Source organism: Stegodyphus dumicola, chromosome 2, assembly GCF_044657685.1.
Source record: "Stegodyphus dumicola isolate Sdum_Otavi_A_Nest chromosome 2, ASM4465768v1".
In the NCBI taxonomy this organism is placed as follows: domain Eukaryota; kingdom Metazoa; phylum Arthropoda; class Arachnida; order Araneae; family Eresidae; genus Stegodyphus; species Stegodyphus dumicola.
This window is the reverse complement of record NC_140769.1, coordinates 253,590,687-253,721,582: the sequence shown is the minus strand read 5'-3', so window position 1 is coordinate 253,721,582 and position 130,896 is coordinate 253,590,687. Positions and strand designations below refer to the sequence as shown.

Below are 130,896 nucleotides of genomic sequence, written 5' to 3'. Positions count from 1 at the left end.
TATCGGGTCCATCGCATGAACCTTTAGGGGCCCAACTTATGCGGTGGCTGCTTTTCGCAAGTCCGGTACCCTGGTGTTTTCACCGGACTTGCTACTTGGCCTGTGGAGTTATGTTAGACCCTCTTTCGAGGGAGCCCCCAGACCACGGCAAGGTCTAACTCCACACAGGAATGCGTATTGCAAATGACCGTCAGTTGACCACGTTTAAACTCAGATGGTACTGGACGGCACCTGACGTTCTTTCTGAGATGGGTCAAACTGACTCGCTTGTTATCGACAGGGCTCTCGCACAAGTTTCAAACAAAGACTACAATAATGATCGCATTCCCGCTGGGGGAAGGGGGAAGTAAATTTATCATATAGTTTAGTATAAACAAGAGATTAAATAATTATCTTTGACAATTCATCTACAATTTTATATCACAAATAATAAAAGCAGGGGATGTTGTTGATAAATTTATACAGACAATAAATTATACTTTTGACAGTGCAATCTGGTATTTAGTTTTATGGTATTTTATTTAGGTGCCCACACTTTTATTATATAACACTGTAGTTCAGAGAATTATTTAATTTCTTGTTCCCTTTAAACTATATGATACTTTTCATATAGTTTAGTATATATGATACTTTTTTAATGGTTTTTGAATTTAATTTTTTTTTAAAATATATATTATTATTTTCATCTATTTAGACTCAATGACACGTTATAAATCAAATAATTCAATTTTGAAATTATTTTTCAACAGTGAACAGAAATAATTTTTTTTCTTCCAATAATTCTGCTATGTCAAATAGTGCAAAAATTCCAGCAATTTTGACAGAAAATCAATTTATTTGAAATTCTCATCTGAACTTCACTTAGAAGAATTTCCTCACTCTATCTGAAGATGAAAGCAGTAAAATTCTAAGAATTTTATTTTGTTCATTAAATAAAGGAATAGTAAAAAATTGTTTCCACGTGAAATTTTAAAAAGTAAATCAGATTTAAATAAAATTAAAGTTTTAAAAAGTAAATCAGAGTAAATGAAATTATAAATGCCTAACAAACTAGCTGATTGAAAACAATAAATGCAGTTTTTAGTAGTTTAAATCTCAATATTATTTGTTTGCTAAGTGATATAATTAAAAATACATTTATGCTGTAATACATCCAACTGATAATTGTGAACATTTATGCATTATTATTTTAATTAATAAAAGATATTTCAAAGTAAGCTTCTTTGAAAAAAAAAAAATAGGGACTATGCCATTCGAGAATCTCAGATCTCATGATGAGAAAGCAAAAGAAAAATGCAACCTCATCCTTAATTTCATTCAGTACTATAATAGGATCATAGCGTCTGGCAAACACTTAATATTAAATAGTTATAAAAGACATATACTATAGAGTATAATAACTCGTTGAATCTATCAAAATGCACTTGCACATAGACGTCAGCGCAGGATCTTGGATTTTTCCGAGATGAGACACAAAACTGCCGCCCTCTCCCATCCTCTGGCAAGTTCGTAATTTTTTTCAAATAAATACAGAAGTATGGTAGGGCTTGAGAAGAAATGTAAAATCCTTTTTATACTAAGAATTCTTAATGTGCCATTTTTTGTCATTAAGGAAAGACACGCACCAGAAGTTACATAATTAAAAACCTTCATGTTTCTTGTTAGGAAAGTCATGTCTCTGGTAGGTTTACCCTCAGATTCAGGCACAAGTACCTCTAACCTTACAGTCCTTGCTATCATTCATTTTTTCACTCTAGGAGGAATCCTCTCCAAGCTTTCCATCAATCTGTATTCGCCCACCAGCGGCCGAGCGGTAAAATCGCTGAACACTGGTAGTTCGGTCGGAGGTTCGAATCCCGCGAACGGGCTGGCTGCATGGGCGTTTTCGTGGTTTTCCCCATGCGTAAACATGTATACGAGCCAGTTTCCCTTAGAAAGTCCTCCACGAAGGCATCCCCCCTTACGCAGATAGCCGTAGTGTGCTTTGCCGTATTTTCAATACACCACCACCACCAATCTGTATTCGTTGCATACAACTTAGGTTATTTGAATATAGCAAACCCGCGAGGGCTAATTGCCTAACAGGAGGGATGCCTTTGTGGAAGACTTTCTAACAGACAGTTTGACTGGGAAGACTTTCTAACAGAAACTGGCTTGTATTCACTTTTCATATGGGGGAAACCAATTATGCAGTCAGCTCGGTAGCCTGGGCTTAAACCCAAGACAGGTCAAACTGAAAGTATTCAGCGATCTTAACCACTGGCCACTGAAATACAAAATACGGGCCGTTGTTCCTTATCTTTTCTCTAACGCCGAGCGGTAAAGTCGCGGAACACTGGTAGTTCGGTCCGAGACTCGAATCCCACGAACGAGCTGGCCGCCTGGGCGTTTTCGTGGTTTTCCCAATGTGTAACTTGTATACGAGCCAGTTTCCTTTAGACCTCCATGGAAGCATCTTTCCTGTTAGGTAGATAGCCCTCGAGGCTTTTCCGTAATCTCATAAAGCCAAACCAAAACTTTCCTCTAACGCTGTTAAAATATAACGGAATTAGTAACGAAAATTAAAATTATACTCTGCGAGCCTTTTGTTCTGCAAATAAATCTGTGGTATCGGCATAATAATCTGATGTGCGGTTTGATTTTTGATTGCAAGAATTGCGAGACTTGATAAACGTTTCAGGCTTTTGGATTGTCGCAGATAGTTTTCAATAAATTTTGATTTGCTAAAACTTTGCTTAAAGCTTGCAGATATGGTTGGAAGTGTAGAATAAATTCGCTGTGCAATACAAATATTGTAAAATGCGTACTGCAAATCGTAAGTAATCTGTTTCGAGAGATAAAGAGTGCTACCTTTTCATGTTGCTAAATGATAGAGAAGCTTGTTCTTTAAAAATTGGGAGTCTCTGGTAGAGCTCTTAGATTTCGCTCATATTTTCGTGCATGATTTGCTCCATTCTTTTGCAGTCCTTCGGTTAACATATTCAATATTTCATGACCATTGAGAAATGCAAAATTTGAATTTAGTGTAGTAGCGCTGTTAAGCCTCATTTTAATTTCTGATAAGATCCGATGAAATGCTATCTTTATTACCTTGGAAAATTGCTAAAGTATTCGTGATACGTCCTCACACAATTCATCATATTCCCCCCCCCCCTCTTTAGAATTTGTTTATTTGTCAGACTCAACTTCGATTCTTTCGGCTACTGTATTAGCTTCTTTCTAATGCTCCATAGGATATTTTCTCATTTTTGCACAATTTTGGTTAGACCTTCCATTAATGCGACGAAACGACCGAGAATAATATCTTCCTTTTGAATTTCAATATTGACTTGATTGATATCTCGAAAAATATTAGCCCAAATTGTCAGGTTGATAATGAGTTCAAAATTTTTCATAGCTAGTAGCAGATTGGGGGCCAAAGAAATCGGGCCTGGCAGGAAAAAATATGCCAGCTCTAAGGCCCCGCACGAAATGTCATTATACGTATAAGTTATCATTGTCATCATCATCATAAAAAATTATTTTATAAAATAAAAGTATACTTTTGCAGAAAAGTAACATTTTATTCGTATGTATATATATATTATATATATATATTCAAATAAACTACAAATAATAAGTAACAGAGACTAAATAATTATTTCAATAAAACAGTGGTTGATTCATAATTGACCATTTAAGTATTTTTAAATTCCAGGCGCTATTTTTTTCATTATATCTTCAATTTTTGCTTTAGCAAAAATATCGTTCTTTGTGTTCATCAAAAGCAATGACTCCAAATTACGAGGCGTATTCGGAAACTAAGTACCGCTTTGAAAAAAAAAATAGTAAAACAATTTTTTCGAATCCAATTTTATTTTTACATGAAAATACATGTCTTAAACTATTTTTCAACATAGTTTCCGCCAATGATCAAACACTTGTCATAGCGGGTGACCAGGTTTTGCATACCATCGTCAAAGAAACTTCCCGCCAGTTTCGATAACCACGACTCCACAGCATTTTTCGTGTCATCGTCAGATCCAAAGCGCTTGCCACCAAGCTCGCGCTTCATGTGCAGGAACAAGTGATAGTCGGACGGCGCCAAGTCCGGGCTGTACGGCGGGTGATCGAACTGCTCCCAATGAAACTGTCGAATTATCGATTGAGTGACACCAGCAGTATGGGGCCGAGCATTGTCATGGAGCAACACAATTCCTTTACTGAGCATTCCTCTTCGTTTGTTTTGAATGGCACGCCTTAGTTTTGTTAAAGTCTCACAATATCGTGCCGCATTAATGGTTTCACCTCTGGGAAGAAATTCAGTAAGCAAAACGCCTTTCCCATCCCAGAAGACAGTGCACATGATTTTTTGTGATGACATTGTCACTTTGAACTTTTGTTTTTTCGGAGAATGAGTGTGTCTCCACTCCATCGATTGTTGTTTCGATTCTGGTGTGTAATGACACACCCAAGTTTTATCACCTGTCACAATTTGGTTTAAAAAGTTTTCTCCCTCATCACTGTACCGCGTGAGAAATGTCAGGGCACTACCAAGTCGCTTTGTTTTGTGAACATCAGTGAGCATTTTTGGAACCCATCGGGAACACAGTTTGCGATAATTCAAGCGGTCAGACACAATTTCGAACAAAACAGTACGTGAAATTTGTGGAAATGCCTCTGAAAGAGTTGTCATTGTGAAGCGTCTGTTCTCATGAATTGCTTCATCAATTTTCCTTACCAAATCATCGGTGACAACAGAACATTCGGCCGGTTTAACATTCCTCGCGTTCAAAAATTTAATCACGGCACGAATCTCACAGTCAGCGGGAGAACTAATTGTCTTAAACATTTTGAATGTGCACAGCAAACTAAAAACACAACATAGAGCAACCAAAATGGCGACAATTGAAAGTCAGTGAACAAGAAAGACTAGTGCGCATGCGCGGGACGCCTACCACAGCGCTGCGACGGCGCTAGAATGAAGCGGTACTTAGTTTCCGAATACGCTACATAGTTTGCTTTTTAGATCTCCTTAGAATCTCCTTTTTAGAATTTTGAATTTTTAAAAAGCTCTTTCGCATTCAACTGGTGTTATAGATGGAGTGAGCACAAACTTATGAGCAAAAAGGACATTGGCGTCCGTGTAACTGTACAAATTATATTTCAAGTGTAATTTATATACACACGAGACGCAATTTATGAAAAAATTGCATTTAGCCCTCCATGAATTGAATACTCATTAATAAATAAAGCACTCACTCCTTCTGACACGTATTAGATTCAAAATAATGGTTTTCAGTTTGAATTTTTAAGTGTTTCTCATTTGGTTACTAGTTCCTAATATTCGTCCTTAAAATGATCAATTGTTACACCTGCATAGTGTCCTAGTAATATAGATAAATAGTCGAAAGAGTTCGACGACATTGGCTTCGAAAGGTTTTTTGGGATCGAGAAGAGATACGTCTTCATACAACTTCCTATGCCCTTTAAACCTACTTTCCATCAATTAAATGGTGTTATCCATTATAAAATTAAAGACATTTTAATTAGACAATGATTTTTAACCAGGAAAAAATAGTGAATAATTTGACCAGCTAGCTAAATCCGGTTTTATCTCTAGACAGTTTACCAAACTTCCTTGGAAGAGCTGTTGCATGGTAAAATTGTCCTTCTAAAGCTGTAATGCTTTGATGAAGAGTTAAAAGATAATGAAGAAGGAATGCAAATTATCCCCCCTAACATAATTAATCATAACGGTGCGATTAGCCAAGAAGCTATTCACACCACCTACGTGCGCGCATGCGCACAATCAGTCCAGGTACCAGCATTTTACGCCGATTTCCGTAAAAAGGTAGGCGGTAGCGAGAGCAAAGATTGTTAACCCAGCAATAGAAAGGGTTGTTAATTGTTCACCAGCAAGAGAATAATTTCCAAGTAATAATTATCGGTTACAAAGACGAAGTCAATCTATATACATGATAATATTCAGGAAATGATTAGAAAAAATAGGGATTTAATGATGGTTCTATTTGCAAGAGAGGATGTGTAATTAGTTAAAAAATCTTTAATGTATTGACAAAAAGGCTGCAGAAATTACTTAAATTCTTTTATTTAACAGACAAAATTTATGCAAACTTAGACCCTAGTCTTATAGCATTGGACTGTCAGAATTATTATTCAATAAGAAAACAAGTGAAAATTACAATATTCTTATATATTCATCAATTTTTCAGTATCCACTCATGTTTATAGGTTAAAATGCCATATTCAAAATCAAAGTTATTTATGAAATAAAACCTTATAAAATCTGATAAATCATTTGTGTGTGCAAATTTTTAAATCTAAAACTCCGACATTAAATTATTTCTGTCTTTTAAATTGCATATTATTATTTATTTCAATTTAATTTATTAATGTCTTTGTATTAATATTTCAAAGTTCTTTGAAGTACCTTTTCGTGTCCTGAAAATGCCAAGTACTTCTATAAAAAATAAGCAGGTATACAGAATTGTCAATAACCAGTATTATATGATTCATTTATTAGTTGATTTAATCGCTTTTAAGTCATTTCATGTATAAATTTTCTGCACAGAAATCCTCTGTCTAATTTTTATTATCTTTTCTCTGACGAAAATTTTCAAAGGAGAATGAATTAAAGTCTTGAATTCGCAAAACACATCTTTGAAGCTAAATGTATTCTAAGAAGTACAAAAAATGTAAGCAAGATCCCCCCTCCCACTAATCAGTCATTTAAACTATTCGAACCGTTCAGGAAAACGATAAACATTGCGAACATAAAAATCTACTCTTTTTTATATATACTTTAATAAAAAGAAATGTTTCTTCTTTTTATAAGAAAAGGAACCCATTTTTCTTTCTAAACATTTGAAAGTCGCCAACGCTTAAAAAATGATAAACTACGCCATGGTAGTAACCCCCTTTAAAAAAAAAAGATTCGGGCAGTTCGCGTACCTGGAATCCGTTACCTGATCTGACAATTCAATGTGCATGCGTGATTAATGGTGGTGCGAATCAAGGAGGTTAAAATAGCCTCCTTGATTCGCACCACCTATTCTAACCTCCTTGGTGCGAATAGCTTAAGCGACTAATGGCACCACTGGTGCGAATAGCATCGGCCTTTTGCTGCTGGGGGTGGTTCTTGAGTTTGCCGCCTAGGACGAACCCTGAAATTTTCGCTGCTCTGATATACAAACAAGTAACTACATAAAATGTCGAAACTACATGCATGGAAATATATTAAAATCCTTTGTTTATTTTTGAAGAAAAACTTTAATTCCAGCCTTTTAAAATCCCCCCCCCTCTTTTTTTTTTTTTTTTTCCTTGCTAAACCATTTATGACATTGTAAAGATCTATTTGATTGTTTTTGCTGTTATGTAGACAATAAAAAAGGTTTCTTAAATGCAAAATATATACTTGTAATTCCTAAATTCTGTTAACTTAGAACAAGCTTCTAGCTACATGTAGAGCAGTTGAGAAAGAAATTTGCACTAGTAAACACAGTATTTGGAACTTTGTTTTGGAGATCGTATTTTAGAATGGAAATAAAATAAATAATAATATAAATCAAAATAAAATTCTGAAATGCTTCTTTCTTAACGAAGAATTCTTCCTTATTAATGGCACCGTGCTCATAATTTAGTTGACGTTTCTAATTTGCATTACCAAACTATATATAACAGATATAACAAATGTATGTAGCTATTAAAAAATCACGACACGATTTCTTTGAACACTTTATCTGGACTAAAAACACATTTCTTTTAAATTTAATTCCGTATGACAATTTAGAGTCTGATTGTTCTTCATTTGTCTCGATGATTCACCTGATTAACCTATAGCCTTATAGCAAATAAACTCTATAGCCACATAGCAAATGATTTACTCAGAAAATTAGGGAAATTTACGCAAAAAATTACATACAAATTATAAAATAATTTTAAAAAAATCATGCAAATAAAAATTCACCCCAAAAATTAAAATTTTTAGGCTCGGGCAGAGCCTAAACTTGCGCGACCCAAGGTAAACCTCCCTCTCAGCCAACTTCTAGCTATGCCACTAGATATGCGTGATAAAAGTTAGACGAGATAACATTTTGTCTTCATGTCAGAAGTGCGTATTTGTTTCTGAAAATCTTCCCGAATCCTCTTTAAATTAATATATTATTTTAATGTTATTTATTTCATGATGTACTGTCGCGTCTTATGTATACCTGCTCAATTTTTGAGTTTCTGTTAGTATGCTATGGTTCAGCTTCCTTAATGTTTTGAATTGTCTGGTAAATTAAATTTTCATGTGCTTTTAATAAAAATTGTAAATATGCAAGTTTTGTTTTGTTTGTTTTTCTCACTGTAACGTCTTAAGCTATATTATCGACCACGACGAAGTTCTGAGAAAAAGAATGGCCACCTCGAAATTCCCCACGGACTGAGTATTTCTTAACAAAATCTCGGAAAGGTGAAGTGACCAGCAGTCACAAAACAATCTCAGGTTTTTGTTTCTCTTATAGTTGTTCGAAGGGAGACATTGTTCCGTTCCCTTTCATCAGTTTATAGGTGCAGTGTCTCAGATCACCCGGTTTGATTCCTCAGTTGGAACTGGAAAGTTCTCACGGACGTTTTTCCCAGGCTGTCTTCATCATATCCAGTTTTTAATCAAAGTGCTCTTGCCAATCAAAAGGCACTTCTAAAAATTACGGACTAATGAGGATCCTGAAATTTTTTTCGACACGCCCAGGACAGCTGGAACAAAATCACGGAACACAGTTCCAGGAAGGAGAGCGAGTGAGAGTGAGTTACGGTAAGTAGAGAGAGAAACCTTCTTTCGGTTTCTCAACTCGGCCACGAGCAAATTCTATTTCGCTCTGCGTAGAGTGGTATTAGTATCTCTGCCAAGAGATTACAGCGAGGTAGCCAGGTTCGCCGCTACTTTACTGGAGAGCATCCAGCTCAGTCCGACAACCACCGACTTAAGAGAGTCGATTAATTCTAAACAGAAACTTTATTCACAATGTCTGATTGTTATAGTTCCCCTCCGTACCCTACTGTAAGAACTGATAATATTCCTGATTGAGGTCTGGGCTAATTAATGCTGTTTTGGTAATTACCTTTCCACAATTCTCTCCTTCGAGTTCTACTTGTGCAAGAGACAAACATACTGGTTGCGGGTCCAAAGGTTGCTTAATCAAGACAGTTTCTTTTAACAACATTTCCGATGTTACATGATCCCTTCTTATTAAGTCGATAGTGGATGCAGTATCTCTAAAGTTTTTACACATAGCCTCTATAGCTATGACGAATTCAAAAGGAAAGAGGTGCGCAAATAAATTTATTTGGGTTCTTCCTAGACTATATGCAAAAAATAAAAATAAATAAACTTATAACATTTGCTCGTGGAAGGGAGAGAAACGAACGAAACGTTCTTTGCTGGGACTGAGTTCCATGATTTTGTTCAAGGTGTTCTGGGCGTGTCAAGAAAAATTTCAGGGTCTTCATTTGTCCGTAATTTTTAGAAGTGCCTATTGATTGACAAGAGCACTTTGATTAAAAAGTGGATATGGTGAAGACAGCCTGGGAAAAACGTCCGTGAGAACTTTCCGGTTCCAACTGGGGACTCAAACCGGGTTGTCTGAGACATTGCACCTATAAATTGATGAAAGGGAACGAAACAATGTTTGTCTTCGAACAACTCTAAGAGAAACAAAATCTTGAGATTCTTTTGTGACTGCTGGTAACTTCATCTTTCCGAGAATTTGTTAAGAAATACTCTGTCCGTGGGAACTTTCGAGGTGGCCATTCTTTTTCTCAGAACTTCGTCGTGGTCGATAAAATAGCTTAAGACGTTACATATTCCTAGCAAAACGGAGTGCTTGATGTAGATGTGCATGGTCATATTAAGTTTTTTTAACATTCAGATCCTTTCTTAAGAAACTATCGACAATAAAAGCTCATGAATATAAATAATTTATGAAATCTTTAATCAGAATACATTACTGTAATGGGGAATAGTTGCTCTTCATTTCTTTAGGGCATTGGGAGAAATAAATATCGGCTTCTATGTAGGAAAAACTTAAAATAATTTCAAAGAATTTAAAACAATGGTCAATTATTGAGTTACAAATTTCAAATTCCTTTTGAACGCGGGTTTTATGTGCGTCTTTTCTTAAAATTATTAATTCATGCCACAACAGGATGTTTAAGTTTACATTACATAGTTATTTTTTCTAAAATGGCAGCATTTATGTAAACGGTGTAATACATCTGTAAGACTTTCTGGAGCGTAAATTGTTTATAATATGTTTGACGTTTATTTGATTGCTTGTAACCGGTTTCCAGTGTTAAAATTTAAAAATGGTTTATAAAGCAGACCTTATATACATCTGCATGAGACCCTTTCAGATTAGAATTTCCTTGTGTCAATTAGACCAAGGCGGAAATTGTTGAATTCCTTTCTTTCACATTTTTTTTTTTAAATTCTTGAGAGTGTTTGTTTTTGTAAAGAAATTGGTGATTGAGAGAGCATGTGCGCTTTACCACTCTCTAAAGTTCTTCCACAAAGGAAAACCAACAGTTTGGATGCAGAAAGAGAGAATTTTGAAAGATCTCAGGTAAGTGACAGTTCAAACAATTGACAGATGTTAACGCCTTACGCCTCCCGTTCAGGTATGTGTCTTTCATGCAGAACTGATTATTTGAAGTCAAAACACTTGAGTTCACTCTTCACGCTCTTTAATCATAGTTTTACTGGAACGTGAACGAATTTTTTCAACCCTCTTTAAACGGATTTAACATATTTGTGGTCAAAGCTACATCAGGAAGTTCTAGCTTGTATTATGCGGCAATGGTTCTGAGCACTTTTTTTATGATAATTTTTATCAATTATAGTTTTATTATGTTTAATTTTTCGTTAATGACAACTAATTTTTTTTAAAAAATTGTAATTTAGTTTAATTATCATGTTTAAATAATCGAATAGAAAATGAAGTATTTGATTAAATTATTAATTCTACCTAATAAGATAATTTTTTAATATTTGTAAATGCATTTGTTTATAGATTCTTTACTCTTTTCAGAGTGTGATTATATCTAAAGCTTTACTCTCTTTTCAGAGTGTGAGTATATCTAAAGCTATTAATTGTCAGGAATCACCTGTGAAGGAGAAACATGTTCGATGTATCCTTTAAATTGTGTCTAAATTGGATTTATGTTAATGATGATTTTAAATTTAACTTTTTGTTTCTGTATGCCTTAGCTTTCATCTACAGATTTTTCTGTTCTTGAATGTTTTGGTAATGGTATAAAGTTCTTAAAAAAGAATACTTCTTTTTCACTTTTGTATATGTACAGTAGTATATTGATGTTTCATTAATTTAAACAAAATCCATTTTTTTTTTTTTTTTTTCTGTTGCTTAGCTAATACGTATTTGTAGTCAAATGTTAACTGAAATTTAAGACAGAAAATTTTTTATACTGTAATTTAGGGCCTTTTTTGGTAGGAAAATATTTCAGAAGTAATGTTAATAGTCAAAGTCTTTAAAAAAAAATCTTCAAACTGGAAGCACTGAAGAAAAATGTTTTAAAGAGCTTTGCGGTTTAATCCTAGTATATGGTACACATGGGATTTACAGACATTATGATGATCAGTAAAGGTGGTGTTTATGATGGAGATAGTTTAAGTTGTTTTAAAAATAAGTTGAGGTTAAGAAACAAATTTATAACAATATTAAGAACTTCTGTTCAGAATGAAATTCATACAGAGAACAGATTTGGAATAAAATATGGTATCTGCTCATATATATTTGCTTGTATTACTGTACAGTAAATCTTGAAAGACAAGGTTCTTGATATCAGATTCAGGTTGATCTTTACATTATGGTAACTTGGCGATTTTTTGGCGAAAATTTCGCGACCAACTCTCCTACAGCAACCCTCTATTTTTTTTCCCCGCCGCCATTTTGTCTTCACGAAGTAAAGACATGTTTCTTTTCTTTTTATCTCCTGAACACTTCTTCCAACAATCTACTAGCCGAATTACACTTATGCTAGAAATTTTATCAAACAAAACTGCTTAATCATGACAAATATTCACTGCAAAATTAGGAAAAACTGCACAATACCATCCTCCTTACGCATTTTTCAAAATAACACATACACATAAACCATGTACACGCCGACTTATTTTTACTTAAAAAAACATCCCAGAATTGCACAAAAATGGCATTGCGCACACTCTGCACTATATCCATGTACACTGCTTTTTTCTCATAAATTAAAAAAATTTCACGAAAATACATGACAATTTTCTCAATCTTTAAACCCGGTAAAAAGAACATATATGAAATTACATGATCGCGAAAAAGTATTTACCCTTTACAAATATCAACATTTCCACATATAAAATAAATAGAATATCCAAAAACTTTTACCTCTAAATCATCTATTACATTATACACGTTACCAACGAATTCATACCTCAAGCATTACAAATACTTAATATCAAATATTTAAATTATTTCCATGCACGTTTATTTCAACTTAAACGTATACCAAATTCCTACAAGCATAAAATTCACAAAATAACTATCATTTCATTACAATATCACTAAACCATGTACACGTTGACTTATTTTTACTTAAAAAAACATCCCAGAATTGCACAAAAATGGCATTGCGCACACTCTTCACTATATCCATGTACACTGCTTTTTTCTCATAAATTAAAAAAAATTTCACGAAAATACATGACAATTTTCTCAATCTTTAAACCCGGTAAAAAGAACATATATGAAATTACATGATCGCGAAAAAGTATTTACCCTTTACAAATATCAACATTTCCACATATAAAATAAATAGAATATCCAAAAACTTTTACCTCTAAATCATCTATTACATTATACACGTCACCAACGAATTCATACCGCAAGCATTACAAATACTTAATATCAAATATTTAAATTATTTCCATGCACGTTTATTTCAACTTAAACGTATACAAAATTCCTACAAACATAAAATTCACAAAATAACTATCATTTCATTAAAATATAATTAAATTCAAAAACACTGCTTAAAATATAAATGAGCACATACATTAAATTAATAAAAATTACCTTACAATCCTAATTACTTTAAACTAAATCATTGTTAATAACAATTTTCCCAATAATACCAAATTCCTTTCCACCTTACATTTACAACAATGCATAAAAATAATATCCTCGAATAATTAAAAATACTAACTTACCTAATCTTCTTCAGAATCTTGATTACGTGGCGGATACACTTTTCTTCCTTCTGTTTCAGAATCTTTAAAATCATACTTATCTTTCAAAGCAAGATACCAGGTAAAATAAATAACATAATAAAACATCTTTATTTCTCTCTCGCACAACCTTAAAAAACATTTATTACTATCCTTTTCAATACCACTAAATACCCATTTCGAATTCACTTTAGTTATGGCCATGGGATCCAAAAATTCACAAACACTATTTCACACAACACAGAATAAAGCCAAATACAAAATTGCCAGATTTTTTCCCGATTAAAGAACAGTAATTCGTCCATTAATATCACATGACATATCCCATGATCTCTCATTTCCCCCACACAAAATAATGCGTAATCGGAACTGAGTACTGCTCACATTATTACCAAAGTCCCAGGTAGTAACCTTTATCGCCTCCAAAATGTCGCCAAACTATCAGTTACCATATTGTAAAGATCAACCCAAATTCATTTCAGAATTACGTTTAAAAAAATTAAATGCAAGGAATGGAGAACATGAAAAATGTCTTGCAAGCAAATATAATCATCTGGGCTAATTTATAGTCTGTCAGTTCTCTGAAGAGTAGAACATTAGAGTACCTTGCTGTGAAATGGATTCAAAATTCCGGTAAAGTGCAGAATTGTCCACTTATATGGCGCATATCGATGTGTACATGCAGAAAGTCAAGTTTGTGTAATTCTGTGATTTTTTTAAAGTGAAAATAGGTTGATGTGTACATGGATACCAAATTTGTGCAAATCTTTGACTTGTTATTTTTAAGTTGATGCAGAATCGCCCACTTATATGGTGCGTATCAATGTGTACATAGACAAAGTCAAGAGAGTGTGCAGTGCAATTCTCTGATGTTTTTTAAAGTGAAAATAGGTCAATGTGTACATGGATACCGAGTTTGTGAAATTCTTTGACCTTTTTATTTTCAAGTTGACAATTTTGCAAAATGTCCGAAGCAGTGGATGATTCTGCACTTTTCCCCAAAATTCTTGTAGTGGTTTGAGATCAGTCTGCATTGTAGTGCTTAGCTACAATTATTACAGAAAGTTAGCACTTCATAGAAACTGGGTATTTCAGGTAATTTTTAAGACCTTGCAAGATCTTGGAATTGACATTCATTTTGCTTACATTTGATGTGTAGCAGTGCTAGCCATGAAATTTCAAATTGATTTAAATCTCTGTGTTCTTATTTCTCACTGGAAGCGCTTTTATAGAAATGATGCTATCTGTATTTGGAATTGAGAATATCTGCTCTTGCCAAAAGCACAATGTACAAAAAGTTTTTTTTCCATAGTATTTTCAGCAGATTTTAAAATAACTAAATTTTTGACTGTACATGTAAATTTAAAAGATATTTAAAATGATTTGGACTTGCTTCAAATGCTTTATGCAGCTGCAGTAGCAGGGATGAAGATGTGAAGTATGCTTGGTACTTTTCTGTTTTTGCGAACAAATTCTGAAGTGCCTGAATATATGTATGTTCATATATGCATGCATATATGTACAGTCAAAAGTTGTTAATTCGGACACCCATAATCCGGACCTCAAAGCTACAAACTTTGGTACTTTTCCCTTTTGCCGGCGTAAGCGATAAAGTCGCCAATAATGGTACAACCGATGCCAAGCGGAATATTCTCGCTGGTAACCTTTTACGCTTCATTTTCAAAACAAGTCGCAGCTTTTTCTTATCAGATTGATTGTTTCTTTCAATAGTGGCATATAATTACATAGAATTTTTATCAGATAGTTCAGTTTTATGTCTAAGGCCATTTTCAGTAATTAAGTCAATCAGGATGCAATCACAGCGCTTACCTGAAGCCGAAAATATAGAAAATGTAAGTCAAGGGTTAAATTCATCAATTCTAATGAGAATGCATTAGCGAAGTAAAGCACTGCAGCTTTACATAATTTCTGAGTAAGTTATTCGTACGAATTGAAATATTTCTTGCATTTAAACTTGTGTTCCAAATTAAGATTTAACTTGAAATTAATGTAGATAATTACTGCGAGCATTAGATTTTTGTAGAGTAGTTTATGTGAGATGAGATCGCTTGGGGTCACGTGATATGAACCAGCGAATCAAGATGTTGAACCATGAAAGCATAGTAAATTCTTAAATTAATTAATGTCTTTTTACAAATTTATTGTCTTTATTTATTGGCTTTTTATAAAATTTTAAGCGATATTAAAATGTTTATGCCTTCAAAAAAAGAATTCTTAGAACTAACATTTTTTAAAATATTTTTTATGTGTATACTGTATGTTGTCGCCAATAAAGTCTGCTTGGCGAGATTTGCGCCGGCCGAACGGAAAAGTACCCAAACTTTCTGCGCATGCGTCGTGTTGACTCATGTGCGCAAGACCTTTACGGCTGTGAATAGGCGTGTGCGCAAAATACGTTTACGAATGCGCGTTTAATGTATAACGGACGGTATAAGCTAAGCTAAAATTATCTAATTCGGTTAATGTTGCAGATTGCGCTGTTCCTTAATCTTTTAATTGGATCCGGCTTATTATTCTTTGCAGACTGTTAGAGCAGTTTTATAAAAGTAAGCTTGAACTTTCGATTATGTCAAAAAGAATTTCCGACTCTGGAGCTATCAAAGGATCTACAAAGCGAAAGCATGTTCTGATGTCCATCATACAAAAAGTGAAATTCCTGCAAAAAATGGATAAAGGCATGTCCTTTGTTTATCTAAACTTTAACGTTTGTTTATCTTTAACGCCGCGGCGCGCAATGAATTAGAAGTTGATCTGTCACCACTATCCTTATCTCCAGGGCAGATGTTTTTATTTTATTTGGCTTATAATTCCTTACTAAACGTATTATTTCATTGGCGTTGATTTTCGTAGATCTTACCATGTAGAACCATCGCAAAGTAACTGGAAACCACCTAAAATAATTGTTAAAGAAGAAGCTAAATCATGGCAGTCATTGACCACATTTTTTACGGTAGGTTGTTCATACCAGCAATCTTCAGGCTTTATTTATTAACTGTCATTTGCAAGGATTTGCATACATGATGCTCCTTTAAAGCTAAAATTCAGATTGCGTGAGAGTCGCAGCTTAAATTGCACCGGTGCTTCTTAGTTTGCGGGGAGTCATAATTCCAGCCGGAGAGTACCGGAGCTTTAAATAAGAATACTCCTGCACTTCTTTAATGTAATGGAACATCTATCAAGAAAATTTTATTTTTAATAATAAAATTATATTTAAAATCCATTCTATTTTCTGAATGCATGCTTCTCTTTCCTTGAGAAACAAACCCTGGGATGGAGGTGGAGACTTTGAAGGAAAGAAAAGCCGCCACGGCGCGCAATGAATTGGAAGTTGATCTGTCAGCACTATCCTTATCTTGAGGGCAGATGTTTTCATTTTATTTGGCTTATAATTCCTTTCTAAATGTAGTATTTCATCTCAATGTATTCCGTCTTTGATATGATTTAAATCAAATTCCTCGTCATAATAATTTGCTTCCGATAGTGAAGAAAGAGACACAGAGGTTATTGAAAACGAAAAATTTCGATTAACAAATTAGTCGGTATTCTCGACACAGCAATTATAGGACTTGAACAGCAGAACTTTGTAACTGAACAAGAAATTATGTCTGTTTATAGAATTAAAGAGAAAGTACAGTCAAAAGTCATTAATTTGGACACCCAGAATCCGGAATGATCTATAATCCGGACCTCAAAGCTAAAAACTTTAGCATGCACATAGGCGTTTATGCGTGCACATAAGACCTTTACGGCTGTGAATATACATGTGTGCATGCGCATAATACGTTTACGCATGCGCGTTTAATGTATAACGGACGGTATAAGCTAAAACTATCTAATTATTTATTTCAGTTAATGTTGCAGATTGTGTTGTTCCTTAATCTTCGAATTGGATCCGGTTTATTATTTTTTGCAGACTGTTAGAGCAATTTTATAAAAGTAAACTTGAACTTCCGATTATGTCAAATAGAATTTCCGATATATATTGACTAATATGTAAAGGATCTACAAAGCGAAAGTATGTTTCGAAGTCCATTAAACAGAAAGTGGAATTGCTGCAGAAAATGGATAAAGGCACACATGTATATCCTTTGATTATCTAATCATTCCGAAATATGTTTATCAATTTCACACTGCTCTGTGGGGGGGGAGGGAAACAACACGGCACGCAATGAATTGGAAGTTGATCTGTCAGCACTATCCTTATCTTCAGGACAGATGTTTTTATTTTAATTGGCTTATAATTCTTTACTTAATGTAGTATTTCATCTCGATGTACTCCGTCTTTGATATGATTTAAATCAAATTCCTCGTCATTATAATTCGCTTCCGATAGCGAGGAAAGCGACAGAGGTTATTGAAAACGATAAAATTTCGATTGACAAATTAATCGGTATTCTCGACACAGCAATTATAGGACTTGAACAGCAGAACTTTGTAACTGAACAAGAAATTATGTCTGTTTATAGAATTAAAGAGAATGTATATCACATAAAAAACGAAAGAACTCGCATTGAAAGAAATGTTTAATAAAGTAAACAAATAAATATTAAGCTTTTTTTTGTAAATTTTGATACCCTTTAGATCATAATTGTTCTTTATTTCATAAATTACGGTTTCATATTTTTAATTTTATAATTTCTGCATGCCATCTTACCAGGTTTGAACTGATGATCTATAATCCGGAAAAATCGATAATCCGGAATTGCCGATGTCCCTAGAGTCCGGATTAACGACTTTTGACTGTATATACATATGTGTGTGTGATCAAAATACATACACGTGCCTACATATGCTTGTGCGTACACACATACGTAACTTTCCAGTTCCTCTCCCAATGACAAAAGAGTACCACATATTCTTCTCAACTGCTGTCAGCATATCCAGCAAAGGAAGATATTTCAGGAAACTTTAAAATATCTGTTTGTATTTTGGCTACAAATGTTTTTGAACTTTTTCAGACTAAAGAGATTGTTTCTGCTTTTTGGAATTTCATTTTCAGTGTGGATTGAGTCTTCTTTATTTTATCACTTTTTTATTTTTTAATTTTAATTTATTATTTTTTTATAATTTTTCCCATTTGCAGTGCTATTGTACATTTGTTTACTTAATTTGTTAGTACTATAACTTATTTGTGTAATCCTTCTGGTATTTTTTGTCTAACACGAGGGTCAATAATAACAGTAAAAAAGAGTACAAGTTAAAACTGTAAGAAATCATAGTTTACATTGGTATAACTCAGTTTTATATTAAATTAGAATTTATTGTGAGATATACGTTTTTCAAATCTGCTAGTTCAATTTCTGAAAAGGATCACTCTCTATTTTGAATATTTTTCAAAGATCTTTGTTTTTCTATGATTATAATAATTTTTTTTAAAAAATTTTGTTTCAATTATCACATTTGAGAATGGATGTAAGTTTTCCTTTGACTGTGTAAAAGTGCATCGGAGCTTTAATATGCAGTCATTTTTTGACTGTGCCTATTTGACTTTTTTTTTCGTAGTTGATGTAAAGAGTTTTTTACAATAGACTTACGTATATCTTAATGCAGTAAAAGCCTAACTATCTGGCATAAAACTAACCAGAAAGCCCAAGTAACTAGAATATTTTATAATTTTAGAAACTTTTCTTTAATATAAGATTTTGCAAATAAGAGATTTTAACTCCATTATAAAACAGGAATAGGACTACAATTCAAATCAAGCAAAAATTATTGCAAAACAGTGCGATTTAGCACCAGTAATGAATAAATGTGATGTCATACTTTGTGTTTATGCAAACCTGATTCATTCTCAATAATTTGCTTTAATTTTTTTATAAAAAGATATACATTCATTGCTGTTTATGTTTTTCAATTGCATTTTGAAAAAAATGTTAAAAATTTTTTACTTGTCTTCAGTGAAATAGCATTTAGTAGAGCAGTTTATGAGGTTCTGGCATCAAGAAAAGTATGAAGGATAAATACTGGCTGTGAAATGTAAAAAATTATGACAAGCAATTTAAGTTTTTTATATACGTTAGGTCAGTAACTTGTATATGTTGATTAACTAAATAAAGAGTGATCTGTTCCTTCAAACATCTGCTGGAATGACAGATGTAAGTTTGGTGAGATCTTCATCAATTATTATGGTTGAATATGATAGAGTTTTGTAATCAAATATGATAATTTTACTTCAGGCTTATGCCTGCAATGCTCTTTTTTTTTCTTTCGAAACTTGCATAATTTAAGTGTAAGTGTTTAGTATTTCCATTGATGAATATGTTTAATATTTCAATTCAATAAATAATTGGTATTTTTCTGTTACCAGGAGTAGATTCAGAAGTGTGCACGTACTATGTATGTTTGTGGATACACACATATATATGTACGCATGTATATAACATATATGTATGTATATATACATATATGGTAATAATAGCAAGGTAAAGACGGAGCAGGGTCGATGCGTAATACCTAGGTGTTATGGATCCTAGATCCATATTGAAGAGGAAGAATTCTGATTGCGTAGTATGCTAATAATGTTGACTTTGTAATATCTAAAAAAAACTTGGCAGTCAAAGCAGTTTTAATTCCATTTTTATTTGCAATTGAAATTTGTGGCCACAGTTCACACCACAAATTTCAATTTGTGGTACAACTCTAATATATGCCCTAATTTCACCAAATCTGGCGATATGTGTTCTGCGCTGGTTTTTGGCACGATTGCGTGTTCTATGGCAACCCTGTTGACGTTGAAAAATCTTTCGCTGGAGCTCGTTGATTCGCCTCTGTGTCTGAGAAGATGGGAGGGAAAGATAAAATGGTAGTTGTTGAATTGAAGTTCAGCAAAAGGAAATATCATTGTGGCTATCCTGTTGAGGGGTAGTGGGTATTTGGAAGTGTGGAAAGAGGGTCTGGGAGATTATTTTTAATGGCAGTGCATGATAGAAGTAGAGATTTGTGATTTTATTTATTTGTGAACCATAGTATAAATTTTCTGGATAGTGTGTCTAGCTGTCATGTAAATACGATCGTGATTACGTGGCGGCATGTTAAAGGCAGTATGAAATTTATATTTCTGCTATTCGAAAACGCATTAATTCATGCTAAGTGCATTTTATTTTATCCTTCTTCTTATTTTGTAGAATGTTATGTTCATTGGTTCTTTAGTATGAATTTCTGTCGTTATTGTTGTTTTTTTAAACTGTGTGAAATTTATTTTGTTGTTTAGTGTCTAGACTGTGCAATTCATAGATGTTTTTTAAAGTTGAAACAGAATGCTGTGTAGATGGTATTATTTGAAATTTATTGTTGTTATGTTATTTTATTAAAGCGAGGAGTGCGTAGATCGTAGATTCCTTCCTTGCCTAAATTGTGCAATTCGTAGAATTTTAAGTTTAAACAGGATGCTGTGTACATGGTATTCTTTGAAATTTATTGTTGTTATGTTAATTTATTAAAGCGAGGTGTGCGTAGTTTGTAGATTCGTTCGTTGCCTGCATTGTGCCATTCGTAGATGTTTTTTTGAAGTTAAAACATGTTGCCGTGTACATGGATTCTTGTCAAATATTTTTGGTTAGAAACTTTATGTTTTTGCTACCTAGATTTTTTTGTTTTTCTTTCGGATTTTTAGCTAAATTGTATGTTGAAAACGTTGTTTTTGCATGTGTGAAAACCACGTTTTTGGAGACATTTTAGGCTAAAAGTTCGAAATGTAGACAAAAAATTTAGATAGTAATATAGCAGCGTGAAGTTTCTCGCCAAAAATATTTGGCGCGAAATTTGGCGACTTGAGGGCGCATATCAGAGTAGTTCCCAATTTGTCATGCCTATTCAAGAATATTTACATTTTTGATATTGTTGCCATAGGAATAGAGCAGAATGAAGCAATGTCTAAGTAACACAGAGGCAAAAGCTAAAGTGCATAGTTATCCAATTATGAAAGCACACAAAGAGAAAGGTTTTCGTATGAGTTAAAAGTTTCAGTTCCCAATTATTACATCATCAGCGCTGTGCAGGCCATGCAAAATGGAGTGATCTAGAAAGGAGGGAGAATTAAAGGGTTCCCGTTAGTTTAAATTATAATTTTGATTTACATGTTTTTCATCTTACATATATACATTTCTGAATCTGGTCCCTGTAAAAAAGAAAAGTACCAAATAATTTATATGAGTATACTTTATTTATCCTTATATTCTTTAGAAAGGAATGAACTAATAAAATATGAATTATTACATTCTAAAGCTTATGTGGTACATATTACACTAAAAGCTTATATGATACACGCTTTCATAAGATAAGAAAGTACCAATATTTTTTAATGGATTTTGCTGATATTAGTGATATTTCAAAAGAGAATTTCTTAAATTGCAGTGTTGTTTGCCTTCACCTACAGATATATTGACGATATAATAACCTTTAACAATTTTAATCTCGATGAAAACAGCAATATTTACCCTGAATGCCTGAAACTAAACAAGAGCAACTTAGATGAATTAGAAATAGATTATCTTGATCTATGCATTGTTAACATATAAGAATAAATAAATAAATAAATAAATAAATAAATAAATAAAAAAAAAGAGATTTTAAATTGCTACTATAAAACTTATTAACTAGTTTTCTCACATTTCCAAAAAAGTTTTAAGTAATACTATTAATAATCAAATAAAATATATTGAGAATATACTGAAGTAGAGCAGCAACAATAAGAAATGTTAATACTTGTAAGACATCCTAAAGAAAATCAAGTTTCATGGACTTTCACTAATTTATAGTAATAAAAAGCTGCAGTACTCTATGACCTATGAGGTTTTATCTAATGATTTGAAGGCCATTCTTAAACCTTTATTTTGGGAGGATTGTATAGGTCTATAAGAAAGAATTTTGTAGTGTAATAAATGTAAATAGTATTATTTTTGAAAAAATTGTATGATATTTCTATTCTTTGACTAAAAAATAAACAATGTTTTGTTTCTTATCTGCTTATTAGTGTGAAGATTTTTTTTCCTTTATAACATTTGTTACTTAATTTTCATTTTCATTAACCAGATTAATTTTGCAAAGTTACTTTTGTTTTTGCTAATTCGCTAAATCGATGGTTATGTTTTATATATGTATAGTTGGATTAATGGGACTAAAACTGAAATTTTGGATTTATTAAAAGAACATTTTTGTTTTTATTCCTTTGTTATTATGTTTTTAAGTTTTACCAGTTAAGTTTCTTCATGTATGTTCTCAATGTAGGGAAAATGCAAAATGACTTCAGTATTAAAGTAAATACATTCTTTAGTCAAAATATACAGTACATTTTTGTTAAAAAGTGTATTTACATATTTATGTGAGAAAAGATTAAATTTACATTAAATTTATGGTGCTAAATTTTCTAAGAAATGTAATTTTGTTTGTTTACATTAAAAATTGATTTTTGATTGTAGGCATTTACAGATTATCAAAATTCTGCTGCATTATTTAAATGCATAGTATATAGCAATGGTTTATTTGAGATTTTAAGCAGACCAAAATAAGTGCATAATATTATTTGAATAGATAAAAATAACAGATACTTATTATTCATAAAAAATTAAATTTAAATTATTGCCAAGACCTTTAATAAACTTTTGCAATTTTTAATTTGAGAATTGTTTGCCTATTATACACACTGTTTAAATTTTTGACCAATGGCTGCTAAACATATTGAGTAAAACATAAATATGATTCTATTTATTGGTTACAGGAGCTTGTCATGCAAAGTATATGACTGCAGAATTTAATTATTTGCTTTATTTACTCAGAGACTTTCTGAATCAAATGGTTATATAGTTACTTTGGATTTATTGAGTATTGAGAGTTAGATGTGCATATTTTCATACTTCGTTATATTTTTTATGCTGTGATTTAAAAATTTTTCCTGAGCTTATTTAGCTGCTATTATTGGAACTTTCAATGAAAAAGGTGCTGGAACATTTTGGAGTGTTGTTTTAAAGTTATCATTGCGAGGAAATCCGATAGTTTGTTGGAAGTTTTGTCATGTCTTGCACAAAGTTTTAAGAGAAGGACATCCAAATGTAAGTACATTCTGTTCTGAATGAAACATTTATTCATCTTTTAATCTGATATATTTTATAGTTTTCGAAGAACATTGAGTTTTTGAACAATGATGAATTGAACTGAAGTTATATTAACCATTGATATTGATAATTTTCAGTTTTGAAACCACATTTATCATTTTTAAATTTTGAGGCATTTTTTCGTCTTACATTTGTTTTATGATTTCTTCCTTACTACATATGCAGCTTTATATCAGTAAACAATTAATTATAAATTTTATTAATGAATTTTGTGTAATCAATGGTACCTCGGTTATACCAAGCAATTGCTGGTGCCTATTCAGCTCGATACTAACACATTGGGAACACTTGATCTAGAGCATTCTTATGTAGAAAGAATGATAAGTCAAATAAAAATAAATTAATAAAAAATAGAATTGACAGTGGTTGTTTGCTTTAAGACAGTTTTTCTATTAGATTATAGCTTCTGGAAAAATTTAAAATATATCTGCCAGGCATCGAGGTTATGTTATCATTTAACATAAAAACTATTATTATGTAACAAACATTGTAATGTAACATATAAATATTTCTTTAGTACATTTTTGTACATTATTGGTTATATTTGTTTCAGAGTTGACAATTCAATATTTGTATATATTATAGTAGTTTATTTTAAATTTTGTGAACCTCGTGTGATTAACCTTAGATTAAATGTTTCAGTAACCTTAGATTAAGGTATCTGCAAAACAAAAAGCAAAAGCATTAAATGTCATCAGGGATCAAAGTGTGGCAACCATTGATAATTTGAATACTGCTGCTTTATATAAGCGTATTTGCATAGCATTTATAATAAAGAAAATAAAAAGCTAGGAGTTAGCTATGTTGTGTCAAGTATGTTTTTTTAAGTTAAACTTTACATGCTTTATCAAGATTTAAAAGCTTTACAGTATGTTTCATTTTTTAAGATTGGATATGTGATAGTTAAGGAATTTTCCTTGAAATATGACTTTTGTCACAGAATACCTTGCCTAGATGTTGTAAGGTATCGTTTAGTTTTTAACCAGTTGTAGTGAACTTTTCTGTCCTCCTCATTTCTATTTTTCTGCCAGAATGCAAATTTCTAGCTCCTTCAATAATCAAATGAGGTAGAAAGAAGAGAGTATTTAAAGGAAGGTTTTAGAGAGTAGAAATAGGGCATGTTTTACCTACTGAAGGCCGTATTGTTAATTTTGAATCACCTGAGAGTATTCTCCAGGGCTGCATTATTCTCGCCATTAGGTTTGTCACACCGACCCTTAGGTCAGAGCCAACTTTAATAGTGTAACTGCTAAGCTAGTTTAGTTTTACTTAGTTAAGTCAGTTTTATTTAAGATATAACTGTTGGCTATATTTGTAAATACAAGGGTTGCCTTCCATTAATTTTTATTTTAGCTAAATAAAGGATTCCTTACACCCTTTTCCATTTCTCTATGATACTTACAAGATGTAGTGATAATTCATGTAAAGTCTTCCCATGTTTCGTACATTTTATCTTTCCAAAGAGTACAAAACATTGTAACATATGCACATCTATATGGACTATCAGGTAGTGCATATTAAATTGGAATAATCTCTTATATACTCAAAATGTATCAAAATTTTGAATGTCTTTTTAGATTGAGTGACCCTAATGTATGTAAACTTCTGGAATGTATTACCTTTAGTAAATATTTTACATGCATATGTTATTAAAAAAAAAAAAAATCTGAGGCAGTTGGTATGAAATGTTTTTGCAGTCTTTCTAAATCTTTAAGAGCAGTTTTTGTAATTCATATGAGATGAAATGTACATATTTCTTCTTATTTTGTGTTAATATTTATAATTTTTGAGAATTCCTAATCTGTCTGTGTGTTTTGCTCTGATTTTCAGCTTTGCTACTTAAACGTCTATATGTATTATCATTTTTGAGAAATCTAAATGTACTAAAATTTAGGAAGACAACAACCTTGTATTTGGCATAGATTTAACTGTATCAATTTCGAGGACAAGCAGGTACAGCTTTCTCTTCATCAGAAGAAAAGAAATCAGCAACAAAGCCATGGTTCTGTTTATAACCTATGGGAGTAAAGCAAACAAGAAGGTAGTGCCATCTGTTGACAGAAATAGTAACTCAAATTAGGAAATTAAGTTAATAGAATTTTAAAAGCATTATGAAAGACTTTATTAAAGTCATTAACTAAACAAGATAAATCTTTGTGAATGTACTTTGTGAACTTTGTAGAGTCATTAGAGTTTTTGATGTAAAAGATGTGAAGAATGGGCAGTGCCCTCACCAGAATTCGAATGAATCCTGGACCTTTGAATATGCATTGATTATGTTTCTAGTTATACCATGAAGGCATGTGAAAAGGATGGAGAAAATACCTTGTATATGTCCCCTTTTAAAAAGCGACTGGGGATGAGGGAACCCAATTGCCAAATTCTGGTGGTGACGAATTATCATCCACCACCTTTTAGTTTGGGGCCAACTGTAAAGTCATTAAGATTTTTAATGCTGAAGACGTAAAAATTATGCAATGCCCTTGCTGGTTCTCGAACCCTGTACCTCTCGGATATGCATCGAGTATGCTTTCAGCTACACAATGAAAGTAGGAAGAAAATACCTCATACTTCAAGAAAATCCAATTCAACAACGCAAGAAGTTTTTTGGATAATTTTTGCAGATCTAAAGTCAGAATTATGATTAAATTTCTGTGATTGGCTATCGAATACTTGTTAATTTTACTTTTTCTGAAACTAAACTTGTGTTTCTTATTATTACTTTAAAAAGCGAAATTAACAAGTCTTCTATAGCTAATCGTAGTTGAAAATTTAATCATAATTTTGACTTTGGATGTATTTTCTTGAACATTCATATTCTCAAAGATTTAGTTTGTTTAGTTAATGACTTTAATTCAAATCCAGTCTTTCCTAATACTTTTAAAATTCTATTAATTTTTCAATTTTTATTACTGCTGTTGCTGACAGATGGCACTATCTTCTCACTCACTTTACCCTTCCCATAGGGTATAAATACAAGTGTGGCTTTCCCTTCATTGCAGATTTCTGTGCTGCTGATGAAGAGGAACATATACCTTTATGCTTTCAAAATGAATAGAGTTCTTGAATAAATCTGTCAAATGTAAGGGTGTTGATTTACCAATTTTATGTTTTACTTTGGCTTCTTTCTCTTCTGTTTTGATTATTTTAAAATGCACTTTATTATGCTAGCACTATATTACAGAATAATGTAACATTCTTTATTCTCTTTTGTTTCATATTTTGCATATCTATAATGATTCACTTAATGATGAAAATATATATTACATGGTAATTGGAAATGTATTCTCATTGTCTTTCCATTACAGGCAATTTTAGATTCTCAAAAATATAAATCCAGCTTAAAAGATTTAGGAAAGCAGTGGGTATGTGTAATTTTTGTAATACTTTTTATTTTTTAATATGTTAAAGTTAGTCATAGAAATAAATATCGAGTTTGTAAATTTGTTTTTAAATTAATAGTTTTTTTTTTAAATCTGTTCTTATTTGCCATTTTACTGGGGGCATGTTTTGAGTATGTAGGTATACATGAAAAGTAGATTACTGATTAACTGGTTTCTGTGAACACTGAAACAAGACCTTAGACCAAATAATTGAATAGTCAGTTAATCCAAATTAATCAAAAAAAAAAGGGGGGGATAATATGTCTAGGTTATAAATCAGATCAGAAAGGTATTTTTATGTGTATGATTTTGTATTTATGAATAATCAATGTAATGATAATGTGTTATATGTAAATATTTCTTAATTATTTTACATAAGGGAACAGCAGTTTTTGAACCTCCTTTAATTTCTCATTTTTAAACAAAATTATCCCACCTCTTTTATAAAAATAAGTAGTAGATGAATTGTTATACTGTTCAGCTTGCAGTGGAGAATTCTTTTTCTTTTCAGTAGTGAATGCCTTCCATTTCTGCTTATTCATCATATCAGCTTGATGGTGGTAAAAAATCTGATGTGTACACCACATGACTTCCTTGTACGGAATATTAAATTATATGCATTTTTTCTTGAATTTCATTTAAATTGATTGGATTGAATTAAATCTACTTCGTCGACAGCGCATAAACCACAGTAGAATAAGTGCACTCTTTAAAATTTACTATATTTGTGTACAATAACGACACTCTGAATGCACAAAATTTATATCATTTGAAGAATTATCGTTGCCACATGTTCTATTCAAATACTATAATAAAGCTAAAACGATGTATGAAAGAAATTAAGCAAACAAAACAGAAAAGAAACAGTTTTTCATAGACGATTTAGTATTTCTCATTCAATTAATTCAGCTCTCACTTCATGACAAGGCAAAAATACATAAAAACTCAAAATATCTATATTAAAAATTATGAAGTAAATTTTAAACACTTACTTCCTCGAAAAAATTCCAGAAAGGATTAAGCATGATTTAATTCGCGATAATAAATGAAGGCGTTATCTTTGTTGTTGCAAAGCTTAGTCTCTCTAGATTGGCAACAAATCTACAATTCTGCTGTTTCTAATGTAAACAAATATGTCCGCCATGTTATTTAAAACTTAACCGCAGTTAAACAGCTTTTAAATTGTTGATAATTGTACAAATATTGCTTCCAGAATTACGAAAGGCATAAAAACCTTAACCGGAAGATAAAAACAACGTAATTCAATCATTTTTAAAGCAAAAAATGTACAATTTACAGACATATAAGAGTAAAGATACTGAGATCACTGAGCCGGGTAACAGAGTGGATATATATATAAATATATTTAAATATATTTAAATATATTTAAATATATTTATATAAATATATTTATATACGTTTGGTGCAGCCGATTGCAACCAAAATACGCGGTGCACATCTATATGTTATAGCAGTCCTATATACAAAATTTCTACGTTCTGAGGCTACTTGTTTTTGAGTTATGCGAGATATGTACGTACGTACATACGTTCATACAGACGCCACAAAAAATTCTCTTCAGAATTAATTTTAAAGCAGTTTTATAATTTTTTTGGAGGAAAGGTGTCTTTTATTCTGTCCTTACGCACAGATATCGCGCAAAAACATCGTTAAATTGCATTCGATAGTGGTCAAAATAGATATTTTCGTTGAAATATGTTGCCTGAAACTTTTCGCATTTACAATACTTCCTTTTTACTTCGTACAAGGAAGTAAAAAGCTAGATATTTTGTAGAAAAGGGAGCATTAAGTGATTTCAGTGTCAAAAGCATGGGATAATATTCTCCAGAAACCTAAACACAGCTTTCAAAATTATGATTAGTTGTGCTGTTATTTTGGTAGAGTTTTTTATGTTAATTAACTAGTTATTATTTACACCTTTGGTGTTGCTTCTTCCTTGCGGTTTCTTGCTTGAATACAAATAAACTTGCATATATTTAAAATGAAGCTTTTAGATTGAATTCAGAGCACATTCTGCCTCTCAAGGCCACTTTACTAGGTTGCGAGCTGAGATAAGATTTGTAGTTTTGGGCCTTGCATTATAATTGTTGATATCGAAACCACCACCATTGTTGGTTTGATTGTGAGCCAATTTCGCATTTAAATTTATCTGTGCATCCTTTGGCTACTAGCTTATTTAATTTCAATTTTACATTTGATTGACTGTTACTCTAAGTTACATCACCACAAGTGGTTGGCTGATTTGTGGTTCTTAGTTTTTTTAAAAAAAAGAGTCTTTTATGCGCCCTCCACATGTTTCAATTATTATTTCATGCTTAGCATTTACTTAACAAGTGTCAGAAGTTTGTACGTTATTTGGATGATTGCAAAACATAGCAAACTTTATAATTTTATTTTATTTTGTGGACAGAATAGTACAAGGTGTTCAAGAAAGAAATGATAAAAAAAGAACGACATGTATATCTGAAATCATTGTGTTTACTGTATCGGAGTTCTGAAAAGAACTAAAAGCATTTCTGTTTGCTTTAAAGAATGGTGCTGAGTGGTGTTGCTTGGATTGTTAGAGGAGAGGAAGGATGAGGAGCTGTTCATGGCATTTAATTAGAGACTGGCAGAGCATGAGGATGTTTTCCAATCAAGAGAAAGTACAATGTAAGTTGTGGCTGGCAGAAATGAAATTAGTCATGTTTGTTCAGTATAATTTTGGGGTGGGAATGTTGCATAGCTTCCCCCATTTGCAACAGTATACTGCACTGTGAACCGCAGTTAAGGCTGATAAGAAATGTTCGATCATAACCAGAAAGCCCCCAAAATTGAATATTGCACAAGTTAATATTTAATATGTGTAGGCCAATGTTTCAAGTATTTGAAAATCCATTCATGTAAAAGTAAGGCAGCTGCCTTCCTTTTACATGAATGAATTGATGAAACTGATGATGATAATTGATTACATGATGGATACATGATCTTTACATGATGGATAGTTGATGAGAACATTTTCACAAAAAGAAAGAAAGGAAAGAAAAGGTAATATTCTTCTACTCCACTCACACAGTGAATTTTTCAAATTGTTTTGTCATGAAATTAGAGAATGTTTCCAATTTTTCCTTTTCTGTGGAGAAACAAGTAAACTAAAATGCACTTCTTTGGCCCCTAAAATTGTGTGGTTTCTTTTTAATGGAACAGCACATTGATACTAATGCACATTCACTTATTCAGATTTCTGTGTCTTCCTTTTTTGCATAAAGTTCATAGGTCTGTCTTTTTATCAAAATTGCTTTAACATTTTTCATTAAAATTATTGCTGATTTTCATGAAATATGTGAGTTATGGAATTAAAATTTACAATATTTGACAGTTTGAAAGTATTTATTTTGGAAAGAGTTTGTGGAATGGGAAAAATATGAATTTGATATTTTTTTAGATTTCTTTCTTTTTTTTTTTTTTCTTATTTCAATTTCTCTATTTTTTTCTCTCCAGGGTCTTCTGAAAGATGGATATGGGCGTTTAATCCAATGCTACTGTACTCTTTTAATTGCTAAATTAGAATTTCATCATAGAGTAAGTATTATATATATATATATATATATATATATATCACTGAGAAATTTTTTAAACTTCTGACCATTTCTGAAACTTAGATACTGCTTATTTAAAAATACAGTACAAAGCCAGAGATCCGGACGTCCAATATCCGTAATGATCTAAATTCCAGAACTCAAAGGCCACTACCAACTTAAAAAAAAAAAAAAAAAAAAAAAAAAAAAAAAAAAAAAAAAAAAAATTGTGTTTGTGTGTGTGCTGTATGCATGCATATTTGATACCCCCCGCGCTTGTATGGAGAGTCCCGATTCTTAATTTAACTTCGGCACTAAATAGAATACCGTGTTATTGAAGAAACAAACATTTTAGCATAAATTTGTATGATCAATAATTTGGCTCCGTAGCTGCAGGTAGCATACATCTCAAAAAGAAATATTCTACAGATACATCGTTGATTTTACACCTACTATTATTTTATACTCCTGATGCCATGTGCAAGTAATAGGCATAAGTATAATAAATAACTTACCTAATAAATTCAGGCTTAATTATCTCAGTGCGCTATAGAAGCAAGATAAAATTTAGCAGAACAACTGGTCTTTAGTTGCCAATCTCATAATATATGTGTAATGAAAAATGGCTAAATTTTATGAAGATAGCCTTGAAACTGGTGGCTCTCCTGAAGGCTATCGGATATCGCAAACCAAAGGTGAAATTTTCCAATTAGCTGGTTTTGTAAAGAAATCTGGAGAAGCGGTAATAAATGAAGAGGATATAAAAGAAGTTTTTCACTGTGATGACAGTGCTCCTCAATCCTCAATCAATTACCAGTTGGTGAAATCTGTAGTATGATTGTACATCCATAAAATACTGCTACAGACAGAGTAATGAGAAAAAATTTTGATTGATAAGTTAGTCGGAATTCTAGACACGACAATTACAGGACTTCAACAGTGGTACTTTGTAACTGAATAAGAAATTATGTCTGTTTATAGAATTGAAAGAGAAAGTATTAACACAAAAAAACGAAGCAACTTAAACAACTTGAAAGAAATGTTTAATAGCGTAAAAAAATAAATATTAAGCTTCTTTTTATATAAATTTTGATACCCTTTAGATCATGAATTCTTCATTATTTTATAAATCACGATTTCATGTTTTTAATATTATCTTCATGCCATCTTACTAGATTTAAACTGATGATCTAATATCCAGAAAAATTCCAAATCCCGAATTGCGTAAGTCCGAGTCTGGATCTGTGACTTTGTACTGCAGAAATATATGAAACCTCAAGCTATTTTATAGCAAGGTTGTTCCTTATGTAAAGCATATGTATAAAGATATCATAATGTCAGTTTTTCTTAAATCAAACTGCTGGCCTGTCACATTGAGATCATTGCCGACCAGACATTGTAGTGGTTAGGGGAGCGGCTGCAGTACCAAAGTTCCAAGGTTCGAATCCCGGAAAAGGCATGGTTGTAATTGTCCGTCCTTTCATATGAGGCAACAGTGGCTGCCTATTAGGTGCAAGAGTGAAGAAGTTATAAACTCTATAAAAGAGTTTTTTCTAGCAGTTATGTAATCCATATGAAGATTGAATGGAAGAGATACCCTACTTAGAATAACAGATTCTTTAAGGTATTGGGTCTCAGTTATTGTATTGGGTCTCAGTTATTAAGATGCAGGCAGATTACATACTAGAAGGCTATGTAGAAAAATTGCATAAAAATCAAACAGATCTAAGAGAAAAAATTCAGACTGCATCATTTTTTAAATGACCTTCATATCTGCCTTTCATGCTGCATCTGTGGCCATTTCTAAAAATAACATTACTTTGGTTGTAATTTGCAGAAAGTTAATTAATTACACATATAATGTACATTTTAAAAAGTTGAATTATTTATTGTTGAAGAAGTGTATCAAAATGCTGTTTTACTTCAAAAGTAAAACTGTTGTTTGTTGCAAGAGAATTGCACTAAATGGCCTAATGCAAGTTGTTAGCCACACTAGTGGGCCAGAGAGCTGCATTTTGGTGATGCCTGATACATGTAATGACATCGTAGCTTTGGAATGTTATACACAATAATGGAAACATGTCTCATTATGCTTCTAATATCATAAATAGGACTGTCCCTGGCCTTTAAAATAGCTTGAATCAGCCTTTGACACCCAAGCGGGAAAGTGATTAGTGACACTGACTGCTGTACTGAAGGGCCTGGATTGGAATTCCAGAGCTGGTGTGTCCTTTCATAGGAGGCAGTGGTGGCCCATATGTTAGGTGCTTCCATATTAAAGTGACCACCATTTCCAGTCTTAGTAGTGACCAATGCCTATAGTGGCTAGTGCCCGTCATTGGAAATAATAATAATAAAAAAATAAAATAAAAATGCCTTTAAATGAGCATATTGGTTTTATAATAATGGTTCTATTATAAATATTTTGTTTATGGGCTCTGGTTTTATTAGAAACTGAGTTCTGCAAATGCCTATTAATCCCGGTAATCTTCCTTTGTAAGATAACACATAAAGTCCTCTTTGTCTATCTTTGTCAGTGAGTTTCTTTTTTTGTGTGTATATGCATATCATTTAATGTAGAATCTTTTAATAGAATCCACGTTTTCCTGGCAATTTATCGGTAACTGATGAAGAATTAGATGACATAGGGGAAAGAGATGTTAATGTATTGTAAGTAAAAATGTTCATGTTCTGCGCTGTTGTAGTAAATCAGCTTTACTTGTCATAATATATTTTTTATATTTCTTATTTGAAGATATAGTGATAATTAATTTTTCATTTCAGCTTTCAACTGAGTTGTGAATTTTTTGACTACATGGATGAAATTTTGATGCTTCAATCATCAGGTAGGTTTAAAAAAAATATAATTTTGTTTTGAGGCTTTTAATTTTTAATTTAATTTAATTAATTAATAATTTTAAGTTCATTTAGATTTTAGATCTAATTTCAAGAGAAATTTTTCTTTTTAAGTTTTTGGTTCATTGGATATGTCAAGATCAAATTCCATGACAAATTGTGGCCAGTGTCGACTTGCACCTTTAATTCCTTGTATTCAAGATTCAAGTCAGTTGTATGATTATACAGTTAAAGTGCTTTTTAAACTTCATTCAGGTAAGTTATGTCTATGCTGATGTGAATTTTAAAAAATAAATTCTATTTGTGGGCTGTTTACTATTTTTATTACATTTTAAAATACATGTCACAAAATATATGCTGTAAAACAGGCTTAAGTTTTGGGTCTTTCTCTTTCAAAATTTTAAAATATTCATTGAGAATATTTATAGAAATTTTTGAATATGATAGATATGCATTTTATGTATTTGCACATTGCTGTTTCTGAAGAGGATTTTAAATAGTTACAATTTTTAAATAAGTAATTATACAAGGTCTCCACAAAGTGTTGGAAAGTCAGGAAAGTGAAAACATTGAGAGAAAGTTGGGGAAAATGTGAACCTTGAAGAAGGGGAAAAAATTAGAAGAAATAATTTTTCCCCAAAATTTGGGGTGGGGAAAAGGTTCAGTTAAATTTTTTGTAATAATAAAAAGTTCATGTTTGAAATAGTTACCAATAAGCAAAAATTCATTTTTTAAAAAGAAAGTAAATGAAGAGTTACAGTAATCTATATTTTTCATGCTGCAAAAAAGAAAATGTATTTTAACTACCTCCTTGTTTCTCAATTGTATGCCAAATTGTTTCTGTGAGGTTTTTTTCATGGTTTCTAGGAAAGGAACTTGCCAATCCCTTATCATTGACATTTGCATTTAAAGCATAAATTCTGTCACATGTTTATGCTCTTAAAAAAATACTGATTCTTTAGAGAGAAATTTAAATGTTAACATTAAACTTAATAATGCAGTATATTCAAGAAAATATTATTCATTTAAATATTATTAGAGCTAAAAATGAGTTTTTAAAAATTGTGTGTAATGAACAAAATTTTGCTGTATCAATGTATTTATGTAATTTAATGCAATGTTTTAGCTTTGCCACCTGACACATTAACTGGACACAGAGAGCGTTTCCTGAAACAGTTCAAATCGTATGCTTTTTATTTTTCTTTTAAAGTTTATTATTTACATTTTAAATAGTTTATATCTTTCTTCTCACTTTTCTTTTTCGTATAATTATGTAAAATTTTATATTACAGTTTACAACAGTTTTATGTGAGTGCGAGTAATCTTCAATATTTTAAGCATCTGATTCATGTACCATTACTTCCTGAGGTATGATTTATGTCAACATATTTTATGTAATACTTCTTGCAATTTTATTTGTTATAAACAATCACAGCAAGCTCAAAACTGCAAGTCAGCCTTTTGGGGGGGGGTTGGGGGGGGTTGCCGAGATGCAAATCTGTAAATGTATTTAGCTACAGTATGCTTTAAAAAGTGTGAATTTTGATTATATAATTTAAATAGTTTGATAAATCAAGTAATTTCACTCGTATAATAGGTAAAAAGTACATTTAAAAAGCACATTTTATGCATTTCCATGCTTCATATTAGAAATGTTTAGCCTTTTATGTTATATATTTTGAAATAACACCATTTCTTAAATTTTCTGTCATCTTATTGTTTATGCATTTGTAATTTCAGATTCATGATATTTAACATTTGATTTCACTGAATATAATGGTTAAATGTGAAAATGCAGTTTGGGATCTGAAATTATCAAACACTGTATTTACTTGTGCAGTTTTCTCCCTTTTTTTCTATTAATTTTATTATATGGAAATCAGGAGGGGAAAGTTGTATGAATAATTTAATTTTCGAAAGATGCAGTTATGGTACGAAAACAACAAATGAAAAGTATCCATGGATTAATTACTGGTAACTATTACAATGTTATTTGTTTGAAAGAAACTTACATTATAATAAGAATATGCAGTAATATTACAATATCTAATAAGAGAGCTTCATTTTTATTTCCCTGAATCGTGAATCTTGCATCATTCTTACTGTTGTCTGCTGCTACTCTCTAAGCTCTAAGTCAACTAGTGTTTAATTGCTACTATTGCTATACCTTTTCTAGTCATCGACATTGTCTTTGTCACTATTCAGTTTGTTTTCTCACATGCAATGATATTCAGAACTAATATAAGCATTAGATCTCTCTCTCTTTTTTTTGGTGTGTGTGTGCTGGGGGGGGGAGAAAGCTCTTCACTATTTTTGTTCCATCATTCAAAACCCATTAATCCAAAATCTATGAGCAAATCATTTAGTAAGACGAAAACAGTCACTGTGTAGTTGAATTCATTTTTAAGTGTAGAGGAACTCATTTTCTGAACACCTTGAGGAAGTGGAAAATACGAGGGCTATCCAGAAAGTAGATTACGTTTTGGAATAAAAAAATAAACAAAGTATAGGAAACAAATTTTATTATATACAGATGAAAGCCACACTCAAATACTACTTTTCTACATAGTCACCATACAAATTAAGGCATTTATCGTAGCGATGTACGAGCTTGGAAATTCCTTCGTCGAAAAATTCGGCCGCCTGCACCTTCAACCACTTCGTTACCTCTTCTTGCAGCTGTGCGTCGTCATCAAAACGCTGCATAGCCAGCCACTTCTTCATTGCTGGGAATAGGTGGAAGTCGCTCGGTGCCAGGTCGGGACTGTGCGGCGGATGAGGAAACAACTCCCACTTAAAAGATTCAAGAACTTTACGAGTGACATTTGCCGTGTGGGGCCGGGCGTTGTCGTGAATCAACAAGATCTTAGAGCTCAACATTCCTCTGCGCTTGTTTTGAATTGCTCTTCTGAGTTTTTGGAGAGTTTGGCAATACCTTTGAGAGTTTATTGTAGTGCCTCTTTCCAGGAAGTCCACCAAAATTACACCTTTTCTGTCCCAAAAAACAGTCGCCATCATCTTCCTTGCCGACATTGTTTGCATGCATTTCTTGGGTTTTTGGGGAGAACTTGTGTGCCCCCACTGCATTGATTGCAATTTCGTTTCACAGTTCACATGTTTCACCCATGTTTCGTCACCAGTAACGATGCGATCGAGTAAAGAGTCACCATCCTTATGGTAAGCGTCCAAAAAGTTCAACGCTGCAGCCATTCGCTGATTTTTGTGGTCCTCTGTCAAGATTTTTGGAATCCATCTTGCACAAAACTTGTGGTAACCAAGCTTTTCGCTGATGATTTCGTGCAACAAACTTCGCGAAATTTGTGGAAAACTCAAAGAAAGTTCCGTTATTGTGAAATTTCGATTTTCACGGACTTTAGCATCGACTTTTTCGAGAAGTTCGGCGGTCACTATGCTGGGTCTCCCACTTTGATCTTCGTCGTGAACATTGGTTCGGCCATTTTGAAATCTTATGACCCACTGACGCACTCCACCTTCAGTGATAATGTTGTCCCCATACACTTCACGAAGCTGCCGATAGATTTCTATCGGTTTACAGTTTTTTGCAGTCAGAAACCTTATTACTGAGCGCACCTCGCAGGATTTTCAATTAACGCAGACATTTCAAACCGTCACAGTATCTGAACGGAGCACAGCACGAACCTCTCACTAGCACGGCTAGATGCAGACTGAGCTGCGCAACGCTCTGACCCCAAGATGGCCGCGCTAGCCCCGCCCCTAGCGGACACAGACGGAAACGTAATCTACTTCCTGGATGGCCCTCGTAATATGAATATTAAAAGAAAATTTCAAAACCTTTTGCCCTGAGGGAGGGATGCACGAGTAAATACCTTACATCGGATACATTAAAAGCTAAAAATACTTTTAAAGTAATTTAGTATGCTGTAAGAAAAGAAAATAAGGGGAGATGGATATATTTTAAATATATTACTGTTGTTTGTTAGCAGGTATTATGTAACAGCATTTGAAGCTGATGTGTAAAAATTTTTCAAAATTTCATATGTTAATATGCATTATTAAAAATGATATTTGAAACATTTATTATGGTCAGTGAAACATAATTACATCAAATTTTGAGTAGTAGAATTATTCATTAATTTGAAGACGTCTTTATTAGTTAGACATTTTGGAGATAATTAAAAAAATCCAATTTTCCAGTATTAGGAGTAGCATGCTTTTCAATAAGAACACTTTTCAAACCAGAAAATACACTTTGCTAGGCATTGGCCATTTTTCACTCTGCAGGAAAATTAAAATATTTTAAAATGATTTTCTGACATTAATTGCTTAAGCTCACATATTAAAGTTCTTTTTGTGTTTTTATTTCAGTAAGTAGGAGTAATTTTAATTGCTAATTTATGCAAATAAAAGTTTTGTCTTCTTGTAACTATTAAATTTTCTAATACTTAACCATAGCATAAAAAGTCTTTTATTCTCAGAAAAGGGAAAATGCCTTAGGAGCATTCTTAGTAACATTTTATAAATGTCAAATATCATATTGATAATGAAGATTACAAAGGTGAAATAATTGGGAATATGTATACACAAATATGATAAATAAAGTAAAATGAATTCAGGCATTTTTGCAAAGTTATTTTGATTTAAAAAAATTCATTAAATTATTCTGTAAATAACTGATGTGCATTTTAGATGGTAACAATAATCATCGTTAATTATATACATATTTTTTTAATAACTCATTTGAATCTCCTTATAATTCATTTAATTAAATTTATAGGCTTATAAAATATTAGGTCCGGTGGCGCGGTGGCTAGTGCATCACGCAGCAGCACCACAGGTCCGGGGTTTGATTCCCGAGCTGGGCAAGGTTAACTTAGCCTTTCATCCCTTGATTTCCATCACTTGGGCAGATAAAATGAGCACCAAGTATGCTTAGGGACTAAACGCTGGGGGTCCTGTGACCAAGCTGACCACTTGTTCAGGGCATATGCTTACACACCCTGCAGCCCACGGTCAAGAAAGCAGATTTTGGGCACTGCAGGCCTTGGCCATTAGGGCTGTTACGCCACTGAGTTTAGTTTTAGTTTTTTTTTATAAAATATTAGTTTACATTTTTTTGCGTTTAAGAAAAATTAAATCAAATTTTGCAGTTTTCCTTAGTTGAAATTTAATTTAATCTCCTTAATTTAAAAGCATGTATCAGATCAATAACACTGAATATCGATTAATAACTGATGGGGGAAAGTTATTCATTATCCAGGTATATATCAGGTATTAATTTGAAATGATTATTTGATTAAGTTGCTTATTGCATTTTTGCTTGTTGCAGTTTTTTGCAATTTTATTTGTTAAATATTAATAGCATGGTCAACAAACAGTTTGTTTTCAGAAGATGAATTTTCATATCATATTTCTTATGTATAACCATATGGAAATTTTTAATTTTAAAAAATGACCTTTGAATGGTAATATGTGGTATTTTAAAGCAGAAATTTCAAGAACTGTATTACAAAAGTTTCAGTTAAGTGGAAATATTTTACATAAATATAGTACGAGATCTGGAAGTAAATTTTGTTGAAAATTAAAATATTTTTGATTTAATTAAATTTAATATGAAAGTAAATTTTTAGTTTGCTCTAGTTGCATGAAACTTTTCAGTTACTTAATGTATTAAGGTATAAATACAAATTAAATTGATAGCACTAATTTTTCAGTGGGTAGTTTTGATAAAAAATAAGATTATTATTTATAATACCTGTTGTTTTTATATTTAATTTTTGATTAAATTTTAAAACTGTATTTGCAAAATTTTTCTTTGCAGAATCCTCCAAATTTTCTGGTAGCTTCTGATTTAAGTGCACATGTGAGTCCTGTAGTAATTTTACCTCCACATACAGATACTCCAGAAAATGAAACTGTAGATATGAATCTGGTTGATACAACTGTGCCAAAATCATGTGTAAGTTAAAAAAAAAAAAAAAAAAAAAAAAAAAAAAAAAAAAACTGAACTGTTGTGTTAAGTATCTTAAATCTAAATTTGGGTACTCTCTTGTTATCCGCCAGTCGGCAATTATTGGCAGCCAATTTTTCACCAACCTAACACGTGAAAAATGTTAGCCATTTTAAAGAGAATTGTAGTGCACTGAAAAGTAATAAAACAGCAAGAAATGAATGAAATTAAAAATCCAACAGACATCTGTAATCTCTAATTTGCAAGGAACAATAAAAATTACGTAAACATCCATAATAAAATTTCATAAAACTAACAAATTAATTAAATTAAAAATGCAACAAAAGTCTGTAATAGAACACTTTCTATTTTCTCAGTCTGCTCTGCATGTGCATAGTGATCTGCTTAAGAAAAGAATCGGAGAACTACTGAATTCTTGACATTGCAGAGCAAACTAACACTTCTGTTCATGTACACAATGGACTTGTTTTAACTTATTTAACTTAAAAAACTTGTTTTAACTTAAAAAAATATTGCACAAATTAACTCCATGGAATGCACCTTCTATTAGGTGATTTTCATTAGGCAATATGCCATATTTCTGAAAAAAATCCAGTACTTTCTTTTTCAGTAGCAGGCACACACTAGCATTAGGAATCATTACAAGAAGGGGAGGACTCCACTCATTAATCAAATTACTACCAAAACTACCAAAAATAGTGGCATTACACGCTGTCATAATACATGTGCAACCATTAGTGGGTTACCAGATTAATACATTCTTATAAAATTCTGGGTTGTCAACCTTGGCGACACAAGGCTTTTCCCAATATTCTTATGAAGGTTAGGTGGATAATACGACATTACCTAAATTTGTTTCAATTTGTGTAAAATTTAGACTGTTTATTTGTTTTGATCCATCATAAAAAGGAATAAATAATTTAATACTTTTTTTTCCTGCTGCAGTCAATATAATATTATTGTTTTTTCTTTGTATTAGTTTCTTTTTGTGCACTGTAGCTATATCCTATGAGGCTTGATAAACTTATATAAATGGTTAAATTTTTCTTGGAATAAAAAATATAGGTTCTTTAATCTTTATTTCAGAAGTTTTTACGGATGAGTAACAGAATTTCGTATTAAACTATTCCACTTTTCCTGAAAAATTTATGGAAATTTTTAAAACTTTTCTTCGAAGAATGCTCTGATATTTCTCAGCTGAAATTAAAAACTGATAAGGATTTTGCTGATTAATAAAATTTGTTTTCCTTAATTAAGGGAATTTGCTGTTGTTATTATGTACTTATGTGTTAATGCTTTCTCTGAATTTATTTATGATTTTTTGATTGAGCAACTTAATAAGAAATCTGAAATCATTAAATTGTTCATCATACTGCCTTTAACATATGATAATCATGGGAAGAACAGGAACATATTTCATATTTTTTTATTAAAGTATTGAGTGTTTCTATGGGATTAGGAGGGCAAAAGAATTAAAAAATGTGCTTTGAAAGTGAGTTGCTGTGTAATTATAACAATGACATCAATATCACGCAGTGAAGATCTTTTGCTTAACTAAAAATGTCAAACAGTGTATTTTTCTGTGTATAGATTAATGGCAGATGGGAAAAGTGTAAAAGTTTGTGCATGTCTGTTTATATTTTTTCCTAATACCACCTCAAAGTTTCCAGAACCTTCAAAAAATCATCTTGTTTGGTGTTTCTTTGTCAATTATCTCCAGATTATGAAGTCTAATATTTCCAGATCATCAAATCTGATATTTCTGGTACTGTTAGAACTATTTACATATGGAAAATGGATGATGAGCTCTAGAAGTTTGGCGCCTAGATTCTTATAGAAGAACATGCATATAAACTCCTTGTGATCCCTTGGCTGAGATACTCATATATTTCTTACTGCTGACTTGTTTTCTCCAGTTATCCTACATGGCTTTTTCGTACATCTTTATGTTTAGTTGATGATGCTTGAAGATAAAATTTTTTGGGTTGAGCAGCATATGAGCAAAATTTAAATGGCAGCCTTCGAAATGTTGAAGGAAATTTATAGTGATAACACTTTTTCATTCAGAAATCTTTAAATGGCATTGAATTTTTCCTCTTGTTCCAGAGATGTTAGACACTACAAAAAATGAGCATCAACTATATGATAGTAAGTAAATTTTCTGCTAAAGGAAGAATTAAAAAAAAAAAGAGTTATGTTTTTTTGTTATCATATTTAATATTCATAATGAGTTTGAAGTTTGGATCAGTAAGTTATGGGTGCTGTTGCTGCACATTTAAATTTTCATCAAAACAAGGACTCTTGTCCTGTCTTGTCTCTCCTTGCAAATTCTTTTCGAGTCAGATCTTCAGCCCAAGGATCAAATAAAGGACACTTTACTTTTATAGTTTAAAAGGATAATTCTGTCTTCCAAAAAATTTATTTCTTATCTCTTTAGTGTTGAAGAGTGAAAGTGCAGTTTGGTGTTAAAGAATAAAAGTGCAGTTTGAACTGAAGAATATATCAAAGAAGGAATGTAAGAAGTATGTTGAAGACCACTAGAAATGTTAAGTTTATTGTGCTAAAATGGTTTTACTTTGTGGGTAGGATTTAGTAGTGCAACTCTTTAAGACACAGTCCTTAACTTTTTTAACTATATATATATCAGATTTCACAGACTTTGAATATAACACATTAACACTCATTTAAAAACTAATATAACCTCACGTCTTCCAGAAGTATTATATTTTTCACGCAATGAACCTTCTATGAAATAGGCATATAAAGTATTTTATATCTCCATGACAAGATAATCTTTTACAGAATTTCAACTTCGTTTTAAAAAAAGGAAGTTCTTTTAATGCAAATCATGATGCCTTTCATTTTTCTAATAACTGATATCTGATGTTCCATATTTCCATAGTAGAGTGCTAATTTATGATAGTGCATATGCCTTTTCTTTTAAAACAGTAGTTCCCAACTTGTTTTTCAGTAGTAAACTCCTTAATAATTCATTTTCATAAACTGTTTCATTCTTAATAGCAAACTGTTTGTAAATAATCTTATTTGCTGTTATTTCAGATTTATGTGTTGTAAATGAATATGTAGGGAATTTTGTGTTGATTAACCAGTTATTTATAATTTCAGCCTTTACTGTAATTTCTCCATTCCGTATTCCTCACCGAAATGCAAATGAGTGGCCAGTATATAAAATTAGGTTTTTGGATTTTAAGAGCTTGTTTCTGGCATTGTGCCCACATCATGTGTTAGTTTCCTGCCAGCTTTAATAGTTGCAATTATTCGTCTTTGCTCTTTCTTGCTGCTGACATTTTAATTCTGATGCTTAGGTAGAGTAGTGAGCCAGCTTCTAGTATAGTAATTAATTGTTTAGTCTTTGATTACCGTTCAACTTTTGATTTAATTTGGACTGTTCTGTTTTATCTTTTATCACCATGAGTTGTGGAAATTGTAGTACAAGAGAGTGCATTGTGTTCTGAATTCTGTTTAAATAAAAAAGGGTATTTTTAACCTTCTCATGACTTTGTTATTATGACTTTGTTATTTTTAACCTTTTCATGACTTTGTTAGACATAGTGATAATTCACTTCACATATATTAGGGTTACTAAACTAAATAGCATTGCCAGATCAAGTGTAGCCCTGCAAATATTCCAATAGTAGAATAAAAAACAGTGGCATTATAATGTGAATAAATCATATTATGCATACTTTTGCATTAAAATCTCAAAAGTTGCAACAAATTCAAATAAATACTGGCATATTCTATTAAGAACATCATAAAACATTTTAATAATTCATTGCATTTATATATTTATTAGTATGTGAATAACTTTATAATGTTTTATATGATATAATATGTATGAAATGCACAATAAATATTTGATGTGCAAAAATATTGAGTTTGTTTAGTGATGAATGATACCTTTTTGAAATCAAATTCAGTTTATATGGGGTAGCTTTAAATCTGGAACTATATTCGGCTTACTAAATTTCTATTTAATAAAGGAATAAGAACAGAGAAAATCTTTATAAGCTTCATGCTTGCAAATGTCAACATTGATTTAAAAGCACCTTATCAGAAAGCTGTTTGTATTCTCTACTGCTGTCCATCCAAATGTTAATGAGACATTTTTCTTTTTAGTTTTTTAGTAGTATAATTAAAAAAAAATTGATCATCCTCTCTTTTCCTTTTGGTAGCTTGCTAGTATATTTCTTCAAAATGATATGCAGTCTATTTTTTTTTTTTTTTTTTTTTTTTTCTGTTGTTCAGATATTTAAAGGTACCTCTTGTAAGGTTGATCCTTTCTAATGTTCAGCTTTCCCCCCCTTTCATTGAGATTTTTATAAAAGTTTTATAAAGATTCAAATATTTAGAGTTAGCTATTTTCAGTGCATGGTAGCTAGCAAAATACCTGGTAAAATGCTTTTCAATTTGGGTAAAACATTGTGCAGTATTGTTTATGAGAATAATTTAATTTAGTATTGATAAAAGGCATTCAGAATAATGTAGATAAAAATATAAAATATAATCTGAAGCATTTTTATTTAAGGTGTAATTAAAAGGAAGAAGTCTTTTTGTAACGTAATGAGGTTAGCAAAAAATTAGTTTCTCACTTCACAGGGATCTAGAATGCGTTCTGTTGGTCTAAATGAGATAAAATTTGAACTACAAATAATAATTTAAATGATGTGCCTGAAATTTATTAAAACATTTTAGTACAAAAATCTGCCGATAGGTGGTGCTGTAGCACAAATTGTATTTATTTGAAATATTGAATATTGAAAATGTAAAACATCATTTACATTACAGCACATGCCTATTAGCATTATTCTTAGGATAAAAAGAAGGTGGATTCTTTACAAGCATTAGCTACTTCTCTGCACATCATGTCTACAATGCAAGAAAAAGCGCTGCTGGTAATTGTAAAATTTGCTGCTGGTAAAATTGCTCTACCAGAAACAGCAGAACTACTGTGCAGCTCTAAAAGAATTCCATCATATGAAGGAGATTCGAAGTGGCCCAATGCCTTCATGTGGCCTATGCATGATGATAAAGAAACTTGAAACAACTGGGCAACTTGGTATTCTTCTAGGTAGAGGACAAAAGCAAATCGTCTCCTTTATTGAAACCAGCAATCGGTGGTCGCATGGTAATGTGAGTGTGCCACTTGTTTCCCATGTATTGGCTATATTGTATTCCACAGTATGAAAAATCTTATTGCGAATTTGAATTTTTATCTGTATAAAATCAAACCTGTGTACCTATTGCAAGATGGGGACTCGAAGGTAAAACTTTTGCACTTCAGTTCCTTGCTGGAACAGTGGTTGATGTCAGTTGGCTATGAAACATTCTGTGGACTGATGAAGCCCACTTTCACCTCAGTGGGCAAGTTAACACTCACAATTGTCAAATTTGGGCAGTGGTAAACCCTCACACTATCCAGGAACAACCCTTTCATCCTAAAAAGTGATAGTATGGTGTGATTTTATGACTACCTTTACCATTGAACCATATTTTTTTGAAAGATAACTGCAAATGGAATCCAAACGTGTTCCGTCAGGACAACGGTATCACGTTATGCTGAGGGATTTTCTAATCTCACAACTTCCACAGTGTGGATGCTTTCAGGACATCATTTGCATAGAGGTTAGCACACCTTCTCATATTGGTCATTGTATAAAGGAATTACTAAGACAGCATTTCAGAGATGAATGGGTGATCAGACGGCATTTTCCAACAGCATGTCCTCCTTGTTTGCTATATATCCACTCTTGCAGCTGTTGGTTTTGAGTTTCTCTGAAGGATAATATCTGCCATGAAAGGCCAGCATCTGTGCCAAATCTGAAGAACAGGATTCAGTAACATGTTCTTGACATTCTGGCAGACTGTATGCTGTCAGATGTGCAAATATGGTTCTGCGAATAGAGCACATTGTTGAATATGAAGGGGGACATATTGAGCTGTTAAAATGCTACATTTTTATATTATTTAGAATTTATAAATGCTAAATAATATAAATACGTAACATGCTAAATGATTTTATGTGTTTTACCTATAGGCAGATTTTTGTACTAAAATTTTTATTTAATCAGCACATCATTTGAATTATCTGTTGTTACAATTTCATCTCACATGGACCTATAGAATACATTCTAGAGCCAACTTATTTCTTGTTAACCTTACATTTTTTCCATAAGGGATAGAATCAGTGGCTGAATATCAGAGTGAGTTGTTACTTATTGAAAAAATTATAGTTTAAATCTTTTAGTATATATAGTAGTTTTAGTATATATAATTTATAAGATCATAATTGAATTAAAAAAATTATGTAGCCAAGTCCAGATGTTTTAGAAGGTGTTTTTGGACAGAGAAATGCTGTTGATTATCGTCAAAGGAATGGGTCCAGTTCACCTGATCAGATGTCTGACAAGTAAATTTCTTCTGATATTAAAATTTTCTTACTTTATTGCATGTACAATGTGTATGTTATAAATATGTCTTTTCTAAAAATATTTTTATTCTTATTAATTTTTTTATGCTGAATGGCTATAAATAACTTCTGTTTTAAATCTATGCTTATAATGTTTAAAAAAAAAAAAAAAAAAAAAAAAAAAAAAAAACGTGCATAATTAATAATTTTTTTACTAAAAGTTTTTTAAAAATAATTTTTTATTTTCTTGATTATTTTAAACTTGTGCTGGTCATTTCTGAGCAAGTATTAATTCAGTATTTTGCTATGTAGAGTCAGATTTCATGTAAAGACATATACTTTCATAAATGGAGATCTTTCAGAACAGTATAAATTTTTTGTTTGGGAAAGTTGTTTGTATTGGAAAGAGGGGAGAAGTATTGTGTATAGCAAATTAAATTATTGTATTCAACTAAAATTTCCTAGTTGAATACTATTAATTCGTTTCTGAGAAAAGCAGTCAGTTTGAATTTTTAATGTTAGACAGGATTATTGAAGTGGCAAACATATAAAGTCTACATGTGTTTATCTCTGTTAAAATGCTAATTTCAAAATTTCTTTTATCCAATTACATTTCTGTGTAAATGAAGTATCAGTTTCTAAAATAAAACAATAACATTTATTAAATAATAATGAGCAGATAAAACGTTATTGAAAATGAAATATATTTAATTAATGTTTTTAGATTTTGTTTTTCTTTTTTGACAGTTGAGTGGTGAAAATGATAAGATTTCATTCATTGTATTAATAAATGAGAATAATATTCTGCAATAAGGTATTATTCTAATTTTAAAGATTTAAAAATGGGTCTTTAATAACAGTTTAGTGGCACCTAATGAATTTATATAATTTTTGAATTGCTGGAGTTAGTTAAGTGCTGTACGTTGTTCTGAGAATAGGTATTAGGGGAGGGGGGGAGAGCATTTTCTGTAGAATTCATGAAACTTTTTATGAATGAATATGTGGTCATCGTTTATTTAAATAGATTTGCAGGCTAATGTAATGACCATTCTGTGAATTTATTAATAGAAATAACAGAAATTAATGAATATTTTTTGGAGAACTGTGAAATTTTCAAAATTAATTATTAATTTCTTAATTTTAGCGCACATCATAAATGATTTGGCATGCCTGTTTAAATTTTATAAATGCTTTGCATTGAATAATTGGTAATGTGTTGGAAGATTTAAACGTTGAAAATATGTTTTGAATAAAATAGTTGCATGCTTTCCCATCCTCCATGAAATAAATACATTTATGATTATTTTGTGAGCATGTTTTTGGTGATAGTTTTGTAATTTTAAGTTATTTAATTTAACTTTTATGATTCTAATTGACACAGACTAACTTAATACTCAGGAAAATTCTTATTTCTTTATTTTAACTTTTTTATTTTGCATATTAAGTGTATTTTGTTAATTAATTCAAAATGGGGACTTTGTTGGACACACACTTTGTATAAAAAAGTACGTTTAGCACATAATTTGTTTTCTTACTTATATAATTATACAGATTGAATGTCAGTTTTCTTTAAATGCTAAAGGCTTCCATTTTGGATTTTCAATGTGATTGAAATTTTTATAAGGAATTGGAATTAGGGTCTTTTTGTATATGGGATGCTTGCAAAATACCCAGCAAAAATATAAAGACAGATAAAGTAAACCAAAACTGGCAGATTTTGTAATGGAATGTGTGTACCAAAATGGCCCATTGAGGTGGTAATTATACCACTGTCGAGTGGAAGATAAAAGTGTTCAGTTGGCATAAAGTGTCATGCCCCATGTGGATTTTGAGCAATGTGCATTGCTACGAACCTCAGCAATATGAATTTCATGCATGTGGCTGCAGCTGAAATGGAGCAGATTCCAAAAAGAGGTACAATGAACGATTCCTGTGTATTTCCTTTGAGCAGCTGCTGATTTCCTACACAACCTTACAGATAAAATGCATGTCTGTGAGCTACATGTTCAGTGAACAATGCATACTATTCAAAATCTGCATGAGGAATGATGTTCACAATAATAGAATTCTTTCCTTCTTCTGCTTAATAACCTCAATGTGCCATTTGTTCACACACATTCCAATGTAGGATCTTTTTTTGGCCCTTCTACCTGCCTTTGCATTACTGCTGAATATTTTCAGAGTACACTGGATAGAAAAGGTAAATAATGGTTGATTATTATGTTGCATCACTGTGTATCAGAGGCATTCTGACAATTGTATGATTAATTTTTTTTTAAATCTCTAGGGACCTTCTTATAGAACGTTTGCAGAAGGATATTGAGCTTTTAAGAATGGATATGCAACGAATGCGAATAGAGGTATTCTTATTGCACTGAGTGTTATAAAATATTATTTATTTATACATTAAATGCAATAAAGAGTTCAGTCATTTTTTTGTGTCCTTCCTAATATATAATTATATGCATTTTATATTTTTACAGAATATTTTGTACTATTGTCAACTTTTAAAAAGTTTTTCCTTTCAGGCATTATTTATTTTCATATAAAGAGCAAAATTTATGAAAGTTACATTAAATTAAGATTTTCTAATTCAGTGGTAATTTTTTTAAAGTTATACTTCCTAGCAATTTTAATAATTAAGAAGGCAAACTAAGATAAAAACAAAAATTGTAATAATTATTGCTTTATAAAATTGCTTTAAAATTTTTTTCTGTTTGTTATTTTACATGATTTTAACTATGTGAATTTATTAGATTTTTAACTAGCTTCAAAGTCACTTGTGTTCTGTGGCTTTAAAATGGGCAAAGAATTTTTATTCTTTATTTTGTGTACTGTAAGCAGAATTTAAGTTTTGCTTTATAAAAACCAACCAACCAATTTTCATGTTGGTTTCTTGTGTAGTGCTGTTACTTTTGCCCCTAATGATTTATGTCTAAGACAGGATCTGTACAAAATAGGAATATAGATCTTTTTAGTGCTGTAGTGTTTGCAAGTTTTGTGTTAGATCTTACCAAACTATGTATGCTTTAATGAAGTCAGTAGCTCAAACTTTTATTTCGTAAGTGTATATAATTCTTTGTTCTTTCACTTTAATTGTCTGTAGGTTATACATTTTTATATAGCTTTTATTATTGCTGTTAGTAAGCATACATAATTGCATATATAATTCATGTTTCTCTTTGAATAATTATTTCTAGATTATTTCTTTTTACGTACTTTTTTATCATTGTTGTTAATAAATTTTTAAAATATGTTTCAGTATGAAAGAAAGATTGATGATTTCAAAAGACAAATGGTTAACCTTGAAGCTCACATAACTGAGCAAGACCAAATTATTCAGAGCTTAAAAGATGTGAGTAAACTGGTACACAATATTCTCTTATTTCTGTCTCCTAATTTTGGTACATTTTAATTCAATTCTCTTTTAAATAGAGAGCCTTAAAATATCTAATATTATCATTTCCGTAACAGAGCTATTTTAAATTTACCAGTTGGGAAAAATTCAAATTTAATTTGTAATAATTCTAAATTGATGAATTTTGAACATTGAAATTCAGTGCAGTAAACCTGTTAAGTTATGTAAGTAATGCATTCTGTAAACCTTTGCATAACTTAAATTTTACGTAAATAAAATTTGTAAATTTTATAAGGGTAACTTCATAAGAAATTGCAAAATTTATTATGATTATTTGCATGTGTCTATATATACATTCTGGCTATATGTACATGGCTGTTCATACATTTTGTAGACGATTTTCGTTGTCATTACAAAAATATTTTACCTAAAATTTTTATGTTTTAAATGTTCTGTTTGATAATGCTTATTCTTCACTGTATTTCTACACCATAATTTCCAAGACAAAGCCTTGCATTATCGGAAGAGGTATTTTATCCCATTGCTCTCAAACAGCTTTCCAAAGTCTAAGGAGGTTGTAGGTCAATGTTTGGACAACTTGTTAAAAGTCCAAAAGCACAAAAATGCATTGGTAATAGTTCAGAAGATTTAGTAGTTCAGAAGATTTGGGGATATGAGTGAAGGATTATGGTCTTGATACTCAATTCTTGTTCCTTTTTTTTTTTTTTTTCCCAGGAAATTAGCAGTAGATTTTGACATGTCGCTACTTACTTTGTCTTGATGAATTTGTCATGTTGTTGTTTGATTGATCATCTGTGATCATCTGTTGATTGATCATAGAAAAGGAAAGTATTTCATATTTGAAAATTTCGTATAAAATATGTAAGATGCTTTGATAATGTTGATCTTAACATTTTTCTCCACTCTCTTTATTTTTAATTTGCTGTTATATGAAAAACCAACAACAATCATAAATCCCTTAGAAAAACTTTGTGTAGATTCTTTGAAGATTTTTTTCCTCCTATTTAATGATAATAAATAGATCTGTTTTTATTGCAGTCATTTAAATGCATGTAAGATTCATCTATTATGACAACATTTTCCCATTTTTATCCAGGTAAATGCTTCTCATAAAGAAGTCTGCAGCATGTTTTGCATTCAATGATATATCATGGAGAAAGACAATGCACATTATGTTATTTCACATTCTTTATGATTCAAATAAGCATTAATCACTTTGATTGCAATGATACTGAGTATTTTAATGATTTTGCAACTGTCCTTTGACAGGGTGGATTTTTTTTTCAACAGAAAAAGGTATTACTTTTGCAACATTTAAAACATTCTGTTTTTTCCTTGTTTGCGTATTTTTGAAAAAATTTCCGCTTAAAGCTAAATTTTGAAATTTTCCCCATTTTTGCCAACATTACCTTTAGATATAAAAAAACCCATGGCTTTCACAATGTTTTTTAATAATTAGATATGGATAATTTTTCTTTGGAAAGAACACAAACATAGCCTTCCATCCATTGCTTCTTTAAATGTGATATTTTGCATGAAAATAAAACTGTCAAGTAGAGATGATAATTTATACTTTCGAAAGTATGGCTGCAGTTAAGGCAAACCAAAATCATCTAAAAAACATGTGAACAACCTTTGTATATACCATATCTGCATATTTCACCCCTTTTCCTGCTAAATTTTATCATTTGAAAATCGGAAGGGAAAAATATGTGATATATACTGTTTGTGAAGAGATGGTTTAAATGATAAATATAGCATATTAAAAAACAACATATTACGATCCAGCAAGACGAACTAATATTATGATGTGTAATTTTGTAGGACTTATCAATTTCAGTATTTTTTTTTTTTTTACTTTTCTATTTGTGCATGCATTTTAGACTGTTACCATTATCAGAACTTTCTTAAATATATGCTGAAAGAACTAGGGGAGAATTATATGATGGAGGGAAATATTTGAGTAAGTATGGTATTTATCCATATATATAAAGAAGAAAGTCTGTGTGTTTGTCCTCTAATAACTCAGTCACTACTATAGCTATCATCACCAAACTTTCTACAATTCTTTTTTGGGTCGTAAAAAAGGTCAACGTCCTTTTCTTAAAAATAAATAAATAAATAAATAAATAAATAAAAAAATAATGGAGATATTAAATAAAACTCTGAAAAACAATAATTTTTTGCCCTCATTTTTTCGAGTGGCAACAGTTTCACAAGCTGGAGATAAAAATCTGCTTTATTTCGAAAGTTGTTGCAACTGCTTGCTTTCAAATTCTAGAGTTTTTTAATAAAAAATTTGTAAGTTTTACGATGAAATAAAAATAACATTGCCAAACATTAAATACAATATTCCCGGTTCCAGAAATTTGTGGGAAGCCATCTCGACTATTCTCATCTTCCTACGACTTATATTAAATATTAATTAGAAACTCTGAAAACATTAATTTTCACATCAATTTTTCAGAGTGGCAACAGTCTCGCAAGTTGGAGATAAGAATGCTTTATTTCGAAAAGTGTTGCTACTGCTCGCTTTCAAATTGTACAGTTTGTTAATAAAGAGTATGGAAGTTTTAAAAAACCTATACATATAAAGAAGTTGTGTGTTTGTTTGCGTTATTAATTTCTGATCAATTATAATTTTTTTTGCCATATTTAATTGACTCAAATTGAATATAGGTGAGATATTAGACGTAACTTGAGCTTTTACTTCCATTTCGTTAGAAAGACGAAAATGATTAAAAACTGCGTGCCATTGTTGCTGATATAATGAGAGAGAATTAGGTTATTTTTCTATCAAAACTTTTTATGTGGTTTCCATATCGCATCAGACTGAAAAATGTAAGACTATGAATTGTATTTTTTGCATTGTTATTAGAGAAGGATTACGGAAGTATCATTCTGTCTGTTGTTAGATGCATTACTCTCAATCTAACTTAACTGGCATCAAGTACTTCTGCTAGTATACATTATTTTACAAAGCATCATGGCAGTAGTATTTATTTGAGTTGTTGATTTGAGCTGTTGATTAACTAACTAAATAGAAAATGACCTGTTTATTGTAATTTCTGCTGGGGTGATTGACACAAGTTTGGCAACATTTTTGCCAATTTTTATGGTTGATGAGAAATAAATACCTAGATTTCCTGTGCTAGAATTATTCTAGCTTATACGATCTGAGAATTATTAGCCTGCTTTAAGCCGAATTGATTGTGATTAAATATAGATCCAGAACTAGTAGTAAATGAATTAAAGTTCCAAATATGTTTATTTTTAAATTTCTATTATAGTATTTATTGAATGATAATGACTTGTTTGTGTTTATAAGATTATTTTCTTATTAATTAGAAATATATTTTGAAACAAATAATTTTATATGAAATGGCAGCAGGAATTTTTCAAGTAATGTTTTCTGGTTAGCCTTGCTTCAGAATGTGTTTGTGAACTGTGCTTGAAAATAAAGTGGCAAAATAAAAATTAAAAAGTGTGTTTTGATTATTAAAGAAATTGCCACTCAACAATGTGTTTATTTGCTTTCAGGAATCTAAAAATTTCTGATGAATGAGCTTAGGCAGTCATGAGTATTAATTGTCTGATTGGACATTTTATTTATGGCCAACTTTTTGAATTGTCAAAAAAGAAAAAAAAAAAAAAAAGTTCTAATTCATATTAACTTCAAGCTGTTAATGTTAAATTTCAGAGAATGTGTAATTTATATTTTATGCATGCTTTCATTTAATTTTATTTTCTTAATGTTTTTCAGCCACTAATAATTATTGTTATTTTTGTTTCATGGAAGTTCCAACCAACCAAATTTTAGAATGAGCTAAAAATATGGGCTTGTAGTAGGCTCATTAAAGAATGTTCATTACTTACATGAGTGATGCTTTATTTAACTTTCAAACCTATTTTTAAACATAAATGTTATATATATATATATATATATATATATGTTTAAAATGTGTTTATTAGTCTCTAAAGTTCATGATACAGTGTAATAATTTTTATTTTGAGCCATAGTTTAAAAAAAAAAAAAAAAAAAAAAAAAAAAAGGTTCAAATTCATATTTTTATGTGTTTGATTTTTGTTATTGTACATTCTAAATTTGTTACCATTTCAGATAATATTAGAATTTTTAATGGTCATTGGTATTTGTATATGTCTTAATGAATTTTTCATTTAGAAAAAATTAACCTAATTTATTTTTCAGGAAAATGAAAGTTTGAAGACTAAACCTGCATCAGAAGAAACAGCATCTGAATTAGCTTTAAAATTAAATGATGCTGAAAGTAAGTGCTCTTTAGAGCCAGCTTTTGAGCTTCATATTTTTTTTTTTTTTTGATAATATTCTAAAAAATCCATAAATGGAATTTTTTTAACATTCTGTCATCTGTAGAGCAAGAAATTTGAGGATTTTCCTTGTTTTAAAAAATACACTAGTATTGATATTTATACATATTTAGACCACCCAACAAGGATAGTGGTTAGTGACACTGAGTGCCATACTGAAGGTCCTGGGCTCAAATCCCAGAGAAGGCATGGATTTTTGTAAATGTGTAGTGTCTGTGCGATATAGGGCACTCTAAATATGTGGTGAGACGAAAGTCTTCTCTAGAGGTTGTTGGTAGAGGAAGAGGAGTGGGAGACCCTCGGAGTCGTACCCCTGGGGTGCTCTCCTTCGAAATTAGAGCCAGAACTGAACAAAGTTGTAGTGTCACCTGTATGGTGCTCAAGGTTCTTGCCAATGACAGGCACAGTCTTGCACTCCATGCCACGATGAATTTTGTGGGTGTATTCTGATGTTATTATCAGAGACAAGTGAGATAAGTCGCAACAACACATTTTCATTTAGAGCTGCCATTTTTAGTTTCACCCGAAGCTTAGGTTAATAGTTAAGGAAATAAAATGCATAATAATTAACCATTCCACTTTCAAAAGATTATCTGTATGTTTAATGCTAAGGTGTATCGAGAAAAAGCATCACTTGGAGAAAGAGAACTATAATTTCATTCTTTAAAATGAAATTAATAGAATTCCTTAAAGTTGTGCGGGCAGTATATTTTGGAAAGCTAGAGAATAAGGATTTTGATATTGTCTATTATACTGTAAAAATCTCCAGAAAGTTTTCAAAACTAAGTGATTTTGCTTTAAAACAAGATAGTAATAAAATTATAACCTAGAAAATTAGGTTTCCTCCTGATTGGTTGGAAAAATAGAGTAAATTATATGGATAACTAAGATGATTCAATGATTTGGGGGCTTCAGAAATGTGGCATGTTAAACAAAATGACATTTTAGGTCTGATTGTAGTAATTTCACTTTAATATAAAAAAGAAATCTTAACAATAATGCAATAATGATATGTCTGCAAATCACTGTGTTCATTGAATCATAAAGTTTCAGTATATGAAGTTTTTTTTTTTTTTTTTTTTTTTTTTTAAGGGAAATTGAGATGGAATAAAGTATTTAATTTTCTAAACAAATATGTATATAAAGCAGTTTACTCTTATTATTTAGCAAAAACTGGAAAATATACCATTATTTTATAACAAAAATAAGCATGTTAATAGTTTATTTACATAATAGATAGCTAAAATAAAAATTAAGTAAATATATAATAGAAAAGTTACCTTATCAACACTTATATGCGAAAAATTCAGAGGAGAAAGTGTGTTAGAAAAGAATATGTAAAAAAAAAAAAAAAAAAATTTGCTGGCTTTTTCCATTGTTTACAGGATTGCAGCAGCAATTAATTGCATTCTTATAACTTTATAAACCACATTTCTGAGCATAGATTTTGTAACTGGGGCTGTATAGGATATAGCATATAAAACCATGAATCATTTGTCGTAATTTTTTGTTCTGCCATTGTCTACCTTGTTTCAAATAAAGTCACGTGGAGTGCATTCTAACTTTCCTTGATGGCAGGATCTCCTTATTTTGTATATTGTACATGCTTATACATGTATTATATTTGCTATTTTGCTTAGGCCGTGTTTTAAATTTTATAGCCTTTAACTTCTCCACAAAATGTAAATCAGCTTATCAGCACTTAATACATAAAATCAAAGTAAAGATCTTATGATTGCATTGTGATATCACGCTTACATTTCTGACACGAAATCACATTGTTTGACAACAGTTTTTGTTTATTTGTAGTCTTACATGTATTTTATGATTGCTTAACAATTTGGTTACTTTAATGCCAAATAGTTGGGGTTTTAGTGTACTTTTCTTACAGTGTTACTTACTATAATATAAAGTTTATTCAAGTTCTTGCTGTCCTTGAAAAACAGTCCATGATTTAATTTTATTTTTGTTCTTTTCTGTTCTTCGCAACCATTTGTTTATTAAAGAGAAGGCTAAAGTACAGGAAGAAAAGTTTCTGAAGATGAAGGAAGTTTACAGTAAACTTCGTGAAGAGCATATTGGCCTTATTAGAGGGGTAAGACCTAACAAGGTTTTTTTAGAAAAGATTTTATATTGATTCACATAATGCTGAAATTTTAAAAATCATATTTATTATGTAGAAAGCAGAGCTGGACAAACAGGTTTCTGTTCTTAAAACTTCGGTGGAAGTAGCTGAAAAGGAAAAACAAGTAAGTATTTGTATTGCCTGTATTTCATGCAGTAAATTATTATAAGAATAGATATGGTGGAACACAGCAGTGTTAAAAATGTAATGAATAAATAGAGGAACATGACTAAACTTATATTTATTTCATGGAAATTAACATAAGCATATTAGTTTAAATTATGCTTTAAATAATTTTTAAAAATGCTTCATATATTTTTGTGTACCTCATGAAAAATTTTATTATTTTTATTACAGAATTTTTTACAGAAGAATGTGTTTAATTTAATAATGTATTTGGAATTTATGCATTTTTTTAAAGCTATTATTCTTTAATGCCAAAACTTTTACTCCAGAAATTTGTAACCTTTACTAGTTAAATTTGTGGTAATTAAATACTTAGAAATATTCTGTCATAGTAATTTTGAAGCGTTTTATTCAAGTGTATTTGAAAGGATATTTATAGAAAGATAAAGATATTTTCTTTATAAAATATAATTAAAAATACCTTTTTGATTCAAATGATTATTTATATAAGAATAGAAGAATGATTAATTCAAATTAATTTAAAACATCTTATACTGAAATGTGATAATGAATAAAAATTTATCATGGAATATGTATTTGCTATAAAAATTATTAATTATTCAAAATTAACTTGTCTTAGAAATAATTAAGTTTTATGATAATGTATTTATATTTTGAATACTATTACTTAGCAATCTGAATAATTGGAAATTGGATGATGGGTTTAATGAACAGATATTAAGACCACAATAAGATGAATTCATGTTTATAAGATGAACAGATTAACAAAAAGAGTCTTTGACCAAGATGGGATCCAATGAAATACAGTGCAAAGTCCGAGATCTGGATGTTCAATATCCAAAATGATCTAAAATCCAGACCTTAAAGGCACTACCACAAAAAAAAAAAAAAAAAAAAAAAAAAAAAAAGAAAGAAAGAAAGAAAGAAAAGAGTATGAGGAATTTTTTTGTGTGTTGTGCACATGCGCATTTGATTGCCCCCTAATAAAACGTGGAGAGTCCCGATTCTTAATTTCACTTGTACTCATTATTGAAGAAACAATCATTTTAGCATAAATGTGTGTGATCAATAATTTGGTTCTATAGCTGCATATTTGCTTGGCATACATCTCAACCCGAAACATTCTACATAGAAACATCGATTGATTTAAAAACTACTAATATTTTATGTTCCTGACAGCATTCTGGCAAATCATTATTTTTATATTTTGTTTTCATCACCGCATGTTTATCAACACATGACAACTTGAGTAATGTCTCATGCAGCGATGCCTAAACAATTTTTTTTTCTATTAGCAATTCAATAACTAAGAGTATGGTAACATTTGATGTTGACATTACGCTTGGCGATAATTACAGATAAGTCAAATGCTCTAATGTTGACGAAAAAATATTTAACAAAAATTTCTTTTCATATCCTAAAAATAGATTTTGTTAATCATACTAATAGGATGAAAGATTACATTTAGTGCTATTTGAATTAAGAATAACTGATTTGTTATTCACATAAACCCAGAACTTACGCCAGAGCTCTTATGGCTGCACCGGCGAATAGTATTTAGGGAAAACAAAATTTTTGGAATTTAGAAAAGCACTGAGTAACAAAATTAAGAGATGACAAAATTTTTTAGATTGTAGAAAAAGCACTAGGACCCAAAATTAGCGACGGAAAAAATTTAGAACTTAAGTACCGTATTTGACGACATATAAGATGCACTTTTTTCCTAAATTTGGTCTCAAAAAAGTTACCTGCTTCTTATACGTGAAGGAAACAGGTTAACTTTCAATACTGAATGCTATTTTTAGCCCGGATAAAGATCTAGACACACATAACTTTTTCTACATCTACATGTGTGTGGCCTTCTAAATAAGGGTGTGTCTTATATGCCGTCAAATACGGTAGGTGCTTAGCAGAATTTAGGACCTGCAGAAACATAATCAGGCGGTAAAATATCTAGTGCTGGGCCTCAGTAAGCTTAAGTATATGTGGGAATTTATTTATTTAGAACTCAGATAAGACTTAATGATGTGCAAAACAGAATCTACATGTTAAAACATGTTTCGATATCCATTAAACAAAAAGTAGAAGTGCTACAAAAAATGGATATGTGTATATCCGTCTCAAATTTATGCGAGGAGTATGGCATTGGAAAGTCAACTGTATATGCCATAATATAAAGAGGAACTTTATGAATTTTTTGTGGATTCCGATGCACCACTCTCAATGAATAACAAAAATTTTTTGCTATGCTAAAAGTGACGATCATGACAAAGTGAGGATTGAATGGGTCAGACAGTGTCGCAGAAAAGGCGTGGCATTGATGGGTCCAGTGATAGTGGCTCAAGCCAAAATATTTCATGAAGAAATGAACTTAAAAATGAGTGCACATATTCGACAGATTGGTTAACCAAATTTTAAAATCGCTATGGTATAAGGGAGTTAAAAATTTCAGGTGAAAAAGCTGATACTGAAGCTTCTGAACTACTTGCAGATGAATTCATTGAACCCATTAACGCTTTCCGGCGCAGTGTGTTCGGTGTGAACACACCAAAAATATTCCCTCTTTAGACACTGAAAATAATCAATAAATATCATGAAAACTGCACCAATGGTTACTTTTAATTTCTTTTATGAATAATAAATAGCAGCACCTCACAAGCAAATCATTAATGTTGAGATATATTCTGTTTTTAATGACACTGATTTTTCAAAGAAATGTATCAGATTTTTTTTTAATATAAAGAATATCAATGAAAAAAATCTTTATATAATTTTGTTGTTGATATGCTAATCTGCCTATTCTGTATAAATTTTAATTTTTATCTTTGAAATATTGTGTATAGTGAAGCCTTCAGTGTATGGTGTGTTCGGACTGAACACACTGTACTGGTAGCGCCTGTCACATGGAGTGAGTCACGGAAGGCTGAGAGCACAGATTTATTTGTATTTGTTTTTATTCTTTTCTGTTTTTGGTTTTGAAGACCCCAGTGTTTTGTTTTCACTTAGTTATTTGATTTTCAGCGAGAGCAGACCCTTTTTGCTTTCATCGTGCGTAGTTTGCTTAGTTTTGATTTCTGTAGATTTATATATATATATATATGTATATATGTGTAATTATTTTTTTCTAGTTAATAATTAATTGTAAATATTATAGTATTTTAATTATTTTTCTTATAAATTTTAAAATTGTGTAAATGGCTCGGAGAGGCCGCAGCATTGCCGAAGCAATGAGAGTTTTCTTCCCCCCTTTTTTTGGGGGGTGGTGTAGAGTAGCAGGCCTCCCCGTGGTGCACTCTGCGTTATGCTAAATTAGCTACAGAGCTCAGATCCTACTGTTTTTAAATCATAGACAAAGTGTTTTACTGTAATACGTGCTTCATAGCAATGCTCACGTATTGCAGCTCGTGCAGCTCTGTGTGTTCACTTCGGACACACCCACAAAATGGAAACGGTGTGTGCAAACTTTGTAAAATTATACCTGCATACTCTCCTAGGCCTAAATAGACTGCCTACAATTTTTTTTTTGTAAAGTTCCAACTTTAAAGAATAGCGTGCAGGAAAGGGTTAATAGTGAAATGTTATCTCTAGAATAAATTTAAAATGCTGTTAATTGAATAAAATGCTGTTAATTGCTGTTAATGAATAAATTTTAAATGTTGAAATGTGAATACAATACCGTGAAATACTTTAGCGACATCTACAGAAAAGGCTATAGCTGGTGTCAAAGATTCCAAAGCGAGACTAACAATTTTTACAAGCGCAAATGCTGCAGGAATGCACGAGTATGAACTTTTCGTAATTGGAAAAAATACATGACCTCCAGCATTTAAAGGAGTAAAGATTTTCCCTGTTATATATCGTGCAAGTAAAAGAGCATGGATGATGCAAGCATTAATGAATTTTGAAAATAATTTTATATTTGAGGCTGGGCAAAATTTGAATTTGGTTTCATTACCTGATGACACAAAAATTGTTCTGATTGTAGATAACTGTTTGGCTCATATTTTACTTAAAATTTGAAAGACAATGTATCCACATTATTCTTTCCTCTAAACTCTACGTCTATCATTCAGCCTATGAATATTTATAGTGCGCACTGAAATGCAAATATAAAGTAGCATTTTTAAAATCCATGTTAAATTTCTTGAATATTTTCAAACCTATTCAAGAATTTTGGAAATATTTTAGCATAAAATCTGCTATATGGAGCATCACGAGAACATGGGAGAATGTGTCTCCAGATACTTTAAAAAATGAATTACCAAAGGTGAACTTTTCAAGTTAAGGGATTTTGTAAAGAAATGTGGAGAAGCACTGAATAAATAAAGATGATATAACAGAAGTTTTTCATTGTGATGATAATACTCCAATCATCAATCAATTAATGGACGGCAAAATATGTAGTATGGTTCTATATCTAGAGAATGCCACTACCAAGAGTGAAGAAAGTCACAGAGAGGTTATTGAAAATGAAAAAAATTTTGATTTACAATTTAGTTGGAATTCTGGACACAGCAATGACAGGACTTGAACAGGGGAACTTAATAACTGAACAAGGAATTATGTCTATCTATAGAATTAAGAGAAAGTATTAGAAGCAACTTATACAATTTATATCGAAAGAAATGTTTACTAAAATAAGTAAATAAATATTAAGCTTCTTTTTTTTTTTGTAAATTTTAATACCCCTTAGATCATAAATGCTTCATTATTTCATAAATCATGATTTCATGTTTTTTATTTTATAATTTCTACATACCATCTTACTAGATTTAAATAGATATTTAATATTCGGAAAAATTCCAAATCCGGAATCGGCGAAGTCCCGATGAGTCTGTTCTCGGACTTTTTACTGCATATTCCTTCCTTATTTTCCTTTTTATTATAAACACTGAACATATAAGGCAATTATTATTTAATAACAAAGAAATGTGTTCATGTAAACTACATTTAAATTAATTTAGTCAGAACTAAGAGAAGATATAATAATTTCCCATACTGCATGTGCAGTTATTGTTTTTCCATATGTGCCAGTTTGGATTTATTTTAAAAATTGAGCTGAGTTGCATAATTTAAGAATAACAGAAGCTTTTAATTCTAATAGAAGCTTTGCCACAAAACTTCTAATTTTTTTTTTTTTTTTTTTTAAATATTGCAGTAACAAACAATTGATTGCCGTATTTTTAATAATAGTAGCTAGCACACTGTATACTTAGAATTGCCATGCTTATTTTTGCAGTCTCTGTCATATTTAGTATGTTATAAATAAACCTAAAACTTTTAATAAATGAAACTTTTGTTAAAAAATTTTCATTTTGCAGTTTTGCAGCTGAGGATGGTGGTTCGATAAAACCATCAAAACTAGTCCTGTGAAAATTTTGTAAATATAACGCTGATTTTTTTGTAAGTATGCATTTTTTTAATATTAAGAATAACCCATGCATTTCTTTAATTACAGTCATTAACTCAACAAATTGAAGAGCTTAGCAATTCAAATGTGAAAACTGAAAGTCTTCAGAAATTGGAGAATTATGAAGTTCAGTGTGGTATTTTAGTAGATGAAAAAGCTACCTTGCTTGAGCAAAATAAGGTATGAAATGTTTTTTATAATTTTTTTTAATGTTCATAAATATTAAAATTTTTATGAAAGCTGCTTTCAATCTGACAAAGGTATTAGTGTATGCTTGTTGATTTATAACATAATAAAACTTTTCATAGCTCCAATTAATGAATAATTAAGTAAACAGAGCTTTATCTTAATAACAGTGAATAAAGCAGGGGTTTCCACGCTATCTTAATAGTTGGGCACTTCAAGAATTGCTCAGCATTTTATTCACTCCTTCTACTGTGCTATTACATATTTATGACAACCTCCCCAAAAAAGTAGTACAATTTTTATACTTCATTTTAAACAGTGTTTGTTATTTTCTAGATTATAGTTGTCTAATAATATTCTGACTCCAGCTGTAAATTTGGCCACAACTTTATTACATTGAAATAATGAATTAATAAATCATATATCTCAAAATTTAGAAACAATTAAAAATTTACTTCAGAAAGAAATTATTGATTTCGCTTTAAAATTTTTAATTTACTCACAAGTAAAAAACCCAGAAAAATAAGGGGGAATGAAGGAATGATTATAAATTATACTTCAATGTGAGAAGTTTGAAATTCATTTTAGTTTACATTTTTGGAGCAAACATAAAATACATTTAATAGATTTTACCCCTATAATTATAATATATATAATAAATAAATTTCTAAATTAAAAATTGCTACAATTTAGTCACTGTCCTATTTTGATTTTTGGATAGTAATGGCCATTTTCATGACTCCGAGTGACAAAAGGCATGCTGCTTTTTAAACATTGAATTTTTTTAAAAAAAATTTTTGTTACGTAATGTCGTCTTTATTGGGTAAATTCTTTGGCTTCTTAGTAGATTCTTGTTTAAATTTACATATTTAATATAATTGATCCTTTTAATAATTGAAATATTTGTATCTTATTTATTTTTTTATGTAAAAGTATGTGCATGTTTTTTTTTTTTTTTTTTTTTTTTTTGTAAGTTATGTAAAAGTTTTTCCTGTTTCCTGTCAATGAGAAAGAGATATTTATTTAAGTTTGCTCTTTTTACTTTAAATTTTTTACCTGTTGAAGATTATTAACTGCATAACTATAAACTAGCTATTAATAATTAAAAAAAAATCTGTTAGCTGTTAACACAATAACAGATAAACATTAATCCAGTTTACATGGTATTAACATACAGGCTATATACAGGCTGTAACTCTGTGGCATTCTTTAACTTTTTGTTCGTGTTAAATCTTCCATACATTGAAATTACATGTAGTGAAGAAGCAATCAAACTTATTTAATGTGAGTGTAATTCATATCTTAGAATTCTGCTAACCCATACAACTTGGACCAAGTGTTGTGTGCATTGGAGAATTTTTCACATTATAGGTCATATCTTCTAGAGTTTTGTTTGCAATTTTCCCTTTTTAATTTTTATATTAAATTTTGATTGTTTTCTCACAAATAACTAACTAAATTGTGCCTTAAGAATTAGTTAATCAGGATTTGAATGCAAAAGTATATTTTTAATACCTTAATCAAGGTTAATTCATTTTTAATACATTAACCTGATTTAAGGGAAATCAGGTTAATGTAAGGGTAGCGCTAATAGGTAGAAAAAAGGGGGAGTACTTTCAGGAAATTTCTTTTAAAAAAATCTGAAAGTTTTTTACCAGTTTGCTGTTATGCTCACTCCTACTGCCCCCTTCTTTTTTGGTCTTTTTAGCCTTATTATTAAACATAATTTTCTTTGCACTTATGCCATATACAATTCAATAGCAAAATTACAAAACTTATAAAAGCAGTATATGTGTAAAAATTGCAGCGTTAAGTTTTGGCATGCATTTCTATGTTTTCCTCAGTTCATCATGTCGATCAGTTTTCTTATTAATATCAGATCTCTTTACAGAACTTTTTTTTGTCTTTTTATTATTAATGTCTTGGCACTTATGCCACATAAAATTTGATTCAACTGCAAAATCACAGAAAACTAAAGATATGATATAAACAGCATATCTTTAGAATTTCCGTCGCATGCTGGAAATAAACAACATTTTTTTTTTTTTTTTTTTTCCCTCTATACTGTGCTGTCACTGCTTGCTTTGAAATCATTCAGATTATTAATCAGAAATTCATTAAAGTTTTACAAAGTATGAAACAGACAAATTCAAAATTTAAAATTTGGTCTTCCAGTTGCCCATATTCGGGTGGAGGAGTATGTTATGCTATTCAAAATTTTATTTCTCTAGGTACCGTTGTTTTTTCACAGTACAAGAAATATATATAGATTCATGCAGATTCTTCATTATTTAATTTCTTTAAATATATTGCAGGCTGATAATATTTGGTGGCAGCAATTTTAATAGTGATTCGAGGCAAAATGCCATTTCGAGACTGATAGCCCTACTGGGCTAACATCCCTTTAGGCTTTGGGAGGGGGACACTTTTGTAAAAACACATTGAAGTATTTTATGTTGAAAAATTATGTCCACTCACTAAATTATTTTCCAAGTAATTTTTATGCCCTCAAAACAAAATAATAAGTAGATAAATAAATAAAAACTTTGCTTACATGCCATCAGCAATATCATTTTTCCTTAATTTAACTCCTGTATTAATTTCGCTGTTACATTTCTTGCATGTGCACTTGGATTAATAACACTATTTAGCAGCTTACAAAACCTACTAGAATTGAAACTTTGTATTTATTAAAAAAAAAAAAAATGTTTTTTTGTCCCCTTGTTATCATTTCTCCATTTTTAATACCAGAAAAATCTATATACAGCTTTATATACATGTATATGTTAATCCATTATTCTTTCCTGCTGATGTAGTCAAGTTTGCGCATTGAGGAAATATAAACTGAGATGTGTTTAAGTTGGAACTCAGTGTTTGAAAAGCTGTGGATAAATAAAATTCTATATATTTGTTAATCACATAAAAAAGATTATGGTATGTACGTCCAGTAAAAATGATTTATATAAAGTGAAAAGCTTATTGTTTACTGTTAAAAAAGATAACACTGATGTGTAAACAGAAAGTACTAAATAAATTCGGCAGTATAAAGTAAATTTGCTTCTTCATTTGAAAAGTCTTATAAATGTGACGTATTTTTGTTCAAAGGTTAGTTGCATATTTATATGAGAAAAGTTTATCATTAATTTTAACACACTGGATTTTTTAAAATTCAAAATTTTATTTGTTTATATGCAAAAAAAATGAACATAAGTTTCAAGCATTCATAGATAATTGGAATTTTATCTTAGCATTCTCAGATCCAGAAAACTGACTGGATTTACATATGAAATAGCTTTTAAAACTTAATATTAACTTTCAGAAGAAGCAGATGTTAATTAGAAGCAATTTATCTTCCATGTAATTTCATTTAACTGGAACAGGAGAAATGGTTAAGTTTATTGGAAAGTTGAACCAGTGGAGATAAGAAGGGCTGTTGCAGGATAAGAAGGCTTGGGTTTAGTAGAAAGATGATCATGTATTAATTGTTATTTGTATTTATCAGGAGAGCAGGTCACTAATATCAATATTCTTGTGTTTTCATGTTGCATGTTATGAAAACTTGAAATATGGCAGTGTGCTGTAAATGTATGCCCCCTCCTTTTTTTTTTGTTTGTTAAATATGTTTTTTAAAGCATTCTGAATGTTCTGCGATGAATATGCTTTAACCGTTTGAGTGCCAGAGGTATTGAAAAACCACTGTCGAGGAATCCCAAACAGCACAACCGCACTTTCTCTAAATGAGTACAAAAAGACCCAAGCAGCATGATAGCGCTTGTTTTATTTTATGTCCAGAAATACCAAGCAGCATGACAGCACTTTGTTTATTTTGCATCAACGTGCACTTGATTTAAATCAAGTGCCCACATTATCAACATCAAGTGCATCGTCAGTTGTCCACAAAGTTAGAAATATACTGGGTTTTCTCGACATAAAATCTCAGCACTATTGCACTGCTTGGAACTCAAACGCTTAAACCCATTTATCCTGAAATAAAACATAAATGTGGGTAAAAGCAAAAATATCTTTTGGTCAATAAAAACATGTTCTAAACTAGGTCTTTCACAGTAGCATGAAACAAACTATCACAAAGTGTTGGGCAGAGGTATATGCATTAGATTATATTTGAATAGTTAGCTTATATTTTATGCGTCAAGATTATTTATCTTAAAATACTTTTACTGATGCAACTTTTTTTTTTTTTTAATTAATCTGCAGGATTTGGAGAATAAATTATGTGCTATGCAGTCACAGTGTACAACTTTGGAAAATGAACTCAATAATGTTACTGGGAATATGAAAGAACTACATGATAAGCTAAAAGAAGTACGGGATCAGTATGTAGCACTTGAAGATAAAAGCAGATCTGATTCAAATAAAAAATATGTATATTTAGGTAAGATATATATTCTGTTATAGTTTTTTATATTTATATTATTAATATGTGTGATTTTTCATTAGCTGTAAGTATTATGCATTGGTATTAGTGAGTGTTCTGCAAATGAAAAAAAGGTGCAAAGTGTTTTACAAATATTTATTTAATTCCCTTTTTTTAATTACCAGTTATTTTATTTAATTTTTAATAGAATTTATATGGTCTGTAGAAGTATTAAGGCTTTCTGGAAAATGATGTGTGAGCTTAAGTTCTTAATTTCAACCAAATTTGCTGAAGGTCCTTAATTTTGCTTATTTCTGTCTCTTTTTTATGACTGGTGTTTTGAGTATGAATTAACATTTGGGATGAACATGGAATTCAAATCATGCAGTGTGTAATGGAGCCATCACAAGTTAGCGTTTTAAACAAGGAATGATATCAGAAGAAAATTTCTTGATGCTTGCTCACCAGAATGCAGATCAGTTAGATAGTATTTAAGCTGAAGTTTTTGTATTGTAACACAAAGTGTGCTTTTTCCTTTCATAGCATGTTAAGTTTCTGCCAGCTCTGATAAGTTTGCAATTATTTGGCTTTGCATTATCACTCCCAACGTATAAATCTGATGTGCCAGTTAGAAATTGTGAGCATGCTTAAATTTAGATTTAATTATGTAGTTTTTGGCTACTATTCTGTATTTTAAATTGGAATTTGTTAATTTAGTTGCATCACCAAAAGTTGTAATTGACTTTGTTACCACAATAACATGCACTTATGTTCAAAGTTTATGTTTAAATAAAAAGGCTTAAACCTTTCCAAGTCTCTACAGTTACTTTCAGATGCAGCAATAATTCGCTTCATGTCTGTTAGGGTTTTGGACTACTTAGCTTTACCAGATCAAGTAAAGCTGTATAACTTTCAAAACAGGTGTTATCAACAAGAATACTATCTGTCTGCATTGAAAAGGATAATTTCTTGGACTTGAACTTTGGCCTTATGGTCTCGCTTTGAAATGCGACTATGGCGAGACTTTTTTTAAATCTTAAAATTTATTCTACAGTGAAACTTTTGACATTCTTGAAGGCTGTGCTATGATGAACATGACCTTAAAGAAGGTCAAAATGTAAACATCATAAAGATCAGGCTTTCACATTCCTCAATGAAAAAATTACATTAGGTTGTAGCTCCCCCCCTTTTTTTTGTAATTAAAAAGAACGTTAACTGAATTTTATTACTGCTTAGTAAATAGATACAAGATACAACAGGTTCCCCCCCCTTTGCTGGTGATTTTTGCATTGGACAATGATTGTCACAACTTTAAAAAACTTGCTGGTAAGGAGTGCAGTTTTCAGGTGCTTCTCATAAACTGGGCTATTCTTTCTTCATTTGGGTCATTCTTCATTATAAAATCAAGCAGTTCTTACACTTTTTTTTAACAAATTATTTAACTTCTTGTCTGTTAAAGATGTGTTATCAACATTTTTGCTATTTATGCTTTCACTGTTAATTGTGTTATGAGATGATCCACTTTTTTATATATCATTTTCGATTAATTCCTTGACATGTTCTTATTCCATGTCGGAAAATCCTTTCCCACCAACTGCTTTTGTAATTTGTACAGTTTCTTTGACTTCGTTTTCAGTGATGGAAATCCTGTAAAATTGCTGACAGCTTTTATCCAAAGCTGATGCTAGCAAGCATTATGTAGATGAATCCGCTTGTTGCCATGCGAGTTAAATCATTTTTATGTAGTCTCAGTTGAATTGCTTCCAAAATGTCATTAGCACTATGTACTTTCTTTTACATTGTGCTTCATTTTCAGAGTTGTAAACATGCCCGACATAATAGGCATTGAATGTTCATATAATGCCTTAATTTAGTGGTTGGATTAAGGAAATTGCATAAGGTGGGAGGCATAAAAACTTCTGCATTTGGATGCTAGGTTGTATGACAATGTGTATGAGCAGAATCTTGTCCAGCAGTATGCATTCCATAAGTGCTTATTGTAGTCAGTTTTTTGTAAGTTTTGTCTTTTTAATTAGATCTATTGTAATTTGCATTTGTCATTTGAAAATGTTTTTTTTTTTTTTTTTTTTATTTTTTATTTTTTTTTATTTTTTATTATTTATTTATTTATAAAAATGTATTAAAAGACTAAATCGTTCTTCTTTCCAGATTGTGTGTTAAAAGAAGCTGAGCATATTGTTCAGGTTGCAGTTGATGATCTCGATAGTCCTGCTTTATCTGTTAATAACTGTGCTCCAGGTAAAGCAGACATCATGCATGCATACAATTGCTTATATAAATTTGAAAAAAATTATATTTATTTGAAAAAAGTATAAATAATACAGAATTTATTTATGTGTAAATACAATGATTTTGTTTCATTTAATATTCTTAACCTTTGTCTTTTTTTACTACCTTTCTGTTTCCATAAACATAGTACAGTCAAAAGTCGTTAATCCGTACTCGTCGGGACTTCGGCGATTCCGGATTATAGATCATCAGTTTAAATCTAGTAAGATAGCATGCAGAAATTACAAAATTAAAAATAGGAAACCGTAATTTATAAAATAAAGAACAATTATGATCTAAAGGGTATCAAAATTTACAAAAAGAAAAAACTTAATATTTATTTGTTTACTTTATTAAACATTTATTTCAATGTAAGTTGCTTCGTTTCATGTGATAATACTTTCTCTTTAATTTAATTAAACAGACATAATTTCTTGTTTAGTTACAAAGTTCCGCTGTTCAAGTCCTATAGTTGCTGTATTGAGAATACCGACTAATTAGTCAATCGAAATGTTTTCGTTTTCAATAACCTCTGGGTCACTTTCTTCACTATCGGAAGCGAATTATAATGACCAGGAACTTGATTTAAATCATATCAAAGACGAGAGGAAATACTACACTTAGTAAGGAATTATAAGCCAAATAAAATAAAAACATCTGCCCTGAAGATAAGGATAGTGCTGACAGATCAACTTCCAATCCACGGGGTGAAATTGATAAACAGATTTCGGATTTCAAAACATACTTTCGCTTTGTAGATATAAGTTACATATTAGTAAATATACATCGGAAATTCTATTTGACATAATTAAAAGTTCAAGCTTACTTTTATGAAATTGCTCTAACAGTCTGCAAAAAATAATAAGCCGGATCCAATTCGAAGATTAAGGAACAACGCAATCTGCAACATTAACTGAATTAGATAATTTTAGCTTAGCTTATACCTTTATTACACATTAAACGCGTATGCGCACAGACATATTCGCAGCCGTAAAGGTCTTACACGCACACTTAAACACCTGTGCGCATGCGTGAACGCGACGCATGCGCAGAAAGTTTGTAGCTTTGAGGTCTGGATTATGGGTGTCCGAATTAACGAGTTTTGACTGTAGTTCTTACTGATATGCTTTTATAGTAATATTGTTGATGTTCTGTAGTCTTTTTTTTTTTTATGTAGTCTTTTCTGTTTTTCAAACTTTATAATGATGCTTTTATTTTTTCATATGTGGTTAGGTTTATCATGTAAAGAGAAATTCTTGACACAAGTATTTTCACTTCTTTGGATGTATTTAGAAACACAAAAATTTCTGCCATCATGAGACCATCATTAGTTGGGTTACAGAGTTTAAAATTTGATTTAAATCGGGAAGATTCAATTTAAAGCATTAATTTTTTCTTTATTAAATCAAAGGTCATTTTTCAAAAGTATATTTTTAGTACTTTAGTTTCCGGATTATTTGACAAATGAGACTAAGTGATGGTCAGATAACATGAAGTTGCTGATAATTATCGGTTAAAATAGATGTTTTAGAAGTTTAACTTGAGTTATAAACTTGATAAAATAAAACAGTACAGATGTCCAAGCAATAAAATGGTATACTTAAATACAGTATTTCACACATTTTTCTTCTGTGCCTGTGTTACTTATATAATTCCTTATTACTGGTCATGGAAAATTAAAACTGTGCATGCTTGTTTGATGTTTGATATGTGATAATTATATAATGTATTCCTTAGATTTTTATTCGTGTAGGAGATCATGCTTTATCATTAATTAGATAATCAAATGTTTAAGAGTAATGACAGACAATTTCTAACTGCCATGTTGCTGAACTTTGTAAGTTTGCTGAACTGTTGTAACTATTGTTTGAACTATTGCTGAACTTTTGTAAGGAAAGTTTTATCAACTACAGTCATCAAAATGCCCCTTTTTTATTAAGTGAAATTTACTTTTTGGCTTAACACCTGCATAAATAATTGTTAATATATATTTTATTAAATAAAGCCTTTCTGTGCAGTCTTTCTTTTTTGTCCTCTCTCTACTTCAGCCCCTTTTTTTAAGACGATTGAAAAATTTTGAACTGGAATCTTATATATCTGCATTTATTTTTACTATATTTTTGCTCAATTTATACTTTATTTTGTAGTAATTTTTTACTGAGCTACAGGGATATCTGGTATAGCATATTTTTAAAGTGTGGATGTTCTTTTATTTCAAGATCACAGTATTTGCTACATTTGTAATGAAGTTCAGTATTTTTTTTTTTTTTTTTTTTTTTTTTTTTTTTTTTTTTTTTTTTATATATAGAATACTTTCTGCAGCAGTTAGGGAATATCACTGTAACAACAGAACAGTTTGAAAGTTCATACTTAAAATTTGCAGATAACCCAGAAGGTCAGTTCTTTTTTAATTTCTATTAAGTGTGATTTTGAATTAATGTTTAATATTTTAGTCATTGGAGAAATTTTTTAATATTCTTATATAAAAATAATTAGTCTGGTTAAAAAGCATATGGGAATCTTATAAATGTGAGAAGGTAGAGAAAATTTTATATGAATCTGTTGTCTGCCAACATATAAAAATTAAGAGAAATATTGAGAGGGAGACAGAGAAATTTAGAAAACAGGTGACAGTTGCAAAAGTAAGGACAAAAGGTGCAAGTCATGGCCAATAGGGACAATAATAATAAACCACAGAACATTATATTGCTTTGTCTAGATGAATAAAATACAGTGCATAACACAATTTTATATTCCTTGTATGTGAGTCTGATTTATCTGGTAGAATTTCATATTTCTTTTGCTAATTTATGAAACAATCTCACTCCTGAGATGTCATTTCTCTGCACATGTATATTTATTCCAGCAGTCTTTGAAAGCCTTGAAAAAGTTCTTATTCTATTACTTATGATAAACTCCGGGATCACCATGGTGTTACATTGAATTTCTAGCATGAATTAGAGATAGTAACTATGAAGATATTTCTTCAGTAATAAAAACTGGCAAAGTCACATGGAGTAATGCTATATGAGTAAGAATGCTGCTGTATCATATTTTAGCCTCATAACTGTAGAAATAGGATTCAGAGAGTTATCCTGTGGCAGAAATAAGTTGGTAGTCCATTTATTCAGGAGATTTTTGCGCTAACAGTTTTTACACTTCTACTGGTGCACTTTTGGCCTGGAACTTCATACAAGTAGTGGAGGACATCTATATTCTATAGTTTAGTTACTGAACCAAGAAGCAGACAAATATAATGTACAATTACTGTTAAAAAAAACCGTCAAAAGAATTTTGTACTTGTTTTTTTTTGGGGGGGAGGGGTAAATTTTGTATTTGGGTTAAGATTTCTTTGGCACAAAGCAAAGAAGTAGTATACCATTTTGAATAAACTTCCTTGACATGTCCTATAGATTCATATCTTGTCCTTTGATGTCATTTTGTCTAAAATAGTGGGATCTGCTTTTTATCTTTCAAACAGATTGTTTTGGAAATTAAAAAAATAAGCTTTACACATTCATTGTATTCCAAACTCAACACATTCATTGTATTCCAAACTCAACACATTCATTGTATTCCAAACTCAACAACCAGAATTGTGTTCACTAACCCATTAGAAATTTAATTGGGATCCATAGTGTGATGAATGAACTAATGTCTCTGATGAGACTTTTTTTTTTTTTTTTTTTACTTTTGGTGTCTGTATCTTCATTTCACAGTGCTGATGGTCATCTACCATGTGGTTCATTTTTCAGTGCACACTTAAAATCATTGAACTGTTTGTAAATTGGTGTTTTATTTAAAAGAGCATTTCTATTCAGCATATCAAAGGACAATAGCAATTTGTTTGGGGGGGGTTGCCTAAGCTTTTCTCAAACTTTTTGAAAAATGTTAGTAACATTTGTATCTTTTATGAGCATATTTGTACCCTATATTTCTGGATTTAATTTTCACCTAATCGTAACACTAAGCAGTTACCAATATGTAAATTTTATAAAAGGAATCATATTTTTTAAAGAAGTATTTTTCAAATAAGACAACATTTAAGTTTCTTTTCCATCCCCTTCCCCTTCTTGAAGGTACTGCAGCTTTGGTTTTATTAATTTATTTCTCCATCCTTTCTCTCTCACTTTCTCTTTTTGATATACTTGTAACATTTTTTCGATTCAAGTTTCAGATTCTTACCGTAATTTCGTGCGTATAGTCCGCGGACTATCTGTGTTTAAAATGCGAATTTTTGAAGCTGCGGACTATCCACCAGTGCGGATAATACGCTGGTTGTTCACGGTTAAAATTGTTGAAATTTAAAAAATACGCTGTTGTGAACTGCCGATGATCAAATATAAAAAACGCGTGGGATTCTAAGAAAACATTCGTATGTATCGTATAGTAAACCATAGATCATAGTGCAGAACGAATTAGTAGTAGCAAGTAGAGCTCCTAAAATCGAGGCTGGCGTGTCAAGCGATACCGGGATATGAGCCAAAGAAAGTCTTGTATGAGCATTCACTTAGCGCAACCAGAGCAAAGAATGTCTGTCTATAATACATATTCTTTGCCTTCGCACTGCTTTAGCGCAACTGCCGGGAGGGGGAAAAGTAGTTGATGCGTCAACTCGGTTTTTAGGAGCCATAGTAGCAAGTACCTGGAGTACAAAAAAAAAGCGTGATTCATTTACTTATAGCGTGGTTTGGCAACACCGAGTGAGTGGAGTCGAAGGTCACATTTCATTACCACTTATCACAAGAATAGCACGTTGCACGGTATTTTGTTTTCGTATTTTGTCTTTTATCTTCGATAACGTTGATGAAACATCGCCGGAGTTTTACTGCTGAGAGGTAGTTGAGAAAACTGAAAAAAATGGAAATAGAGAAGCGGGCCCTTATTGGTTTAATCCTAATATCCGGTGCACACCGGATTTGACTACTTTTGGCGACTTTATGATGAGCAGTGAAAACGGGACATATACGATGAGTAGTTAATGGGTCATTCAAAGAAAATATATAGTTAAACATAGTATATACTATGTATGTAGTATATATACTATGCGTGTATAGTATATATATAGACGTTCTTTGGATCATTTTTGGTGTTGGCGATAATTTTCAAAGTTGCGCCAAGGCTGCAGCTATACTAGGATTTTACCCCGTTATTTTGAAGTGGACGAGAAAGCGGTGAGAAATTGGCGCAAACAAAAGGATGTGTTTAAAAAGCATGGGAATATTGCCGTATTAAAAAAACGTAATTTCGGACGTATAGTCCGCGGACTATCCGGTGGTGCGAACTATCTGACAATTTTTAAAATTTTTTTTATATAAAATCGTGTCTGCGGACTATGCGTGCGAAATTATGGTAATTCAAATAATATGCCTCAGCAATAAAGCTGTTCCTTTCTTTTTAAAATAATTTTGAATTACATCCATTGTCAGAAAAGTTCCAGGACAAATTTTTTTATTATTATTTCTGAGTTTACAGTACTAAAAAGGAACAAATGTTGTTTTTATGTTACCTGGTATTTATTCTTACTTGACATGACCTTGGTCATGTTTCCATGCATACTTACTAGGTATAGGACTGTGCTTAGCAACCCACTGTTTGGATTGTTGTTGCATTCCTTAAGGTGACTCAATGACTGCTCATTGGTAACAAATAGTATTGTGAATATTATCTCTGGATTAAGCTTGGGAAAACCCCCTGTGAAACATGGAACATAAGGCACTTTTAAGAAGTCGTATTTTTGAGTGGAACAAAAGGTTTCGTGAAAACAGAGATTCAGTGCAAGATTATCCCAGAGGTGATCACCTGTCTATAGCACATACCAAATGTGGAGTGTGTAAAACAGTTATTGCAAGAAGACTGTCTTGTAATTGTGTGTATGATATCTCAAGAACTAAATTTAAATCAAGATGTGTGTCACAAGATTTTATGCAAAGATTTAGGGAGACGGAAACTTAATGCAAGAATCATCCCTCATTCACTAACAGATGAACAGAAAGAGGAAAGATGAAGAATTTCTGCTAAACTATTGGATAGAGCCGAACATGATCCCACATTTGTGTCAAAGATTATTGTGATTTTTTCCTAGTTTCTGTGAGTGAAAAGGTGACTGAAAGAAATGAAAGCTTCATCAAGATTATTGCAGATACCCAGTGGGTTGTGACAAATTAGCTTGCAAGAATCGCAGTTGAAGATTTCCACACTTGCTTCCAAAATCTCCAGAAACATTGGCAATTGTATATAGATAGCCAAGGAGACTACTTTGATAGCAGCTATGATCATTATTTGGTAAATGCAATTTTCTATTTTTTTTTTTTTTTTTTACGACCTTTGTCCTGGAACTTTTATGACAGAGGATGTACATTATGCCTCTAATATTCTGAAAATGCGTGATGTCATAGTACTTTTTCTCAAATATTTTCAAGAGTAGGTTTTTGATTTAAAAGCAACATTTTTCAATTAACAGTCAACAATTTACCCTTTTTGTTGATATATTATATATAAAAAAAGTTTAAGTGGTAGATCACATCAAAAATGATCCTGAAATTTTATACCCTGTACAGACTTTGCTCAGTCGATTTTTAGAAGAAACAGTTTCATGGTTATTTTTACAATATCAAACAACATTTTAATAATTATAAAAGCATTTAAATAGGTATAGTTTAAAAATTTTTTTCAGAGGTTTGTATTTATGATAGAAATAATTTGGGCATAAATTAGTTTGTTATATAGAAGAGTGTGACTGTATTATTAGATAAATATGTTAATTCATACACCTTCAGGAAATACAGAATGAGATTTGGACTCTAGCAAATGTCTTCCTGGTATAATTCAAATCTGAGAAGTGTTGACTTTAAATGTTCTTGTTTGGTTGAGTTATATTTAAATGTCCTTGTTTGGTTCAGTTATATTTTAGATAATGTGAAATACTTTTTTTTGATCTTCTGGACAAGAGAAGAACCAAATATCAGATTAGATGAACCTGTCTGCTCTTTTTATCAGCACATATAATGCAGCCACCAAGCTGCCATAGTGTCATTTGAAGGGTTATTATGTGATGTAGTGTTTCATTTGTTGCTACTAATTTTGAATGAGAAACCAAGAAAAATAATTTAGATAAATAGCTCAAGATTTTTGGAATCTACTGAAAAATTATATTGCAAGTAGATTGATACTGTAACACTTTTTTACATATCATTTCATACCAGTAATAAGTAAGGGAATGATGTAGAGTTTAGTGTAGGCCTTGTAAGACTTATTTTGTAACTTCCAGATAAATGATTATTACATTTAACCTTAACAGTTCTATTTTAGAGAAAATTATTGATTGATGTGTAATGTTTTCATTCAATAGTAGTTTTATCCTTCAGGGCAATTTATGTAGTTTTGTGACTAATTAATTCCTTCAGGTTATTAAATTGAACAAAACTACAATGTTGCATTCCTATTTTGTAAATCTTTTAATATTTTGGTGGCGTCATGATTTCAAGACAGATTGAAGAAATCAATTTAATTTGTGTGGCTACATGGTAGATGGTAACTAAATTTTATTTAGGTGACAGTAGGTGGTTACTGTCAATACTTTTCAGTATCATTTATAATGGATAAAGTTAACTGGTAATATACTTTTAAAGTTTTTGCTAGCTGAATAATTAAAAAAAAATGGGAGCAGATATAACATTGCTAAAGAGAAGAATGACATCACATTAAATAAAATAAAATTCTTAACCCAAGACATGTTTTCATTGTGATCACCAAAGAGAATTGAATAGTCAATGGTTGAGCTTAAACCATCTTGAAGATTATTTTAAGTTGGTGGATGGTGCATATTAAAAATGTTAATTGACTGAATATTTCAATTTAACTCATATGTAAGGATTCAGTATTCATGATATCACTTATTTGGGGTGAAAGGGAAGCAAAGTAACAGCATAGCAATTTGAATGCATCCAAAACTCCTTTCTATACATCTATGTGATAATTTTGGGCCAATGTAACCAATTACAAGAAATGGAAATATTTACCACAGAAGCTTATAAGTATTTTCGGGTTTCATGGAACTCAAATTTTCAAACTCTAAGCTTAGATCCCACTTTGATGGTTATGAATATATGGCGATCATGCGAAATGACGGGGATGTTTTAGATATCACAAATTGTAATTAAAATGATTAAAAGGATTTGTGCAAAGGTGTCTGCTAATTCAAACTGAATTACCCAGGGCAGGCCGCGAGGACGCCCCTTTGTTTACGAGGTTTCCCCCTTTTACTTGCTTAATTGCTTTAAAGTAGAGTGCAATGAAGGAAACCACTGGTGGTACCTTTCGTAAGAGCCACCGCTAGCTCAATAAATAACAGTGATTTAAATAATAAAATCTTAATTCGCATATCAAAGATCTCTTTGCACACAACATTTCTTTTGTAGATCTTTCCGTCATTTTTAAGCTTGCCTTACAGAGGACCATCCATTATTTTTAATTTTATGTCCGTTCTTTCACGAACACTTGAACAAGCAACATAAAGTTGACCGTGTCCAAATGCAGGCTCAAGTAAAAAAAAATGTCAACATGCTTAAGCGTTTGGCCCTGAGACTTATTGATGGTCATAGCAAAGGCAAATTTTAACGAAATTGTCTATGTCTCAATTGAAACGGCAACCCTGTGCCGTGGCAACTTGACCCCATTGGCTAGTACAGTTACGCAAGCAACCAATAAACTATCGGTGACAAACAGATGCTTAAGCCGCATATAATAAAGATATTTATTTATTTCATTTTATTTGTTTTTCATCGTTGCCAGTTTTTGCTGGTTGCATATTTCTGAATTCTATTATATCTAGATGTTAAATTTATTTATTAAATGTTAAATGCACATGCTCTTGTATTTTTAATTTTTCTGGCTTAGCTCTCTCATAATATTCATCACGCGCTGCACTGCATGAGGAATAAAACAATTTACAGTTATGCAAGCAACCAATAAACTATTGGCAACAAATACTTAAGCCACACATATGTATATATAAGATTAGTAAGCAGTCTGGGGTAATGATTTCAAACCCCATATTTTTTTTTTTTTTTTAGTCTTTCTTCCCCTCTTATTTCTAGCATTCAGCCTGTTTTCATCATTAAAGTATTATCATAGTTCTTTAGCTTCTGAATTTACCATAATAAAGGTCACAAAACATACTTGGAAATTGCTCTTACGTTATTAGTACTAGGAATGAGACAATCTTATTTTTATCATCCTTTGGAATAGTGTGTTATGCTATATAGTATGAGAACTGTATTTTTCACTCATCATTTTGAAAGTCATACGTAGGGGAGTCAACTGAAAACCATAAAAGTAGAAATAAAAATCCGCATATGGCGCCAGTGAGCTGTAAGTTGGCATGCCTGTTTGCGATAGTATGCCGGATGTCTCATAGGTGGCAGCAGCCGATAGATGCACAAACACCAGCGCAACAACAGTTCCAAAATGGCAGCCCCGCTAGCCACATGCACCAGCGAGGAGCAGCGTTCTGTGATTCGGTTTTTGCGAAGTGAAGGTGTGAAACCGATTGACATTTTTAGGTGAATGAAGGTTCAGTATGGAGATGCATGTTTGTCACAGCCACAAATCTATGAATGGTGCCGGAAATTTGCAAATGGTGTTACGTCCGTAACCGATGCTCCACACCCCGGCCAGGCTCGCCGCATAGTGACTCCAGAGACCATTTCAACCGTTGAAGCCATCGTTTTGGAAAACCGCCATGTGACAATAGACGAAATTGCAGCATGTGTACACATGAGTCATGGATCGGCACATCATATTGTGCATGATGTTCTCCAGTTTCATAAGGTGTCTGCAAGATGGGTGCCCGACAACTGACGCCTGAACTGAAACAGCGACGTGTTGATGCGTGCGAAGACCTTTTGTGGCGTGCTGAATGTGACGGTAATGCCTTCCTGTCACGAATCGTCACTGGTGACGAAACATGGGTGCATTACCATCAGCCTGAAACAAAGCGAGCGAGCAAGGAGTGGCGCCATTCCTCATCATCGAAACCCAAAAAGTTTCGGACTCAGCAGTCTGCAGGGAAGGTTATGCTGACTCTCTTTTGGGACAAAAAGGGCATCATCTTGGAACACTACACGCCACGAGGAACCTCTGTGACGAGTGCTACGCACTCGGACCTCCTAAAAAATCATCTCTGGCCTGCCATCAAAACGAAATGACGTAGATTGCTGTCAGCTGGTGTGCTGCTGCAACACGACAATGCACGGCCCCATACAGCGCGTGCAACGGTTGCGACCATCACAGACCTGAAATGTGAATGCCTCCCACATCTCCCTTACTGGCCAGACCTCGCACTGAGCAATTTCCATCTGTTTGGTCCGCTCAAAGAAGCAATGGGCGGCAGGAAGTTCCACTCCAATGAAGAGGTACGCAACGCGGTGCACGAGTGGTTGCGCCATCACCCAAAAGACTTTTTTTCCTGCAGGTATTCAGGCTCTTCCGAAGCACTAGCGAACTTGCATTGAAGGAGGAGGAGACTATGTTGAAAAGTGATTTACTTCTGTTCCCTGTGTGACCAATAAAAAATATTAAAAAAAATAATTATGGTTTTCATTTGACTCCCCCTCGTATTAAATTGTCAGAATGCTTTGCTGTCATATAAGTACAAAAGGGTGTATACTGTAGAGCAGTGGGCTGAAACTCAAATTGCTTGTGGGCCGAATGCATGACCCAAAAACAGCAGATGGAATTTGATAATTTTATTTTAACAGTAAAATTGAAATTTTTTTATCGAAATGAAAGTATTTTATCTAAATTATAAACTTGGAATTATCTAAATTATAAACTTCAGAATTTGTTTGCTTGCTAATTATTAATCAAAATATACATAAATAATAATTAAAAGGCAAGGGAAAAATTCAAATTCATATTTATTTTCTCTCGAAAATCTAAAGTTTAGTACCTGGAAGACATTTTTGTTGGTTACATTTTGTAATTCAAATATATTTCCAGCTAAATATTAATATTTCAGATTGACATTATCTCAAATTATTTTAATATGTTTAACTAATCATTAAATAATTTAATTTAAATTTAAAATAAACAAATTCTGAAAACTTTCAGATATTTCAGGAAATAAATTAAGAAAGTTTTCGAAGAAAACTTCCAAGTAAAATAAAACTTGAGAATAAGTAATGACAACTCAGTTTCTTTTTCTTCAGTACTTAAAATAAATATGCTTATATGCAACTAATTATGAATTTTGTATGTTAATACAAAATTTTATGTCCATACAGTGGGAAAAAATTGCTAAAAATTATCTTTATCACAGATTATAAATGCTCATCAGTCAGTCAAGTTTCCTTTCTTATTAACTTTCAGCTGTGAAAAAAAAATCTGTTCACATATAGATGTGTTCCAAAACAAAGATGTTATTTTTAGTATAAAATTCGAATTGAGTGTAGTTATGTTTTGATAATTATGAATAAAAGTTAATGAAATCTGTATCTTCAAATATTTGAATAAGATTTATATCACATTATAAATAGCTCAATTTATAGATTTTATAATCCATTATTCATGTTAGGTTTTAATGGTAATGAAAATAATGTAAAACTCAGGCCTTAAATAATTAAAATCTTAAAATCTTTGCACATTATATTTGCAATAAATGCATAACTGAAATAGATTTGTGGGCCATATAAAATTGCTTTGAGGCGCTCAGTAAGTACGAATCCAAATTATACTTATATAGTATGTCTTGTTTTTGTGAGGATTGAATTATGATAATATTGGGTGCTTTCGAAATATTGCATTTCACCATATTAATATCCATGTTCTCAATTTATATCTTATGAACTATTTATTTCTCAAATCCCCCCCCCCCAAAAAAAAATTAGGCTGTAGAATAAGCATACATGAAATTATAGTTACTGAATTAATAAGTAATGGGACACAACTATACTTCAGTTTGAAGAATACTGGTAATCTAGGAAATCTAACTAAATGCATTAATTTGCCTTTGAATTTTTAGGCATTCTTTACCTTTGACTTTTTTAATGATTTTTAGATATTGAAGGTATTCTTCAGTCCACCACTTTTTTTGCACATCTGTTATCCAACGTCTTGATAGAAGGGAAGGCTACTTCCAATGCTTCACCAAATATTGAGCAAGGCGATCGTAAGTTCTAATGAATTTCTGCTCTGAATTTTAATATTGCTTTTATATATTTGGTATAATCTGAAATGGTATGTACCTTCATATATACTATATTTCATAAACAAATAATATATAACAACATAATTATTGATGTATTTATTGATTTTTTTTCCCATTGTTTTTCTTCTCTTTCTGATAAAAACTTATATGGAAGTAAAATTCTATAAATGTAAAATTCTAAAATTATTAGTTCTGATTTGTGCTTATATGTACGTTTAAATTGAAATATGTTGAAGTATTACAAATCTATACTTCCATCAGTAAAACAATTAAAAAATTATTTGGGAAAGGAGTTATGTGTAATCCATTTGCATAGGCAATGCATATTGTTTAATGGTAGTATGAAGATTAAAATTAACTCTTTAGTGGTTACAGATACATGTATTTGTTTGACTATACTGTTGCTCTGTATTTCAAGAGTTGATATGATTTAATGTTCTGGATGCTAATACAGGGTAAAAAATACATGTAAAGTAATAGTTAATTCATAGCTTTGTTCATAAAAAACAAATGGTGTTTTATTGAGTCGGGGTTACATCAAGCAAAAGTGTAGATATTATGAGTTTTATCCATAATTTGTGTTAAATCGTGCTGCTTGGTACAGTTACACTGTCGATGGGAGAGTATGTAAGATCCTAATTTTTTATGTAATCTTAGTTGTGTTTTATAGACATCGAAATGTTATTGAAATGGCATATCTGAAATATTTCAGTAATATTCCAGAGGCATAGTATATTGAGCAGGATTTAATATTTTTCTAAGTATGGAGAAATTTTTGCTGGTAAAATGACGTGTGATTTTTCCTAGTCCTTCTAGTTGCTATGTATTTACAATCTTGTAAAATGCAATGTTATTAAATCTTGTGAAAAACAAATTTATTTTCCTTTTGAAATATCAGTCTTTTAAAATATAAATTTATTTTTTCCTTTTCAGAGCTTGCTTTGTCGTGTAAACATTTAGGCCTAGAAGGATTAAATTTGTTCAAGATGTTGCGAAACAAAGGTAGAATTTTTTTTTACTTTTATATAATGTTTGTGATTATTCAAAATATGTGATTATTGATCAATGAGAAATTTTACTGCAATTTCTTTATGCATTTTATGTTACTTTTAAGTGCCTAATTATTTACATCTGATTTATTGAATCAAATAACAAGAATATAACTTAAACTTGTCTTCTTTCTGTACAGAATATTGCTGTGGACTGACTGTTAAACTTTTTATATTGTAGCTTCGAAAAGTGAAGTTCTCAGCATATTCAATAAAATTTCGAGTGAAACTACTAATACAATGAAAATTATGGAAGTTTTGGTGCCTAACATGTCTCAAGATCAAACACAGAAATTGGGTGATATTATTGAAAAAGAACTGAAGCAAATGGATCAAGATATTGAAGAAGCAGCTCAAAAAATACAGGTATAATGTTGTTAATTCACATTTTAAAATTTCTTGATAGTCAACTTAGTCATTAATGAACTTAAAATTCTACATGAAAGAACTTATTATTTTACATGTATTTATTGCATTAAGAAATTAATAAATAATTAAGAAATGCTGATTGTGTCATTTGATATGTTCTACATTTTGTGAGGGTAGTATTTGTATCTGGAATAAAGGCAAAACTTGTCGTGTTCTGTTACGTGTTATTTGTACAGCTTTGTGGACGATGAAGCCTTCTTCTGTGTGGATATCCTTAATTTCTGTAATTTCTATGTCAATGGGGTGTACATTGATAACAGCTTTTACAGGGTGTTGGTGTTTGGGGTTAATAATGTAGTGTTCGACATGTTTGTCTTTCAGATGTTGTGTAAGTGTTCTGTGATCATCAGAGGTGTTAGGTAAAATTTTAAGAAATTTTCCACTGATTTTGCCGAAGAATTTAGCTTTTGTTTGATCTGCTAAAAATTTTAAATATGGGTTAAATTTGTTAATCGTCAGGCACTTAACCATAACTGGTGGTACAGATTTTGATTGTGCTGATTCTGTGAGTGGTCTGAGTTTTGATCTGAAGTGGATGGTTGATTTGTGGTGTTAACTGCAGTCTGGGTGTGGTGAAGAATATTGTTAGTTGAGTCTAGTAGACTAAACGTATATTTGGTAATAATGTCTGGTTGGCTGTTGGTTTTTTGGATTTGTTTGGCATATTTAGTGGGCTTAACAAAGCCATCCTCAGTTTTTGAATTATCATCAGAATTATCTGAAATGTGATGCTGCTTTCGCTTAGCATTAAGGTTTAAGTTAGCGTTTAAGTTATTTGCAAGGCTGTCTAGGAAGTTCCTAGCACACTTTGAGGTATAAGAAGCCATCTTACCCTTCAGGTGCTCCAGCATCATCTTCATATCTCGAATGTTCTTGGCCAGGATAGGAGTGTGCTGATCTGGGTCTGAAATGGCTCGTACAGCATCCATTTGAATCTTAAGCTGTCTGTTTTTTTCGATGCTTGCTTCTAGTTGTTTTATTTCAATTGTAGTATCCAATGCGGCCTTTTTCGTAGTCAAAGTCAGGTGTATCCGTGTTTCCATTCTCCATAGAAGAAATGTCCATATTCGTTTCGGCAATATTAATAGGCAGACTCCAATCTGTAGTGGAAGTTTTATCTGGAGGAATAGCAATGCCCGAAGGCAAAAGATCATGGCTGTTCTCCATCTATCAGAGAGAGCAGAAACAGAGCAGCCTTCACCCAAGGAGGCTGAAGGCAGAATGGATCAATAATAATAGTGATGTTTGCCGACAGCGAATGCTTGTGAAAGGTCACTATCCTTTGGCCTTCTGCTTTGTTGTCAAAGTTCAGATCCTGGGAACCCGACTACTGTAGCCTTGTGCCTAATTGATTAGATCAAAACAGCTGTCCTGACATGAAGCATTTTATAGTAAGGTAGGGATGTAGGTAGGGTAGCTTTGTTTACAGGTATGGTAGCTTACAGGTAGGGGTGTTATTTCCCTGCACAGAAAGATGTTTGTGAGTAATTTCATCATATGTGAGGGAGAAGAAGGTATAGTCACAAATTTCATATATCAGTCTGTAAATAAGTATAAAACCAGATTACAATTAATTGTGATATTATTGATTTAAAAGTTGTGTATTCCTACACCTATTGTCATGTCATGAACTGATGTAACAATATATATATATATATATCATTGACTGTTTTTCAGTTTTTGTCTCTTAAAAAAATATGCAAAACCCCCACCAAAAAAGAATTTAAAGGTCATTTGAATATTTTTTATTGTTTTTAGTTCTTACAAAATTAACTAATTTGACAAAATAAATTTTTATTTTAGGATATGTTAACTAATAGCAGAGCAGGGGATTCCGGTATGAAACTGGAAGTGAACAGTAAAATTTTAGATTCATGTACAAGTCTAATGCAGGTAAAATATTTGGTTTTGTAAATAATAAAATATTATATATTTTTTAATGTTTTGATTTTTTTTAACGCGAAAGCAATCATATTCTTCGAAAACAAAGTTTTCAAAAAACATTTCGTATATGTAACTTTCATATTTCATATATCATAACGTAAACATTTCATATATATAACTTTGATTAATGAAAGTTTTTGGCAAATTTTCTTAAATTCTTTAATTTTTATGAATATTAAATTTTTCTACAAGTTTTGAAACTGATGTTCACAAATATAAGATAGTTCTTGGTATTTTTAAATTTATTGTATATTAGATTTTTTCATAATTAGATAACTATAATATTATATTAATATTTTAATTTAATATTAATTTACTTTAATATTACCTGCCATTAAATTTTGTTGCATAATAATCCTATTCCAAAGTCTCGACCAGAATTTTGAACCTTAAATTATTATCCTTCTCTTTTGCTAGACATCTGATGTGGAGAGTTACATAAAGTACTCTCTTATGCCTTTACTAATAAATGATTTCAAAATAACCCCCCCCCTTCCCGTCACACTAGTTTAAAATTGGACTGTTTTAATGAAGAAAGTTTTTGTATGTGCAATATAAAATATCCATTCTATGTCCATTTAAAATGAAAATAGATAGCGAAAGGAAATCTGAACACTGAAATTAATTGCGATTTTGGTTTTAATCTGTGTGTTGTTGTTGTGACTATCTCACTTGTGTGATAGTAATGTCAGAACAAACCCACTGAATTCATCATCGCAAGTAATGCAAGATGCGCCTGTCGTTGGCGAGAACATTGAACATGATACAGGTGACAGTACAATTTTGCTCAATTCTGCCCTGAATTTTGATGGAGAACGTGCCAGAGGGATGGGTCCGAGTGGCTGCTATCCTTTTCCCTACTACCAACCTTTCGAAAGGATTTTTGGCTTGCCACATATTTAGAGTGCCCCTGTGCTGCACAGATGCTATACATTTAGAAATATTCATGCCTTCTCCAGGATTTGAACCCAGGCCCTTTGTTACAGCACTCAGTATCACTAACCACTATTCCAGTTGGGCTGCATTTTAATCTCTTCATTGCAGAACTTCCTGTATGCAATTAGGAGATACTGTTTGTTCAGACGTAAACTAACATGACAGTCTTTTAATTTTATTTTATCTGTTAGCAAAAAGATTCATTTTATCAAGTCATGCATTTTTTTCCCAAATTCTTTAAATAAGAATATCAGAAAATCATTTAAAAATTGTTGGGTGATACACAGATAATCTGTATGTAGATACTTTGTTCATCCATTCATGGATGATAAATATATGAAAAATCTTAATTTATGTTTTCATACTTATAAAAAGTGTGATTGCATATTTTGAAAGTCATATTTATGATCTAGACCAGTGGTATTCAAACTATGGGTTGCGACTGCAAGTAGGGTCGCATTGTCCAAATTGAAAAATTTATAGTAGGGTAGCAATTTGAATAAAAATCATAAGTGATCTAAATTGGTGGTGTATAACTAATTGTCGATTCTCTGATTACAATCATGAAATTGATTTTTAGGAGTAATTTGCATTTTTATAGTCAAATTGTAATAAAATTTGAATACTGCTGATCTAGACTTACTAAAAGTTTTTTAAAGTACACTGATTGCAAATTTGTGTCATATGTTGATAATTAGTAACCAAAATTTAAAAAAAAATAGTCATAAATTAATTAGAAGTAAGTTTAAATCTTTAAGTAATTCAGCTGAGAATCCTCAAAGTGACTGTGATTTGAAAATAAATGACAAATAGAATAAGTTCAGGCCATTCAGATTAACAGAAAGTAGTAACTAAGTGAGAACGAGTGACAGGATGTTTTAAAATCCCTGAAGGAATTTTAAAAGGTAATATTTTAAATGTGTAAAAATTTATTTTGAAACATTCATTGCAGGACCTGAAAAATATATTGAATTTGCTTTTACATTTGATATATGAATAAAGAAAATTGAATATACATAGAGAGAGGGAGAGAGAAAGCATTATTTTTGGTGATATATAAGTACATTTTATACAATTGGTTATGACTTATTTAATGTGCATTAAATATTTTATAAATCCTAATCTGCTAAATAATTTGTTTGCAAAATTTAACTTTTTATTGTGTTGGAATTTTTTTATGTACTCATGACAATGCAATGTTTAATTTGCTTCATTTACATTTCTAACATTTATCATTTGATTTTTTTTTTTTTTTTTAAGGCTATCAAAGTTCTAGTGCATGCTTCAAAAAATCTGCAAGAGGAAATAGTTTCTCAAGGAAAGGTATTTATTTTTGATTATTAATAACATATTGTTTTTGGTGTTGCTTTTTATTGTATAGGTTAATATAAATATGTGAATCTGATTTAAAAATATTGAATGCTCAAAAATTACTTTTAATATTTACATATTATTTGAGTTCATCATCATACCAGTTAGTGCCATTTTAGTAACTTGCCAATATGCTTGTCTAACTGTGTGTTGTAATCGAATCCGGAATATTCGCCATGTTTTTTTTATGTTCCCAACCCCCTGTTAGCTTTGAGAATTTTTGTCTTCCCCCTCTTTTTTGTTGTTGTTGTTCATGGGTTTTTTTGTATTTGAGTAAGAAAAACTGAAGCTTTGCTTTTCCCAGAATTACAGAATATTGAAGAGCGAGAATAAAATCTTCAAGAAATTTGCATTACTAGAAAAGAGGAAGACCCATAATTCCTGATACCAAAATCAGCAGCTGAGATCTGCTGTATTCATAACACCTCTAAGGTTACTTCATGCCAGTCAAAATTTCTACTAATGAATAATAAGCAAATACCTAAGTTTTTGTGTGTATTAATTCTTTGTAACCAGTATGCAACATCCTAGGAAGAAAAATAGTATTTTAACAGGAAAATTTTGTTTCCCATTATTGATAAAATATAAAATTACCCTGTGAGTGGACTTAAGGCAGAAAACATGTGAAACATTTGGGACAGAATGTTCTTTGAACTGGGTATACTTCTATGAAGAGAAACTAATTAAAAGGGGAAAAAAGAATGCTATACAGTGCAAAGTCCAAAATCCAGACTTCAGAAAACCAGCACTTTATTTTTTTACCAAAGTCTTGGTAATGATTGTATAAAAGTGGAAAAAAAAAAAAAAATAGGCAGCTGTGCAGCAAAAGTGATTTTTCTTTTGACTAGCTGAGATTCCTGTATGTCACTATAAAGACAATGCATTGACAGACGGATACTTACATTAAAACTGGGATTCAGCTGCTAAATCTTAGCAGCTCTTTTCAGCTGCCTCAGTTGATCCTATGAAGAGACTTAACTGGATGAAAATTCTGCAGATAGACTTCCAAGAGAATCTGAAAAGGAAAAAGGGAGACACTTTTCCTTCTCATCAAATAACTGCATTACAAGTAGGTGTACACTGTGCAGAAAAAAAAAGGGGGGGCAGATGTCTATCTTCTGTTCTACTGGGCTGATTGACGAAATTCAACACGTGTTTTTCATGTCTCGAAAGCAGGGCTTAGGATATGTGTTAGATTTATATATAGTGTTGTATATAGGTATTTTGCCAAAAAATCTGACTTTTTCTGAATTGACATGCCAATTTTTTTCCGTAGTTCGATTCTACCACTCAAATTACAGCAAACTGCCAAGTCATGTAAAAATCGCATAAGTAGTTTTTAAAAAATTAGCTCTCAAAATTTTAGCTCCTCAGTGTTAATTGAATTTGATATATACAGTCAAAAGTCGTTAATCCGGACTCGTCGGGACTTCGGCGATTCCGGATTATAGATCATCAGTTTAAATCTGGTAAGATGGCATGCAGAAATTATAAAATTAAAAATATGAAACCGTAATTTATGAAATAAAGAACAATTAACTAAAGGGTATCAAAATTTACAAAAAAAAAAAAAAAAAAAAAAAAAAAAAAAAAAAATCTCAATATTTATTTGTTTACTTTATTAAACATATCTTTCAATGTAAGTTGTTTAAGTTGCCTCGTTTTTTATGTGATAATACATTCTCTTTAATTCTTTAAACAGACATAATTTCTTGTTTAGTTACGAGGAACTTGATTTAAATCATATCAAAGATGGAGTACATCGAGATGAAATACTACATTTAATAAGGAATTATAAGCCAAATAAAATAAAAACATCTGCCCTGAAGATAAGGATAGTGCTGACAGATCAACTTCCAATTCATTGCGTGGCCCCGCGGTGTTAAAGATAAACAAAGTTTAGATAAACAAACGTTAAAGTTTAGATAAACAAAGGATATGCCTTTATCCATTTTTTGTAGCAATTCCACTTTTTGTTTAATGAACTTCGAAACATACTTTCACTTTGTAGATCATTTACGTATTAATAAATATATATCAGAAATTCTATTTGACATAATCGTCAACGTGACGCATGCGCAGAAAGTTTGAAGCTTTGAGGTCCGGATTATGGGTGTCCGAATTAACGACATTTGACTGTATTTATCAATATCTCTTTTTTTATTATTTTTTTTATTAAACTTACTTGATTTTGTCTTCCAAAATTCAAAATTAAGGTTTATTCCAAATATAATTCACACATTTTTTACGATTTTTTAAAATTTGTATTTTTTAAATATTTTTTATAAATTTTTTGAAAATATTTTTGAATTGTAACCTATAAAATTTTGACCATCATCTTAAAGTAGATGTATAGAAACGCCGCGGCGTTTACGTGTTTAAAACTTAAATTTTCAGCGGGTGCGTCGTTTCTACCCATGTGGCGTTTAGGTGCACTAAAAATAAAATATTTCCTACGATGGTCATTGTACATAGTTTGGATGGCCTTGTCATTGTGCATAGACTGGTGCTATTCCCACAGAAAAAACCACTCAGTTGCTTTTTGCGAACGTTATTTTGTTTACATTCTTTCCTTTGAACGGACCTACATACCTTATTCGCCCTAAACGAGATCTCAGAACAATAACATTCTTCCCCCTTTCAAATCAACATTCTCATCAGTTTGAATAGTCTCTCTTCTCTGCTATTCGATGAATCTTCCAGGACCCATCCTCTCCCCACCCCTGCCTTTTCCGCAATTTTTTTCAAAGGCGGACACGACTCAACCTGCCTCGCAATAACGAACTGATGTATTTCCCCTTCAGCATGAATGGATTTTTCTTGGCATTCTGCCAAATACAGATCCCATCAGTTTGGGTACAAGTACTTGTTGGATAGTTTTCAAGTAAGAAGAGAGCGGAAAATTTTTGAAAATGTGTCTAAACGGCACAGAAGCTATACATTTCTTACCTTTAATTTATTTTTGAGTTATGGTTTCATTTTATGCATTTTTCTTAACTGGTATGTCATATATCAGGACTTAGGTTGAGTTTTTGCATCTATACGGCTCACGACGATGTCACGCGCAATTTAATCTATTGCGGCGTTTACGCTGATGCAGCGTTTCTGTGTAATTTTAATTTTTTTCCTGCCATTTTTCTCGAGTGCGGCGTTTGCGCTGATGCGGCCTTTCTTCCGGAAATTACGATAAGAGTTTTTTATTCAAAATTTCTGAAGATATATGTGAATTTATATATTGATGCATTTTGAATTTTTGCATGTATGTTATAAGCGATAATAACACCAAATGTGTTTTAGACACTTTGTTAAAATTATTTGAAAGTAGGAACGATGTAACTTTTTTTCTGCTCATGCGCAGTGTAAAAAGAGAAAGGAAAATAGGTTGCCATATATTAAGAAGTTCGCCAAGTGAATTATTCTTGGCGCAAACTGAAAAAAAAGTGTCAAGATAAATTTTTTAATTTCTCACCAAAGATTACAAAATGTAATATCTAGGCATATTTTGAGTTGTAGAATCAAAACATGGGAAAAAATGATATTTTATATCAGAAAAAGTTCAATTTTGCATCATAATACCTATATTAATAATGCTATATATAAATCTAATATATTATCATAGGCTATAATAATCATATCTTAAGTCGCGCTTTTGAGATTTGAAAAACTCAGTTTGAATTTCGTCAAACAGCTCAGTCGAAAGGAAGATAACAAAAATGCTTTTTTTTTTGGTGGGCGGGGGGGGGGGGGGCACAGTGTCTGTGTTTGAGGATGTTGTTTCTAAAGAGAGGGTTGGACCCATGATTTCCAGAAGCAACCGCAAGGAGCCTTGTATTGATGTTTATTAAGTGTAGAATTGAAGAAAATATGTGGGTAACAAGGTGGTGAGTCCAACTTTGTAAGTGAAGTCTAATATTCAAATAATTACCCATTTACTTTCAGCACATTGAAGGTTATCAGATGGTGCCACCTATATAATGGCTTTGTATTTTGCTTTCGCTTCCTAAGAAATTTCAATATGATTGACAATAGCCGCAGCTGTACTTTTGGCTCTGGAGTTGTTGCGAAAGTTGCAGAAAATATTTTTCTGACCTAAACAATATGTTAAGTATCAAGATATACTTGTTTGGAATGGGGTATTGGTCATACAGGTTTTCTTTTTTTTTTAGAGTATTGAGGAGTAGAAAAGAATTAGACGCCAAGGAAGTGAATTTCAGTTTTAACATAGCAAAATGTGCTGCTGCTTAAATTTCCAACTTATTATTTATGGTCCAGCTTATTGTTTTTCTGCAGGTTCTAATTATTAGAGCTAGCTCATCAAAATTAAAGTTTGAATTTTTGTTTATGTTGAAAAGAATTTCCAGTTCTGGCTGTAGTGGAATCTGCTAAGTGAAGCTACATTTGCTGATTGTCTTCTGTAGCAGCCTTGATGCAAGCAACTCAGGTTTCAGAAAATGCAATTTCAAAATTAAGCAAAATAATAACCTTATTTTGGCATAGATTTTGAACTCTGTAGAAGGCAAAATTTAGTGAAGAAAGTGACAAAAAGTTTTTTAAGACTGAAAAGGCTCTGACTGACAGTTTAGTAGGAATTCTTGTCACAGGAGTTTCAGGACTTGAACAATGGAACATTATATTTGAACAAGAAATTATGTTTGTTTATAAAATTAAAGAGAAAGTACTAACTTCAAAGATGAAGAAACTGTTAACATTGAAAGAAATGTATATTTAAACAAATAAGTAAATATTGAGTTTTTGTTTAATTTTGATTTTCCTGAAGTCATTAATGCTTCATTATTTCATAAATAACTAATTAATATATTTAATTTTGTAATTTCTACTTGTTATCTTTCTAGATTTAAATTAATGATTTAAGATGTCGTATTGCTGAAGTCTCAGTGAAGTCCGGACTCGGATTTCGTACTGCATAATAAAATTTTTCAGTGGTTTTAAGATGAGATACATGAATAATTTTGAATTTCCAATGCAAACTTTATTCCATTTTTAATTCTGATTGCATGCATATTTTTATGAAATTCCATTGTTTTAATAATAAAGTTTTTTAAATAAAGTTTTTATGAAAGTTTTTATAAAGTTTTAAATAAAATTTAATAAAGTTTTTATGCCTATTTGATTATATTCGTTTTCTAATTTAGTACACTCTTACACAGCTATTAAATCTTTGAAATTTGCCTTTTTAATTAAAGGGTACTGCATCTGTAAAAGAATTTTACAATCGTAATCATAGGTGGACTGAAGGTCTGATATCTGCTGCTAAAATCGTAGGTTTAGGAGCTAGATTTCTAGTGTAAGTTCCTTTGATGCATATCAATGTTTAAATGAGTTATATTATTGTTAATAGCTTCTTAGTATACTGAAAATTTAGAAAATTCTCGCAGATATACAAATTAAAAATTTAATTTATCCTTAAACAGTGTTATCTTATTATAGTATCTATTATTTATGAGCATTCTTGTGTATATTATGCAACTACTTGATAAAAATGTGCTGAGTCTTAATTAAAAAAAAAATAAATAACTAAATCATGTTGTTAAAATTTCTCTGGAAAAAATATTTATTTAGTGGATAATTGAATGAAGAACTATAGACTCTGTATTTGTTCTGAAAAATTAACCTATTAACCCCATCCATGATTATTGTGATATGCCAATATTTTACTTTAGTTTAAGGAGAAATATTAAAAAAAATAGATGCATTTAAATGAAGATAATGCTGTCTCTAACTTCTGTATATTATACATGGTCTTGAAATCTGCCTTATCAAGCCTAAGAAATTTTTGTATTTGAAAACTGTCTCTGTGCTTTTATGTGTGTGACATATCGTTCATTTGCTCTTGTTATGTTTGTTTTCATACAGCAATGCTGCAGATAAAGTTGTCAGTAAACAAACTAAATTTGAAGAGTTAGTAGTTGCATCTCAGCAGATAGCTGCTGCTACAGCACAGCTTGTGATTGCATCTCGTGTTAAAGCTGATAGAGGAAGTGAGAAACTAGCTAAAGTATCTCAAGCTTCTAAAAGTGTAACACAAGCAACTGGACAGGTAGTTGCAACTGCTAAAAGTTGTGCTGAAATGGTTGAAGAATCAGGTTTGTATTCAGATATTTATTTTTCTTGATTATATTTAATAAATAAATAAATAAAATTAAAAATATGAAAGCATTCAGATGTTAAGTCACTCAAAAGACTCTATTAAATTTAATATAGTTTAGCAGTAGAGATTATGAATAGAAGTGGTTCAACTAGAATAGCAAAAAAAAAAAAAAAAAAAAAAAGTTACTATACTAGAATGAATATTAGATTTAGACTGACATGGGAATGTTATATATATTCTGTATATTTGAAAAGTGAAAAAGTATATAATGTAATACTATAAAATTATTGAATGTTTTTAATTACTAATATCATGAATTAAATATATTTTTATTTAAATCAATTTGATTAAAAAGTAAAACCATATTCCTAAGAACTGCATCCATTGCTTTTAAATAGCTTGATTTGTATCAGTAATAAGATAGATTAAATATGATGAATGTCTTACATTTTGCTGAATGGCAACAGACTCAAATAACTGGCAGGCATTTGACATGAAGCAATGTAAAATCGTGTTTAAAATTAATATCCCTTTTGACCTTTAAAAAAATAAAAAGTTATCTTTTTTTTTTTTTTTTTTTTTTTTTTAAATGGTACTTTCTGTTTAACCACCCATGTTACAATGAAAACAGCCATGCCGACGTATTGACAGCTTTATGAATTTATGAAAAATATTTATTTAACTATCTTTACACAACTGACAAAACCTAATCTGTTTATAAATAGTAATAAAAAGAAACATTTTGGGGGAAAAAATCTGTATTGCTGAAACATTTTTATAGCTAATGTCCTTTCAAAATACAGCCATGGATACTCTTTGGCTGTAGCCTTACATGTGTATGACATATATATGTGTGGCCGCCCAACCAGTGTAGTGGTTAGTGTTGCTGACTGCCATGCCGAAAGGCTTGGATTCGAATCCCGTAGAAGGCATGGATGTTTGTAAATGTATAGTGTCCATGCAGCATGGGGCATTCTAAATATGCGGCGAGCTGGTAGTCCTCTTGAGAGGTTGATGGTAGGGAAAAAGGGGTGGGAGACCCTCGGACCCGTCCTCCCAGGGTGCTCTCCATCAAACTGGGAGCTTAACTGAGCTAAATTGCACTGTCACCTGTAAGGTGTTCAAGACTGTGGCACCAATTCCTTGGGGCAAGAAGTGCAGACATATCTTGCACTTCTTGCCCCAAGGAATTTGTGCTGACTATAGGTCAAACAAGTGAGCCATTAGTCAACAACAATAACATCTATGTGTGAATTGGTTTTGTCCCATATATACTTGAAAATATGTCAAAAAACAGCAATTTTGCTAAATATAGAAACCAGAGATGCTGATAATCCGAAAATAGTATCCATTGGTTAATGATTTGTATTTTTTTGTATTGTGATCAAAAAGTATCAGGAATGACTTCACAAAATACATTGTTTCAAAATACTCCCTTTAAAATAATCTCCTCTGACTGCAATGCACTTATGCTGATATTTTTCCAACCTTCAAAGGTTTTAAAGTTGCCCTTTAGAACTTTCTTTTATTGCATCCTTAGTCTTCTTAGGTAGTGTTCATAAAATAGCAGTAATTTTAGCTGTGAAAGTAAGAAAAAAATGATGTGGTGCTGTGAGCCAGCCATATTTGTTGGAATTTTTGTCCAAAAATTTAATAGTAGCAGCACTAGAAACCTGTGCATTATGATGGTGACGAATCTACAAATTATCTTCTCATAATTTAGGGTTTTTTTTAATAAATTGCTTGATGCAAACCTTACAAAATGCTCATATAATATCCTTTGTTAATAGTTTGGCTAGTTAATGGAATAATGTTTTTTGTATTTTTATATCATCAAATAAAGCATCAATTCTAAGTAAAAATACTGCATTAGTTGTAATAAACTGTGGAGGAAAAAATTACACTAGGTACACATTTGTAACAGAAGTAACTAATTTCAGTATAATAAAGCATATTTCAATATGTTAAAATCAATATTTCTTCTCCCTTCAGCCATTATTCCAAATTTAGTATTGATATTACAAGCACTGAGATCCTAAGAAATGTAAAGTATGCAATAAAAGGGTTTTGTCAGGCATTTAAAAAATGTTCATATTGATTATCAACAATGTAATAATTCTGCTCTGTGAATATTGAATGTAACCAATATAGAATAACAAGGTAATTTTATATTGTGGTAATGGTGATATCTAGTTTTATGGATCTCAGAAAGATTTACTGGTTCAGTCTGATACCTTTTTTTTAATTATTATGTTTTACCAAATGAAATATTTATTTCACAAGTGTGTGAACAGTTAATATTTTCAAATTATGTGCTCTGTAAGATGTGAAGCCATTCCACTTATTAAAATATTATTTATTTTATAACTTTTTTACTTTAACAGTGAATTAAGTAATTTCATGTTCTGTATTTGCTTGAGAAATATTAAACATTTAAATAATTTAAAAATTAATAGTATCAATGCAGAGAATGTATATTATTTGATTTATTTAGATGTTCTAGTGGAAACCGCGAATGATTTAGATTAGGTGTCATCATTCATTTTGTTTAGATGTTATCAAATTGAAGTTCCTTTAAGTTTCTTTGCTTTTCATAATTTTTCTAAAAGATTCCCATCACTGATTAATTTATTTTATAGTAGGCTGTACTTTGAAAGCATATAATTTCTGCCACCTGTTGTGTGTATGTGATCAAATTTAATTTATGATTTGAAATTCTATGCACTAGAATTAATGTACTTTATTTTAATTTGTTTGTAAGTATTATACTTGCACAAATCATGAGGTGTTTATGATTTTGTTATTGAACCAGTTCTTTAGAAGTATTTAATAGTGACATGATTGTAAGAATGATGGTAGCAATTTTGCATTGGCCTCATATGTTTGGGTGTATTTTATGAAATATATCTTGTATAAAGATACCACTTGTAACTGAGCAAAATTAATTGTTCACTAATTGTGTGTCATGTGCTTGCTTGTGAAAAACATACCAAGCATTAACTATGTAATCAAGTATTCCATAGCATTTACATCACTTAACAAAATTGTTTGAAGTCTCCCCCCCCTAATGTAAATACAGTTGCTTCTGTTAGTTGAAATTTCTATATTTAAAACTTGCAATTAATTTTTATTTCAGAGGAAATGGATTTTTCAAAACTTACATTACATCAAGCAAAGCGGTTAGAAGTGGAGTCACAGGTTTATATTTTTTTTAATAATTTTAATTTTAATTACAGAAATTTGCTATTTCATGTATACTGAGTTTAACTAACTTGCTAATTTAAAATTATGTTTTCTTCCTAAGGTACGTGTTCTGGAACTAGAAAGTATGCTTGTTAAAGAAAGAGTTAAACTATCGAGTCTGAGAAAGAAACACTATCAGTTAGCTGGAGCAAGTGAAGGTTGGGAAGAAGAGGTAAATTTAGCAAAAACATTTAAATTTGTTTAAAAAGATTGTTTAAACGCTATTTTATAACTCTACCTTATGTTTTGTTTGCAGACTGTGTCAAAAATTCTGTATATCTAGAAAAGTTGCCCAATAATAAACTCTGAATAATTTGTAACTCTTAGATAGGCATGTAAATGGTAGAAAATGAACTTGAGAAAACAATCTAAAATATGTGGAGAGAAGTCTTCAAAACAAATATATTAGTTGGCCTGTGTGTCATTTTGGTCTTTTCGTGCAGTAGGGTTATCTGAATTAACAAATACACATGCCTCAAAAATCTTCTCCCAACAGTGGCACTATCAAGGACATTTGATGCAAGCTGAAACACATTTTACTGGGAAGCAGTCTCATCACACCAAAATTGCCTCATACAACAGTTAGAGTGATGACACATTCAGATGGTTATGATATTAATGGTTTCAATATTGATATCAAGAGAGCAATGGCTGGTGTAGAATAACACCTTAAGAAGGATTTCATTATAATATGAGCTGGTGTAGAATTACATCTTCTCAAAAGGATTGCATTTACATGGTATTATAATATGATATACATTGCGTTATTTGATTGTATGATGATATGAGCTACATAATTAAACTAACAGCTTTGCTGTTTCCTAATCAGAACCATCTCCCAGATCTTCTGGATGTATAATTTCATGAAACTGTGTTGCAAGAAAGCTGACACAGACTGGGCTACCTTGTGGTGTATTTACCATCCTTAGTATCAGTAGCAATATTTGTCATGTCCTGTCATTGCCAAGAAGTTTGGAATATATCGGATTGGAGTTGAATCATGGTTTTAGCTTACCTCATGTGATCAATAAAGTTATACAGTAAAAAGTCTTGAGGTGTAGAATTTTCAAAACTTTGGCAATTCCAGATATTAGGCCATTAATGTAAAAATCATATAAAATTAAAAATATGAGATGTTTATATTTGAAAGATTACAACATCTGTGAGCTTAAAACCAAAACTTTGCAGAAAGAACTCGATGTTTATTTTATTTTACTAACATTTCTTTCAATATAAGTTTACATAACTTATATTGAAAGCAGTTTTGTTCTTTGTGTTAATCCTTCCTTTTAGAACATAGTTTCATAGACAACATAATTTCTTTTTCGATTACAAAGTTTCATTGTTCAACTCCTTTAATTGCCATATAAAGAATTCTCGCTGAATTGTCAGTTGAAATCTTTTTATTCTGAATGACTCTTTTTTTTTTTTTTTTTTTTTTTTAATCTTTATCTCTTTCTTCACTGTTGGTGGTAATATTTTCTGGATTTAAAACTATAGTATTGATTTGATCGTCCATTGACTATTGGGGCATTGTCATCGTAATGAAAGGTTTCATTTCACATTTCTCTGCATTTTTTCACGTGTTAGGTTAATCAGGAAATTTTGTGTATTGCTTGTGCTATCTGAAAATCTTCAAATTTGTGGCTATCATTATGATCATGTATTACTGCAGACCTATTTCGTGACCTTGCAGTGCTTCACATATCAGATTTTATATTAAAATATTTTAAGAATTCATGGCCAATCTTACTGCTGCATCAGTTTTGAAATAGGGTACATTTCAGTGCACAGAGAATTCCAATATCCATTGTCTGATTGATGAAAGTGCAGTTTCAAAGAAAGAGAAAAAACAGAGAAGTTATTTTTTATGGAATCTTTTATTTTGTTAAGGTAGCAGTAGTGGTAATAGACTAAAAAAAATAATAAGCTGATTTAAATCAAAATGTTGAGAAAGAAAATGCTAGCTTAGTTAAGGTCATTGAAATCTTTCTCCTTTCTTTCCTTCAATGCCATCAAAAAATTCAGTATGTTTAACATTTCACTCCAAACAAGCATCAGTATTCACTTTTTGTATAAAAAAATGCTGCCCATTCCCACAACCATTTAAGGGCTGAAAATAAACATCTGGTTCACTAACTGGGAAATGCTTAAAGATGATGTTTTAACATACTTGCTCATTTCTGAAACCTTTACGTGTAATATTTATCACCTTTAGTGATCTTTCTTAATGCTTTAATGATGCAGTGAAGCATCAGTGATATTCTGCTGCTTATTGTATTGCCATTGCTGTTGCATCTGTTGTGGCCAATTTTCAGCAAAGGTATGCCCATCCACTTAACAGATATCCGTATAGTGTCACATCCATTCCTTTGGATTATCAAACCTCCAGATTTTTGTAACTTTTAAATGACATACTAGGATGCTTAGTGTGTATGAATTTGCTGATAAGTTACACACTATCTCGCTGCAAATTCTGCAGGAAGCATTTGACATTTGTTTGAGTCCACTTCATACTACATAACTTTGTGCATTGTCATCAAAGATATCTATGTTTTCTCAATAAATGGGTAAAGATTGATATTCACTTTAAAAATTTCATCTTTCTCCTCTCATTGCGAAGTTACTTTGTGCAATTTTTTTAGGTGTACAAACTTTTTTTGGGGGGAGGCAGAAGGATAACAAGTGGGTTTATATTTTATAAAATACTTTTCCGTGAATTTATTTGTTACAAGTGTGCATAATGTTTATAATTCTTTAGTTCACAAATAGTTTATATTTATTATTTGAGAGGTTTGATGTCATACAGATATTAATTATGCATGTAGTATATGCAATATGTAGGTCTCTGAGGAAATTAAGTAAAAATTCTGTGTTTATGGTCAGTTTTATAAGAGCAGTAATAATAACGGTAAAATGTTAATGTACAAAATGCATGCATAAAAAGTAACCAGATATATATATATATATTTTTTCATATAAATGAGATAAAAAATTCTAACCATCAAATAAATTTTTCTCCTACAAAATAATTGCCAGAGGAGCCTTTATAGATATTCCAATGTGTCTTTAGGTCATCAAAACATTATTTATAGGCATTGGAACTGACCGTTTGCAAAACACATATAATATTTGATATCATATCCGAGACATTTTCAAATCTCCATCTTTCATGGCCATCTTAAGCTTCAGAAAAAGAAAAAATCAGCGGGCCATAAGTTGAGAGAATACGATGAATAATTGCAATTAAATGCTTAGCAATATGTTATTTTGCAGACAATGCTGTTTGGGGGCCTAGCATTATCATGTAAAAGAAACCATTACCCAGAATCAAAAACAGGGACAAATTCATGTGAATGAGTCCTTTGTAATGAAAAAATGCAATCAGCATCAGCTTAGTCTTTGATTTCAACATTTGCATGTTTTCCACATTTTCAGTTAAAATTAACCTACAGCTTTCTTTGCTTATCCCAAGTATGTGTAAAAGTTGCTGAGTTGTTACACGTCTGTCAGCTTTTTCAAAGAATGAATTTTCTCCTTATTTTCAACGTTTTCTTACCCTCAGATAAAGCAGTGCGCCACTCATACACTTGTGTTCTTAATTGCAATTCATTACCATATAACTTCGAATTATCTGTAACATTTCGATTGCAAATTTACCTTTTTCCAACATTTTTCCATCGGAAGCAATTTTTTTTTTTAAACAGTGTCTTTTCAGTAAGTGAAAAGACATTTTGGTATGCAAGTGACAAAATAAGCAGTTTAAATGAGCTGTAACAAGAGTTGAGATGTTTCTTTCTAAATATATATATATTCATTCTTTCACTTCTTATTTTGTCATTTGGTCTTTTAATTTGTCTGTTTACTTTATGGGTGCACATTGTAATTAAAATAATTGTGCCACATTTAATGCTGTGTCTTAGTAACCCTAGCAATTCTATAAATTCTGCAAAAAATTTTTGCAATGTTTTACATCAGCAATGAGATAAAAGGATAAAAGAATTTACCTTTTATGCTATTTTTTCTCTGTGTGTGGAGAATTTTTTATTTACCAAAAAGGAAAAGAGTTACATATGCCAGGAATTTAATCCCCAGTTTTTTCTATTCAATTAGCCATCAGATACTTTATCAGCCTGAATATGTAAGTTATCTGAACTTCAAATTCAGCGTTCTTTGTGAGAAGTGCATACAAATAAGTCAAATTAATAGTTCCATGTAATTGGGTAAAATTTCATCAAAACAGCGAGTCTTCTTGATTTGTTGTGCCAGTACTTTTTTCATTCATGCCAAAACTTCTTAGAATGACAAAAAATTTAATGAATGCAAAGTATATTCCAGTAAGACACATTTATTTATAAAACATCTCTAAAAAGTTATATGAAATTTGTGTAAAACTTTGTGCCTCTGCAATTTGTATTAAATAAGACAAAGTGAAAAATAGACAAATCAAGTTACGTGAAAAGCATCCTTAAAAATTAAACTTTTTTCTTTTTTGCAAGTAAGAAACTGTTAATCAGTACTCCTATTATATGGAGTTCAATAAATGTTATTATATAATATTTAGTGTAATATAATAAATTAGATGTTTTTTAAACTTGCTTCCGTACTAATTATAATTCCTTCAAAACAAAGCGTTTGATTTTGGGATAACTTTTTGATCTGGAATACTGTAACAAATAAGTATCATTTTTAGCATGCAAGTTGCATTTTCAAAGGAGGTTCAAACATTAAATGATTTAAAGTGTAAAATTTCTGAAAATTAAATTTAAAATATATATTTTATATGCTGTACTGAAAGAAAATATGTAGAGAACATTTTGTTTCAGAACTGATTTTCTTAAAATTTTTTCTTATTCTATGAAATATTTTCCATTAAAATAATTTCAGAAGGCTATTATTTATTTATTTATTAAGAGTAACAAAAGTTAGGAGCAGGGCGTAAAAAAAATCACATTGTTTGAATTTAAGACTTTTTTTTTTTTTTTTTTTTTTTTCTGCATTAGCTTATTAAAAGGTTACCTCTCATTTAAGGTTTTCAGAGTAGTTAAAACCCTGATAGGGTGTAAGATTTTAGATCTGTCATGGAGACCTATATTTAAACAGCATTTATTATCTAAATTTGTATAATTACTTTTTTAGACTTTTTTTTGTGAACATATATTTATTAAGATGACATTCACATTATCAAAAAAAGTAAGAGAGCAAAATATCTTAAATTACAGGCTAAAATGTGCCAAGTGACAAAAATATCTCATGACTGGATTAAACTGCTCATACCCCTCAGAGGGTTAAATCTCTAATTAGATGGTATTAAGAAGCATATAATACTAATTTTACTTAAATTAATATAATAATCAATAATTAGAGATGATACAAATTTTACATAATATTATTGATTAATAACATAAAAAGCAATAAAATATGTTAGCAGCTTTTGTTATTAGTAACTTTCAAAATCACTTAAATACAAACTTACCTACACACATATAATGACAAACAAACAAGAAAACACATAGTTACATCTTCATAAATAATCAGAGTAAATATAATCATAGGAATAATACTTAAATCTGCAATCTGCGTAACTTTTTCAAAAGAGTTGATCACATATCATATGCAGTATTCATTCATTGCTTTAAGCAAAATGGGGGGATAATTAGGCTGCCTTTTCAATCTCTAATTGATTTCTTAGTTTTCAGAACATTCTTTTAGTCTCTGCTGATGATAAGATTTCTGTGCTCAACTCGTCCATTGCTCCTCCCTCCCCTCATGCATTCTTTCATAAAAGCTTTCAATCCAGTGTAATACGGAACAAAATTATCTGCATATTTTCCTTGTATTAATGCCTGTTCCTTTTCACTTGCTAGTAAGACTTCAGCTTTATAATTTAGCAATAAAATATGTCCTGAGAAATTTGCTAATGACAGTGCTTGTTCATATCATGTTTTAGATAATTTTTTGCATTCTATATTGGGCCCGTCAATAGCTCAGTAAAACTCATAATTAAATAAATCACTTTACACAAAAACTCAAAAATGGACTGTATACTAAAATTTATTAATTACTCAAAAAGCCGCATAGTTAGTTCACATCTCTCGGCGTCGTCTCAGAACACACTCAAAACTCAATACAAGTGGCCGCAAGGTGGCACTATAAAAACATCAGTGTCATGGTTTTAGAACACAAACATTACATATTTTTCACAGATGGCGTCAACATCCAGCCCGGCCTCGAATGTTACATTCAACAATAAATTTAGAACACAAGTTATAAAATACAAACACAACACTCCAAGATAATAATAATATGGTTATAACAATTATACAAACTCAAACTTGATAATTAACTACAAATACAATTTAAGTAACTGAAACTTTTTCATTAACAAAAGGCAAAGGTACAATTTTTGTCATTGGCCTTTTATAGGTTCCATTTTTATCTTTAAGTGTCACAACTCGAATAATATTATCTTGACCTGGATGGGTTTTAATAATTCGTGCTAAATGCCATTTTAAAGGAGAGTAATTATCCTAATCTTTTACTAAAACTAAATCTCCTTCCTTCATTTCTACTTTTTCTTTATACCATTTAGGTCTATTTAAAAGTTTGTTTAAATATTCAGACGACCATTTTTTCCAAAAATTTTGATTTAATTTTTGAACCATTTGCCATTTAGTTATCCGATTTATAGGAATCTCTGTAAAATTAGGTTCAGGCAATGCAATTAAAGATGAACCAATAAGAAAGTGAGCAGGTGTCAATGCCTCTACATTTGGATCATTTGATATGGGACAAAGAGGGCGAGAATTAAGTACAGATTCAATTTGAACAATCAGAGTAAAAAATTCTTCATAAGTTAGAATTGTTTTTCCCACCACACGTTTCAAGTGATATTTAAGGGATTTCACACTAGCTTCCCATAAATCTTCAAAGTGAGGAGTAGAGGGAGGATTAAAATGCCAATTTATGCCTTCACTAGCCAAATAACATTTGATTTCTTCCTCACTTTTATCCTTAAAGATTTTAAAATCGCTCTTAATTCTCTATGAGCACCCACAAAATTTCTGCCATTATCACTAAAAATATCTGAGGGTTTGCCTCGCCTGGCAATAAAGCGTTTAAGTGCTGCTATAAATGCTGCAGTTGTTAAACCATTAACAATTTCAAAGTGCAAGGCCTTCGTAGTGAAACATACAAAAATACATACAAATACTTTTCTTACCTGTTTACTTCTACCTACAAAATTTTTTACCAGAAATGGACCACAGAAATCGAGTCCTGTTTTCGCAAAAACTCTTGATATGGTCACTCTCGCAGCTGGTAAGTCAGCCATCTGTTGCTGCACAGACCTAGAATTTACCTTTTTACAAATCATATACTTAAATATAATTTTTCTAATTAAATTTCTTGCAGAAAAAATCTAAAATTTACTCCTTATAAGTGATAGGGTTGTTTCAGCACCGGCATGGAAATAAAGAACATGAAAATGATTAATCACAATTATAGTAAAATTATGTTTAGTTGGCAGAATCATAGGATGTTTTCTCATTTCACTTAAGTCACTGTTTTTCAGTCTGCCACCCACTCTGAGTACTCACTCCATCATGATCTAAAAATGGACACAAATTCAATAGTTTACTACTATTAGGAATAGGAGAACCCTTTTCTAAGCATTGGATTTCTGTCACAAATGAAGTCCTTTGAACATTTTTCACAATATACAATAACACACTAGAAAATTCACTGGTTTTCAACGTTCCGTGTGTAGCATGCAATGGATGCCTGGTGTTATGCAAGAATCTCTTGCACCAAGCCACTACTCTTAGCAATTTGTTGTAAGATAACAATTATTGATGACATCTAATGGCTCATAAGTGTTAATAAGTGCATATATTTCACTTACTGCTGGTGGTTTTAATTCGCGAAGATACAGTTCTTCGGACTCCTCAGGGATATCATCTTGGCACTTAGTCATCACAGGTTGAAGAAATGGGGACCACTCCACAGTTCACACAGTTGAAGTTTGACTGGATATAGTTTGACCAGCACCTCTTAATATGAGATCCGCAGGGTTCTGTTTAGATGGGACGTGATGCCACTGTCACACCTCCGTCATTTCTTGAACCACCGCAACTCAATTAGCAACAAATGTTTTCATACAACAGGGCTCCTTCTTAGCCAAGCCAAAACTATCGAAGAGTCACTCCAGAAAAATACATTATTCACATTAAGTTTCAGAGCAGATATTACTCGAGTCATTAACTTCGCAAGCAATACAGCTGCGCATAACTCTAATCTTGGTATAGTAACTTGCTTTATAGAAGAAACTTTTGATTTACTTGCTACCAGCCTCATCACCACTTCACCATATTGTGGTTGTTCAGAGAAAACCCGTTGCCATTCTTTGGCTTCTTTATCAGGTAGATGATCGTCCCAATTGAACTTCAAAACCCATAGTCTCTGAAGAAATATTTTAGCTTTAGCTATCACTGGACCCAATAAACCAAGTGGGTCAAAGATTCTCGCTATTGTTGACAAAACTTGCCTTTTAGTAATTTTAGACTCATTTTCTAGTTTCACTTTAAAACAATCTTTATCTGCTTTCCAGGAAACACCAAGGGCTGACACTTCATTCGCGCACTGAAATGTGTATTCATCATCAACGTTAACTGCAAGCTCCGGATTGTTGCTACACCATTTGTGCAGAGTCATAGTTGCACTTTTTAAAATCTCAATTAATTCACGCTGTAGCTCTGTTGCCGAACTCAATGAACTGGACCCTGTTAGAACATCATCCATGTAAAAATCACTGTAGAACTGTAGCTGCTAATGGAAAATTTGTGAACTCATCTATAGAAAGCTGACGTAATGTTCTCATGGCTAAAAAAGGTGCACTTACTGTGCCATAGGTGACCGTGTTCAACTCAAAAGTTTTAACTGGACCATTAATTGACTCTTTCCACAAAATTCTCTGTAGCTGCCGTTGAGTAGGATGAATCGATATCATTCGGTACATCGTTTTGATATCCGCTGTAAAAGCATAAATATGTTTTCGGAAACATACCATAATTGAAAACAAGTCCTCTTGAATTACACCACCATGAATTGAATTCAGTGAGTTACCTTTTGACGTTGAAGTTGAAGCATTGAACACTACTCTCAAAGGTGTCGAACTTTTCTCAGGGCGATAAATGCCAAGGTGTGGAATATAATACTTCCCCTCTTGCTCATCTTCATCTTTCACTTCAATCATGTGACCTAGTTCACTGTATTCACGTAGAAAATCAGAGTACAATAATAAGTAATTTTCATCCTTACTTAAACGAGTCCACAACGAGTTCAACCTCTTAAGCGTGATTTGTTTCGAATTCCCTAAACACATTGGATCTTCCTTAAATGGTATCTTGACTACATATTTTCCGGTTTCAGTCCTAGAATAGTTTTTGAGAAAATGCTGTTCACAAATTTCTGCTTCTTTACTTCTTTAGAAATCTCAGACTCTTTCTACGTTTTCGATTTCCCAAAACTTTCTTACTGCTCTTTCTAACTCAAAATTATCTGTAATAACCCCACAATGTAATTTACTTTCCCCTTTAGCAGGAAGAGTCCCACTTACAACATAGCCAAAAACATTATTTTGTAATCTTAAATTTGAATCCTGAAGGGAAATTTGACCTGGTTTTAAAAGCTCATAGAAATGTTCTGCATTTATCAGAAATTCAATTGGGCCTGGCTTAAAAAATTTGTCATCTGCTAAATTGATATTATCTAAAGATGAAACATTAATTTCAAGAGGCCTAGAGGGCGTATATTCTGTTATTTTAGGAACCACCAAAAAATTTAAACTTAAATCTAAACTCTTGTCTCTATTTAAAATAGTTGCACTAACTCTAGATTTTATATTCAAAGACAAATTATTTATTCCTGAAACAGAAATGTTAGTCTTTTCTCCCTTTAATTGAAGCAAATCTGCTAACCTTTTGCTCATAAAATTTGAATTAGCGTCAACATCTAACAAACCTCTAACCCTAAAAAAGTTACCCGATGCATCTTTAATTAAACAAACAAAAGTGCTGAGTAAGATAGCTTTTATTTCATTCCTGAGATTGCACATTGTTGATAATAAATTTTGATCAGTACTCCTTTTATGATGTTTCTTTTTGCAAATACTGCAAGAGAATTTATTGCTGCAATTAATCACTTTATGATTTCCTAAACAGTTGAAACACAGCTGTTTCGATTTCACTAGCCCAGCCAACTGTCATGTTTTTATAAACAGGACATTTGGACAAAGGATGAATTTCATTGCATGATAAAATACATTTAGAATTTTTTATGTCAGTTAGAAAAACCTTTGACATATTTTTAGATAACTGTTTTTATTACTCAACCTAGAATTATCCACTACAGGTTTTCCCTTTGATGTATAATATAAATCTATCTCCTTTGCCAATTCTACAGGTTTTCCTTGCCTTACATTTATAAAACACATAACCTCTTTATCAAGTGTTTGACATATTTTATCAGAAATCATTAATTGTTTTAATGTTTCAAAGTCATTTACCTTTCTCAGTTTCAAATAATAATCCCAACTCGTGGTTAATCTAGACGCGAACTGCACATAAGTTTCATTTGTCATTCATTGTGTCTTCCTAAAATTTTCTAAACAAATTTGGGGGGGATGGTTCGAACTCTCTTAGTACTATTTCTTTAACCTTAGAATAATCTCCTAATTCGTCGTCTTTAATGTATGTAATAACATTTGTGGCTTTATCTCCCAACAAATTTAGAAGAATTTCCACTTTAAATTTCTCTGGAATACTTTTTGAAATGAACGCCCTTTCTAACGATGAAAAGAAATAATCCCAACCTTCCAGTCTAATTGGAATTTTAGTTGTTAATGTGTGTATACTTTTCATAAGAGAGTCAAGAGATTCTACATTTTCTCTTTTCTCATATTCTATGAGGTTTTCACTCTTTGATTCTGCTCGCAACTTTGCGAGTTCTAGTTCCGATTTCGCTCGTTCCGTTTTCAATTTCTCAAGTTCGAGCAAACGGCTCTCGTCACTTTTCCTTTCATCGATAATATTATTAGCTATACCTTCAACTAATACAGGATCCTTCTTATAGCTTTCACTGTTTTTTATTATATCAGTTAAATCTGATATAGTTTTCGCTTCTGAAATGTCAAAATTCAGCTCTACAGCAATACGCTGATAATCTTCTTTTTTTTGCACTTTTAAACATTTTGAATCTACTTTTTCAATTACACAGTTATTACAATTAAGGCCATATACCTTCTATTTAAGAGTAATCCACAAGTTTTCTTCCATAACACTTATCTTCCGACTTTGACACACAATTCGAGCTCCGGATTGGTAAGGACCAATAATGGGCCCGTCAATAGCCCAGTAAAACTCATAATTAAATAAATCACTTTACACAAAAACTCAAAAATGGACTGTATACTAAAATTTATTAATTACTCAAAAAGCCGCATAGTTAGTTCACATCTCTCCGCGGTGTCTCAGAACACACTCAAAACTCAATACAAGTGGCCGCAAGGTGGTGCTATAAAAACATCAGCGTCATGGTTTTAGAACACAAATATTACATATTTTTCACAGATGGCGCCTTTGGCGTCAACATATATCAAGATCTTTTAAGATTTTTGTTAACCTTTTTAGCAATGCTTGTAATTATCCTTTTGAATTACCGTAGATGACTGAAATTGGCTTAAATAATGCATCTTTATTTTATTTGACTGCCATATTAAAACTTTTAACTGAATATTTTTATTACCTTGAATCTTTTCTACAATTTGCCAGAAAAATGGCCAGTTCTTTTTCTTGTATAGTTTTCAAGAAAATTGCACACTGAATTCCAGTGTACTTCAGATCATATATTTAGGTTGGTTTTATCATATTCATTAAATTTGGCACAAGAAAGCTGTTATTGAAAAAATATGTTGTAACTTAAATCCCAAGCTCAATAATATTTAATATATTTAAATCTTCAGCCAATAAACTTAAGTATATGTATTGAACAACCATAAAATATACGCTGAAAGTTGTTTTCTGATTCTTTTCTCATTTTTGTTATATTTTCTGCATTATCAGCTTCAAAATTCTGAACCTTACATTTAAATTTATTGTCAAGGATTTTATGGCATCAGTAGTAAAGATAAGTAAATTTCCACTTGTATGAAGTGTCAATAATATATCAGAAACTTCCACTAAATGCACATTTCCATCTATAGTAAAAAATTATTTATTGATTGTGGCTATTAGGCCAATTATCTAGCATAATACATGCTGCTTGATAAACTACATACATCATACAAAGCTCATTCAAAAAGTACCATTTTGGGTATTAAAAACGATTAGTTTTTTTTTTTTTTTTTTTTTTCTTCAATTTATATTTTATTACAGAAGAATCTACATACCTTAAACTACTTTTTGGCTTGTTCACCTAGTGAATTATTGAATGTGCTGTATCCAGGCTCTAACTCCAACATACCTGCTTCGTAAAACCCCAACATATCCGCTTTGTGTATGGTACCCATTGCAAACACAGTTTTTTTAGTGCAAATGTTCGAATTCAATATTATGAAGTGCTTGGAAAATGTATTGTCAAATCAAAAACTGTTAATCGCCTATTGGAATGAACTTATTCTTAGGGAATCCACAACAGGCATTCACAGCATTTTTTGTCGTGGACATTTTCCCTTCTTTTGTTATACATCGTAACCCATTTTTGCACCATGCATTCACTTATATGAGGATAAATTTTGCGAGGTCGAACATTTCTTGCGTTAAAAAACTTGATAACAGCTCTTATTTCTATGATGGCATATTGTTTAATTGTTTTAAACATGGTTACCAACAAACATTGACTTCAGATGTTAATATAAACAAACTAATTCATTCTCGAGTTAAACGATGTAACTGCGCATGCATAACCCTCATGCTGCCAGGTGCTCAGGAGATACACATAAACGATATGTACTTTCTGGATTAGCTTAGTACATAGTGTTTGGTAAAACATTACTTGCATTTCTGTATTTGTTCCTCATATAAGTCATTTAATAATTTACTACTTAAAGGTGGAGTCTTATATCCAGAATGCAGCATCTTCATTAGCTTTATTTATAAAATGAGAGATTTTTTTTTAATATTATGAAATGATATATTTGTAGAATAAAATTTTTTTACCTACTTGATGATCTGTTTTAGATTTTTAAGAAGATGGTGTTTGAAGTTTGATTCTTTAGATCATACACCATGTGTTTTGAATTAGTGCCTTCATCATCATTTGCGCTTGAGGCTCGATAAATATCAAAGTGACATGCTTCCTTGAATTGTATTAACATAGCTTGTTTGAATTATATTAACATAGCTTGTTTAAAAAGTTTTTAGGTATTCAGTAATTAAATCTCCTTAAAAGCGTTGCAGATTGTCTTAATTCTCGATTTTATTGCAATTTCCACAATTGAAGAAAACAGGAGACCATCAGTTTTTAATCAAGGATTTTTTTTTTTTTAATCTGCTGTTCAAAATGATGATTTAAATCATTGATACGCTGCTTTGGGAGGGAGCAAGAATTTTAAATCTGTCATATACATTGTGGTAGATGTTGGTAAAATATGTAGAAAAATAATCTGTTGGTGGAGAAAACAGCCTGAATGAGCAAAAGATGCATATCTTATAAATTAAAGTTATTATCCATGTAACTAATATATATTTAAAATAGTAATTTTTATATTTAAGTTTGTTAAAAAAAAACTTTTGAGTATAACCGTTATGTATCATTTAATGTATAGCATTTCATTATTAATTTGCTTCTGAATTTTCAATTTAGGATTTTGCTCAATGATAAACTTTATGTATCAAAAACTAGAAGGTACAGGAGCATGTTCTGATGATTGGTTTTAAGGACCGTTTTCTTGAAGACATCCATGTGTTGGTGCTGTGCAAGTTTTTGATTTATATTGTTAATTTCACCGTCTGACTAATAATTTAACTATGTAGGATATGTAAATAATTTGTTTTAGATTTTTCACATATTACTTCTGAAAATGAATTTAGAAAATAATGTCATATTTATCTATGTTAGATATATTTACTGTATATTATTACAAATTTTAGTTATTCTTGTATCATGAATTTCTTTAAGAATATCAGCACTCAGTGTTCAATATTATATTTAAAATATTTTTATAGTTATATTATGTTTCTTTAGATAAATATATATTTGTATATGTTTCTTCACTGACTCAGGATATGAAATGTTTTTAAACACTATGTTGCAGATAATTTTATGTTTAATCTTCTATTAGTTAACTTATATGTTTCTGTATTTAAGTATGAAAGTAGTCGCATTTTTTTTTTTTATTTTTGTTATTTTGAAATGTGCTAAATTTGCAGGACTGTGCATTAAAATATTATATATTCAATGCACTTGTTTGTGATTTCGTGCTTCCAGATGTTGTCTTGTTCCTTCACTGTTTGCATCGTTTGTTGTAGCCTAAACTAGAAAAAGTTTCATATTCTGAAATTTCAACTTTTATTTTAAAACTGGGAAGGAAATTTTATTAAATCAGGCAAAATAATGAATATATATATTCTGTATTTGAATTCATTTATTGTAGCATAATTTGTGATTATGATTTTCTACATAGACTTTTTACTAAACAAAAAATCAAATATTTATTGTTTTACTCCATTATAAAAATTAAATGCATTCCTTAATTTTATAATGAATTTTTAAAATCCGTCCAGAGTGCTCTTTTTAGCATTAGCAGAAAAAATATTGGATCGGTCAAAGTTAAAGAACTTCAGCTTTTCTACCATTGAAGTAATTTTTGAAAGGATAATTCGTAAAATGTGTGTTGTTTGGGCAATTTTAAGTTTAAGAATGCATTTAAAAAGGAATTTTACTATATAAAATTGTTATTCTAGAAAGGAAATTTTAAACTTCGTCCCCCTATGCTGTTATTTGTTTAAATACTAGCAGTTACCTGTTAACATATTTCTTGAATTTTTGACTTGTTTTATACTTAGCATTTTTTTGTTCATTATGAACTGAGGTATCTTTGTTCTTATTAGTTTTGTAATTTTGTTTAAATCTTCTTCTCTGGTTTATCTTATCCTTTTTTAATATGCATTGAAAAACAGAGATAATGACTGTTCTCAAAAGCTTCTTCATATTGTAAAGGTATCCATAAATAATTTTTTTAATTAGTTTTTTTTTAAATTTGTTTGAATTTGTTTGAACTAAAATTTAATTGCCTGATTTGTTTGAACGTAAAAGTCAATTATTCAGTAGCTAATAATTCCAGAGTGGAATTTGTTTACATATAATGATGCTAATCAAAATTTATTAACTCAGTATAGTATTTAATCTTAAATACTAAGAAATTATATTCTGCTAAAAATATACTTCATACTTTTTGTAATTAACTCATGTATTTTTTGTGTTAGCATATTAATCATAAATATGAATCTCGAATTTTATGTTCTCCAACAGCATATAACTGGAGGAACATTTTATAGTTCCATGTTTGTTTATTAAAAAATGTCATTTATAAGTGAAGAAACTGTTATTGTGCTTTTAGTGGCTGCAGTTTGTCTTATGTGATGAAAATTACCTAGTGATAAATGTTTGTACTGATGTTTGTGCTCGAGTATTAATTATATAGATCGAGGTTTTTATAATTATCAATACAAAGAATCTGAAAGTGTCGGAATTCAAAAATTGTTAAGATGGTAAAATTTAAATCATCAAAATCCTTCAGATATATTTTTCTTATAATCTGTGGTGAATTTGTCCTTTGATGTTAAAATTTGTATCATTTTGTGTTTTCTATTAAACTGTTATGAGAAAGAAATGAATAAGTATAAAAACCAAAGGTATACACATCAGGTATATATTCATATGCTTCACATTATTGACTTTTGCATTCCTTGCCAATAAAATTTTTACATTTCCTTTAATTTTGTGTTTTTCTTTTTATATCTGTAAAAGCATATCTTTCATTTTATTAATTGATTTAGTATGTTTCTTAATCATTAACCCTCTCACTGCGAATTTTTTTTTATCGAAATAGGTTCAAAAATTGTGTAATTTTTTATTACATATTTCAAATCTACGTATATTTTAGAGTTAAAATATACAAAAAATTTTTGTAAAAGAGTTTTTTTTTTTTTTTCAATATAGAATTAGATCATAGAAAAAGGTTGTCAGGATACTGAAATTAAAGAGTAATGATATAAAAGGAAAATTTTGAAAATTAATATTGGTTTAATTATGATTTATTTTATAAAATACAAAGATTAAACATATATATACTAATGAAAATATTTGCATAATGTAATATTTTGCATATCAATTCTGCACTGCTGTCGAACATTTTCAATAGAAACTGAATTTTCAGATTCATCACTATCTGCAGAAGAATCCGAGAAATTCTCATCAGTTTCGCTATAACCGTCTTCAATATACTTGAAATCAGAGTCAGAACTACTATCAGTGTCGGAAATATCATCAGGAATATAGGTTATATCACTCGTGAAATGCCTTCCTGCCAGACATCTTTGAGCTCTGAAAAATGCGCGAAAAATGCTACATTGCGTATTCTTGTATAATTGGCAGAAATGTGGACAACTAAAGCCATCTGTTAGCCCACATCTAAATAAGCAATTGAACATCACATAAAAGTCAAAAGGAAACCTTAAACGGGGAAAGAGCGGGTTGCACAGTTAAATAGATGGCAAAAATTCATCCCTGCAGAAATCATGGGTTGCGCAAATTTTGCTACTTTTACATTGCCCGTGGACATCGCAGGATGCACAGCAAGAGGGTTAACTTCTACAGAAATAATTTCCTCAAATGTGCAAAAGATATTTTAAATCGAAAATTCAGATTTTAAGACTCTTTAACTTGTTCAGCACTTTTTTTTAACCTAATTTATTTTTCTCACTTTTTAGTTCATGAATTAGCATTAGCTTTGATAAATATGACTACACATCATATTTTTTATATATTTTTAGCCGGTCACAAAATTATTTCATGATATTTAGGCACAAGGAATGTATTAATATTTTAAATATGATTTTCATTGGCAAAATTCAGCCTTTAACAAAATCTGGGTAATGGCTAAATTTCTTTTTCTTGTCAAAAGTTAGCATCTCCTTCTACAGTAGATAAGTTCCAAATTTTTATGCCTAAAAATTTTGGTCAGCTAATGCTTTAATGTGAAATAATCTCATTTACAGTTTATAGCATATTTAATCTATTTAAATAAATTTTGTTTTGTTTCAGTAGTTTCATTAAGATAATGGCTTTTGAATTTTCATATTTGCATAGCCATCTTTAAGAATTTATTACTTATGTTCAGTTACATACAAATGTCTCCAAATTTAACATTGATTCAGATCTTTATTATGAATTTAATGATAGTTATCATGGTGCAGTTTCCCTCCCCCTCTCAGTTTTCCTTCAAATTTGGCATAATTTGAAATTTTGCTTACCAACAAAGATTTTATTACAACATTCCTACGAAGAATTGAAAGCAGTGTGAAAGTACTTATGAATCAAAAAATGGCAAAAGATTTATAATGTTCCTCACTACTTGGACTATGCTGAACTGTAGAGGAACTTTTGAACTATGTGGCAACATATCACTGAGTTCAACTATTTAACAACAAAGTCCAGAGAAGGGTTAAAATACCCTTTTGTTCACTCAGAGAAATAACAACAGATGGCCCCTTCTCAGGCTTACAGGAAAGCCTCCACTCGGGCTTTAAATTGAGATAAGAAAATAAAAAAGTAATCTAATACTAAAACTGACTTAACCTAAGCTAGATGCAATTACTTAACGTAGTTGGCCCTTAATTAAATTAGCCGGTGATTATCAATAGGCACCTACAATATGGCCGAGCATAGTATGTTTAATAATGAAATAGCCTGGCAGTAGACACAGATGGCAAAAAGAAGATGCATGTTTTTTCATCATTGTATAATCCTGTTTCTAAATCAACTGAAATTTTATTTCTTGTAGTTGCTGTTCTGACTCACAATTGTAAAGTATTTATCGCCCAAACCATTTGTGATTTATTTTTAAACACTTCCAGTAATGAGTCAGAAGCTTCTAACATGGCTTCTTTTATCAAATCCCCATGGGTATATGTTTTTTTTTTTTTTTTTTTTCTTTTTAGCTAGTTAATGTGAAATTTTAAATGATGTTGATGCAGCTTTAGACCTTCCAAAGGTTTAGCAGAAATGTTTTTTTATTTGTTAATAACTAATTTTAAAGAGGGTATCTTTTTTCTTCTAATATCGGGGCTCACAAGATAGTTGGTATCAAAATCTGAATGAGTGATTTTGAGCTGTCTTTTGATGTTATTTTTCTTGAGAATCACCACACTATTACTGCACTATAAGCAGACATTTGCTTTTAAAATTAATTAAAAAAATTTGTCCTTCTCAGTAATCTTGAGAATCACCACACTATTACTGCACTATAAGCAGACATTTGCCTTTAAAATTAATTTAAAAAATTTGTCCTTCTCAGTAATCTTTAAAATGAAAAGTTTCTTTTACAGTTATTCATAAAGGGTTATATATAAAATCTATTTAAACAGTGTGATACGTATTTGGTAATGAAAAACACGACTATCTTGCATACTCAAAATACAGGAAGCTTCTCTGCAGAACAGTAACATACTACCAAATGTATGAATAGCAAGAATTTTCCTGCATGCTAAGTGGCAAGTGCCATTCGTGTATAACCATGATTGCTATTTTTTAGTTGCTCATGTGATTATATTGTCTTATATATGTGCTGTATGGCTATTGGACTTGGTATGTATGAAATATAGTGAGGGTGCTGCCTTGCTGACACCTGGTGAAAAGCATCAATTAACACTAGAATTGGCGAAGATTAATTTCTGCTTCTACGTAACCAAGTGGGAAAATACGCTTTGTCAATTGGTAGTTCTAGTCTTATGTGGAGACTTATATGATTAATGAATAATTAAGAAATCATGTGATCTATAAAAAATCTTGAAATAATTTCTTCTTTCATAAGTAATTTATTCTTTTCCAAATTCGAATATTTAAAGTAGATATAATTAATTGCAGTATAATAGAGAATTAATATTAAAATATTAGAAACGAGTTAATTAATTTTTTTCATATAGTTCTAGCTCTTTACGATTCGAGGGGGGCTGAAGTTCTGCCTTTTACCTTGGTGAGTAGTTCTTTCATTTCTTCATCCGCTTCAATAGCTTGCTCAATATCCTGGACTGTCAGTTTAATTTGTCGCTGAGATGGATTGCGCGAGACAGCTACATTCATTGACCACTCAAGTAGTTCTGCAGCCACATATTCGGTAACAGCAGTCAGAAAAAGGGCCGCTTCTGGTTTTACAGTCCCTGTTGGAAATTTTTGTTGTAACAACTCGTGAATCTTTTGAGCAAGCTGCATGGATTTATTTTTGCGTGTGGTCGCTCGCTTCCTTCTTTTAGCATCCCTTGTAGGAGATTCACGGCTGCGGCGTTTCCTTATACGCCCCGATTTTGCCCGAGGTGGCATAACTTCTGAAATGCAGTAAGAATTATATTGATTAATTTTTCAACAGAGTGATAAGAACCGATAATGAACCTAAGGAAGATTTAATGAATTTTTATGAATTTCCGTTTAACTTATTCAAAAATAAAATGTAATTTTTAAATTACTTCCCCCTAATAATATATGCAAGATGATTAATCTAAGAGTGTATAAATTTCTAGGACAGGTAGGTTGCAGAAAGGCAAATCGGAATCATATAATAATGTAGCCTCGTAAATACTAGTTTAATGTGACAGATGGCGTGTTTGAACACAAGACTACTCTTACATTCTTTCATGATCTTATTACTTGTAAATCGCCAGCACAATATGCCTGAATTTACGAATGTAGAGATGGCTGGTATGCACTTTGTGAATTGTGCGATTGTGCAAAGAATGGTTTCTAAGATGAAACAAGTAGCAAACTACTAAATATTTGCACTTCTCCTCTCCATCAGAGGCTATGCAACACTGCTTCTTTCCAGAGACTTGCTAGGTTGTTAAGAACCATGGACGTGTACTCCTGACAATGAAAAGAATGGATTACGGGTACATCCCGTACATAGTACATGTACATTTTTGGAGTCGTACAGTACAAAGTCCATAATCTGGACGTCCATTATCCGGAATGATCTATAATCCAGACCTCAAACCCACAAACTTATGCATGTGCATAATGAGTTTAACACATGCCTGTAAAGCATTTAATGTGCGCGTCCATTACGCATGCGTGTAAAGCCATGTGTGCTTTTGATAGTGAAGAAAGTAGCTGAGAACATTATTGAAAACGAAAAAATTTCAATTGACAAGTTAGTCAGTATTCTCGACACAGCAGTTGCAGGACTTGAACAGTGGAACTTTGTAACTGAACAAGAAATTATGTCTGTTTATAGAATTAAAGAGAAAGTATTAGCACAAAAAAACGAAACAACTTACATTGAAAGAAATGTTCACTAAAGTAAACAAATAAATATTAAGTTTTTTTTTTCGGGGGGGGGGTAAATGTTGATTCCCTTTAGCTCATAATTGTTCTTTATTTCATAAATCACAGTTTCATATTTTTAATTGTATAATTTCTGCATGCCATCTTACCAGATTTAAATTGATGATCTATAATCCGGAAAAAACACTAATCCTGAATCACCGAAGTCCGGATTACGGACTTTGTACTGTATTAGGTATCTCCAGGCTTTGCTAATTGTTAAGCTCCGTTATTCAGAAGAAGCACCTAATCCTAACAAAAGAGCAACTGTATATTGGCATGATCCATCCCAGTTCTCTGTATCTTGGTTTCTGCTTGAGATATAGTTGCATGCATTTCATGAGCTGCGCTTTTACACAGTAAGACCTAGTGTATACTTTCTGTGTATTTATACAATGGTACCAGCAGTAAGTTGAAACCGAACTCTAAATTTGCTGCTTCTGTGCTGTTCACAGATGAAGTGTCACGTTGTAAGAACTTGCAACAGCACTAAGCCGATTTGCTGTTAATGTTTGAATTTGTATAATCCAAGATTACTTAATCCCATTTCTGGCACTTCTTCATGTGGGTACAAGCAGTTACCGGATATTTCTGGAGGATGTCTTGCCAGAGCTATTGAATGAACTACGTGTCCCTTTAGCTGCATAGTGCACTGTGGCTTCAGCACATCAAGGTCCTCTGCCCACTTCAACAGTCACACTCATCATCACTTGATCATGATATTTCAACATCAGAGTCCATTTATTTGGCCTGAAAGATCAAAGGATGATAATTCCCCCCGACAAATGTGTAACAAATATATTGGATATATTGCATTTGAATGTAATCAAGACCTTGCAGCATGCATCTGTGCAAATGTTTTGGAAGTCAGAAATATGTCATGGACTTCCCAAAATGTTCGTATTCTATGCGTTGATGATGTCAAGCACGGTCTCTTCAACTTTGCAGCTGTGAACGTCTTCTGTACCCTCAATGCATTTAACGAATATTTTGTGAATAATAAAGATAATTTACCTCACTTTGGCCCTGCTCTTTCGTTCCTCAATCTATGTACCAGATGAAAATGGAATTTACGACAACTGTGTGTACAACCTACCTTTCCCAGTTATTTGAACGCTGTTAGCTGAATTTTTTTGTGTACTTGTTCTCCTCTATTTTTTTAATTGTATTGTTTTTAATTTTTCCGTCCTGGGCACCAGTTTGATTCTGAAAGGACAAGTTCAGTTTTCGGCTTCCTTTTCCCTTGCAATGCAATGTTGGTCTTATTCCCTGAGGAACCCTTGGGCGACATTTTTATGATAAGGCAGTGAAATAATCTAGAGATTCAAATGAAACGCCTGGTGCCAGTGTCCAGCATTGAAAATCAAAATTATCTTAAAGTTTATATTTATTTAAAAAGTTATTTTAAACACTAAAGAAATAAAAATGCACAGTTATATTTCTCTTATATGTAATCATTAAAATGTTGATGAACATCTCCATCTGGATTACTACATATCATCCAGACGTAGCTTTTTATTGAATAATCCTGAAACTCTTCAGAATACTTGTTTTCTTTCGGACTAACAACAATAACTGTTCGCTTATCTCGAAAACATTGAAAAAAAGACAATGCCTTGACTCCGACTTCTTTTACTAGCGATTCAGAACTAATCTCTCCAATACGACGATAGTAAAACTTAAAGATATAAGCTATGTTTGTTAAACACACTTGATGTTATGTTGTTCAAGTAAACAAACCTCTCCGATTCTCAAAGAATGCCTAAAGGTGATGCACATTCAGATACAAATAACTGAAGCCTTGGTCTACCTCTTTGATAGTTCTATTTTTAGTTTAACCCACATTAAAGATTTACTGCGATTGATAACTATGTATGAGATCTTTCAATCTACTGACAAGCATTCTATCACTGCTGTAACGAAATTTTCTATATGCGACCCTCGTTTTGTTCTGGTCTTAAACAAGGTATTCTTAAAAAATTTCATTTGATTTCAGCCTGAGCCCAATACCGGTATTTTTCAATGAAATTATGATTCTAGCCGGAACAACTTGGTTCGTCAAATAAGAAGAGTTTCGTGCTTTTGTCTACCTGAATCATGATATTAATGGGGAATTGTTGTTATTGCAAATTTTATTACGTAATCAGTATATATGATATTAATATTTTTTAATTTTGTGTCTTTGTCAGTTCAGAAACAGAGTATTTCATTTATTTGTTTCATTGCACCAATATCCTGATGACAGGGCAACGACCCCCCCCCCCATTTCTTCACTGTGCTTCTGTTTTTTGGTATTTGCATGGGGTTTTTTTCGAATTGAAAATGAAATGAATTTTAAAATTATTTTTTATTTGATTTAACTTTGCATTATTACCACCACTTTTTGCTGCTATCAGCGCATACTTTGATTGTGATCTCTTTTTTTAACTTACTTCATATTTATTCCTTAATACGAAATTATGAATGTATGCCTCGCATTCATCGCGAAGAACAAAATATCAGGGAAAAATTTAACAGCTGAGGAAGAAAACCCCTATTTCGAACTACCATCCTTCGATTTTTATGACCTATGGCCGTTTAGTCGAGAAAGCTTAGACTGTACTCATCTAATCAAGAAGTGTTTAAATGAATGAGAGGGCAATTTAAGGAAGAAATTTTATTGAATGGCGAAAAATAATGTTTAAGGTAATTACCATTCTTTGGACTTCGGTATCATTTCCTTTTACCATTAGTTTTACTCACTTTGCATTCGTTTTATTGTATCATTCGATTCTAATGATACATTTTAAAAAATTATTACTGATGTTGTTCGCTTTTTATTTGTTTTATTATTTTGCTTAATTTTGTTATACGTAAGTCTAATTTTTATATCTTCATAATTAATTTTTTTATGAATTGCTATAATTTACTTGATTTCATTTATGCCTTCTTATTCTTTTATTTATTATTAATTAATTTGTTTTTGCTTACCGTTCCTCACGGAATGGGCTTTCATGTGCTCCTGCGATTTTACCCTGATACATTTCTTATTATCTGCTATGAAATTTTAATTTTAAAAACACGATATTTATTTCAATTCTTTGCATACATTGCTTTTCTTAAGGAATGTGAGGTAGCGGGTAGAAACCCGAGATACATTTTCTTGAAACGGAAGGATTTTTTTTTTCAACCCTTACTATTGTGGGATTCTTTTTACAATGTGCAGTTAATAACGCAAATAGTTATTATCGTCCGAAATCTAAAAATCGTCCGAACGATTTTTAGATTTATACCGATTGTATTCATTCTTAATAATGTTTATTATCAGTGCATAGAATTATTCACAGCAGAGGCTAAATACTCATAGCTTCTTTTTGGGCATGTACTAAAGTAGCGAATGAATTATCTGCTTTTGCATATCGATGCCGTTTAAATGTTGACTTATAATATTGCATAGCTAAATACTGCTTCCTTCTGGGCACATGCTAAAGTAGAGAAGAAATTATTTGCTTTTGAATGTCTCCATAACGGTGTCATTAAAAGGTTGAGTTTATAATATTGCATATTTACTGTTATTATTTTAATATTTATTATTTCAATTTTATTATTTCAATATTTATCCTGCGAAGCGCCAAGAACATAGAGCTCCTCAAAATCTTCGAAATACCCAGGTGAAAGATTCGAACGGTAGAGATGCAGTTGAGAACCTCTAAGTTGAATTTCTGCCGAAGATCTATGGTTGCATTTTTTATGGGTTTGACATTATTATGGAGAAGAAATGGCCCGGATCTCTTGGTCGAGCTTTGCTTGGTTGAGCTTGAGGTCTAATCGAGCTTTGCGGTGACGTCAGTGTCTTTTCATAAACATTGTGCATTTATCATATCTCTATGTTCCATGAGGCCGATAAGAAGTAATTGTTCCCTGTCGAAGAAAACTGTTAAGGTCATCTTCCGTGCATTAGTGGAATTTGCCTTTAATTATCTCGAAGCACCATTGGAGAGATTTGTACTAACTTGATTTGACAGTGAACTGAAAAGGAGCAACTAAGGAGTAAGATAAATGAACTCTGGTTAATATCCTCGCAAAGGGGCTGACTCCATAACAGTTTTCGTAATTTTCTCCACGTATAATGTGAATACGAGCCAGCTTCCCTTAAAGTTTCCTATGGCGGCATCCCTCCTCTAAGGCAGATCAGTCTCTGTACGCTTGCCATAATCCGAAACCTATAACTTGGCACAAAAATACTGATACATGTTTTATCATACTGACACCATGTTTTACCTGACAAGGAAGCAGTTCTTTGGCATATTGTTGCAGTTTTTCTATAGCGTATACTAACCCATTTAGGCTTTAGCCACTACTAAAGCCGAAAGCGGTGGTCGTTTTATTATGGAGGCACCTAATAGGCAGCCATCGTTACCCCCTATGACAGACAATTTGCATCCATGCCTTCTTCAGGATTCAAACCCGGGCCCTCCGGTACGGCAGCAGGCTTCCCTAAGAGATGCAACCAAACGCCCTGTTTCTTGTCCCTTAGCCGGGTTGTGAGGCATCATTGGACGCACAGTCTATGAAACTTCAGTTTGTTCGTAACCAAGTGCGTGAAAAGTTTCAACTCTCAAACAAGCAATGTCGGTAATTTTATCTATTGTTTCACGTTGGTCTTCCTGAATGAAATCATTCACTTTTGCAACAATCGCATTTGTTCTGCGTTTTGATGCAGACTTTGTTTCCTCATCTGCAAATAATGATCGTTTCTGTCTAAATCGTTTACACCATTCCTTTATTCTCTGGAGTGACATGCACTGTTCACGGCGTAATTTTACCTTCAGTTGATGAATTTTAGTATCGCCTGTCCCTTCTACCGTCAAAAAATGGTTTGCGATCCGTTTTTCTTCATTCCATGATTTCATGTCTAATTTGAACTTGTCTGAATGATAATGAGTGCATTAACAGTGTAAGATCCAGCCGTGGCCGGTGTGGGGTATTGCACGCAATTAATTAACTCAAATTAACCTTCTTTACAACAAACAGCGTAGATTATGTACACTTTGTACAAATAGAAATACGTCAATTGATAGAATTGTTTAAATTTATAAAATTATCACACTGAGCATTGAGCCTCTCCCAGCGAAACCAGTCTCCAACTCACCCTTTTTCGATCTAGAGGGCGCAACCTCTTTTTGGGATTACGGTTTTGGAGGACCAGGCACTACAAACGGTACGAAAGATTCTTCTGTTTATTTTGGTTTTCAATTCTTCTCATTCGGTTTCTGTTTATTTCGATTTTCAATCAGTCCCACCTGGCGTCCTATGTAAGTGTGGAATATTCTACTTCGTGCTATAATTACTTCTTAGATATTTTAGCAGCATAGACAGAAATACTTGTTTCTCTTAGCACCCTTCAGCTTGTTTTTCATTCAATGGTACTATAACATCTTAAACCCCTTCGTTCCCCCAAAAATGAAGAAGTTCGATTATGATTGCGAATATGCTTCTACTGTTATATAGAGAAAAAATGCCGCTCAGACGTGAAAGTGGTCAATGACTCTGACTGCTGTACCAAAGGGCCCGAGTTCAAATCCCGAAGAAGGCTTGGATTCTGTCTTTTCTTAGAAGGTAACGGTGGGCCACCTGTTAGGTGCCTCCTATATTAAAGTGACCCTCGCTCCCGGCCTTAGTAGTGACCAAAGTCCTAAGAAGACGTTCAGAGTTATGACCATGAATTATAACACACGCTTGACGTCATCGGCGATTGAATTACATATACTGGTATATTCCTGGCGCATCTCGGACTTTTGGAGCAATTGTACGGATATGTAATACAGGGTCCTAATTTCTAATCACTCTGAGTCTGCTGCTCCGTACGCGAGGTGATTGTCAGCCATCTCTCTACATTTGCGAATTCATCCGTACTCTACAGCCGTTTATCAAATGATGATACAGTAAGACCCAGACCATTTTAAGATCATAAGACCACTTCGTGATCAGGTGCGTGGGGAGCACCCCAGCAATCTCACAGTAAGACCCCGCTTAACGCGGGATATACGTTCCATCAAAGTAGAGCGTAATATGAAACTGCGTTGAACGAGGTTATCTCATCATGTAATAATGGGGTTAGGGTAAGATGGGTAGAAAATTGGTCAAAAAGTAAATAAAATTCTCAGTGTGTTTACATTTCAGATTATTCAGTCTCTTCTGTGTTTCCAATTTTCTGCATTTTTATCAAGAAGGTATCTGATGTAATTTGCGATTTCCTCTTACGCTTTGTAAGAAGTTATTGGTAAGTGGATAAGGCATTCATAACACCCGGCCTTTGAACTCCTGTCAAAATTTGGGTCATTTTCAATAAATTGGTTAAAAATTTCTGTTATAGTGGTCAAACTGGTTTTTAGAAACGCTGTTGAAAGTTCTTTTTGCTCTTACTATTTTCAATATTTTTGTGGTGTTCTTGGTCCGCTAATTCCTTGAGCTCATCATTAGAAAGACTTTCTGCTGTTTCTTACACTATTTCTTCGACATCATCCACATTTACTTCATCTAAACCGGTTTGTTTCGCTAATTCCACTATTTCATTCATATCGACAGAGTGTCTAGTGTCACCGCCCTTGCTTAGATTTGGCCAAATGTTCTTCCACACCCCTTTCAAGCATTTTTCTATTACCTCATGCCAAGAAAGGTTTATGTTTTCTTCAGCATTCATGATATTGTAGTTTTCCAAAACTCTCTTATTGATTGTTGCTCTTCTTATTGATTGTTTTTTCAAATACCTGTCCAAGTGTTCGCCGCAGGTAATAAGCCTTAAAATTTGATATAACGCCTTGATCCACTGGTTGGATTAAGGCAGTTGTGTTAGGCGGAAAGAGATTTTCGACTGAAATGCATGTTATTAAGTCAAATAAATTCGTTGGATGGCTTGTAGCATTATCAATTAAAAGTAGCGCTCTTGATTCAAGTTTTTTAATTTCACAGTAGCATTTAACAGACGGACTTAATATTGAATCAATTCTGGAAAATTTTCATAATTATCCATGATTTTTTTATTAGAATCCCAAATTACAGGTAAAGTTGAATTGGATATTCCTTTCATCGCTTTTGGGTTTTTGGATTGGTAAACAAGTAGTGGTTTTAATTTGAAATCTCCGCTTGCATTACCACCCAGTAGTGTTAAGCGATCATTTTCAGCTTTAAATCCTGGTGTAAGTTTTTCTTTACGGTATAGAAATGTTCGTTTTGGCATTGTTTTCCAAAATAAGGCCTGTTTCCTCAACACTAAAAACCAATTCTGGAACATAGTTTCCTCGTTCAATTATTGTTTTTGATGTCGCTGGAAATTCAGCCGCCCTGTAATCTGTATGCTATGAAGATTATTTCGATGTTTAAATCTATTAAACCATCCTCGACTTGCTTCTCACTTGCCTCAACCTGAAAGTAATTAAAAATTCTTCTTGCTTTTTCCATTATAATAGATTAGTTTAATGGCATATTGCGTTCAATTTTCGTCGTCAATCCAAATAGAAAGTCGTTTTTCCATTTCCTCTATTATATTATTTCTAGAACGGGTAATTCTAGTTGCAGAGCTTGTCGTAGTTGCAGTTGCCGATGACAGTATTTTTTCTTTATTCTTAAGAATAGTCCTTATTGTTGAAGTTGCCAAATTCAATACAGCACCAATTTGAGATTGACGTTCATGAGTATCTAATTTTCTAATCACTTGCATTTTAGTTTCTAGCGAAATGCTTTTTCTTGTTGCTTTATTTTCATGTTTTTTATTATCACCCATGATAAAAGCTAAAAATCATAATATTTGTCACCATATCAATCGTTATATTATATAAATTAATTCTTGCAATAAAGTCAACAAATGTTTGAAACGATAAAAATATGTTCGTATAGCACCGCAGGAAAGAAGAAACACAGATAAATTGCTTCGGATATAGGAAAGCCTAAAGCTGCGTGCAACCCACAATTCAAATAAAAGAGCGTAAATCGAAACAGCGTTAAGCGGGGTCTTACTGTATCCTGAAATAGCACATGTGAAGTCCTGAGGCCAAAAAACCCACCTGACCGATTATAGAGGGTGTTACCGACCGTGTGTTCGATATGGCTTTGTGCAGCTTACGTCAAGTTTGTATACGCTTAGTTGAATCACTCTGTAAGGTTCTAATTGGGTAAAAGCTTAAATTAATGTTCTTCAGACTCTATTAGACTGACCAGCGAGTTATCGCTCTAGTCTGAATCAAAATGGCAAAATCCTGGGAAGGCTTAAGCAGCTTTTTCTAATAGTCCTTTAAATTCAACAGAAGACATCATTTCTGCTTACAAACAAAATCCCGTCACTTACGGATATGAAAAAATCAAATGTTCCATATCTTGAGGTATGTTTGTTTAACATTCACATAAATTATTTGATCTTAGGCTGAAACGAAATAGTTAACTTGCAAATTTACCGTGACCAGATGAAAACTGAGATATTAACTGTACTATTAGAAAACATTACTGTTTAAAAACCAAAAATAGTCTGAAAATATTTTTACCTTTTTAAGAATTTACATTTAATAGATAGCCATCATGGTAAAAGTTTACAATTGGGTGCCCCTTGTTTTTTGGCGATTCTTTTTTGGCGCCAAGATCGGCGCGAGGAAGGCACAATTTCAAGATGGTAGCTACACAAAACCAAAATAAGAAGTCAAAGAATTGCACAAACTCTGTGTTCATGTACACAACGATCTGTTTTCACTTAAAAAAACATCCTAGAATTGCACAAACTAGGCATTGCTCACTGCCCTAAATTTGTCCATGTACACATCAATCTATTTTCATTTAAATAAAATCAAGACGCTAATACAAAGTTAAAACTATCATGGTAAATAGATTTAAAGTTTCATCGCCAAAATTTAAAAAAAAATGTTGCTAATCGAAGGGACACCCAATTCTACACTAGAGCCCTCTTTGTTTATGATACCGGCTCTACAACAAACCAACAAAAAGTTTAATGAGCTGCCTTTGTTTACAAACAATGACCAATTAATTACGGTTCGTTTAAACATATATTATTCTAAATAATACAAAATTTCATATGAAAGAGTATAACTTAAATAATTAGAACTTACTAATCTATTTGCAATCACAAATGAGGCAAATTTATGTGACACCTCTGATGTCTCTCATCAACAGGAAAATGTGTGATGTTTTGAATCGATTTTCATACCGCATATTAAAAAAGAGACAGACTGACTTAGATGTTGCCTTGTCATATTAATTTTAAATATATTAAGTTACAACACGTGAATAAATCCTTTCACAGCAACGAACGTGCTCACTTTCATTTACCATGAAATCCTAATTCAGCTCCAGCTTTCTAATAAGACTGAACATTAGTGATAGTAATATATTAAAGGGAAATTAATTTTATTTTAAAGACATCTGTAAATGTTATTGATAATTTTTTCAGGACAAAAACTGATAGAAATACCTTATTCATTGTTAATTTACACGAGCGAATATCGGAATTCGTGATCCATTTACACGAGATAATATTCATATTGAAATCAAGTTATTGCTTTTGCTCCTCAAAGCCCTGTAATTCCACGACACGATCCACAACATATCTCTAAAATGAGAATCTCGTTTTTGTTTGATTCTAATCAAAATAGCATTTTATTTCCTTTTTCAAAATTACCTACTATCTTATTGTACCTATTCCACTATTTATCAATTCTACCTCCTATAAAGTGATTTATTGCTCAGACTTTCTTGCAAAAATTTATACTAACTATATTTTAGAAAAACATAGTTTCACGTATTTTTTTCGATGATTCAATAAGTTTATTTAAAAAGTTTTAAGAAAATAAATAAACACTATAACCAAAATCAAGAGCAGTACTTGAAAAAATGTTAATGTCACTGAAACACTGCAAATCTCTCGAGCCATTCTAGCTGTAACCTCCCTTGTTGCAATAATAGTTATTTCTAGGCATCTTTCCTATTGTGATAAATTTTAATTATCCTCGATTTACGAACTTGCGGTAACTGAATTAGAAGCTCAGTACTACAGGCGTAGTTTATTGTTTGATCTGTAAGCCTGTTTGAATCTATAAGGTTTATAGAATCTTGGGTAATCATACGATACGCTTTTAGTTCTTAGATGGAGCTACTAAAACGCTAATTTTAAATTCTAATGTGAATAAAATGGCGGGAAAAGAAATAATTAAAACAACCACCAATTTTAGTGGCGCCATCTAAAAAATAAATTACTAAAGTTGGTAGATCGCATAAAACCTACATGACTACCCAATTTTTACTACATTAATCGGTCATATAGAAATTTTTTCTGATTCCTGCGTTTATGTCTAAAGCATAACTTTTCTAACTAACCTTTCGGCGGTGGGAACATCAAGTAATTGTTTTTTTTCCAAATATGCGCGATATCTATCAGTCGTAAATTTGTAATGCGAGCTTGTTCGCTTCAGACCACTGCGGTGCTGAAGAGGAATGCGAGCTGAGCTTGTTCATAACCATCTAAAAGTTAAACAAGGATTTTCTACAATCCTATATTATCATTATTGTTTTTATGCATTGTCTTCAAAATAAAATATTAAAGAAAAGAAAATAATTTAAATTTCTTTCGAAGATATTGTTACGAAATGGACTGGCGCGGTTAGATGGCTTCTCCGCAAAGCAGTTTTAGGGTTGCTATAAAATAGGGATCAGGGTAAGGTTACCACATTTGGCGAGAAATCGCTCATTTGGCGATATGCCAGGGACGGATGCAGAACCTTCTGGAACGAATTCTTACCGGTTTAGCCGAGAATGTTTTCGAACACAAGCCGAAAGCTATATAAACCCTGCTGGTCCGCAGTCAGAGAGTGTGCCTCGTTTAGCGAGCTGATAGTCAGTCACTGAGCGAGTGTCTCGAAGTCGAGTGGGTCGTCGAGTGCATAGAAGAGTCTCTTAGTGTATCGCGGTTAGTGCACCGTCGAGAGAGTGTGTTAAGCTCCGGGAACGACGGAACCGAAGAGTCGGAATCTGTGCTCTGTGTGTTGTCGAGTGCATCGCGAATTGTAGCGTGGAGAGTCTCGAGAGTATGTGAAGTTCCGAGAACGACCAAGCAGAATCGGGAGCTGTACTCTGGTGTTTCGCAGTGAAGCTGTCTCCGCCATGATAGCCTGAAGGCTGTGTTGCTGATTGTTCCAGCGTGTTTATAGTAGATCTTCGACGATAGTAAAAAGTGGCTTTGGAACTGTCCTGATTAATATTGGTAAGGTGTGTTTCGCTATTTCATCAAGTGTCGTCGTTATTCACTCCAAATCTACGAACCCCGTACGAACGTGAAGGAAGAGAAGGAATAAAATAACGTAACAATTGGTGTCAGAAAAAAACGTAACAATATATTGAAGATATGAATCAGACAATTTTTTCTCTTCCAACACTTAGATGTTGTTCAAATCTCGGTACGGATATAAAACATGTCTTCAGAGCACTGAGGCTCAAAACGTAGCTTGCTGACAACCTCATCGCAATCTAGAATATATTTTAGCACTATGGAGAATGATGTAAACACTATCCTCATTAGAAGAAAACACAGGCAGAATTTAATTATGAATTTTGAGCATGTTTTGGGTTTGGTTCTACTAAACGAAATGTCTGCTATCCGGTACTGGAAAATGGAAAATAGGAGCTTCAAATTTGCATTAATAGATGGCAACGCTTAGATATCAACGACAAAAACTATACAGCAAATTCTTTCAAAAGTGATACTGACACTCAAGATGTGGTATACCAGACGGTATAGTGGTTGGTTAGGGGAGCCTACTACAATATCCAAGGGCCGGAGTCGAATTCTGGAGAAGGTATGGGTGTTTGTAAATGCATCGTGTCTGTGTGGTGTGGGGGTACTTTAAATACGCAGATAGCCAAAAGTCCTCTGGAGAGGTTGACGATAGTGGAAGATCGGTGTAGACCCTCGGATTAGTCCCCTCCCTTTGCTCGTCTTCAAAATTGAACTGACCAAAGTCGTACTGTCATCTGTATGGTGCTACATTGCACTATGAGCCACGATGAATTTCATGGGCTAGTTCTGATGTCAAAAGGGATAAGTCAGTGGGCACTGTCCTTTTACCGTAGCGGTTAATCAGTACAGCACCACCCTTATCTAGAGATGGCTTGAGTGGAGCCACACAGGAATCTCGCACCGGGCGCCCAGACCCAGCGCCGGATTCATCCAGAGGTCAGTCCTACCGATCAAAGTTACCCCCCGGGATTCTCGTCATCCAGGGCGTACATACATCCCATGCAAGGGCGCTATAAATACAGATGAGAATTTACAGAAGAATAACATGTGTACATACTATTAAGCTTGAGTGCTATTGGGCGGCTTCTGAATGCCTCTGATATGCGTTATACCATAAGACTAATATGTTTACATATGTGGTACATTTACATTAAGTACGCAGTACATGAACAGGACTCAACATATACATTTTACCGTACATTAATAATGCTCAACACATGCAATATGTAATATAAAAAGCACAGAGACAATATATATATATAATTCGACACATGAGTATAATTAGAAATTCTGTAACGTACTCATACGAGTCCGTATCATTCCCGCTGCGTGTGTACGCACTGGATTACATACTGATATATACTCCAATGGTTTGCATTTGACTTTGCATACGATTGTATAGGTATTACGCTACTGCGTTACATTTTCAAATATGACGCCTATACGGCATAAAATATGCGTTAAATATAGTACACATTTACATTACGTAACATGGCAATACGTGTGCAGGGACTGTACGGCAGATACATATAAATGCTTATTCTCGATATTATTTTGCTTACATAGTATGCTGCAGGGCGTATAGTGGCATGCATGCAATAGCAAACCTGAGTGTATACAACGTAGGCCCATACAGTTTCGAGACATTTACTGCGTTATACGAACAATTATATAAAGTGCATACAAAACATACATAGCATTGCTCATACTAACATATTACAAAAATCAGCATTAAAAAGACAAAGGCCTATACTGCATTTGCATATGGTTGCACAAATATAAGCCAGTAATGATGCTCAAGCAATTGTGCTGATGAGCATGAAATTACTTACATTCGATAGCTTATGTAGAGTCGCACATATAACACTTATGAAACGTAAACAGTATTACATGTGCGTTAAATAGAGCACATTTTTACAATGCATAACCGGGCACTACATTTGCATGGACTGTACGACAGATACTCATAAATACTTATTCTTGACATTATTTTGCTTACACGTTACGCTGCAGGGCGTATAATGGTATGCATGTAATAGCATACCTAAAGATGGCCTATGCAATTACGAATCATAATTCTGCATTATACAAACAATTATATAAAGTACATACAAAACATATATAACATTACACGTACTAATATATTTACAAAAATCGGCATTAAACAGACAAAAACTAATTCTGCACTTGCATACTAATGCATAAATTTAAGACAGTAATGATGCTCAAGCAATTGTGCTGATGAGCGTGAAATTACTTACATTCAATAGCTTATGTAGGGTCACATATACGATTCTTGCGATTATGAGCGTATACGATATTACACATGCGCTAAATGCAGATCCTATTTACAGTACATGACATGTTTACAATATGCATGGACTGCACGACGGATACACATAAATACTTATTCTTGACATTATTTTGCTTCCATATTACGCGGCAGGGCGTATAATGGGATGCATGCAATAGCATACCTAAAAATATACCACGAGGGCCCGTGCAATTACGAAACATTATACTGCCTTATACAAACAATTATATGAGGTACACACAAAGCATATATTACATTAAACATACTAGCATAGTAGAAAATCAGTATAAAACAGACATAAACTGATACTGCATTTGATATGAATGCATAAATTTAAGGCAGTAATGATGTTCAAGCAATTGTGCTGATGAACATGAAGTTACATTCGATAGCTTATGTACAGCCACGTATGTAACACTTGCAATTGTGAAGCGTAAACAGTATTACATATGTGCTAACTACAGTACATATTTACAATGCATATCATAGAACTGCATATGCATGGACTGATCGACAGATACACATAAATACTTATTCTTGACATTATTTTGCTCATGTAATATGCTACAAGGCGTAAAGTGGCATACATGCAATAGCATACCTAAAAATATACCATGAAAGGCCCATGCAGTTATGAGACATTATACTGCATTATGCAATCAATTATATGAAGTACACACAAGACGTCTATTGCTATACACATACCAATCTTTACAAAATTAATGGAACAATGCTATATCACACGTCTGAATATTACACGTCTAAGCCAGACATGCTATGTTATGCTCAGACATAATCGTGAAATACCATATCATAATACTATAAGCAGATAAACTTGCTTGTTACTTTACATATTGAGATATTAGCAAGAGGATGGCGAAGGTGACGAGCACAGTTTATTCTGCTGCGCAGAGGTCTGTGATGATAATGAGTACGTGTGATGATAATGAGTACGTGTGATGATAATGAGTAACATACAAAAGATGATAATGAGTACGTCTACCTGTCTCAGCAATGTCCCACTCAGCCTGCCACTTTTAGAGTGCCTGCAGATGGAGCATTCTTTTTAAGGTAGAGTGTGGCCACGGTATTGTTAGCTCCTCGGCGTCGTTATTTAGGGCAGCGTCTTTCGTGAGGAGGTCTGCTGGCTTTGCGCCCATTTCATCATGAAACTACACTTATGTCACAATACCATGAGTTTTTGCGCAGATAGCCATTAAGAAGCTTAATCACATTATCAAATCACAAAGCTCGTACAATATCACATCCAATGCACTGTTACTCCCGATTCCTATTAATCTCTTTTCTACATTACGAAGCTTTTTCATGTCACTGCTGAAGATTCGAATATATTGTACTAACAACTAGGGAAATAATAAGGTTCACCTAGCGGGGGGTGCATCGCGTAAAAGTAAACGGGCGGCTAAAGTCAGGGACGGCCGCACTCTTGCGGTACCACTGCTAAATATTTTAAATTCATTGCAAGTACTTGTCATATGTAAGTATTTTTTATAAAGTTTGTCATATGTAAGTACTTAGTGAGTATGAAATAAAAAATTTATTAATCATTGAAAATG

At 31.7% G+C, this 130,896-nt stretch overlaps 2 protein-coding genes across 2 annotated transcripts; one reads left to right on the top strand and one right to left on the bottom strand.

The window, feature by feature from the left end:
- The first annotated feature begins 10,237 nt into the window (after positions 1 to 10,237).
- Hip1 (Huntingtin interacting protein 1) lies at positions 10,238 to 111,136 on the top strand. The gene is made up of 31 exons (XM_085812047.1): positions 10,238 to 10,607; positions 11,109 to 11,172; positions 23,189 to 23,331; positions 26,703 to 26,759; positions 30,279 to 30,359; positions 32,949 to 33,025; positions 33,140 to 33,201; positions 33,326 to 33,466; positions 34,338 to 34,395; positions 34,504 to 34,579; positions 39,012 to 39,149; positions 45,494 to 45,591; positions 47,879 to 47,951; positions 48,854 to 48,946; positions 53,181 to 53,259; positions 55,327 to 55,415; positions 55,501 to 55,569; positions 61,051 to 61,182; positions 65,404 to 65,581; positions 67,733 to 67,822; positions 70,161 to 70,247; positions 79,911 to 80,021; positions 80,994 to 81,062; positions 81,291 to 81,475; positions 83,342 to 83,431; positions 85,679 to 85,741; positions 90,994 to 91,094; positions 91,664 to 91,893; positions 95,035 to 95,096; positions 95,203 to 95,313; positions 109,002 to 111,136. Exons 1-31 carry the CDS (start codon positions 10,521 to 10,523, stop codon positions 109,014 to 109,016), a joined length of 3,009 nt encoding a protein of 1,002 aa, XP_085668173.1. The 5' UTR covers positions 10,238 to 10,520; the 3' UTR covers positions 109,017 to 111,136.
- Positions 111,137 to 114,246: 3,110 nt separating this feature from the next.
- LOC146998944 (uncharacterized) lies at positions 114,247 to 125,014 on the bottom strand. The gene is made up of 2 exons (XM_085810359.1): positions 124,826 to 125,014; positions 114,247 to 114,742 (listed from the first exon to the last, which is right to left on the bottom strand). The coding sequence occupies exon 2, from the start codon at positions 114,735 to 114,737 to the stop codon at positions 114,354 to 114,356; it is 384 nt and encodes a 127-aa protein (XP_085666485.1). The 5' UTR covers positions 114,738 to 114,742; positions 124,826 to 125,014; the 3' UTR covers positions 114,247 to 114,353.
- Between the last annotated feature and the right edge of the window lie 5,882 nt (positions 125,015 to 130,896).

What these genes read in the sequence shown, in the direction of transcription:
- Hip1 (XM_085812047.1), top strand. Translation starts at nt 10,521, where the DNA reads ATGTGCGCTTTACCACTCTCTAAAGTTCTTCCACAAAGGAAAACCAAC. An exon ending in CCTTGCTTGAGCAAAATAAG is followed by an intron (nt 61,183 to 65,403) that starts GTATGAAATGTT and finishes ATTAATCTGCAG; the next exon opens with GATTTGGAGAATAAATTATG. An exon ending in CATGTACAAGTCTAATGCAG is followed by an intron (nt 83,432 to 85,678) that starts GTAAAATATTTG and finishes TTTTTTTTTAAG; the next exon opens with GCTATCAAAGTTCTAGTGCA.
- LOC146998944 (XM_085810359.1), bottom strand. Translation starts at nt 114,737, where the DNA reads ATGCCACCTCGGGCAAAATCGGGGCGTATAAGGAAACGCCGCAGCCGT.